Below are 118,702 nucleotides of genomic sequence, written 5' to 3'. Positions count from 1 at the left end.
CAATAACATACTGTGGCACTGTGCTCTCTCAGTCTGGACTTATGCCCTTGACAGAAATATATATATGGCCTATAAGACCTCAGTGGCCTTGATGTCCCGCCCACACTTTTAATATCACCATTTTCTCCTTAGACCTCTTTCCTGTCATCATCATCATAACCTTTATTTCAACTCGGAGTACAGTTGAGGGGCAGGCCCTCATTTTCAATGTAGCCGAGATACAGAACACAATAATCAACAGGAATATATATAATATACATTAATCAATATTAAATCAGAAGACTAAAACAGATAGACCAGAAAAAAATTAAAGCAGTTATACTCTGGAACAAAAGTGTTGGAACCTTGAGCATCAGGAAGTCACTCAAGTGGGTCTGGTAGGGACTAGGGTTCTGATCCAACCTAGAACAAATATAAAGGGGGGAGCATTCCTGAGATTGCTTTAAAAATAAACAGATACCAGTGCTTATCACGCCTCTTAGAGAGAGAGAGAGAGAGAGAGAGGATAAGCCTGCGTTCCCGTAGAGAGTACAGTAATGGGTACCATAACTGTCACCAGTTACCCATCTTAAGGCAGAATGGTACACAGTGTCAAGGTGCTTTAATATTGATGGGGCAGCAATCCTATAGATAATGTCCCCATAATCTAAAACTGAGAGAAAAGTGGCTTTAATAATTGTTTTTTTACAACCAATTTTTTTGTCTTATTTTGTGACAATGTGAAATTTAAATGACAATTTCTCATCAAGCCAAATGCCAAGGTACTTATATTCTGAGACCCTCTCAATTGTAGAGCCATTCGAAGAGATTATGGCTAAATGGTCATGGTTGGTGGTTCTTCTAGCCCTAGTGAATACCATGAACTTAGTTTTGCTTGCATTCAGAACAAGCCTATGCTCAACCAGGGCATCCTGGAGAGCATTGAAAGCAAGCTGCAGATTCCTAGTGGCAAGCTGGGCTGTGTCGGCAACACAGTGACCGTGTTGTCTGCGTAAAGATGGGCATGGCAGTCATTGAGAGCAGAAATAATATTATTGATATATAAAGTAAAAAGGACGGGGCCTAAGATTGAGCCCTGGGGGACACCCATGGAGACTGGTCGGAACTCAGACTGAGTGCCCCCGGACAACATTGACACGGGCAACACCAGTGTCTTTTGTCGGGATTCTGAATTCTTATCCCCCCCCGACTCTCCATCCGCATCTTCAAATGAATCCAGTGACTCTGATTAGTCCAGGGCTGAGTGTGGATGAACTTTTAACTCTTTTAGTTTCTTCAAATATTGTCAATTTGTAAATATACCAATACATTATTTTGTGAGATAAGCAGCTTTTCATATATGTCTTTTTCATGTAGGCCTATTTATTTCACTGGAAGTTATAACATGTATTAAAAATAAAATCCTCCCTAAGTTAAAATATGTGTTTCTTAAAATCATTGTTTTATTTGATGGAGGCCTCTTTGTCTTTGAAACAATATATGCATTAATACTAACCATTAGTGTCAGAATTAGATGTAGAATTACCGGTATATGTTTGTGGTTGCATTTAACATCAGTATAACATTATTATTACTTTAGTTAAAATGGTCCAAGTTATTACCTTCTGAAAAGTAAAAAGAAAAGAAAGTACCTTCTTCCATCTGATTATTGTGTTTTTATTGTGTTGTGTAAACACTGAAAACATAAAAAGAAGGGAACACCCTACATTCAGGACACGATTCACCACTACACCCTGTCCCACAACCAACATCTTGAGATGAATGCAATGAAATAAATTATACAATCAAGTGATCAATCTCACAGACATAGAAAATATTTAAGCTAAACTCCATCTATTAGTCTTTGGCTGTACTTCAGACATGTACATTTATCTTGAGTTTAATAGAATACATCTGTTATGATTATGAACAACAGTTAAATGGCTTGATTTGAACTGACAGAAAATAAACGTGTAAATTAATCCTTACATATATACATTTGTTGTCTTAAATGAAAACAAACATTTTCATTTAAGTCTAATTTGAGTGCTTGACAGGAGAGATGATCAGAGGAACAGCATTCTTACCACTATAATTAGGGAAAGGATTAAAGTATGGATAGAGTTTGTCAGTGAAGGTGCAGCCAGTGAAAGAGTAGAGATGACCTCTGGTCTCCACATCATAAAAGGAGACCAGACCCTCCTCATAATCCACAAACACTCCCACTTTCTGGAGCGTTTCTCTTACAGGTAGCAAGACACCTACAAGAGCCTTGTACTCATTTTCATTCCTCATACATATTGTCCAGTAACCGTTGCTGGGTGCTATCTGGCTGCTTGATCCCTTCCTGTTGATGGACTCACTGGCTAGTCCTATTGTCCAGTGAGTCTTCCCTTTAACTTCAACCTCATAGTAAAATCTTCCTGAGGAGAAGCCTTGTTTTCCTAAGACAGAGACTGACAAAGAGAATCTCCGTGTGTTGTCTGAGAGAACCTTCCATATCTCTCCATGACTCACTTGTTTTCCATCCTCAGACAAGAAGAGTTTGCGGTGTGCTGTATCAGGGTCCAGAGTTACATCCACTGCATATTGCTGGATCCTCCTCAGCTCAGTACCACCCATCCTCTTCTCCATCTCTTGACCGAGTGTCTTCTCCAGCTGAGCCACAGCTGTCCTCACAGTCTCCCCATATGAAGAGTGATAGACATTGACCTTTGTCCAGTCCTTGGTGGGAGGAGGGGTGTTGATGGATGGTAAGTTCCGGAAGAAGTGGAGGTGGTCCTCAGTGTGTAAGAGCTGTTTCAGCTCAGAGCTTCTCTTCTTTAACTGAGTTATTTCCTGTTCCAGCTGTTTATTGAAACCCTCAGCCTGTTTCTGTGTGGTTTTCTGCTTCTCTTCAATAACATAAATGACCTCAGCCTGGCATCTCTCAATACAGCTGATCAGAGCAGTGAAGACCTGCACGCTGTCTGTTATCTCCCTGTCTGCATCTTTCAGGCTGAGATCTACTGAGTGTTTGACCTCCCGAATCTTCAGTTGTCTCTGTTGGATCATCCGCTGAACTTCAGCCTCTGTCACTTCCAGCTCAGCCTTCTTTCCTTCATATTCTTCTTTCAGAGATACGATTTGATGTAACTTGTGGTCTGACTCAGTGCAGAAGTGACAAACACACATGTGGTCAGTCTTACAGAACAGCTCCAGAGGTCTGTCATGTTTCTTACACAGAATGTCTTCCAGGTTCTTTACAGGGTCGATTAGTTTGTGTCGTTTAAACGCAGAGACTCTCTGATGAGGCTCCAGGTGAGTCTTACAGTAGGAGGCCAGACACACCAGGCAGGACTTCACAGCATTGTGCTTGGTCGCAATACAAAAGTCACAGGAGACTTCATCTGATTTAGCAGACTCTTGGTTTGTGTTGGAATTTCTTTTCAGCTGCTGTGTCTTCCTGAACTGATCAGCCATCTCAGAAATGAAAGTATTGACAAAGACTTCTGGTCTCTTATTAAAGGTTCTGTTACATAGTGGACACAGACACACATCATTAGTGTCCCAGTAATGTGTGACACAGGTTTTACAGTAGTTGTGTCCACATGGAGTGGTGATTGGATCAGTGAACACATCCAGACAGATAGAACACAGGAACTGGTCTTCAGACAGGAGACTGCTGGCAGACGCCATTTCTAAACACTGAGAATAAAGATGAAAGTATATCAGATCAGATGTAGTTCCTGAATGCTACTTCTCACAGTTTAATAGTTATGAATCTGTCAAAACATTTGACAGATGTTTCTGACCGTACTAACATGCACATTTTACCAATTGAAAGATTGGACAGGGGAATGTCAAAGAAATATGAAAACAGGTAAAACATGTCTGGATTCAGTTGTAGCTTTTATTCTGTTAATGAATAATACATCATTATCTGCTGTACTCACGTGTCTTTTTAAGTATTTCTGTGTAAGTTCTGTCGAATGAAGGTTTTGTTTTGAGAGTGTGTGTGTGTGTGTGTGTGTGTGTGTGTGTGTGTGTGTGTGTGTGTGTGTGTGTGTGTGTGTGTGTGTGTGTGTGTGTGTGTGTGTGTGTGTGTGTGTGTGTGTGTGTGTGTGTGTGTGTGTGTGTGTGTGTGTGTGTGTGTGTGTGTGTGGCAACAAGTATTGTCAGTATTTTGCTTTCAGTTTAGATTTAGGGAAACACTCCTCCTCCTTCTCTGTTAACCCTTCACAACCTCTTCTTCTCTAAATGGCTTCACCTGAAGTTATTTAGCAATAATAAGAGTTTTACCATTCATTCAGTCAAGAGTTCCAGTTAAATAATTTGAAAGATATTGTTGCAGACTGTTATCTTTTATTATAATCATACAGTATATTGTTATTGTTTGTTTCTAAAGAAAATAATAGATAAAAAGAGTGTTTTTTACCTAGCTGTTAGGGGCTGGTGGCATCAGAGAGTGAAGTGGATAGACGAATAACCTACTTTTAAAGGTAACAGTCATTTGGTAACCTACATATAATTATTTAGTGATCGGTCTCCTTACTTTAATAATAATTACATACTTATACAAACCTTTTGGATTTTTAATTTCATACAAAGCAGTTTTCAAAGCAGCACTATTCATACAAAGCAGTTTTGGACAGGATCCAAACATCAACCATGTTGTACATATTTTTCACTCTTCATACCAGTAACCTGTAAGCTGATTGTATGACGTTCTGTATAGTTGTGTGTATATCTGTCTCTTATATGTCATCATGATTTGTGTGCATGGGGATCTCATCTTAAACAAGTTAAGTGCTTAATGAGTCTTCCAGTTTAGTAGACCTTGTATTGTGAATTTGTACTTCCATGTACTGTTGTTCTTATGTCTTACTAAATAAAGTACATCAATCAATCAATCAATCAATCAAAACCAAATAAACACATTTTGCAGTAAAATATTTGTATACACCCACAACCATCCATTTAAGAAACATGGTTTTACTTTGTTCTACCTCGGGCAATGACATCTAAAAAAATAAAGCCTTTTTTGGAGATTTGTTCCTCTAATTACATAATTCTGCATTTGCTGAGCATCAAAATGTTTTCATGGGTACTGACGCCATCTACTGGCTGTGATGGTGGATTCCAGTGTCTGCTTCACCTGCTTGTACCCACCTTCTTCAAGTGAATGGTCTTCGTTTAAAGGTTCCTGGAGGCCTCAGTGTCTTGAGACAAAATATACATTCATGCTAATCTTTAATGTCCAATGTCCAATCGATACACTTATTTGTTTTAGCTCTTGCTCATTTGATTTTCCTATTTGTCTCATCTATTTAAGAAAGTAGATAGCTGATATATTGCACTTTTACCTTAGCGCTAGGTATACTCTTAGTTGCTTGTTTTAGAAGAGAATGCACTTAAGACTTCTGGTGATTAGTAGTTTTGTTCCCTACCTATGTTGAATGCACTTTTTGTAAGTCGCTTTTGATAAAAGCGTCTGCTAAATGACTGTAATGTAATGTAATGTAGGATGCAACCTCATGTTCCCCCCAACAAAAAAAAAATGACAGTATACTGTATATGTTTGCTCTTTGCCGCTATTTGGGCCTTGAGGACCAACTTTCCCACCTGTCTTCCAGAATAGTGGTAGATGTAGTTTTGTTAGCTTTTAGTTTTGTAATATTATGTTGTCAATAACATACTGTATACTATTTATTTAAATTCATGTGGCGTTATGAGTTGCAGTGTGAACTCTGTGTGTGCATGCATCAGGGCATGAACTTCACAGAAGCCATGAAGGCCACGTTACTGTGCCCTCTCAGTTTGGACTTATGCCCTTGAAAGAATTATATGCCCTAAGGCCACAGTGGCCTTGATGTCCTGCCCACACTGCCCCAATAAATAACACCATTTTCTCCTCTGACCTCTTTCCTGTCAACATGCTTTTTAGACACCAGTGTCTTTCGTTGAGATTCTGAATAGTTTTCTCCTCTTGACTCTCCATCCACATCTTCAAATGAGTCCAGTGACTCTGATTAGTCCAGGGCTGAGCATGGATGAACTTTTGACCCAGGAGTTTCTACAAATAATGTCAATTTGTAAATATAACAATACATTATTTTGTGAATAAAGAGCCAGTATATAGGCTGTCTTTTTCATGTATTTATTTGACTGTAAAAATGTAATCCTCCATAACCCTTAAGTTAAGATATATATAGCCTACTGTATGTATTTTTTTAAATCATTGTTTTATTTGATGGCTTTGCTGCCCTGCCATTTGGTCTTTGTACCCTCAAAAAATGTACAACCTCAAAGACTAAATGACCATGCCCCTAAAATGTTGACATTTCAGGACTGGCGTGTGTCTGTGCTTTGCTTGGGCTTTGAGTTATGATGTGTATTTCAGAAAGAGAAGAAACCAACATCTATTTAGTATACACTATACAGCAAATTTGTTAGTGTTAATTTAACTTTGAAACTGTGGACACTTAATGGTACATTTATTTTACTTTGAGAGTTAAATGAACAGTCAGTATTTTACAGTGTAACAGGATCAAAGCAGCAGGGCTGAATACACCTCAATGTGTGAACAGTGAACCATAACTAGTTCACTGTATTATGCTTTATGATTCAATGATCAGAAAAATGTCAGACTTAGTTTTTGTTCCACTCCAAACTGAATGAACGTTTATTCTCAACACAATTATTGTGACATGGCAGATTAACATATAATCAGTATAACTGCTTCAAATAGAAACCATCTCTTCTTTATTTTCTCAACTACTATGAAGCTAAACTGCTTTAATCATATCATTTCAATGACATTTTACTTATAATTATACATTTCTATTATTTAATGTAGTGTGAAATCAAAATGCAAAAAACAATTAATCTGACATGTTATTATTACCATCTGATAAGTATCTGATTCAGTTCAATCTGATTATTGTGTTTTTATCGTGTTCAGTTTACACAAAAAACAAGGGAACGCCTTGGGATGTTGAGTTGGGCCCGGACGGCTGGCGTAGCGGTCCAGGCACCTAGGTTGCTAATGCTAACGCCTGACGCCTGCGTGTTGGGGGTTCGAATTCCGATCCGGACGACCTTTGCTGCGTGTCACGCCCCATCTCTCTCTCTCCCCATTTCCTGTCAGTCTACTGTAAACTATCAATGAAGGCAGAAAAAGCCAAAAACATATCTTTAAAAAAAATACAAATAAGAGAAGAATGCTGAGTTGAACTTAAGTTCATGCAATAAAATAAAATTTACAATCAAGTCCTTGAAAAAAAATTGACAAGATTTCAACAGTATCACAGAGAGAGAATACATAAGGAAAACTAATTTACCATTCAGGCAGTATGAACAACAGTTAAATGACTTGATTTGACTTGATTTTGAAAAATGAACCTGTACATTAATTAACCCTTCCATCCACACACATTTGTTGTCTTAAATGAAAACCAAACCTTTCGTGTAAAAAAACAAACACCTGAGGCTTAGGCTAATCTGTGTGATGGACAGGAGAGATGATCAGAGGAGCAGAGTTTTTACATCCTCTATTAAATCCAGGACAGAAGAATGGGTAGAGTTTCTCAGTGAAGGTGCAGCCAGTGTAAGAGTGGATATTAACTCCCGTCTCCACATCATAAAAGGAGACCAGGCCCTCCTCATAATCCACAAACACTCCCACTTTCTGGGGCTTCTCTCGTACAGGGAGGAGGACACGAGGGTCAGCAGCAGCATAGTACTCATTTCCATTAATCATATCTATAGTCCAGTAACCGCTGTTGGGTCCCCGTGTGATTGAATCCAGCTTCCTGTCGATGGACTCTCTGGCCACTCCTAAATACCAGCGAGTCTTGTCTTTAACCTGAACCTCATAGTAAAATCTTCCTGAGGAGAAGCTTTGTTTTCCTAACACAAAGATATATGAAGAGAATCTCTGTGTGTTGTCTTGGAGGTTCTTCCTTATGTCGTCATGATTCACTTGTTTTCCATCCTCAGACAGGATGAGAGTGTCGTGTGCTGTATCAGGGTCCAGAGTTACATCCACTGCATATTGTTGGATCCTCCTCAGCTCAGCATCACCCATCTTCTTCTCCATCTCTTTACTGAGTGTCTTCTCCAGCTGAGCCACAGCTGTCCTCACAGTCTCCCCATATGAAGACCGGTGGACATTGACCTTTGTCCAGTCCTTGGTGGGTGGAGGGGGGTTGATGGATTGTATATTCTGGAGGAAGTGGATGTGGTCTTCAGTGTGTGAGAGCTGCTTCAGCTCAGAGCTTCTCTTCTTTAACTCAGTGATCTCCTGTTCCATCTCTTTAATGAAGCCTTCAGCCTGTTTTTCTATGGTTTTCTGCTTCTCTTCAATAACATCAATGAGCTCAGCCTGGCTTCTCTCAATACAGCTAATCAGAGCAGTGAAGATCTGCACACTGTCTGCCATCTCCCTGTCTGCATCTTTCTTACTGAGATCTACTGATTGTTTGACCTCCAGAATCTTCAGTTGTCTCTGTTGGATCATCCACTGAACTTCAGCCTCTGACTTTCCCAGCTCAGCCTTCTTTCTTTCATATTCTTCCTTCAGAGATACAATCTGATGTAGCCTGTGGTCTGACTCAGTGCAGAACTGACAAACACACATGTGGTCAGTCTTACAGAACAGCTCCAGAGGTCTGTCATGTTTCTTACACAGAATGTCTTCCAGGTTATTAACAGGGTCGATTAGCTTGTGTCGTTTAAACGCAGAGACTCTCTGATGAGGCTCCAGGTGAGTCTCACAGTAGGAGGCCAGACACACCAGACAGGACTTCACAGCACTGAGCTTGGTCTCAGTACAAAAGTCACAGGAGACTTCATCTGATTGAGCAGGTTCTTGGTTTGTGTTGGAACTTCTTTTCAGCTGCTGTGTCTTCCTGAACTGATCAGCCATCTCAGAAATGAAAGTATTGACAAAGACTTCTGGTCTCTTATTAAAGGTCTTTTTACATAGTGGACACAGACACACATCATTAGTGTCCCAGTAATGTGTGATACAGGTTTTACAGTAGTTGTGTCCACATGGAGTGGTGATTGGATCAGTGAACACATCCAGACAGATAGAACACAGGAACTGGTCTTCAGACAGGAGACTGCTGGCAGACGCCATTTCTAAACACTGAGAATAAAGATGAAAGTATATCAGATCAGATGAGATCAGATGTAGTTCTTGAATGCTACTTCTCACAGCTTTATAGTTATGAATCTGGTCTGGATTGTTTTTGAATAGCGCACAAAAATGTTGACAGATGTACATTTTACCAATTGAAAGACTGGACAGGGCCCAGGGGAATTTCAAGAAATATGAAAATAGGTAAACATCATGCCTGGATACAGTTGCAGCTTTTATTCTGTTAATGAATAATACATCATTAACTGCTGTACTCACGTGTCTTTAAGTTGTCTTCTGTCGAATGAAGGTTTTGTAGACAGTGTGTGCTCAGTGCTACAGTGCTACTACAAGTATGTCAGCACTTTAGTTTCAGTTTAGATTTACTGAGAAACTCCTCCTCCTGGTAGCTGTTAACCCTTCACAACCTCCTCTTCTCTACCATTTACTTTTCCTTCGAGGTGGAAAGACTGGTGATGCCAGGTTAACCATTTACACTATTCACGAGAGAGGGAGAAAGGAAAAACCTTGATATTTAGTTTTGCTGTTTGTCTTTATGTTAGTGTTGCCTGTTGCATTCAGATTGATCTCCCTGGTTTTGTGTGTGTGTGTGTGTGTGTGTGTGTGTGTGTGTGTGTGTGTGTGTGTGTGTGTGTGTGTGTGTGTGTGTGTGTGTCTGCCTGTGTGTGTGTGTCTGCCTGTGTGTGTGTGCCTGTGTGTGCGCGTGCACTCCTGCCTGGCTTCTTTGTATATTTAATATATGATAATATTACTCAATTCTCTAGCTATAGTAAGGCCGCTCATATAGAATTTCATGGGATGAGTTTATGCCCATGAGGCTGGTGGTCAAAGGTCAAAGGCCTTGGAGATAAAGGATAAAGGTATAAAGGTCTCCATGTACCAAGTTATTTAGCAATAATTAGAGTTTTACAATTCATTCAGTCAAAGGTTTCAGCCTGTTATCTTTTATTATAATCATACAGTATATAGGCTATTGTTAGTTTGTTTCTAAATAAGAAAACAAGAAATAAAAAAGTGTATTTAAAATGATAAAGAATTGTCTCTTGAATGTGTCAGTTTGTATTATATATTTTTTTAAAATCTGTTTAAAGTGCTGGCTGCCTGTTAGGGGCTGGTGGCATCAGATAGTGAAGTGAATAGACAAATAACCTACTTGTCTTCTCTAAGGACACCCCATTCGGATGCTATCAATGCATGTACATAAGTGACATTCGTGGGTGATTGGTCTCCTTACTTTAATAATAAGTGATACTCTAGTCTACATATACTAACCTTTTGGATTTCTCATTTCCTGTTCAACTTCCGGCTATAATTCATAATGTGTTTAAGTGTATATTATATACATTTCAAAGATCAGATGGACAAAGGTATTCACTATTCATAAAATCTTTGCTTTATGTGTGCAGTAACTGGGAGACATTCTGATCATCATTTCCAGAGATATCTTTTGAAGCAGCCAAAATGTTCACCATTTTAAGTTTTGGACAGGATAAAAACATCAACCAAATTAACACATTTGGCAGATTTTTTTTAATACTACCACAACCATCCATTTAAGAAAAAAACATGATTTTACTTTGTTCTACCTCGGGCAATGACATCTCAAAAAATAAAGCCTTTTTTGGAGAGTTGTTCCTCTAATTACATAATTCTGCATTTGCTGAGCATCAAAATGTTTCCATGGGTACTGACGCCATCTACTGGCTGTGATGGTGGATTCCAGTGTCTGCTTCACCTGCTTGTACCCAGGCCTTCTTCAAGTGAATGATCTTCATTTGTTAAAGGTTCCTGGAGGCCTCAGTGTCTTGAGACAAAATATACATTCATGCTAATCTTTAATGTCCAATGTCCAATCGATACACTTCTTTGTTTTAGCTCTTGCATATTTGATTTTCCTATTTGTCTCATCTGTTTAAGAAAGTAGATAGCTGATATATTGCACTTTTACCTTAGCGCTAGGTATACTCTTAGTTGCTTGTTTTAGAAGAGAATGCACGTAAGACTTCTGGTGATTAGTAGTTTCGTTCCCTACCTATGTTGAATGCACTTATTGTAAGTCGCTTTTGATAAAAGCGTCTGCTAAATGACTGTAATGTAATGTAATGTAATGTAATGTAGGATGCAACCTCATGTTCCCCCAAAACATTTTTTATTTACAGTATACTGTATATGTTTGCTCTTTGCCGCTATTTGGGCCTTGAGGACCAACTTTCCCACCTGTCTTCCAGAATAGTGGTAGGGGTAGTTTTGTTAGCTTTTAGTTTTGTAATATTATGTTGTCAATAACATACTGTATACTATTTATTTAAATTCATGTGGCGTTATGAGTTGCAGTGTGAACTCTGTGTGTGCATGCATCAGGGCAGGAATTTCACAGAAGCCATGAAGACCACGTTACTCTGCCCTCTCAGTTTGGACTTATGCCCTTGAAATAGATATATGCCTTAAGGCCACAGTGGCCTCGATGTCCCACCCACACTGCCCCAATTAATATCACCATTTTCTCCTCTGACCTCTTTCCTGTCAACATCAACGTTTTAGACACCAGTGTCTTTTGTTGAGATTCTGAATTATTTTCTCCTCTTGACTCTCCATCCTAATCTTCAAATGAGTCCAGTGACTCTGATTAGTCCATGGCTGAACGTGGATGATCTTTTGACTCAGGAGTTTCTATTAATTAAAGTTTAAATTTTTAAATATACCTATACATTATTTTGTGAAATAAACAGCTTTTTAATTTTTATATAGGTCTTTTTTATGTATTTATTTCACTGGAAGTTATACCATGTATTAAAAATAGAATCCTCCCTAATCCTTAAGTTAAAATATATAATGTATTTCTTAAAATCATTGTTTTTTTTTATGGCTTTGCTGCCCTGGCATTTGGTCTTTGCACCCTCAACAAATTGACAACCTCAAAGGCAAAATGACCATGCCCCTAAAATGATGACATTTCAGCACTGGTGTTCGTCCGTGCTTTGCTTGGGCTTTGAGTTATGAAAGAGAAGACACCAACATCTATTTATTATACAGCAAATTAGTGGGTGTTAATTTAACTTTGAAACTGTGGACACTTAATGGTCAATTCTTAAGCTTTGAGAGTTAAATGAACAAGTTCACTGTATTATGCTTTAAGATTCAATGATCAGAAAAATGTCAGACTTAGTTTTTGTTCCACTCCAAACAAACATTGTGACATGGCAGATTACATTTTCCATTTGTTTGTGGTTGGATTTAACATACAATCAGTATAACTGCTTCAAATACAAATCATCGTTTCTTTATTTTCAGAACTACTATGAAGCTAAACCCTGCTTTAATTGTATAATTTCAATGACATTAAACTTATTTATACATTGTTATTATTTAATTCAGTGTGAAATCAAAATGCAAAAAAAAAAAGAAATTAGACATGTTATTACCATCTGATAAGAGTCTGATTCAGTTCAATCTGATTATTGCGTTTTTATCATGTTGAGTTTACACAAAAAACAAGGGAGCGCCTTCATGACATGATCCACCCCTACACCCAGAGTCGTCCTACAACAGGAATGTTGAGTTAAACTGAAACTTATGCAATGCAATAAAATTAAATCTAATCAAATATACAATCAAGTCCTTGAAGAAATGTAGAAAAGATTACAACAGTATCACGACAGAGAATACATATTAAGGAGAACTACATTAACCATTCAGGCAGTATGAACAACAGTTAAATGGATTGATTTGACTTGATTTTAAAAATAAACCTGTACATTAATTAACCCTTCCATCCACACACATTTGTTGTCTTAAATGAAAAGCAACCCTTTCATTTAAAAATACAAACACCTTAGGATTAATCTGTGTGATGGACAGGAGAGATGATCAGAGGAGCAGAGTTTTTACCACCATCATTAAGTCCAGGACAGAAGAATGGACAGAGTTTCTCAGTGAAGGTGCAGCCAGTGAAAGAGTGGATATTAACTCCAGTCTCCACATCATAAAAGGAGACCAGACCCTCCTCATAATCCACAAACACTCCCACCTTCTGGACATGCTCTCGTACAGGGAGGAGGACAGCAGGGTCAGCAGCAGCATAGTACTCATTTCCATTCCTCAACCATAAAGTCCAGTAACCGTTGTTAGGGCTCTGTGTGATGGAATCCAGCTTCCTGTCGATGGACTCTCTGGCCACTCCTAAATGCCAGCGAGTCTTGTCTTTAACCTGAACCTCATAGTAAAATCTTCCTGAGGAGAAGCTTTGTTTTCCTAACACAAAGATATATGAAGAGAATCTCTGTGTGTTGTCCGGGAGAAGATCGTTTTCTATTTTTTTCTTCTTCTTTTTGTCTCCACGATTCACTTGCTTTCCATCCTCAGATAGGATGAGATGGGGATTTGCTGAGTTGGGGTCCAGAGTTACATCCACTGCATATTGCTGGATCCTCCTCAGCTTTGCATCATCCAGCTTCTTCTCTATCTCTTTACTGAGTGCTTTCTCTAGCTGAGCCACAGCTTTCCTCATGGTCCCCACATATGAAGACTGATGGATGGTGACCTTTGACCAGTCCCTGGTGGGTGGAGGGGTGTTGATGGATGTAAAGTTCTGGAGGAGGTGGAGGTAGTCTTCAGTGTGTAAGAGCTGTTTCAGCTCAGAGCTTCTCTTCTCTAACTCAGTGATTTCATGTTGCAGCTCTTTAATGAAGCCTTCAGCCTGTTTCCTTGTTGTTTTAACCGTCTTCTCAATCACATCAACAACCTCAGCCTGGCTCCTCTCAATACAGCTGCTCAGAGCAGTGAAGACCTGCACGCTGTCTGCTATCTCCCTGTCTGCATCGTTCAGGTTGAGATCTACTGAGTTTTTGACCTCCTGAATCTTCAGTTGTCTCTCCTGGATCATCTGCTGAACTTCAGCCTCTGTCTCTCCTAGCTCAGCCTTCTTTCCTTCACATTCCTCTTTCAGAGATATAATCTGATGTAACTTGTGGTCTGACTCAGTGCAGAAGTGACAAACACACATGTGGTCAGTCTTACAGAACAGCTCCAGAGGTCTGTCATGTTTCTTACACAGAATGTCTTCCAGGTTCTTTACAGGGTCGATTAGTTTGTGTCGTTTAAACGCAGAGACTCTCTGATGAGGCTCCAGGTGAGTCTCGCAGTAGGAGGCCAGACACACCAGGCAGGACTTCAGGGCCTTGAGCTTGGTCTCAGTACAAATGTCACAGGAGACTTCATCTGGTTTAGCAGGTTCTTGGTTTGTGTTGTAACTGTTTTCCAGCAGCAGCGACTTCCTGAACTGATCAGCCAACCCAGAAAGGCAAGTATTGACAAAGACACGTGGTCTCTTTTTGAAATATTTTTTACATAGTGGACACTGACGCCAATTAGTGTCCCAGTAATGTTCGATACAGGTTTTACAGTAGTTGTGTCCACATGGAGTGGTGATTGGATCAGTGAACACGTCCAGACAGATAGAACACAGGAACTGGTCTTCAGACAGGAGACTTCTGGCAAACGCCATTTCTACACATGAATGAATGAGAATAAAAATGGGAAAAGTACCAGTCACCAGAGGTAGTTTGTGAATGCTACGTATCACTGTATCGGTTAATAATTATGAATGTGGTCTGGATTGTGTGGGAAAATAGCACAATAATGTTGAGACGCCTATTCAAGTAGAACGAAGCCTTGAATGTAGCACTTGTGCACATGAGCTTTCATTGTTCTAGTTATCTTCTTTGATATAGAGAGAAACATTGTAATGTTTATGCCCTCCCTTGAAAACTGTGAGTCAGTACCACAGTACACTCACGTCATAGATTAGCGTAGATTTTAACCATTTAAAATTGACGGAGATGAGATAGATATTAAGATATTGTTTCATATGTTATATAGGCCTACATGCTATGAACTGTAAGGTGTACAGCCTATAGTGTATGTACTGTATGTATTTACCTTAAATCCAGGAGGCGGGGTCTTCTTGGCTCTGTCAGTCTCTCCCACAGCTACACGACAATCCTCTAAAAAGAACACGCACGCACGCACGCACGCACGCACGCACGCACGCACGCACGCACGCACGCACGCACGCACGCACGCACGCACGCACGCACACACACACACACACACACACACACACACACACACACACACACACACACACACACACACACACACACACACACACACACTTGAACAATGCAATATGTGATATAAACATTGTTCAAAGAGAGAACACACACACTATTGAAAAATGTGAGACGTCTGGCCATAGTAAACCTGACAGTGCCTGACAGCATGATGTTTAACACTGCTATTGCCTGGTCATTATTTACTAAGCGTAAATCTTCAGCATCGGAATGGGCATACATATCCCCACATCTGTGGAGGAACCCTGATCAGGAAACAGTAGAACCCCATTGATAGGGACAGCCAAACCCAAACACTGTGACAACCAATGTGTCAGAATGCATTTGAATGGTTAATAATTTGCTGTCAAAATAGCCCAAGTTATATAGAATAAATGATGCCCATTTCAACCCAAGACATTAAGCCTCACTCTATTTTAACATAGGTTGATGATGAGCAATTCACGTCAGTCGTCAGATATAAAGTGTGACAATTACATGGTCTCCCCTAGTTGTCATGTTTACCAATTGAATGATTGGAGTGGGGAATTTAAAATAATAGCTTTTATTCTCTGTTAATTAATAATCCATCATTATCTGCTGTACTCACCTGTCTTTAAGTTGTCAGTATTTCTGTGTAAGTCCTGTTGACTGAAGGTTTTGTAGAGCTTGTGCTGTCAGTGTCACCATCCAAACCACTGTCACCGTTTTACTAAGTTTAGATTTACTGAGAAACTCCTGGAGCTGCCCTTCCTCACAGCTTCCAGTTCACACCTCTCTGCCCCTGCATGTGCTCTGGGCTACAGCAGCCCCTGGCTGGGGTACCACGGTCTAGCATTGCCACCTTGTGGAAATATAACCCTGAAACATACGAGCATCATGTGAACCATGGCTAGGTGGAAAGTAACTAAGTACTGTAGTCAAGTACTGTACTTATACAAGGAATTTTCACTTTACTGGATTATTTAAAAATGTCAGTACTTTTACTTCTACTGCACTACATCTCAGAGGCAAATATTGTACTTTTTACTCCACTACAATTATTTGAAAACTTTTGTTAGATTTGTATTATTCTGTTAGATTTCTATTGTCATCATCCCCCTGTTGGTTGATGATGACAATAGAAATCACATTAGAAATAAAAAAGGTATGATACGACAGCAGCTGTGACAACACAGAAATGTGTGTGAGGAGGAATCAATTGGCATAATGACTAAATTGGGGAGAAAAAAAGGGGGTACAAAAGTATTGGCTATAGGCCTACTCTAAATCAAATCTATTTTTAAAGGTAGTGTTCAAAAGGTAGTAGTTACGCAGTAGTAATATTATACTTATATAATAAATAATACTAATATTATTATTACTATTATTATTATTATTATTATTATTATTATGTATCAATATTTATTTATATGCGCATGCGTGAAGCTTGCACTGGCCTTATCAGCTGCCACGACCAACCACCAGCAAGCAGTTTCCACAACAACCAACTGTGTCCAATCACAGCTCGTCGGTCCGCCCGGACCATGGGACTGTGTGTAGCCTCAACACGCCTCTTTCCTCCTTCCCTTACGTGACAGACTGTTGCCATGTCCGCTTATTATAAGCGACTTTGGGCTTCTTTTTCTGTAAAGTTGCTTGTAAATATTATTGGTGGTTGCGGTTTTTGGGGCTTGTTTCTAAAGTGCAGTTGCTTATTTGGCCTTTTTTCCCCCTAACTAGTGGTTCTCAAATACTTTCATGTCATGGACTCCCAAATTAATATGTATTTGTCCCCCCAACCCCCATATGAAAATGTTTTGTGCCATGGATTCCCAGTACCAGATTTGTGTTCACCTTTTCTCCAAGATGTTTTAGAAAATAGCAGATCGGCTATTTAAATTGCTCGCTTCTATTTGGCTTGTTTTATAGACCCAGTGGTGGAAATAAGTAACTAAGTACATTTACTTAAATACTTAAGTGCAATTTTGAGGTATTTGTACAGTACTGTACTTGAGTATTTCCAAATTTCTGTACTTTTACTTCTACTCCACTACATCTCAGAGGCAAATATTGTACTTTTACTCCACTGTAATTATTCAAAAACCTTAGTTAGTTTGTAGATTTTGATTATTACAAAACACATTTAGCCCTATACATTTTGGCCATTTTAAAATAGCAGATCTAGTAGATCTGCTATTTTTTAAACATTTGTATACATTTTATACGTTTGAAAACTTGTGACATGGGACATTCTGCATAATGAGTCCACTTTCGGTAATTTTAAGTAATGTTTTTAATTCCGTACTTTTACTTAGTCCGTAACAGAGTATATTTCTACATTGCAGTGTACTTTTACTTAAAAAAATGTGAGTACATTTTCCACCACTGCTTATTTCTCTCACACAATCGGGCAACACTGAGTCAGTGTTGTGTGTGATGACGCACTAGTCTGTGGAGCTCCAGAGAGTCAGTCAGTGTGTGATGATCTGATGAGGAATAACATGGCTCCGTTTCCAGACGAGGTGGACGTGTTCACCGGCCCACACTGGCGAATGAAGCAGCTGGTGGGCCTCTACTGCGACAAGGTGTGTACGACAAGTCCTTATACAACAACATGGACGTTTCACAAAGTAGAAATATGAGTCGAAAAGGCACCCAGAAAAAAGCTTCCTCCTCTGAACCGAGCAGGCTGAAAACATGCTGCGCACGTTTAGCTCTGGTCGGTTAGCATAGAGGAGGGAACCATTGAAGGGCTTGTTTTCATATCGTCTGCAACCCGTTCATCGGTTAGTAGTAATCGATTAATCGAGGGTAGCTGTAGAATACAACTCTCGTAGACGTATTTATTATTCTGACGTTTTCAATCTACGAGAGTTGTAGGGTTCACCCCCCATGGACACAGGAACTTTCTGCACTATGCCCCGTAGACACTCCAAACATGTACAAATTGAAAAAAAAGGTGCTTACCCCCACGCCCCAAATGTTAACTGTCTCTACGTGGTAGTAGTTTATTGTAATAATCCATATATTTCAATAAAGAAGTGTTTTAATGCCGTCTGTGGCCGATTCTATCGGAAGTTCCCAATGGGCGGTAGTGACGCGCCCATCTGGTGAAACCCGGAATTACACTCAATGTAAACAGGAAGTAAACGAGGGTGAAAAAATGGCGTTCGGCCACAGACGGGATTAAAACACTTCTTTATTGAAAGATATGGATTATTAGATTAAACTACTACCCCGTAGCGAGAGTTAACATTTGGAGCGTGGGGGTAAGCACCTTTATTTTCAATTTGTACATGTTTGGAGTGTCTACGGGGCATAGTGCAGAAAGTCCCTGTGTCCATGGGGGGTGAACCCTACAACTCTCGTAGATTGAAAACGTCAGAATCATAAATACGTCTACGAGAGTTGTATTCTACAGCTAGGTTAGAAGTAATGGATTAATGGAGGGTTACGATATGATGGTCGTAGTGACATGTGTTGTCGTCTGGTTGTACTCTCTCTCATTGTAAACGCATACACACTTAGCTCTGGTCCACAGCGTTAGAAGGAATTCTCCTTAACCGCTATGTTACTTTAGAGCCGTTGTCCGCACACCCGCGGCAGTGCAGGCTGCGCAGCCTCTCGTCTTTTATTAAAAATAAAAAATACGCTTTCGCCACTCACCAAAACAAAGACGGGCTTAAGATGTTGAAAGTCCACTTTCTTTAGTAGGAACACTCTGAGCCCCCCCCACTTCACGTCTTAAACACACTTTTTTGGCCCGAAAAGAAAACATTTCTCCGGATGGGGAAAAACAATTGTTGCTCCCCTGCCCCCCCTACAGATTTTGTCAATGGAAGTTTTCTATCGACAAGATCTGTAGGGGGCGCAGCGGAGCAACTAAAACATTTTTCCATCCGGTGGATTATTTTACATTTTTGGTCAAAAAGTGTATTTTAGACGTGAGGTGGGGGACTCAGAGTGTTCCCACTGAAGAAAGTAGACTTTCAACATGTTAAAACTGTCTTCTATTGTCTAATAAAGACGAGAGGCTGCGCTACCGGGGGTGTCAGGGGAACGGCTCTAAAGTAACACAGCGGTTTAAGGAGAACTGCTTCTAACGCTATATGGACCAGAGCTAACACACGCCCCTGTAGCATGATGTCCTGGTGTTCTCTCTCTATCCTGTTAGCCCGCAGCTCAACTTGGCGTAGCAGCTAAAGTTAGCTTGTTATGCAACGCGACGATGGCGGGGTGGTTGTTGTTGCTGCGGTTCCGAACAACGTGTCAAACACTGGAACCTTTCATTTTAATGCATGATGATGGTGGACATAGTGGCGACCTGTCTGCTCTCCAGACCTGGGTTCATCATCTAACTAACGGTGTCTGGTGCGACATTAAAGTGTCAGAGCCACCACACAGCTCTACTGTAACATTACCACTGTGTCACCCATACAATAACAACACAACACATGTTTATAGTGAAGTCCTAGCCTTGGATCAAGACTATCAAGATGTATTTAATCGATCTATAAAATGTCAAAATCGGTAAAATTATAGTCTTGATCCAAGGCTAGTAAAATCCAATACATTGGCCCTGCTGGGACCAAGATGCAGCCAAAAAGGGACAAAATGTAATTTTATCCCTATATCCCTGTTGTTGTTACCTTTTTATCTTTCATAATCAACTTTATTGTCCCTTTGATTGAATACTTCATTAACAGTTTGCAAATAGTACAGCGGTATGATTATACGATGATGCTAAAAGGATAACACAAAAAGCCCTAAGAGCTTGTTTCCGTTGTGGTCCTGTAACATCACACGATTACAGTTACAGGTGTTAAAGAGTGGGTAGAATTATTATTATTTTTGTGTGCAAGCTCAGTCTCAACATTTGCAGTTAAAGAAAGAGTTGGAAGAAAGAATAGAGAAGAAAGGAACAAATAAGTCAAATAACAAGAAGACCCAGGGTCGAATCAAATATACACTGTCCAATATATATATATATAAGGTGCTTAAAAATATATAATAACATATATCTTATTGTTATCCACTGTTGAGGAAGCCTGAAGTACAAGAATGTCCATTCCCATAATGCTGCTGTGCAGTGTTGTATGTGAATCACAAAACCATGAACCCTGTGAGGTAGCTCTGTGAATGCCAACATGCTCATGTTCATTAAACCAGTGATCCTGATGCACGTTTCCCTCTGCTGTTCCTCAGCTGTCCAAGACCAACTTCTCCAACAACAACGACTTCCGCTCCTTCCTGCAGTCGCTGTGTGCCACCTTCAAGGAGTTCAAGATGCACGAGCAGATCGAGAACGAGTGCATCATCGGCCTGCTGCAGCAGCGCAGCTGCACCGTGTACAACGTGCACTCTGACAACAAGCTCTCCGAGATGCTGTCCCTCTTCGAGAAGGGACTGCGCAACGTCAAGGTGAATAACGTGCAGAAATGTTAAGGGCAGTGGTTCCCAAACGATGGGTCACGCTCACACAAACATCTTTATAGGTCACTAGTAAATGTACAGCTTTTTACAGTTCTTTCAATTCTTTTCTAATATTTCCACACATTTCTTTTTTTTCCAAAGTACTCCAAATATTCAAATCATCAAAACAATTCCACAAATTTACAAAACTTTTAAAAGCTTTAAGAAATCACGAAAATAGCAGATCTACAAGCTCACAATAAGACGGCTAGCCGAGCTTGTAGATCGGCTATTTTCACTATTTTCATTCATTTTTTACTTTATTTTTTTAACTTTTATTTCTTTAGACGGGACACTGCATATCTTTCATAATATATTTTTTGTAAGGTTAAGTCTTGAGTTGTTAAAAGTTGGGGAACCCCTCCGTCCTTAAAACCTGGAACGCATCTGTGTAATGATTTTTTTGATTTGAGCTAAAAAGCATTCTTTTATACTTTTGGCTATTCAAAAATAGCAGATATACAAGCTCATAGCGCGGCACCGAGTGCCGTGCTATGAGCTTGTAGATCTGCTATTTTTGAACAATCGTGAAAATGTGTGCAAATCTTTGAATATATATATTTTAAAGCGAACATTTTGTAACTCAAATCTTTGCTTCTGGGGGGTCCTTGGAACAACATATTTTGAGATGGTGGTCCGCGGCCAAATACATATCATTTTGGGGGGTCCTTGACATGAAAAAGTTTGAGCACCTCTGATATAGAAAGATACGTTTTTCATAATGGTGTTGGGATTTAGAAGACATTTGTAGATTCGGTTTCAGGCCTTAATGTGTTAACTCATTCCCTGCCTAGAACGACTAAAACGACTTTTAATTTTTTCAGAAAATTTACCCAAAGACCAAGGAGATATGATTTTTCGAAGATCTAGACTCCCATCCACTTCCTTGTTAACTTAAAACTTAAAAAGTATGTATCTCGGCTCCTGAGTACTTTTTTTTTCAATGAAAGAATCTCTGGCAGTGGGCAAACGCGGACAGAAATAATTCAGGCAGTGAATGAGTTAAGAGGAGACACTGAAGAAGAGCGTTCCATGTGTGTCAGTGTGACTCAGCAGACAAGTGGTACTGGCTGGGTTTCAGAGAAGTCATCTGTGAGGCCCGCTGGGCTCAGCTGCTGCTACATGACCATTATGACAAATAACAGTTGGGTCAGCCACTCAAGAGTCACACCAGCAAATAATGGAGGCCTTGTTGGGTTGAGCAAAGCACTCAAACATATCTTTATGGTCTGTTTTGTTTTATATTCAGGGAGGGGGAGGGGGGGGGGGGACACAAACAGAAAAACAGCTTGCTTTCAGAAATGAAGTATATTTTGTACAAAAAGAAAAGTTAAAATGTGATTTTATGTTCACAGTACGTACCACAGTAATAATGGTGCACATTTGGCGAAAATAGTTGTTTTCGGTGAAGAGATTTGGTGTAGACTAGAGGTAAAAAAGAGGGGGTCGAGTATGGGCCCCTAGGCGATCTGGGGGGTCAGTTAAATATATTGCGGTCAAGTGGTTAAGCCCTGTTTGCAACAATGTTATACCTGATGAATAAAAATCCAACATCAGTTTTCACTGACATTCAAGTGACAAAACTAACAGCAAGTTGCCCTTGGATTTGGCCATGCACACACACTGTACATACGTGTAAATGGAACTCTAGCGCACACACTGTACATACGTGTAAATGGAACTCTAGCGCACACACTGTACATACGTGTGTAAATGGAACTCTAGCACACAGCTGTTGGAATGTAGTTGTACTAGCCTTACATTAGCCTTTAGTCCATTGGCCTGTGAGGTGGGCCACAGCAGGCATAACTTTACTTCATCTTTTTGATGATATTTAAGGTGCATCATAAGTAGAGCCTGACAGAGACGATATATCGGCCATTATTTGACTTTTTTGACGATTATGCAATCATTTTCTAACATAAAAAAATTGCAGATCTACAAGCTTGTAGATGGAAATGATTTTTGACCATATATGGGTCAAAACATTGTTAATCGGTGGTCCAGGACTCCAAAATCGGGTTCGGCATCGGCCCCAGGAACCTGGCATCGGTCTGGCTCTAGTCATAAGTGCCAGTTCCCTAGAGTTGCTACTCTGCTGCAAAAAAGACAGGAAACTAGATTTCTGTGCGGCTACAGTGACATGACAGGTTGAGGTGTTTTTCTCTCACAAAATGGCAAGCATGAGAACAAGCCAGGTTTAGAAATAGAACTCTCTGTAAGGCTGATTATGTAAGATGCGTTTGGATGTTTATGGTTTCTCTGTACATATGGACCTGACGAGGAGAAAGCCATTTGGACAAAGAAGTGGGTTGAAATGTTGACCTACTTGAGTCCTGTTTATGTAATGGAGGGCAGACTGGGTTTTGTGATCTGTTAGTGTAAAGAATCCAGAGATATTGTTCACTAGCTTACGGCAAGCGAAATATGGGCTCTCCCGAATGGCGCAATTGTGTTGAAGCTGACTTCCGCTCTGTCCTAATCGCAGTTTGTAAAAGCGGAGAGGAAAATTCCATTGTCTGTGATAGTCCCTCAAATTTGGAAATCTTCCATATGAAACTGAGAGAGAATGCTTGATTACGGCTGAGAGATATGGAAGGCTGTGTTTAAATATTTGTTAATAAGTAATGTGCAACGCAGGTGGGCAACCTTTTCATGCTGACCGTGCAAACGAAATAAAAAGTGCCTGAAGGACATGACTGCTGGTAATCCCTCTGATTGTAAAGAACATTACTAGTCCATGCACCCGGTAAGAAAGAAACAATAGAAAAAAACCTTAGTGCCCGCATTCTTTCTTTCATTAGTTTATTAGATCTACTTAATTTTTATGAGATCTAACTAGCCATTTTCCAAGGCTGTTAACTAGCCATTTTCCAAGGCTGGCCAGATCTACTACAGTATCAGTGAAAACAACCACTGAGTTTTGCTATTCAGAATAATGCGAACATAGAATAAGTCAAGAAAAATACAACTAAATGAACATAGAATATGTTAATAGTTTTAATATGAATAATAAAGGAATGATATATTCAGAAAAAAAGTGTTATGCATAACAAACAATAATATAACGAATCATTTATGGGACTTTTGAAACACGTTTGACAAAACGTGGTCCTGTGTCATATCAAACAACACATGAGTTCAAATGTCCTTTCTTTTTCTCAGTTCCCTATCATCTGGAAAAGTCTTAATGGTTTGTGTTTTTTTTGGTCTTTCCCACTTCCCTTTCCTCGTTATCGCTGCACATTGGCAGATGGGACAAATACATTTTACATTCCACATGGACACCGTTTGTCTTTGGCTCAAGGCGTCTCTGCCCGAACTCGTCCTCAATATTGTCTCATGATCTCTCTTTGCTAGCTGTAGTTAAACAGTAGCCCTGTTACTAAACGGGAAACTCACCTGGACCTTTGGTATGCTGCCAGGGTCACCCCTGTGTTAATTCTCGCCGTGCTGCTCCCATGATATGTTTTGTTGGGCTTCACATGCAAACCCGATCATGACTAGACAGTGGATGTCATGAATTGACGTTTTTGTCTGGGTTTTCAAGGGAATGTGTTGAATTGTCAGAGGTTGCTAATGAGGAGCCGTTATGTTTGTAAGGCATTACATAACGTAGACTATAAATGCATGCACTGATGTGTTCCCAGAATGAATACGAGCAACTGAACTATGCCCAGCAGCTGAAGGAGAGACTGGAGGCCTTCACACAGGACTTTCTGCCCCACATGAAGGAAGAGGAAGAGGTAGAAAACATTCAAATGTCTTTCCCCCCCTTTTTTTATTTTATTAAATAAATGAAAAATATTTCCTGTAAACTGATAAGCTCTGTGTTGAGAAATGTTGTTGGGTGAAAACCTGCTTCCTTGTGGAACAATGGTTGGCACTGTTGGCATTTCTTTATAAACTAAAGGTGTTACGTCCCCCATGCTCACACTGGTAACATAAGGTGATATGTTGCAGGTGTTTCAGCCCATGCTCATGCAATACTTCACCTACGAGGAGCTCAAGGACATCAAGAAACAGGTGATTGGTGTTACTTACAGCTATGGATTATCTTAGTGATTGTTCTATCAATTATTTATTTGAACCCATTAAGACCTGCAACGCGTCTGTGTCACTTTTTGATTTGAGCTAAAAAAAAAGCATTCTTTTACACTTTGGCTATTCAAAAATAGCAGATCTACAAGCTCAAAGCGCGGCACCGAGTGCCGCGCTTTGAGCTTGTAGATCTGCTATTTTTGAAAAATAGTGAAAATGTGTGCAAATCTTTGAATATATATTATTTTAAAGCGAACATTTTCCACTCAAATCTTTGCTTCTGGGGGTCCCTAGAGGTCCCTAGGGTCCCTAGAACTATTTTGAGATGGGGTCGGCGGCCAAATACATATAATTTTGGGGGTCCTTGACATGAAAAAGTTTGAGAACCACTGATAAATAGCAACATACGTTTTTTTCAGAATACTGTTGGGATTTAGAAGACATTTGTAAAATCGGCCTCAGGCCTTAACTCATTTACTGCCAATAACGCATATATGCGTTCTATTGAATACATCACTTGCCTGCCAATAACGCATAAATGCGTTCTATTGAAAAAAAAATTCTTTTCTTTTTTTCTTTTTTTTTAAACATTTTTTTTTTAAATTTGACCCTAAGACCTAGGAGATATGATTGTTTGAAGATCTAGACTCCTATCCACTTCCTTGTTAACTTAAAACTTAAAAATTCTGTATCTCGGCTCCTGAGTACTTTTTGTTTTTCAATTAAAAATCTCTGGCAGCCAACAGCTAAAAATCTGAAATAACTCTGGCAGCTAGTGAGTTAATGGGTTAAATTAATCAAATAATATTCTTTATTATTGACTAGATCAATTAGTCAATGCACAATGTGGCGTATTGTGAGCTTGTAGATCTGCTGTTTTTGCTCTTTTTGAATATTGATCATTTTATAAATAGTTTTTGTCTCTTCATAATCAATTAAACGATTAGCTAAATTAACTGTACCCCCCCTACAGGTGATAGCTCAGCACTGCAGCCAACAGCAGTGGAACTGTGCAGCCGAGGTGCTGAAGGGACTCAGTCTGTGGAGCCAGGCGGAACAGCTGCAGAAGGCCTTCAAATACGCCGACCACGAGAAGACAGACGATGGTGAGTCCATGCCTCAACACGGACTAGACAAAACCTGGTCTATAGAGCACCGAAGTCTGACGTCATTTACACATCCTACCTGGGTCGCGGGTTTTCCCCCCCCGTTCTGAATCCCCATAGACGTGTTTAATATCGCGTCAAATAAGAACTGTGTTCCAAAAATAAACAAATGACCCCGGCGGTTTGACTCCTATGGATGTGAAGCATCAACTGACGGTGAGAAAACGCTAATGTAATCACCAGAAACAGACTGTATCAAATATGAGTGACTGACTATCATAAACGATACAGAACCTCCTCCCTGACAATATCGCGGAGACAGTTTGTTTATTTTTGGACCACAATTCTTATATGAGACGATTCTAAGATGACCCAATGTTATTCTCCATAGAGACATTACTTTACGAACCAGGGGATGAACGAGTGACGTCAGGACCTCTCTACTCTTATTAGCCATCTCCCCAAGTATTGTTTTTAGATTAGAGTTTTACAACCAACAAGTATAATGTGAGGGTGCTCGGGGGGGGGGGGGGGTGCAGGGGGGGGGTAAAGAAAGTGTGCATCTGGCTTGCTGAAAAACAACAACAACACTGTATATACAAACATAATTGGCCGTTTTTTGAGGGAGGAGCCTCCCGTTCAACACACTCCACTGACAGGCACCGCCCCAGTAGTAGTGGTAGTTAGAGGCAGTGTTGCCAGATTCTGTGAGAGAAACAAGCAACCAGGTCTAGGAAAACCAGCCCAAAAGAAGCGACTATGGGACGCATGAGCACTTCAACATGTACATCAGCTATTTGAAAATAGCCGATCTACAAGCTCACAACGCGACGCGTTGTGAGCTTGTAGATCGGCTATTTTCAAGTAAAATCTTGCAGGGAAATTATAATAAGTAGATCTGGCAACCCTGGTTAGAGGCGCTAAGCTCTCCTGTTGGGGACTCCTCCATGGCAGGCTGTGTCTGTAGGGTACAACAGCATTGGCAACAGAAATGTGTGGGGAGGGTTAATTGGCATAATGATGACTAAATTGGGAGAAAAAAAGGGTGATAAAAATGGGCTACTTCAAGTCAAAGGTGTCTTCTGCCCAGAAGAGCTGTTCTGACATCTGGCTAGGGGAATTGATTAACCCATTAAGACCTGAAGCCGATTCTAAATTCCAAAAGTATTCTGAAAAAACGTATGTTTCTATACGAGTGGTGCTCAAACTTTTTCATGTCAAGGACCCCCAAAATGTATTTGGCCGCCGACTCCCATCTCAAGACATGTTGTTCCAGGGACCCCCCAGAAGCAAAGATTTGAGTTAAAAATGTTCGCTTTGAAAATATATATTCAAAGATTTGCACACATTTTCACGATTTTTCAAAAATAGCAGATCTACAAGCTCATAGGTGCAAGCACTCGGTGCCGCGCTATGAGCTTGTAGATCTGCTATTTTTTAATAGCCAAAGTGTAAAATAATGCTTTTTAGCTCAAATCAAAAAAGTGACACCGATGCGTTCCAGGTCTTAATGGGTTAAGACTCTGAGCAGCGCCGTGGGGGTGACTGTACCCAACCGGTGCTGAGCACGACCTCGCCGAATACGGGCCCCCAAATCCAGCATGCCGTCTCTTAAGTAAATAAATATTAATTTACAAGAGGGTTCATTCTTCATCTGCCATTTCTAAGCTTTGTAGGTTGCAATCCGGGAAAGGAGATGACTAATCGTCTCGTGTTACAAATGGCTCACAGTCATTGGTGCTAAACAGCCGGAGGCGTGGCCACCCAGCCCCCATCTCACCTCTTCACTATTAAAACACAACGTTCGTCCAGAGTGAGTCCCTTTTTCAAGGCCAACCCGTTTGCTTTGTTTACTTCCCCAGAACTGGAGCCGACGGGTTCTTCCTCGACCCACATCTCCCAGCTGCCTACCGAGATCCTACTGAGGCTGTTCTACTACCTGAGCCCTGAGGATCTGTGTCACTGTAGCCGGGTGTGCAGCACATGGGCAGTGCTGGGCAAGACAGGCTCCCTGTGGAGGCACCTCTACCCCGTACGCTGGGCCAGAGGTAGGCTGACTGACTGACTTACTTTACACTCCTCTACACCGTACGCTGGGCCAGAGGTAGGCTGACTGACTGACTTACTTTACACTCCTCTACCCCGTACGCTGGGCCAGAGGTAGGCTGCTGACTGACTGACTTTACACTCCTCTACCCCGTACGCTGGGCCAGAGGTAGGCTGCTGACTGACTTACTTTACACTCCTCTACCCCGTACGCTGGGCCAGAGGTAGGCTGCTGACTGACTTACTTTACACTCCTCTACCCCGTACGCTGGGCCAGAGGTAGGCTGACTGACTGACTGACTTTACACTCCTCTACCCCGTACGCTGGGCCAGAGGTAGGCTGCTGACTGACTTACTTTACACTCCTCTACCCCGTACGCTGGGCCAGAGGTAGGCTGACTGACTGACTGACTTTACACTCCTCTACCCCGTACGCTGGGCCAGAGGTAGGCTGCTGACTGACTTACTTTACACTCCTCTACACCGTACGCTGGGCCAGAGGTAGGCTGCTGACTGACTTACTTTACACTCCTCTACACCGTACGCTGGGCCAGAGGTAGGCTGCTGACTGACTTACTTTACACTCCTCTACACCGTACGCTGGGCCAGAGGTAGGCTGCTGACCGACTTACTTTACACTCCTCTACACCGTACGCTGGGCCAGAGGTAGGCTGCTGACCGACTTACTTTACACTCCTCTACCCCGTACGCTGGGCCAGAGGTAGGCTGCTGACTGACTGACTTTACACTCCTCTACCCCGTACGCTGGGCCAGAGGTAGGCTGCTGACTGACTTACTTTACACACCTCTACCCCGTACGCTGGGCCAGAGGTAGGCTGCTGACTGACTGACTTTAGTCAAGTCAAGTCAAGTCACCTTTATTTATATAGCACATTTAAAAACAACAGAAGTTGACCCAAAGTGCTTTACAATCACAATAGTATAACCTAATAAAAATACAGCATAGTTAAAGAAACATAAAGCAATACCTAAACAAAAAACACCAAAGATAGGAGAACATAAAAGAAATACAAAAAAGGTGGAAAAATACATTCAATGGCCATAAGTTAAGAATGCCCTCAGACTGAGCTGAAGGCAATGGAGAAGAGGTGGGTTTTTAGGGTGGATTTAAAACTTTCAATGGTGGAGCTGGATTTAATGTGCAGTGGTAAATTGTTCCAGAGTGTGGGCGCAATAGCGGAGAAAGCCCGGTCACCTTTTGTTCTAAGGTTTGTTTACACTCCTCTACACCGTACGCTGGGCCAGAGGTAGGCTGACTGACTGACTGACTTTACACTCCTCTACACCGTACGCTGGGCCAGAGGTAGGCTGCTGACTGACTTACTTTACACTCCTCTACACCGTACGCTGGGCCAGAGGTAGGCTGCTGACTGACTTACTTTACACACCTCTACCCCGTACGCTGGGCCAGAGGTAGGCTGACTGACTGACTTACTTTACACTCCTCTACACCGTACGCTGGGCCAGAGGTAGGCTGCTGACTGACTGACTTTACACTCCTCTACCCCGTACGCTGGGCCAGAGGTAGGCTGCTGACTGACTTACTTTACACACCTCTACCCCGTACGCTGGGCCAGAGGTAGGCTGACTGACTGACTGACTTTACACTCCTCTACCCCGTACGCTGGGCCAGAGGTAGGCTGCTGACTGACTTACTTTACACACCTCTACCCCGTACGCTGGGCCAGAGGTAGGCTGACTGACTGACTGACTTTACACTCCTCTACCCCGTACGCTGGGCCAGAGGTAGGCTGCTGACTGACTTACTTTACACTCCTCTACACCGTACGCTGGGCCAGAGGTAGGCTGCTGACTGACTGACTTTACACTCCTCTACCCCGTACGCTGGGCCAGAGGTAGGCTGACTGACTGACTTACTTTACACTCCTCTACACCGTACGCTGGGCCAGAGGTAGGCTGCTGACTGACTTACTTTACACTCCTCTACCCCGTACGCTGGGCCAGAGGTAGGCTGCTGACTGACTGACTTTACACTCCTCTACCCCGTACGCTGGGCCAGAGGTAGGCTGACTGACTGACTGACTTTACACACCTCTACCCTGTACGCTGGGCCAGAGGTAGGCTGACTGACTGACTGACTTTACACTCCTCTACCCCGTACGCTGGGCCAGAGGTAGGCTGCTGACAGACTTACTTTACACGATGGAATTCATTTTGTTATTGACTTGAGGATACATAGTTGGTGCTTGAAACACATGTAAGTAGACAAAAGTATTCCACTGTTGTTGACATATACTGTATAAACCACGTAAGCCATATTTTATACTTAGGCTTAGTTTTTTACATGCCCAAAATTGGGACACCAGGGTTAATGAGGTTAATAAATAGATTTCAATATAGTTGACAAAAAAGTCTGGAGCTCCAGCAGAAGGATTTTCATTCTCCTTCAATGTAGGTCTCCAGTGAGTGGCCAGAATCAAACGGTGAGGACATCCATGAGGACTTAATCTGAATATTGAATGTTCTTATGACTCAGTACATTATTATGCAACGGTGCTAAAAAGTCAAGTGAATCTCGGATGCTGAATTCACATTAGCAACCGGCAAAAGCTACAAAGCGTGGTAAGCTTATACTGTTGCCGAGTCGCTGTTGAAGTGTTACTCAACATGCTTGTTGATGTCATCAAGCGTGGGAGCGATGAGCAAGAAAAATATAAGAAAATATAAAGGCTCAGGTTAAATAGAACAGGGAACTGGCTGATTAGCGAGAACTAGTTTTCCTCCATTACAAGCAGGAATTGTGTGATAATTGTGAAACAAAAACATGATGTGATTGACGCTTAACCACGTCATTGGAGGGCAGAATCTTTTTTAAGCCAGCTCAACTCTTTTTTGTTTTGTTTTGTAGCTCGTCACGCAGCGATGAGTGTCGGCCGTCAGTTTGTATCTTCATGTCATTGGCTTGACAATGACTTGTAGCCGTGACACTCTGTCGCTGCCAGTGTGAACGTAGTATACAGATTTATCTGTATGATTAGAAATGTGTTGAGTAAGATGTAGTCTGGCAATGGCCCAAATTGCAACAGGATCTGTGTTAAACCCCCGCCCTCTGTCTGCACAATGTAGGGGATTACTACAGCGGTCCTCCTGGCGACCTGGACCTGGAGCCAGACGAGGTGTGGGTGAAGAGCAGACAGGATGAGGGCCGGGCCTACCAGGAGTGGGACGAGGACGCAGACGTAGATGAGACTGGTGAGTGTTGATCTCCAGTGAGAGAGAACGACAAACAGAAGTATTTACCCCAATATGAGATGACCAGGAAATAGGGGTTTGTGCTTGTTAATAATCAATTGCTATTCTAAGCTATTTTATTTTTATATATGGGTTAAGTTGTTAAAGTTATATTTTTGCTATTTTGTAAAATAGGGGTTAGGTTGTTCATGACGTAGGGTTGGGTCAGTTTCAGGTTGTAATTTCATGCAAACTGACTGTACCAACACTTGTCATTATGAGACATGCAAGCACACAGTACCTGACTTTTCAGCACGCTGGTTAGTACTGGCATTGTTTACAGTGTAAACATGCGCCTGATGCACGCCTTAACATGGCTGAGCTTATCGGAAAAAACATGAAGCACCAAAATAAGCAAGATGGGAATTCTCCTGTATGTGTCTAGTGTCTTTTCTGTCCGGGGCTAGTCTTACAAACCACTGGACCGATCAGGCACACATCGTTTGCAAAATGCCACAGCTGCTACTTTTTAGAACTTTCCTTTTATACTAGAAGTGATGCCACTTTGATGATGGAGAGGGCCACTATATTTCCACACTCACTCCAGAGTCCACTCCATATTTACACACTCACTCTCGCCGTATTTTCGCCATTCTATGTCACACAAAAGTAGCAAAAATAGCCGATCTACAAGCTCAAAACGCGTCGCAGCGTGACGCGTTTTGAGCTTGTAGATCTGCTATTTTTTAATTGGAATCCAGATTTTTTTTTTTTTTCTTTTACATTTTTGAATTGGAATCCTGAAAAGTTAAATTTGTATTTTATTTCAAATGCATTTAGTTATAATTATGTTAACCTTATGAACTTAAATACAAATACATTGGACATAAAAAAGACAATATAATTTTAATACTAGTCATTAAGCTAGCTAATATAGATATATATATATAATTGTAAATCAATAATATATCAGTAATCCGATATTAACCTGAGGGACGCATTTAGTGAAGGTGGGGGCCGCATGTGGCCCTCAGGCCGCTAGTTGCCCATGTATGTCATAGACTGGCCACATGTCATCAGAGATCCACATGGAAGCCACGGCGTTATTAGACCCGGTCTAGTTTAGATATCATTTCTAATATCCGCGACCCGCGATTTCTGTAAAATCATGAAGGTTAAATAATCTTCAAGTATACACCCCAAGTGTATTCAAACTGTTTTATTGTTATTATTCTTATTCTTATTAGGAATAAAGACAAAACAAAGGCATGTGATTGTTATTTATTTTTTTGCGTGTGAGAGCGGCTGACCCGCTCACCCGCAGCCCGCATAATTGCCTCTGAAATCCTGACTCGACCACCCGCGCCGCGGGTTGACCCGCGGGGGTTACGGGTCGGCCCGCTCATCACTACTGGGCAGTGTGGTAGTTCCTGGTGTGGTCTGACCTGTGGTGTGGTTCACAGATGTGTGCGGTCATAATAAAGAGGGCTCCCGGGCCATCAGCACGGCTCAGAGAGAGAAGAAGCTCCTCAACGGGATGATCCACCACCTCCTCCCAGCCGTGGGTCCTTCTGTCAAGTCCATTGTCCTGGGCTACAGTTCCACGCTGTCTAGTAAGATGGTACGTAAGAGCACAGAACTTCTCCCTCTCATCCTGATGTCACACAGAATATCGTTGTTGTCGGGCAGAAACCTCTTTATCTCCATATTCTTAACTTTTTATGTTTTTTCGTAAATGAATGCCCTGCTTCAGGGGGTCTTCAACGTTTTCAGGCCAAGGACCCCCTAGCTGAAAGAGACATGAAGCAGGGACCCGCTCTATGTATAAAATTGTGTTTTGTTTTTTGGGCGGTGAAACCGCCCCTATAAGTGAGGTTTGGACATTTGTACAATTATCCTGCGCTGTGATTGGCCAAAAATTTACCCCGCCTAACCCTGCACCGTGATTGGCCAATCACAATCTATTCAGGACTGTGATTGGCCAGTGTCACATGACACATGTGCATAGCCCTATATAAGAAACCCTAACTTTAAAAAAAAACATAAATTTGTTTTTTTTAAGTTATGGTTTCGTCCATAATAATAATAAGTGTTTCAATAAATGTATTTATCTTTTGTACATGATTGGTTGACTCCATTCAGTATTGTGATTAGCTAGCAAGACACCGCCCACTTCACACAGGGTGTGATTTTTTTACTTGGTCTGCTCTTTTTTTCCCTCTACACAAAACATCTTTGCCAAAAATAGCCGATCTACAAGCTCACAACGCCTCGCAGCGCGAGGCGTTGTGAGCTTGTAGATCGGCTATTTTTGGCTAAAGTTCTCCTCAGAAAAGAGATGCTAGGGTTCAAGTGGTTAAGGTAAAAAATATATCACACAAAGATTTGGCGGCCCCCCCTGTAGTAACTCTGAGGACCCCCTAGGGGTCCCGGACCCCCCTTTTGAAGACCTCTGCCCTACTTGGATCATACAACAGCGTCACAAGTATGGAAAGTAGCAGATCCACAAGCTCGAAACGTGGCGCGTTATGAGGTTTCCACCCAAACAGCAACGACATACTGTCTCTGTGTAATGGTGGCAGTGAATGTAAACATTGCCTGAGATCAAATGGACTCGGTTTACACATGTTTTTGTTCTCCTCCAGGTCCGTCAGATCCTCAGCCTCTGCCCTAACATCACTCACCTGGACCTGACCCAGACTGACGTTACAGACTCCGCATTTGACAGGTGAACCAGTGCACCGTACTCACTTTGTTATGTATTACCCCCATAGCCTCATCACTGTGTAATAGCTATGTCTTTTTATTTAAAGCTACATACTGTAGGATTACATTTTTTATTTTATTTTTTGCTAAATATAAGTGCTATTAGTGTTTCCCCCATGCCCCAGTGATACAAACAGTGATACAAACAGTGATACAAACAGTGATACAAACAAAGAACTGCCTTTGTAGGATCTACAAAAGGGCGTGAGATTTTAGTGACAGGAAGACACATTTTTACATTGGCTTGTTATAAGCATGGATGAGGGCAGAAGACAATTTATTAGCGTGTTAGAAGCATGGATGAGGGCAGAAGACAATTTATTGGCGTGTTAGAAGCATGGATGAGGGCAGAAGACATTTATTAGCGTGTTAGAAGCATGGATGAGGGCAGAAGACATTTATTCAGCGTGTTAGAAGCATGGATGAGGGCAGAAGACATTTATTAGCGTGTTAGAAGCATGGATGAGGGCAGAAGACATTTATTGGCGTGTTAGAAGCATGGATGAGGGCAGAAGACATTTATTAGCGTGTTAGAAGCATGGATGAGGGCAGAAGACATTTATTAGCGTGTTAGAAGCATGGATGAGGGCAGAAGACATTTATTAGCGTGTTAGAAGCATGGATGAGGGCAGAAGACATTTATTAGCGTGTTAGAAGCATGGATGAGGGCAGAAGACATTTATTGGCGTGTTAAAAGCATGGATGAGGGCAGAAGACATTTATTGGTGTGTTAGAAGCATGGATGAGGGCAGAAGACATTTATTAGCGTGTTAGAAGCATGGATGAGGGCAGAAGACATTTATTAGCGTGTTAGAAGCATGGATGAGGGCAGAAGACATTTATTGGTGTGTTAGAAGCATGGATGAGGGCAGAAGACATTTATTGGTGTGTTAGAAGCATGGATGAGGGCAGAAGACATTTATTGGCGTGTTAGAAGCATGGATGAGGGCAGAAGACATTTATTAGCGTGTTAGAAGCATGGATGAGGGCAGAAGACATTTATTAGCGTGTTAGAAGCATGGATGAGGGCAGAAGACATTTATTGGCGTGTTAGAAGCATGGATGAGGGCAGAAGACATTTATTAGCGTGTTAGAAGCATGGATGAGGGCAGAAGACATTTATTAGCGTGTTAGAAGCATGGATGAGGGCAGAAGACATTTATTGGTGTGTTAGAAGCATGGATGAGGGCAGAAGACATTTATTGGCGTGTTAGAAGCATGGATGAGGGCAGAAGACATTTATTAGCGTGTTAGAAGCATGGATGAGGGCAGAAGACATTTATTAGCGTGTTAGAAGCATGGATGAGGGCAGAAGACATTTATTGGCGTGTTAGAAGCATGGATGAGGGCAGAAGACATTTATTAGCGTGTTAGAAGCATGGATGAGGGCAGAAGACATTTATTAGCGTGTTAGAAGCATGGATGAGGGCAGAAGACATTTATTAGCGTGTTAGAAGCATGGATGAGGGCAGAAGACATTTATTGGCGTGTTAGAAGCATGGATGAGGGCAGAAGACATTTATTAGCGTGTTAGAAGCATGGATGAGGGCAGAAGACATTTATTAGCGTGTTAGAAGCATGGATGAGGGCAGAAGACATTTATTAGCGTGTTAGAAGCATGGATGAGGGCAGAAGACATTTATTGGCGTGTTAGAAGCATGGATGAGGGCAGAAGACATTTATTGGCGTGTTAGAAGCATGGATGAGGGCAGAAGACATTTATTAGCGTGTTAGAAGCATGGATGAGGGCAGAAGACATTTATTAGCCCGTTAAGCACAAAACACTTTATTTATACTTTAGTCACAGGAATGCAGTCAACAAAACTGGGTGTAGTTCCATCATCCACCAGTAGCTACCACTAATGCCCCACATTTTAAGTACCCAGTGTAGCCATCAGGAGAAATCATGCATTTGAATATGTTATATATAAGTTTGTGTCTCTCTGTCTCCTCCAGCTGTTCTTCTCCGGGGTTCCTCTGTCGCTCTCTGCAGCACCTGGATCTATCGGGCTGCGAGAAGCTCACCGACCTCACCCTGAAGAAACTGTCTCTGGGCCTCGGAGACCTGGCCGCCTCCTCCTCCTCCTCCTCCGCCTCCTCCTCCTCCTCCTCCTCCGCGCCGCTGGAGAAATACTGCGAGCGCCGCACGGTGCTCCTGAAGAGCCCCGCCGTGCCCCTCTCTCTGCTGGACGAGAGGAGCCTGCGCCCGGCCGTCAGGAGACGCCAGGCCCTCATCTTCAAGCAGCGGCCGGGCCACCGAGCCGCCGCCGCCGCCGCCGGCGCCCGCACCGCGGCGGCCCAGGTCTGGGTGCTGGACCCGCTGGACCTGGACATCGAGGACGCGGCGGAGTGGAGCCGCCGCGGCGGCGGGGCGTCGCCCCTCCCCGACGCCAAGAGCCTGGCGGAGACGCAGCTCGCCGGAGGCTCGTGCTGCTGCAGGAGGCGTGGCCTCAGGACTGGCTTTAGCGCCTCGTACGTGCAGTACGCCGCCTCCGGGGAGAGGCTCTGCCGCCACTCCACCTGCTGCGGAGACACCACCCTCAGGACTTTAAGCGGGGGGGCGGCGGCGGCGCGCGGCAGGTCGGGCACTGCGGAGTTCAGGACTAAATGCTCCCTCAGGGGGCCGCAGTGCCCCGCCCACACACACAGGACTGACCAATCGGAGGCCAAACGCACACTGACGTTCCTCAGCCTCTCTGGATGCTATCAGGTCACCGACCTGGGCCTGAGGTAAAGACAACGTGGCTGCAACATGTTCAACTAAAACACATTGTTTTGAATGTGTCACACAGGGCTGGGAAATGTATTGAATTCTCCAATAGGATGGATGGATGGATAGGTTGATTTATATGAAAAACTCCATTGCATTGTAACTACAGGGGAAAACATTTGCCAAAAGAATTATAGCCCAATCGAAAACACCATTCTTCCTAGACCACCGATTACCGATGTTTTGACCAATATCTTTTTTTTTAAAGCACAACATTTTTTAATCAATAATACAGAACAGAAATGTTAATTAAATTAAAATATTTTCAAATGATTTGAAAAACAAAACTTTGCCCCAAATAATGGCAGATATCTGGGCCAAACCGACATATCAGCCGTGCTCTAAATAGAATCTATCTCTCCATTGTATTGCTTCCCTATTACTTCATGGTAGTGTTGATTTTGACAGCAATGAAATGTTTTACTGTTAGTCTAGTTTTAGTCGACTAAATATCATAAGATTATGGTCGACTAAATCTACAGTTGATTTAGTCGACTAAAATGTATGTTGTCGGTGCCTTGATTGCGTCGTAATGGCTGATTTTACACTTGGTTGCATGCTGAAAATAGCCGATCTACAAGCTCACGCGACGTGTTGTGAGCTTGTAGATCTGCTATTTTCAGAGCGCAACACCCGAGCGCAGCTAAGCATATAATGACTTGTCTTTAGTATAGTTCTACTGGAGCTCTTCTCCACTAGTCCCTCTCTAACATTTTAGTCTAGTTTTTATTTGTTGACGAAATTGGCAATAGTCATCATAGCTTAGTTTATATTTAGTTTTTGTCTAGTTTTCGTCAGTGGAAAAAGGTAGTCGACCAACATTTTTCATCATAGTTTTAGTCGAGGAAATCAACACTGGTTCATGGTCTTCGAAAGTGTGTGTAAAGCCGTATAAAACGCAGAGGGACGTTGTTGTGAACGCAGTGTGTGTGTCTGTCGTACACACCACCTTGCATGCCACCATGCACCAAACGTGGTTCCGTTGTGTGTGTGTTTCAGGGCTCTGTCTCAGCGTGGGGGGCTTCCGCTCTTAGAGCACCTCAACCTCTCCGGCTGTCTGTTCATCACTGAAGTGGGCCTGCACGAGCTGGTGTCTGCCTGCCCCGCCCTCAACGATGAGCACTTCTATTACTGCGACAACATCGACGGTAACACACACACACACACGCACACGTTTGTATTACTATTCCCGTTTTAGGACGGTGATTTTATGAACGCCATACGCATTTCATGGCATTTTTAAGCTTAAAGCCTAACATAACAGATCAACAAGCTCAAAGCTTGTAGATTGGCTATTTTAGGTGTGTGACACTGGTGCACAACCAAGTATAAATTGTGGACATTCGAACCCTAACACCTAAACCTAACCTCTAAATGTCTAATCCTAACCCCAACTTCAACCTTTTTAATTGTAAGCCTACTTCTAAAAATCTTTTTTAACCATAAAATATGTGAGACCCAGGAAAATGTCCTCACTATGTCTATTTCTCAAATTCTGCCTATATTTGTTGACCCTCACAAGTACAGTAACACAGGAACACACACACAATGTGTTGATGCTTGTGGCTTGTCTCAAGCCAGACCGCTCCTCCACAATCTTTGAACGCTAAAGCAAGTCTGTAACTACTCCTCTTACAGGAAGCTGACATCTGCTATTAAGACCGTAAGGGAATTCAACCAAGCACAATGTGGTGTTCACGATAATGCATTTTTAAATATCTTAAAATGTACATTTGAAATACCTTTCTGATTTAGCAGCTAGCTATAATTTCGCAGCTTTTTATAATTCACATTTTCTGCGAGCCCAACGATGCAGACTGTTAGGTGGAAGCATTTGGAAACTTCTTTGAACCAACAGTCCGTCTCGAAAGACGTGCCGCTTGTGTGACAGACATTACTGTGCATCTGCTGAATGACAAATGATAAGATTTGTGAGCAGGACTTTCTCACAGCTGTGTGATGATTGTAATGAAACCTAACTAACCCCCCACTCAGCGCAGCATGCATTGTTCCCAGTCCTAATGCCTTTATGTAACAGATGCTGAGCTTGTGAGCTGGAAGGTAAGTGGGCGCTTGCGCTATAGCTACAAAGATGCCATGTTTTCCCCCCCAAAATAATCTGTTATGGGAAAAAAACTAGTTATTGTACAAAGGTTTGTCTGATAGCTAAAACATACATCAGTCAGATTCATCATATTCTGGCAGTTTTACTCATGTTATATTATGAATACGGTATACATCTATACATATACTCAAACACGTACAACATGAATGAGTCACAGTACATTAACCACTAGGCCAAGCTAAAAGAAATTGTGAAAATAGCCGACCTATAAGCTCAGGACGCATCACATTGCGACGAGTTGTGAGCTTGTAGATTGCTTATTTTCAGTATTCGTCGTATGATATAAGTATATAGAGCTTAAGTGGTTAAGAGTACGTTATGATTATAGGATATAATCATTGTGTTTAACATAAGTCTGCAAAATAAGCGAGTGGGGTGTTTTGTAATGTTACGTAGAACTGTGCTCTTGATCCTCTGAAAGTGTTCTTAATTTCTTCGAGTGACCGTAACGACGGCATTTCTCAGGCGTCCGGAATACACTGCAGGTAGTGTGGTCTCAGCTTTTACTCAGCTGCTGTGTAAATCCTTGTGGTCGATTTTCGTAACATCAGCAAGTAGGGCTTACGTGACCATAATTGTCAACAGAAGCCTCAGCCCTTGTACTGTGGTTTGTGTGTGTGTGTGTGTGAGTCAGTGAAAGCTTGCTCTAACTGCATTTCTCTCCTTCATCAGGTCCCCACGCAGACACGGCCAGCGGCTGCCAGAACCTGCAGTGCGGCTTCCGCGCTTGCTGCCGCTCCGGGGAGTGACCTTGTGTAAGCAGGGCGGTCGTCACTTCTCCTCCTCCTCCTCCTAACCTGTCAATGTCTCTCCTTATTGCACTTTAACTTTGGGAATACCATTCGCTGTTATTTTGTGTCACTTGAGAAAACAAAAAAAATAATAAAAGTTTGTTTCTGGATGAAACTGTATAAAGGAACAGCTGGCTGCCGGCATTTCCGTTTCTCTGCCTGTATTTCTAGGAAATACTCCTCGTAAAAAAAACACAAAAGGAAAATATTCACGGGTGTTGAAGTATCTGCAAAAATGTACAGTCTTGTTTTCTTTTGAGGCTTTGAAAATATTTGTTTTTATGTTTTTGTTTATTTTGTTCCTAAAGGTTTAGAGAAACGTAAGCACCAAGTATTTAACGTTTTTCTGTAGTGAATCAAACTATTATTAACTACGTGCTGTAGTTTCTCATAGGTTCCCCTCACCCGCTCTCAACTGTGTTTCTCACTCACTTGTATAGTTACCATAGCTTAAGCTGAGTGATAGTAACATACCATCTCTAATTCATTTTTATGCCACTGTTTTTCACTTGTACACACATACACACGCATGTCTTATCATCCAGTAGATAGAGCTGTGTGGCAAAACCATCCATTATTTTCTTAACGATTATTCTATCGATTACTTTTTTTTATTCATTCGAAAATTGAGAATTTCTATTTCATTGTATTTATTATATCAATGAATCAACATGAAAAAAATTATGTATTAAGTTAATTGTATTTTACTTTTCAACTAAATTGATTGGTCTGATTAACCACTTAAGTCGCACTTTATACGTTGTCGTACAACTGTATAAAATATATATATCGTCCCTGTTGGGTGGAAACCTCATTATGTCCAAAACTGTTATTTTTCAGGATTCAAATGTAAAAATGGACAGATCTGCAAGCTGGTAAATCATATAAGACGCTGTAGTATGATCAAGTAGGGCATTCATTCACGAAAAAAACATGTTTAAAATACGGAGATGGGAGGTTTTGGCCTGACAGCAACGATATATTTCTAATAAATTAAATCGATAAATTTGGTTAATTATTGCTCCTTCAGATAATTACTTAGCAGACACGAGGAGTGTCATCATGCTTAGAGAGACGTGACAGGACACAGTGCTGCAGGGCAGGCTACAGTAATGGTGGTTGGACCTGGTTCTGTCAAGCACAGAGGAGACCCAAGTACAGTGGAACTGAAGTGATTCAGGATGGCAAGCAGTGGTGGAAAAAGTATATATTTTTTAATTAACCCATTAAGACCTGAGGCGATTCTTGTTGTTTTCTGAATCTTAACAATTTTTTGAAAAAAATCCTAAAAAAATGTTTTTCAAGATTTTTCTAAAATGGCAGATCTACAAGCTCATAGCGCGGCACTTGGTGCCGCACTATGAGCTTGTATATCTGCCATTTTTGAATAGCCGAAGAAATCTAAAGTGACACAGATGCGTTCCAGGTCTTGATGGGTAGTAAAGGTATCAATACTGCAATGTAGAAGTACTCTGTTAAAGTAAAAGTCCTCACGATGCGACGCCTTGTGAACTTGTAGATCGGCTATTTTCAAATGGCCGAAATTGGTATATATATAGGGCTGAAGTGGTTAATGTTTGTTTTGTAATAATCAAAATCTACAAGTAACTAGTAACTAAAGTTTTCAAATAATTGTAGTGGAGTAAAAGTACAATATTTGCCTCTGAGATGTAGTGGAGTAAAAGTATTGGAAATTGGAAATACTCAAGTAAAGTACAAATACCTCAAAATTGTAGTTAAGTACAGTACTTAGTTACTTTCCACCACTGATGGCAAGGAGTATGTAATGTTGATTGTTGTTTTTGCTGTAGACAAGGTTCTCTTCATGGGTGCAGCAATCGATCTAAACTACTATTTTAAAAGATAATCGAGAGATCGGCTATTTTTGCACGACACTTTGTATGGCTATGTATAAAATAGTGCTTAAGCCTTGAGTAATTAGAATAATTGAAGTTGATTATTAAAAAAAAAATCATTTGTATTTGTTTTTGCATTGATTCGTTGATAGGCAAATAAAAAAAAGATGAATCAAAAAAGTAAACGATGGAATAATCACTTAGAAAATACATGATGGTTTCAGCACTAGTGCCAAGTGTGTCATCATGGTGGAGTTGATAGTTGCTTTCTGCTGGTTTGAGGTGGACTGTATAGACCGCCGAAGTCTGACGTCATTTACACATCCTTTGTTTGTCTACCTGGTTCGCAGTTTTCCACCCCCGTTCTGAATCACATAGACGTGTTTAATATCGCGTCAAATAAGAACTGTGTTCCAAAAATAAACACATGACCCCGGCGGTTTGATTCTTAAGGATATGAAGCATCAACTGACGGTGAGAAAACGCTAATGTTACTTCCGCCGAATTAGTTACATTTTCGCCAGAAACAGACAGTATCAAATATAAGTGACTGACTATCATAAACTATACAGAACCTCCTCCCTGACAATAACGCCGACACGCGGTGTTTATTTTTGGACCACAATTCTTATATGAGACGATTCTAAGATGACCCAATGTTATTCTCCATAGAGACATTACTTCCGCAAACCTGGGGATGAACGAGTGACGTCAGGACTTCGGTGCTCTATTGGAGCGATGGTTAAAAAGATCTGAGTAGTCATGGTTACTCAGATGGTCAAACTGCCCTCGTCATCGCCATACAAATCCACTAAGTTACTGAGACTTCGGGGCGAGGCTTTACACACATAGGAATCTGTCCTGAGGTTTCCCCTAAGGTTTCAGTCGTATAGTCTTAATAACCAGTTATCTACAGATTTCATTTATGTCATACATTTTCTTCATCACAGTTTGCTGTCAAGAACCATGTCAGTCAAAAACATTTTTAGTTTTCTCCTTTAGCACTCCAGTGTTCTAAGCCAGTGGTTTTCAACCTTTTTCATGTCCAGGACCCCCAAAAGTATATGTATTTGGCTGCGGACCCCCCCCCCCCCATTCTCAAAAATATTTTGTGCCAGGGATTTTTCAAAAATAGCAGATCTACAAGCTCATACCGCCGCACTCTGTGTGGCGCTATGAGGTTGTATATCTGCTATTTTTGAATAGCCACGGTATAAAATATGGTTAAGTGGTTAAAATGATTGCGACGCTAACTGATTTTGCTGGGGACACCCTGGTACCCCCTCAAGGACCACCGGTGGTCCCCGGACCACTGGTTGAGAACCACTGTTTTAAGTAAAGAAAATGGACCAATGCAAATATAGGGTATCCAAAGGCAGACTATCTGGACACATCCCCTGAATTGCTAAAATCATAATTGATTTAAAATCATTCTTAAGGCATACTGTTGAGTCATGTCGGTGTTGAATAGATTGCATCGCATTGCAGATCAATCTTCAGGACATCTGTTATTTGCTTGTTCAAATGTGTTGCATGAGGACTTATATTGGTAATGTCAAATTCAGAAAGCAGGAAAATAAAAGTATCTTGGGTTTAACGATTTGCTCTGTTGGGTCTTATTTTAACTATAAATGGCATAGATTTAAGTGAAATTGAAAATGTTAGTTTATTGTACAATGTCATTTGTGGTCGAGTTTTAACTAATCACTGGTAAGGTAACAGGTTGATCTCGTGTCTCGCGTTTTTGTTTTTGACACATTCCTGAGCACAGACTCGGACATATTGGTTGGATGCATGGCGCATATAATAGGCTATCGCATTGTAGATTAGTAGGCGATAATTCCAATATTCACTATACACTCCTCATGTTTTTACAAATCTCTTTATAATCTTTTTCAGACAATAAAAAGGAACATTGTGTCAAGCAGTGAAAACAAAGAGGTTTCTGACAAAAAAACAACAATTAAACAAAGCACAACAGAACAAAACAAAACAGTAAGACAGTTAAAATAATCAAACGTGTTAAATGCAAGACATAAAAAACAAAATACAAAATTAACAGACAAAGACAAACAGTAACCAAGGACACTCATTCAAGTTTAAGCCTAACTGAATTATATACTTATGGACTTGTATATAAATTTTATATATTTTTGGACGACATGTGCATTTAATTTGTCGGCAATACTTTGCCATGCTTCCTCCCTGGATCCATTTATTGCGGCCGTGTTTCCTTTCTTGCTTATTATACATTTTACTTCCACGTATGATTCCGGGGAGACTTTCTCTTTTGGGTCTTGAGTCAAGACCCAGGCTCCCGGGGATCGAGACATCAAATTTCTCAAAAGAGAAATTTGATGTCTCAAGCCTCAAGGTTTGTGAACCACTGCCATTTAGAACAGTGGTTTTCAACCTTTTTCATGCCAAGGACCCCTAAATTGATATACATTTGGCCGCGGACCCCCATCTGAAAATGTTTTGTGCCAGGGACCCCCAGAAGCAAAGATTTTAGTTAAAAATGTAATAGATTTCAAAGATATGCACACATTTTCAAGATTTTTCAAAAATAGCAGATCTACAAGCTCATAGTGCGGCACTGTGCCGCGCAATGAGCTTGTAGATCTGATATTTTTGAATAGCCAAAGCTAAGTGGTTAAAAATGATTGCTATCAGTGGCGTACCCACCGTAGAGGCAGGAACTAAAATCTCGCCTCCCCTAGAAAATGAAGTAAAAGACTGACTGAAAAACAGGCAGTGAAAAAAATCCAAACAGAATAGTGGCCGTCGGACCATTAGCCCGCCTCCTCGTCCATTCACGCGGGCAGGCAGCTAATCACCACCATTCAGCAGAGTGACCCTCGCCCTACATTTCAAGTCATGAAATGTGTTTGGCTCATGATAACTGGCACAAGGAATTAACAATCAGACATTACAGATTACAGAGAGAGTTTGAATGTCAGAAATCCGTTCAGAATGACGTGTGGTATCAGACCGGGTACATCATGCGTCCTGTGCACGTTACAAAGCATTACACATTCACCATCCGACCGGCACATTCCCTGTGGGTGCTCCGCTTTCTTTGTGGGTGCTCGAGGTCCTGGGGACCCATGAGATTGGCACCTATGCATGTAACAGTGTTTATCAAATATTTTCAAACTCATTCTGTATTGCCAATATGACACTGACATGGTGTGATTACAAATAAATACTAAACCTGGTAGGAGGCAATACCACCAAGATATCCTGATGCTACAATAGATGCCAGGGCCTTGCACAGACTTTTAAGAGGGCAGGTGCCCTGATTAACCCGTCAAAAAGCCTATCAACAAAAACTAGTAGGTTCACATTTACAGACATCGTGTGCATGAGATAGAGGTGTTAGCCATGACCTAAAAACACTTCACACCTCTCACACCCAACCACTATGTCTTAGAAACCGTGAGAATCTGCTGCTGTGCATTTGTAGCCCCCACAGTCAAATTAGCAAGAACTCGGGTGCAACAAACCTGCCAATCGGGCTCAGCCCTATTGGCATGACTGGTAACACATCGGACTGGCGAGCGGGAGCCTCGGGTTCAATCCCAGCTCACTGCGTTCCGCTACACATTGTTAATAGTACTACATTTCAATACCTTTGAGTTGAGCATGCCAGTTCACTTGTTTCTTTCTAAAACCAGACTTTATTTTATTATTATTGAGGTACAAGATTTCTATTTTGAGGAAGCCCTGCCCAAAGAAAGAAAGAAACAAAAAACAACATAACATAATGCACACTAATTTCCCAATACAGAGGCAAATTCTATACCTTAAAAAATGTTTACATTTTAAATACATTTTTTTTAAATGTCTTTTTTACACATTTTTGGAAAATAGCAGATCTACAAGCTCACAACACGAGCAACGTGTCTCATGTGAGAAAAACTCATAATGAGGTTTTTATTTTATTTTTTTATTCCTGTGATTATCTACATTATCTAGTATCAGTGTTACACCGAGTGTGAGCAGGTCAAAACTGTTCATTTTCAGGACAGCAGAGCCTTGTAGGACAGTACTGTGTACTGACACTGCATTTAACTACAAACTGTTTACTGTGAACTGACACTGCATTTAACCATACAACTGCCAACAGTAGGCCCTATACACTGCATTTACTGCACACTGTTTGCTAGTTAATCTAACTTTTAGTAAATACAATATGCAATAACAGACCACCTAGTGTGCTAGTTTCCCTCCTATATGGGTTAGTGTTTAGGCAGAGCATATCACACATTTAAATATTTAAGGATATATTAAAGCTGGTATAAGTGGACTCATCTGACCTCTCACTACCTTCATCCTGAAGCAAAGATTAAAAATGTTTGCTTTAAGAAAAAAAAAAATCACGATTGTTCAAAAATAGCAGGTATCTGCATAGAGAGCGTAGAAATGGACCCGCAACGTTCTCTCTGAGTTAAATTCATGCTCAGGAGATTAATCCCCATGACACAACCCACCCACACACACACGCTAACAAACACGCTAACACACACACACACACACACACATCATTTGTATGTCTTCGCTGTCGGGTGGAAACCTTGTATGTCAAACCGAACATACTGTAAGTGGACTCATCTGACCTCTCACTACCTGCATCCTGATGTCTTCCCTGCTTATTACCTAAATGCACTTCCCTTTGACCTGTAGAAAGATACTATTTAGTTAACTGTAGTACAACTCTAATGACATATTAGTAGTTGTGCATATCAGGACGTCAGTTAGTAAACTTTTACTACAAGGAAATGTAGATTTATGGCTAGAACCAACCTTTCACAATGTCAAGCATGTAAAACCTACTGTAATATTTTACTGTTCAGCAGGAGTTATAGTTATTCACCATAGAACTGAAATACCATGATGTGGATAAATATGACAAAGTCAGAATTGAACTTTTAGCTATGATTTTATTGCAGGAACTTTAGCTTAGCATGTGACTATCCATTGAATACATGAGTACAACTTAATCAAAATGTGTTGAACTATTAAAGAAATAAAACAAATGTAATTACACAAATATACAAAAATATATTACCACATTTTGGAAGTAATCAGAGTAGACGGCTGTTCCAACTTTAACTCCCTAACAGCTGACCTGGCTGACCTCTGCCTCTGTAGAAATGTTATAACAGCACTTTCAAGAAAATTTACCTTTTTCTTCTATCAGGCAGAGAGGAACAAAATAAAAATAAACAGTAGCTAAAAGATAGCTGAGGGAATTGTAGACAATATATTGGAAGGATGTTGCTTAAGGCATCCATAGCCTGTATTTCATAATGTTTTTTTTATAGTACCTATCCACCCTCTGGGTTTCTCCACCTTCTATTCCCAACTCCACCATAACATATTTACCACTTTATTTAATTTCTCTATTTCACCCACAACTCCTCTGCTGCTTCCTCAGTGTGTGCGTGCGTGCGTGCGTGCGTGCGTGCGTGCGTGCGTGAACTACAGGCCCTGGTGTGTGTAAGATGTATGCACTTCCTCTTTCTCTCACTCTACCATCTCTCCTTCCTTTCTGACTCAATCTGTTCATCTTCATCTCTCCTCTCTGGTCAGTATGGGTGTGATGACTCTGGGAATCTCACTCTTTCAACACAGTTTTATGACAGTGAACATTTTCTATTTGTTCTGCTAATCAAATAACAAGCTAGCTGATCTTGGCTTCTCAAGCTGTATTTCAGTGTCCAGGCAGCAGACACTGATAAGCACCTGGTCTATTGTAAATGTAAAGGAACGTCTTCTTGCTTCTGTCTTTCTTTACACGTTGCTTTCCTCTTCTACAACCCTGGTGTCCTGATCAGCAGAGGAGATGAAGCCTCGTCTACGACCAACACTTCCACTGATGTTCACATAATCTGGACTGTCCTCCTGAAACACAGTGAATCATATTCATAATCATCAATAAATCATAATGTATAACATCATCAGTATAAATAATTGCAATAAATTAAAAATAATGTAGCTCTTCTCACTTCTTTGTCCATGTCAGAATCTTGTTTCCTTTAAAAACAAGACATATTATTTTAAAACAATTGTTTTCAGTTTTAGAAAAGATGTTGCAATACTGACAAGAACAGGATATCGTTCAATAGTATTGGAACTTAGACTGTCATTGTAATGAGTCATGATGACAGGAAACTCACCAGGCCCACCACATAACCAAAGGAAGCAGCAGCACTGCCAACACCTTGACTCCAATACCAACACGAAGAATGACAAGATGACCTGCAGCAAAATGACACCATATTTAACATTAATTATCATCAGAGAAAAAACAACAATCAACTGTTCACAATGTGGTTTTCTGGTGCTCTATATATTTTTTGATCTAAAACTACATCTAAAACTCCATTATACACTTTAGTAGATGTAGTTGTCAGGTTACAGACTGTAAAGTACATGTTATTACAATCATTCCTTCCAACATCTTCCTCTGTCTACTCACTGTCTGTTGTGTCCATGTGCAGCAGCACCTCAGTAGAGTTGTTTTCTCCCAGTGAGTTCCTGGTGTGACAGAAGTACAGTCCAGTGTGGGAGGGCTGCAGAGAGGCCAGAACCAGCACCTGTCCTGACCCTACCTGGACCAGGGAGCTGGAACCAGGAGGCCCAGTCCTCTTGTACCAGGTGTAGTTGTGTACTGGTGGGTTAGCATCACTGCTGCAGGTCAAGTTCACACTGCTGCCCTCTGCTGGACTGTCTGGTGGACTGACCTCCACTGATACATTCACTGGTGGATCTTGATAGAAACATCAAAAAGACAAATGACTTTTGATATATACTATATACTATATACTAGATATTGTTATATAAATGAATATTTGCATTGGACTATGACGTTATTTCTTTATTTACTCACAGAGAACATTAATGGAATGAGGTGGTGACATCTGGGATCCATGTTTGTTTCTCCCCTGACAGGTGTACTGTCCAGAGTCTGCAGGAGACACATTGTCCTTTACCAGCAGAGGACCAGTGGAGATAAAGCTGCTTCCTCTGTCTCTGTACCAGGTGTAGTTGTCTACTGGTGGGTTGGCATCACTGCTGCAGGTCAGAGTCACTTTACTGCCCTCAACTACTTCTCCTGGTGGATTCACTGTCACTGATATTGTGGTCATTACTGGAGGGTCTGTGGACGAATAATGGATATTGATACAATAAAACAATTGACCTTATTTGCTGTGTTTACAAAGTATAGTTACAATAATATATGTTTTTCCTTAGTATGAACAATGGCAATACATACTGCTTTTGAATGTGCCAGTGAGTGTTGGTCAAAATAATAAAGCAAATGCCATATCATTTGATCTAAATGAAATTAAAAACTCACACTGAACATGAAGAGTGACTTCAGGTGAAGTGACTGTGGTAATGTAGTTCTTTGCCTGACAGGAGTATCTTCCACTGTGTCTGGGTTGGATGTTAGAGATGGTCTTTATCTTCTCCTGTGTCACTTTAACGTTGTCTTTGAGAAGGAAGAGGCTCTGGATTGGTGGATTTGAACCACTGCTGCTGCAGGTCAAAGTGACTGAGCTTCCTTTGACAACATCTCCTGGTGGACTTACTGACAAAACAACGTTCTTGGGACCATCTGTTCGGGAAAACACATAGAATAGCTGTACTTTAACAACTCCTCCTAAGAAGATAATCAGATCCACTTCAAACTCACTCAGTGTAAATAAAATACAGAAATTATGAAAAGTTGTCAAACTCATGAGTTTTAATCATATGTTTGATAATTTTATGTTTGGTATATGGCCTGGACACATTTAGGAGTTAATATTTAGTTAAAGTCATACTGGCAACATGAATCATAGTCGTAGCAACACCTACTGGTACCTGGAAGTTATACTTGTACAAACTAGTCCTATATTTAGAATCATGTTGCTCTGCGGAAATAGAATGGTGGATACTCTGCATCCTAAGAATCATATTCGACTAAAGCTGCAACCAGCGATGGCCGGGCCCGTCCTAAAATAGAAGATACTGGGAGTTACCAGTGTGCTAAATTTATTTGTATTTTTATCATATGAGATAATAAATCTGACCTTTTGGCCTCATAGATCGTGATAACATGAAAGGATATCAAATAGTTGAAAGTAGATATTGTCCTCAATATGATAATTAATATCATATCATATCATATCATATCATACGTATAATGGAATATAAAATATATATTTATCTGTACGTTAACCACAACATTTAGCTATGTGTTGTACACAGATTTGACTTTGCAGTTCATCCACAATAAAGATACAAGGGATGTGCCTGGTCATTGCTGCTTGCAGCTTTAATTGAATATGATTCTTCTGTGAATTTGCTGTTATATTAATTGAAGAGAGAGAAAAAGATTCAGACAAAGAGACAGAAAGAGCTCACATGAACTCATATAAACTCACACTGCACATCCAACATCACAGCTTCAGACTTCCATCTCTCTTGTCCTTCAACAGCACACTGGTAACTCCCAGCATCCTCTATGTTGGCCTGGAATCCTGGGTTGGATACTCGTCGTTGTCCATCTTTAAACCAGACAATGTTGGGTCTTGGTTTACAAGATGATTGACAGGTGAGTGTCACCTGTCTCCCCTCTGACACAGTGGGAGGAGTCACCTGTACAGACAGTTCTGATCAGAAGAATAAAAACAAGATGGACGTCAGTTGGTGAGATTGTCAGGAAAGATTTGACTTTGATTACATGAAAGGTTAAAAATGTACTCTTGTTTACCTGTTACAGACAATGATACTGTCTCACTGGTCCACGCAGTCTGTTTTGTCACAAACCTGAAGTAATAATCTCTCTCATCACTGTCTTGTATGTTATTGATCCTCAGGGTACATGCCTTGTGTTTATTACCAATGTATTGAATATGACCTTGATATGGCAGTTTTACAATGGCTTCAGTTTTAGGGTCCTGGGAGTACCAGATTGTATCAGTGACAGTGTGACCCACAGTGTAGTCATATGAACAACCAATATCTACTGATGAGCCTCTCATGACACATGGGTATTGATTGGTGAAGGTCACTCCATACTCTCCACTACAAACACCTGTAAAATACACACATACATATCTGTCCACAAAAATGTTCTTTTTTTTTTATCATGTGAGATAATAATTCAGATGTTCTGGCCACATTCTATCTATCTAGTAGATTGTGACTCAACATGATGTCACATAGTTGAGAGTAGGTATTTTCCTCAATATGAGAGTAGAATAGAATACCATTTAATATTTTTTTATTGTAATTTTTTAATTACCTCAATATTTACATTAATTTATCTGTACATTGCCCACAACATTTAACCATGTGTTGGACACAGTATTTGACTTTTACCTGTGCAGTTTGGAAGTCATTTAGTAAATCTATGAGAGGTGAACACACTGTGAATATGAAACCATTATAAACTCTCCTTACCAGGTACCAAGATCAGAATGTCCAGGATCACACTGATTGTCTTTAGAAACCTCATGGTATCTTGAGGTGAAAACTGACCCCAGCATCAAGTAACTGCAATGAAAGACACACTTCACAACCAACTAATGTACTGTACTCTGTTATACAATAAGCTGTCCATAAATCTATGTATATACTGAGTCTCACCAATGTTAATGTTACATTTTTATGATTATGCTGTATTTGTGATATAATATCACATGGATTTATTAAACATTTTTTTGTTTTATTTGGACCACTTCTTCACTATTTCTGTATGGTGTGAATGTATCAGTATAAGATACAATCACCTCAGTGAATATATAAAGTATCATTGTTACTAAGTTACTATGAGGTAATTCAGTCATACTGTACTCACCCGTCTCCAAAGCTTGTCTGTCTAGTCAATAGATTCTCATGTCAGCCAGTGCGAGGGTTCAGTGTGAATTCACCTTAGTGTCATATTTAGACATCCATGGCAGTTAAATACACTTAGAAATACCACAGCATCACATGACTACATTAACGTCATCTACCGTATACTGATAACCATCAACTCCTTAAACACGGTCACTTGGTCAAGTGACGTGTGTGCGTGGGTCAGTGTGAATTCCCCTTAATGTCATATTTAGACATCCATATAGTTAAATACACTCATAGAGAAGTACCACAGCATCACACATTTACATTAACGTCATCTAGACATACTGATAACCATCAACTCTTAACCCATTAAGACCTGAGGCCCATTCTACAAATGCCTTCCAAACCAGTAGTTATTTTTTGTGCCAAGGTAGTACCCCCAAAATGATGTAATTGGCCACGGACCCCCATCTGAAAATGTTTTGTGCCAGGGACCCCCATAAGAGAAGATTTGAGTAAAAAAAAGTCTAAATGATTAAACATTGTTCAAACACTTTCAAGATAAAGATCAAAAATAGCAGAAGTACAAGCTGGCAGCGCGGCACAAAGTGATGCTCTGTAAATACCACAGCATCACATCTACATTAATAGTCATCTAGAGACATACTGGTAACCACGTCAACAACGCACACCGAGCAAACTAACAGGGAAGTCAAGGCTAAAACCGTGAGAATGTTTTCTCTCCTCTCTTCCTACACAGAACGGTTGACTTTTATTTTTGTGTTTTATAATAGTGTGTTAAAGAAAGCATGCTGTCAAATACAAAGTTATGAATGGTCACAAACAACTGTATAGCTACAAACAGCCTCCTCTTGAGTTATGACTATATGTTTTAAAACAAACACCACATGCTTTGGCATTAGACGTGCACACTTAACTGGGATCGTCTTGAGTACGATGACCTTCAGATTGTTGAGTGTGTCATGATGACAGAAAGGCCACCTCCACCCCGGACGAGGGAGGGAGGTGTTGTAATTAACAGTGGTGGAAAAAGTACTCAATTTTTTTACTTAAGTAAAAGTATCAATACTGCAATGTCTGTTACTAAGTAAAAGTCCGGAATACAACATTTACTTGAGTAAAAGTACAAGAGTATTGGTATCAAAATGTACTTAAAGTGCCAAAAGTATAAAGTACTCATTATGCAGAATGTCCCATTTCACAAGTTTTCAAATGTATAAAATGTATTAAAATCTTTTGAAAATAGCAGATCTACAAGCTCACAATGAGATGAATGTGGAACGGGATGAGGAACCCCAGGTAGGGAGAGACTCAGGGTGGGGCCGCAGTCTGAGGAGCTGACGGCCATCGTTGTGTAACCCCGTTGGGTATTATATACGTTTTGGTTTCATATTTACTGGTTGAAAAAAGACAACAAAAAGAAATATATACTCACCTTTTATTTATCTGTAAAGTTTTATCTTACCTACCTGTTACTGTAAAGGGTTTTATGTTACTTACCTGAAGGAAGGGTGTGCGTGTGTGTCTGGGTGTGTGTGTGTGTGCGTGTGCGTGCGTTTGCGTGTGCATGTGCGTGTGCATGTGCGTGTGAGTGTGCGTGTGTGTTCGCGTGCGCATGCGTGCGTGCGTGTGCAGGCTGGATGAGAGAGCAATGAGGAAACCAGTGACATGTCAAAACAGTTTGATGTCAGGTGCCACTATATGGGAGGAGTTGAGGACAGAGCTATTTAACAATGCTGATCAGGTCAGTGAAATGAAGACACAAACATGGCCCTCCACAAGCAGCTGTGTGGGATATCTCTCATGCTCGTCCTGCAGCTTAAAGGTAAGAAAAGCCATATTCTCTGATGTTTCTACCCAAGGCTAAAACGGAGTAAATACAACTTTCTTTTGTTACCAGGATGGCCTGCTCAGTTGCACTCTTATTATATTGCTGCCGTAGTTTCCCCATTTTTTTATTATACATATTTTGTTTATAATTATCTGACGATAAGCTTTGACTTAAACATGACCAATTACAAAAAATAGGGCTTTGCTCTGTCATTGTGAGCCACTGTTGTACGTTCTATCAGCATTTGATCCCCCCCCACTGGTTTTGATGTAGAACTTACATTTACTATTCAGATTTTCTTCCATTCCTTGACCTACAGAACAATTCCCCAGTAATTTTATCTAATCAATGTAATTTATCAGTGAACTAAAGTCAAGTGTGCCTTAATCACTGTTACAGGCCCACATTTAACAAAGACAAATTTTAACCTCAGGAAGGATCTCAAAAGAGGGGACCCCCTTCCAGGATGGATAGGCATGCGGGCAATAATCAAATGCAAAAGAACAAAAGTGTTAGATATCAGTGCTGGTAAAGACACAGCACCTGCCACAAATTATACACTGTGGTGTATAATTTCTATGATTAGGCCACTAGGGTTCTCCGTTAAACATGATTAGGCCACTAGGGTTTTCTGTTAAAAGCTATACTTTAAGATATTTACTAACAGAGAAATTATGAATGGTTATATATTATGACATAAAACTAACTCCACAGGCTTTGGGATTAGGTGTGGGACCTTAATTGGGATTGTCTTGAGTACAATTATCTTCAAATTGTTGAGTGTGTCATAATGACAGACTTTAAAGGGATAGTTCACCCCCAAAATGACTTTTTTTCTATTGATTAGTCACTCCATGGAGATCCATGAATTCAAGTCTCCATGGGGTGACTAATTGATAGAAAAAAATGATTTATTTCGGGTGAACTATCCCTTTAACTATTGTGTATAAATTTGCAACACGTGTGTCACAATTTATCCAAGTATTATAGCCTAATAGCATAGCACTGTTAATAGTAGTGCTGATAATATCATATAACTCTGAGCTCATGCTTCCTGGAATCTTACAGTACATTCCAGTTGACAGGACATAGTGGTGGTACAATATGTTCAATATAGCCAAATAAAGTCTTGGAAATTTAGTTTTAGTTTTGTCTCTTGTCTACTTTTATTTGAGGAAAACTATAGAAGTGTCAATGGAAATTGTAGTCCAGATATGTATATTTAATTTTTCTGTAAATTATGTTTTGGCACACAATGAAGAAATAGGGGACAAAGTTCACACATGGACACAACTGTTGTTGACTGAACCTAATGTCTTCCTTTATTTTTAATTCTAGGCTATTATTCACAACTGTCGGGTAAGCATCCATGTGAAACTATTATTATTTGTTTGTTTTTTTGTTTGTACAGTATGTTTGTTTGTTTGTTTGTTTATTTGTTTGTTTGCTTGTTTGTTTGTTTGTACAGTATGTTTGTTTGTTTGTTTGCTTGTTTGTTTGTTTGTACAGTATGTTTGTTTGTTTGTTTATTTGTTTGTTTGTTTGTACAGTATGTTTGTATAAATGTCCTATTTCTGCTGCCACATTAAGGATGTATGCTTCATAATTAATAGCCTCCTTAATGGAGTGAAGAGGAAAAAAGGGGAAAAAGGTCTATTTGTGGAGGTATATCCATCATTTTAGTTGGCTTCATGGGTTATATTTGGTGGTCAATAAATGTGATGAATGTCTATATTATTGTACTTTTTTATACTGACCTTGTTATGTATTCTCTCTCTCACTCCATCTCTCTCTCTCTCTCTCTGTCTCTCTTTCTCTCTCTGTGTCTCTCTCTCTCTCTCTAACTTAGCGGTTCCCTAAATTCTCTCTGTTAGATGAATCATAGAATATATATAGAATATGCAGGGTTCTTCTGTTGGTACTGTACCAGCTCAGTGGCCTTAATGGTTAGAGTGTCTATCATTAAAATGCTATTGATCCGGATGGAGAAATAGGTTGTTTATGCACCTTGTTTTATAAATTAGCTATATAGAACAAGGAGATAAATGCAGTTTCACTAGTAAGAGACGACATACTCAAGTTTAATGATTTATTGAAACGTAATGAGATGAATGTGGAACGGGATGAGGAACCCCAGGTATGGAGAGACTCAGGGTGGGGCCGCAGTCTGAGGAGCTGACGGCCATCGTTGTGTAACCCTGTTGGGTATTATATACGCTTTGGTTTCATATTTACTGGTTGAAAAAAGAAAAAAAAAGAAATGTATATTCTGACTGTCTCTACCTTGAGCCATCCCACCATAGCATAATGAGCAGGGGTTAGGTGAGGCCTAGGTGTGAGGTCTAGTGTGTGTGTGTGTGTGGGGGGGGGGGGGGTTCAAGTTTCTGAAACAAACAATGACATTTGTAGTATTTGTGGCAGGCCCTACGGGTGGATATGAAGTTGCTTTTGGCTCAGCATTGTTTAGAGGCCCCTCAATGTCTGACAAAAATATGACACTCCGTTCATAACCTTTGTCAATGGAAGCCAATCATAGCCAATCGTAATGTAATATGAATACTCGGAAAACAGATGATACATGTGGATCAGTAGTGGCCTATATGGCGTCATAAAACATAAACATAATCTCTGCCTGCTGGCCTTTTGGCTTGGTGGAGATAATGAAGAATTCATTTATAGGACACAATTACTTTAAGGTTGAAAGGAAAATATAACTGTATTCCCAAAAACAATCCATTATATAATGGGCAGAACTTTCAATCAATTATCATCATTCTTTTTTCTTCTTTTTTTCCGGAGAGGGAGTACGCAAATGGGGTCAAATGAAATTGCACAGACACACAAAACCGTTGGAAATGTTGCATATTACAAGTTTGGCTGTACAAAGACATAGTAAATGGATTACTGTTTTGATCACTAGAGAAACGATGGGAGAGACAGCTTTACTTATGCTTATTACATTATATTATGAATTTTGGTCCCTTCAATAAAGGTCCAACTATGCCCAATGTCATCAGCATACTTGTACAAACCATAGCATTATTTCTAGATCATGATCTCATCTGTGTACAAAGAGAACAATACAGGGGAGAGAACGCATCCGTGCGGAGGTCCTGTACTAATAGTAAGTTAATCAGACATATATCCACTGACAGGCCACTGTTAACCAGTGTTGATTTCGTCGACGAAAACATTTCATCGCGTTTTCGACGCGTTTTGGGCTTGTAGATCAGCTATTTTCAGCATGCAACCGAGTGTAAAATCAGCCATTACGACGCCATCAAGGCACCGGCAAAATACATTTTAGTCGACTAAATCAACTGTAGATTTAGTCGACTATAATCTTATGATATTTTGTCGACTGAAACTAGACAAAAACTAAAACATTTCAGATGACTAAAATATGACTAAAACTAAATGGAATTTTATTCAAAAGACTACATACAGTTCAAAAAGTATTTTCAAAAGAATGTTTTCATTGAATAGGCATTGAATAGGCAGAACTAAAAATGAAAATAGAAACTAACAGTACAGTATTCATTGAGTTTCCCCATAGGTGAACGTAAATATCTGTTGTTTCTAAATGTGCGTATATAGGATCGGTGAGACTAGTGGGTGGCCAGCATCCCTGTGAGGGCCGGGTGGAGATCTTCTCTGAGAACGAATGGGGAACGGTGTGCGATGATGCCTGGGACCTCCCAGATGCCGAGGTTGTGTGTCGCAAAGTTGGCTGTGGAGAGGCTACAGACGCCTGGCAAGAGGCCAGCTTTGGCCCGGGCACAGGAACGATCCTCATGGACAATCTCAAGTGTAGCGGTGAAGAGGCCTCACTAGAGGACTGTTCCCATGTATCCAGGGATGATCACAACTGTGACCATTCTGAAGACGCTGGTGTCTCCTGCTCCGTGTTTCAGCAGGAAGACACTCCCACCTCCACTACAAACTGAAATTGGGGGTATACTTTACACAGTGGTGTAAAGTAACTAAGTACATTTACTCAAGTACTGTACTTAAGTAGACTTTTGAAGATTTTTTTTTACTGTACTGGAGTATTTCCCATTTTCTGTACTTTTACTTCAACTCCACTACATCTCAGAGGCAAATATTGTACTTTTACTCCACTACAATTATTTGCAAACTTTAGTTACTTGTTACTTTTCAGATATAAATTAAGATATTATGAAACATACATTAACCACTTTAGCCCTATTTTATACATCGGCTATTTGAAAATAGCCGATCTACAAGCTCACAACGCGTCGCATCGCGACGCGTTGTGAGCTTGTAGATCGGCTATTTTCAAACATTTTAGTACTTTTACTTTTGGTACTTTAAGTATATTTTGATGCCAATACTTTTGTACTTTTATTCAAGTACATTTTGAATTCTGGACTTTTACTTGTAACTGGTAACTAGTATTTCTATATTGCAGTATTGGTACTTTTACTTAAGTAAAGAATTTGGGTACTTTTTCCACCACTGGGTATACAGTATATGATAATAAGTACAATGTACACTTTTTGTATTTGATAAACAATGGAAACCCCCACTGTCTCTCTGTCTCTCCTTTCTTTTTAAAATTGCAAAAAATATTTACCGTTCATGCCAGCCATGATGTGAAAGTGAGTTCTTTGATGATTAAGTAAGGTATGCTGGAGGATGCTTATCAATTATTCATTCTTTAGATGAAAGGACTAAAGAGTCATCCCCACTAGCCTCTGTACACCATGCAGCACAAACTGCAATGCTATGACAACGTCAGTCCTCTTTGCAACTATAAGCAAATGGATGGTCAGTGTGAGTCATGTTCGTGTTTGCAAACTGAATCCATTTTTCTTTCTTGTTTTTATTTATTACTTAATAAAACTACAAGTGGTTCTAGTCACACAGACCTCCCCAGACACCACAAAAAAGGTTATGTTGAAAGAACATCATAAACTTCATCATTTTATCTTGCATATAGTGTTCCATTCATGGAGCACCTGATACCATTTTCTATAGGTTTAACCTTTTAATAATGTAAAACATTATCTTAATAATCAGTGGGATTCTAGGTGTTTATAGGTGTTTAATATTCAATAGAATGTGTGAGGAACTACTATGTAATTCGGTAACAATGTAATTCGGGGGTGCCGTGGATTAAAAGGTTATTTACAGGGGTTCCGTGAGCCAAAAACATTTGAGAACCATTGTGAGCGAGCTGAAGGGACTCCAAAAGGTGCTGTGAAAACACCACAGACTACTGATGGCAATTTAATTAAGAGCTAAAATGTCTTCAAGTTACAGTGGTGATTCAATGTGTGTGTATGTGAAAGAGCAAGTTTTTTATTGAATGACCATGATCCTAAAAGCAAAAGGATTAAAACGGTGAGTCCAGTTCTACAAAACTCATTTAATGAAAACTATCCGTCTGTACATTCATTATATCACACTGTCTTCACAGTAAAATTCTCAGTGTCAATTTAAATTGGAGAGAGTTTCTACGCTCTCAGTAAAGCGGCCCAAATGGGTTGGATCCACTAGTACACGCTCAGACAGAGTTATTAACAGTTAGGATATTACTGCAGCTGAATGAAACCAAAGAACTGGGATTATTACACAAGCACAACATAATTAAATAATAATAGTAATAATATAATAATAGTTAAATACATCTTCCTGAAGTCACAAGTTTAACAAATGATTACGTATTTATTAACTTCATTTCCTGAGCTTTCATAACAGATATATAGCATTATATTTACATGCATCTTCTATAAAATGGTAAAAATGGTAAATGGTGCATTTATATAGCGCTTCTATCCGAAGCGCTTTACATTGATTGTGCCATTAACCCATTCACACACACATTCATACACCGATGGCGGAGGAAACCATGCAAGGCACCAACCTGCTCATCGGGAGCAATTAGGGGTTCAGCGTCTTGCTCAAGCACACTTCGACACTAACTCTAGGGGAGCGCCCCAGCCCGGGATCGAACTGGGAACCTGGCGGTTATCCAGTTCACTCTACCCGGCCACTCTACCCCTGAGCCACTGCCGCCCCATTCTATAAATCTATAGGCCTACTATAAATGCTGTCGATGAATAAAACATTCCTTTAGTTAAAAAAAATACAACATTTCAGAGGAGCTTGTCAATATGCTCCCATCCCTTAGAAGCAGGTTGTGATTTGCTGGTGGGATTTTCCCCTTTCTGGTCAATAAATCAATGGTTTTGGTCATTTATTTTTATCCCTGGTCTCCCCCCTTCCCCACACATACATATTGAACATATTTACATAATAAATGATCTAGTAATGTTAATTGTAAAGTTAATACAGTCATTGTCTCACAAACCTTTAAACAATCCTCTGTCCTGTTTCATAAGCAAGCAGAATAATTCACGATACATTTAGATGATGAAGTTTTGCCCCTTAAACTCAAGATGGCAGCAGAATATAATCCAATAATTAGATTCAGCATCACATATTGTGAGTTGCAGACAGAATAAGAAAGAATTTTACTTTGTTTTTTGCTTTGCCTTTTTAGTTTAATCCACATTGGAATAGATTGCAGAGACGTCTTCCTTTACAGTGGAATAGATCGCATCTTCAATTTCTGCTTCTCCAGACCTGAGAAGAACAATATACACATCAATTCATACTAATGTAGAGAAGAACTACACATGTAACCCTAATGGCTCTTCAGCAGCACAGGAAACATACTTCTGTAAAACACAACTTCTCTGTGTGGTCTTATTTAAAATATGTCTAATTAAAATATTGGAAATGCATCTGAATATGTGCATTTGTTTTTCTGACTCAGTGCATAGTTGATCTGATGTAATTCAATTGTAATTTTTATAACTTACAGTGTGTGTTGCAGGGCTGTGTTGTTGTGATCTGCTTGGATGCTGGTCCCTGGGTTGAATGTCAGTGAACAACAGTCAACATCCTCCTCTTGCTGAGTAATACAACATACAAATAATGACAAAAGTGTAATTAGTAATTAAATGGAATGGAATGATGAAACCCAGAATTCTTGACATTTTTATAATTATAATAATTATTTTACTACATTGTCTCTAACTGCTATAAAGTGCAGTTGTTAGACAATCACCCTATCAACTTATCATAATGTGTATAACTAACAGATGATAGTAGATAGGCTATACAAAGAAACTGTCTATTTGATTGTAGAGAAGAGAAGAGAAGAGAAGAGAAGAGAAGAGAAGAGAAGAGAAGAGAAGAGAAGAGAAGAGAAGAGAAGAGGGGGGGAGGAGAGAGACATAGTTTGCATGACTGTTAGCAGAGTGCAGTTTAATGTTTCCTTCTCCTTTCTCATGCTGTGAGGACAGTGCAGAAAGACGGTTTTGAGAGAGGAACTACAAGGGTGTGTTCACTCTGTCTGTTTGTTATGAAGAAGAAATGCTGCCTAGAGCACTTTTTATGCTGAAAATGAAAATAAATATATATTGTTTAGGCAAAAGAGGGTGATGGTAGTCGGTTGTGGCTGCGTAACCTCACGTAAACATGTCACCTATGGCTGACAACACTACGGTTAATATCACAACTTTGTCCAGGAGCTCCGTGTGGTTGAAGCTCGTTTTAAACCCTTTAACTCCATTATCCATATAATGGAAAAGCTTTTGCAGAAAGTAGCAGATCGACTATAAAGTCTCACAACACGTCGCTTTTGTGAGACTATAGAGCCCTGAGGGCTCAACAACGTATGGGGTTTAATTGTTAACATGTAAAATGTCTCTAGGGCCATTCACACTGAGCACTATAACTATAACTATAACAAATATAGTTTTAAAAATCGTGAAATAAAAAAAAAGTGGATGAGAGAGTTCACACCAACTATTAAAAAAAATACAATGGAGAACGATGTAGTTATAGTTATCATTATAGTTATAATGCTCAGTGTGAGTGGCCCTTTAGATTAGAGGACATGCTCAGTTATATTTGGCACCTATTGATTAACGATATGTTCTAAAAAACATATGTTGGGGTGTTTTGATATCAAAATCCAATCTTAATTTGTGTAAAAGCAAACATAAGGCGTGCTTTTATCAGCAGGTACCAATCAATTTCAAAATCAATTATATCATGCCAATCAATCAATCTTCCACACAGAGCTAAGCTTCATTATGCTAGAGGGCAGTGCTGTATGTTGTTACTACTGTATCCAACATGTAGTAACATGTTGGAACACTTTATGCTAAACAAGGGGTAATTTGATGACTTATTGCAGAGGGTTGTGCCAGCAATATATCAAGACAACAGACACAATTTATCATGATTGGCCAGTTGATAAAAAGCGCCCTATACGTCACTCTGGCAGGACGGGAGCTTCAACATGGAAAATAAAATAAAAGAGACGTATAGTAGTTAGCTTGATATGAGTCAGGAGCGTGTGGTGTAATGTAAATAAATATTATGTTAAAAAGAAAGGAGAATGGATCTCCTTTCTGTGTGAGAAAAGTGCAGAACCACACATTTTTGGAGAATGGAATTGTAATTAAAATGTGTTCTGGTGGGTTTCTTGGGTAAAGGATTCAAGTGTAAATCAAAGACCATGTGACCTTTAGACACAGTACCTGTCCAGGGGGGTGTGAAGCAGACTGACGGGACGGGAGCTTCAACATGGAGTAAAGAGGGATCTCCTCAGTAGGAGGATGAGGAGAGGACAGAGAGTGGTGCTGGACTGTGGAGTAGTAGTCTGAGCTCCTCCCGCTGACCACTGGGACAGACGCCAAGCTCCTCCCACTGACCACAGGGACTGATGCCAAGTCCCTCCCACTGACCATAGGGACAGACGCCAAGCCCCTCCCACTGACCATAGGGACAGCTGCAGGCTGGTGTGGGACAAAACAGAAAATAAAACAGATGGTTTCAGTGAAATGTTATGTCTGTATTATATATAGTGTTAACATTTAAGATACAGAATTTTTTTTTTGCTAAAAGACTGTTGCCAAGTTTCCAATTATCAATTTCATTTGTAGGTTTAAAAGTAATAGAGGAGATATATAAATGTATCTAATCTAAAATATTATGAAACATCTCAAATTAAAACAGCAAAATCCAAACAAATAAATACCTCTTCGTCTGAATTTGTCCTTTTCTTCCTGTCAAATCAAAAGACTTGAATAATTTAGTGATGAATGACATTGCAATAATCTTAGTCTAAGTCTGAAATGGAATTTGCTGTCAAAAGCTCACAATTGAAAAGTTCACGTTTGTTATAAAAGTGGGTGTAACATTTAATATCACAGTTTACTGCTTCATCAAAATAAGTAGACGCACGCACGCACGCACACACGCACGCACGCACGCACGCACGCACGCACGCACGCACGCACACGCATGCACACTCACCTGACCCAGAAAACAATGGCGAAAACCAAAATCAGCACAAACAGTGATACTGCAACTCCAGATAATAGAGCAACTTTGTTGGCTTTGGAGAAACACAATAAAATGAGGAGAGAAGTTAAAATGTGCATTTCTGATAGTTGTTTTTCTAAAGTTATTATTGATTGCAGTGTGAGGTGTCTAATATTACACCAACTTTGGACAACACTTGACAAAGAAGTATTACAAATCAGTGTTCTTTGCAATTCTAAGTTTAGAGAAACTTGACCTACTCACTAAGTTATCAATAGAGAAGGAAATCAATCAACAATATTCAGTATGGTTTTCTGGTGCTTTATATAGTTTTAAATAATTACATCTAAAACTCCATTATACACTTTAGTAGATTTAGTCATCAGGTTGCAGACTGTAAAGTACATGTTATTCCAATCATTCCTTCCAACATCTTCCTCTGTCTACTCACTGTCTATTGTGTCCATGTGCAGCAGCACCTCAGTAGAGTTGTTTTCTCCCAGTGAGTTCCTGGTGTGACAGAAGTACAGTCCAGTGTGGGAGGGCTGCAGAGAGGCCAGAACCAGCACCTGTCCTGACCCTACCTGGACCAGGGAGCTGGAACCAGGAGGCCCAGTCCTCTTGTACCAGGTGTAGTTGTGTACTGGTGGGTTAGCATCACTGCTGCAGGTCAAGTTCACACTGCTGCCCTCTGCTGGACTGTCTGGTGGACTGACCTCCACCGATACATTCACTGGGGCATCTTGATAGAAACATCAAAAAGACAAATTACATTTGATCATACACTAAGTGTTGTTAAATAAATACATATTTTAATTGGACTATGACGTTATTTATTTATTTACTTACAGAGAACATCAATGGAATGAGGTGATGACATCTGGGATCCATGTTTGTTTGTCCCCTGACAGGTGTAATGTCCAGAGTCTGCAGGAGACACATTGTCCTTTACCAGCTGAGGACCAGTGGAGATAAAGCTGCTTCCTCTGTCTCTGTACCAGGTGTAGTTGTCTACTGGTGGGTTGGCATCACTGCTGCAGGTCAGAGTCACTTTACTGCCCTCAACTACTTCTCCTGGTGGATTCACTGACATTGAGGTCATTTCTGGAGGGTCTGTGGAGGAATAATGGATATTGATACAATAAGATAATTGACATTATTTGCTGTGTTTACAAAGTATAGTTACAATATTATAATTGTTTCCTTAGTATGAACAATGGCAATACGTACTGCTTTTGAATATTGTGCCAATGTTGGTCAAAATAATAAAGCAAATGCCATATAATTTGATCTAAATTAAATTAAAAACTCACACTGAACATGAAGAGTGACTTCAGGTGAAGTGACTGTGGTAATCTTGTTCTTTGCCTGACAGGAGTATCTTGCACTGTGACTGGGTTTGATGTTAGAGATGGTCTTTATCTTCTCCTGTGTCACTTTAACGTTGTCTTTGAGAAGGAAGAGGCTCTGGATTGGTGGATTTGAACCACTGCTGCTGCAGGTCAAAGTGACTGAGCTGCCTTTGACAACATCTCCTGGTGGACTTACTGACAAAACAACATTCTTGGGACCATCTGTTGTGGGTAAAAATGTATAATAACTTTACTTTAACAAGGGGATAATCACATCCACTTCAAACTCACTCAGTGTATATAAAATAACACATTGATATCTGTGTTTCGCCATGAAACAGGGAATACTTTATAACTAGAATGTAAGGTCAAATCAGCCCCAAATTTCACGTTTGATATGAGTCATGGCCTGAACACATTTAGGTGTCAACATTTAGTTAAAGTCATATCGCTACTGGCAACATGAATCATAGTCATTCATGACTCATAGCAACATCTACGTGCCTGGAAGTTATACTTTTACAAACTAATCCTACTTTTGGAATCATGTTGCTCTGCGGCAATAGAATGATGGATACTGTGCATTCTGAGAAGAGTCATGTTCAACTAGAACTCCAAACCTTTATCCACAATAAAGGTACGAGGGGTGGTCCCACTCATCGCTGCTTGCAGCTTTAATTGAACATGATTCTTCTTTGAATGAAACAGAGAGAAAAGTGGTCAGACAAAGAGAGACAAAGAAGTCAAATGAACTCATATAAACTCACACTTCACATCCAACATCACAGCTTCAGACTTCCCTGTCTCTTGTCCTTTAATGGCACACTGGTAACTCCCAGCATCTTCTATTGTGGCCTGGAATCTTGGGTTGGATACTGGTTTTCTATTTTTAAACCAGACAATGTTGGGACTTGGTTTACAAGATGTTTGACAGGTGAGTGTCACCCATGTCCCCTCTGACACAGTGGGAGGAGTCACCTGTACAGACAGTTCTGATCAGAAGAATAAAAACAAGATGGACGTCAGTTGGTGAGATTGTCAGGAAAGATTGGGCTTTGATTACATGAAAGGTTAAAAAAGTACTCTTGTTTACCTGTTACAGACAAAGATACTGGGTTACTGGACATCGGTTTACCTGTTGTCAAAAACCTGAAGGAATAACGCCCTTTCGTATCACTGGCTTTTATGTTGTTGATCCTCAGGGTACAATTATGGCGTTTATTACCAATGTATTTAAAACGATCCTCTAGTCGTGAATCGTAATTACGGTCCTTGTACCAGAATGCCTTATTGACAGTGAGACCTTTTGGGTATTCATATGAACAGCCAATATCTACTGATGACCCTCTCATGACACATGGAGATGGATTGGTGAAGGTCACTCCATACTGAGCACTACAAACACCTGTAAATGACAAAGAACTGTCAACAGAAATTGTCAATCTTCAGATTAATCTTTTTTTTTGCTCATGAAGGATAATTTTGGTCTCCATGGCAAAATTGTTGAAAGTAGGCATTGTCCTCAATTATTATCATAATAAAATAGAACAGAATACTGAGAGTTTTGTTCTTTTTTCATATTTACCTCAATAATTGTACATGTATCTGTACATTGGCCACAACATATAACTAGGTGTTTGACACAGTATTTTACTGTACTATCCATGAGGGAGGATGAACACACTGTGAATATGAAACCATTATAAACTCTCCTTACCAGGTACCAAGATCAGAATGTCCAGGATCACACTGATTGTCTTTAGAAACCTCATGGTATCTTGAGGTGAAAACTGACCCCAGCATCAAGTAACTGCAATGAAAGACACACTTCACAACCAACTAATGTACTGTACTCTCTGTTCTGTAATAAGATGTCAATAAATCTATGGCTATACTGAGTTTCACCAATGCTAATGAAATGGTACGGTAAATGTCAAATAATCAAGCAATATATAATATATAATAATAATAATAATAATAATAATAATAATAATAATAATAATAATAATAATAATAATAATAATAATAATACTACTACTAATAATAATAATAATATTAATAAGGGTAATAATAATAATAATAATAATAATAATAATAATAATAATAATAATAATAATAATAATAAACTTTATTTGTATAGTACCTTTCATGACATCAAATGCAGCCCAATAAAAATAGAAATAAGGTAGAGTAGCTCAGTCTCTTGAGCAAGAAAAATTAAAAATCACTTATCAGTAGATTATCAATGTATTACATTTGTGGGAATAAAGTATATAACATACATAAAGTCATAGAGCCAGTGTGACGGCTTGTGTTGTCACTGCTCACCAGGACTGACATAAAAGCTCAGAGCCTGTTCAGCAGCCTGACGGCCTGGCTATAGAAACTATCTTATTCTTTAAATTTAGTTACATGTATCATAAGATGCATGTATATACTGTAAGATACAAACCGGTCAATGAATATATAAAGTATGATTGTTACTAAGTTACAGTGAGGTAATTCAGATATACTCACTTGTCTCCAGAGCTTGTCTGTCCAGTACGTCTACACTAACAGTCATCTAGACATACTGATACAGATCAACACACAACCAAAACTAAAAACTAAAAAGGAAGTCAAGGTTAAAACCACTAAAATGTGTTGTTTACTCTTCCTTCCTCCCTCTCTTCACACATTACTTATACACATTTAGAGTACTGAATATTTGTGTTACTGTTACCTAGTAACTAGTAACTATACTGATGACTTTTAGTTCACTGTTCTCTGTATTAATAGTGTGTTAAAGAAAGCATGCTTTACTTTATAAAGTACAAGGTGTTGCTGATGCGATGATAGAAGGATTGGATCTCTACCCCACTCTAACCCAGAGACAACTTAAAGGAGAGTAAGGAGAACTGATGTGGATCTCTCAGGATCCACGTAGAAACAGTGTAGGATCACCAGGACTTCATGTGGACCAGCCTGTTACTTCAGGCTGGTCCACTGTTACTTCATGACTTCGTCATTTATGATATATCTATGACGTATTATTCCAAATTTGGGCAAAGTTTCAGCCTAAGAGCCACACTGACTTCAATTATGAAATTAAAGTCAAATATTTAAAAACCTACAAAACACATGAAAACAACTGAGGTATTTGGCAATGATTGGTCCAGTGAATTGTGAGTTTATCTCCGGACGGACGGATGGATACGTGCAAGCACGTACGCATGCACCCACGCACCCACGCACGCAGGCACACACCCACACACACACGGCTAGCCTCTTGCAGAGCCATGCCATAAAAAGGACAATTATAAAAATAAGATCAGGTAATTGCAACAAGAACCAGCACACATGATCATTAAATGAATGATGAATTAAAAAAAAACATTCTTATCTGTGTATTAGATGCACATTTGCTTTGACTGTATCATGGGCATATTGTGTAAAAATCAACTGACCACATGCGTGCATGTCTGAACAGCATGCATTTGCAGAGCTCTTTGCACATGTGGTTAACCACACTGAAGCAGCCGTTAGGTTAGATTAGACATGAGTTCAGAGGAGTTTGAAACAGAGCGTATTTACCGGACTCTGTCTGTATTTGACACTTGTCTACTGTCTATCCACACTGAGAGAGAAGGGTGATATAGATATAGATGTATTATAAATAAATGCTGCAGAAACAACACAGAGGAGAGAGAGAAATATTAGATAATGCCGTTTAGAGAACGGAAATAGCTGAACCTGCTTAGCATAGTTTTGTAAGTATCATTTTGGTGAGACCGAAATGAGTGAGCTGTAGTTTATTGTAAAGTAAACAAGTTGACTTGGAGGATGGAAATAATCGAGGGAATAGCCTATATTGATTGCCTCCGTCCACGCTGGTTGAATTGCCATCGACAGATTATAAATCATGTTTAAATAAACATTTATAATGATGGCAAAACACAAAAAAACACAATTACATTTAAAGCAACAAAAACAAGGGCTGATATCAGAGCAAGTCTGGTCAATCGATGGGTTTAAATGTTTGTGGTAAGTGTTGATCAGTGGTGCACATGGGCTTGGAGGAATTGGAGCTCATTCCTCCACTTTAGACAAACTATTATAAATGTAATTGTGATGTTTATTTATTTTTTTACTTCAGGTGCTTCCACAACATATTGGATTCAGGTCAGGACTTTGACTCGGCCATTACAAGATATTAACTTTATTCTGGTGGTGAATTATTCTCCCAGGGTGAAAGTGAACTATGTGCAGTGTTAGTGAACAGCCTCAGGCCTGACTCCTCCCCCAACCAATAGCCTAATCCAGGGGTTCTCAACCTGTGGGTCGGGACCCCCAAGGGGGGCTTTTAAGACCTTTTTAATACCTCAAAAAGAAAGAAAAGAAATATACCATTGTTACATCAAAAGTAAACAACAAGGGGTGCCCGCTGGCCTAGTGGTCCAGGGGCATACCACATATGCTGGTAATCCAGCTTGACAGCATGTCGCGGGTTCGATTTCCAATCCAGATGGCCTTTGCTGTCTGTCATCCCCCCATCTCTCGCCCCAAGCCCAAAAAATATCTTTAAAAAAAAAGTAATCAACAAACTGTATTATAAAAACTGGTCAAACATAGGCCAAATTGTCAAACATTTTGAAAATAGCGGATCTACAAGCTCACAACGCCTCGCAAAGCAAGGCGTTGTGAGCTTGTAGATCTGCTATTACTATTTTTTCACACATTTTTATTTGACTGTGGAACCGAAAATATAATGCCTCAACTCCTACATTCCAAGTGCTTATCAGGATGGGGAGTCCCTAGTTAAAATTTGATTATTTTGGGGGGTCATGGCCTGAACAGGTTGAGAACTACTGCCCTAATCAGGGTCAGATTATGTATGGCAGTGGCTCTCAATGTTTGGTCCAGGGGGTCCCCAACACAATTTGTTAATTGTAGTCTCATACAGCACTGGTGCAGAAAAAGGATAGTAATTTTGTATTTTAAATCAAAATGCCAAACGCCAGAGGGTTATAGTATCCAAATCGTTTATTAAGTTTATTAAAACATTAGATAGCAAAGCGACATATAATATTTACATATATCTACAATAAATGTAAAAAAATTCAGTTAATAAAACATTCCCCCCCCCCCACCCAAACCCATTACAAAATAAAATATCTGGCAATACATACATCCTTCTGCTTCATACACAAGCACAAATATTGATGTTAAACATTTAGATATATCTGATGAAGTTCTGCCTCTTAAACTCTAGGTGGCAGTAGAATATAATGAAAGAATTATGTTCAGCATCACATAGTATGAGTTGCAGTTTGTTGCATTGTGTCATTGGGTGACAGAATAATGAGTGCAAATGGAAACTCAACAACAAGAGGCTGGGATGAAACAGAAAACACTTCAGCTGAGATACACAACTGAATAATATTGTCAAAGCCTCAAAATGTATTTCCCATACACACATGCTCAGAATTTTCTTCTTTAAAGAAAAAATACTATCATGGTTTTACTTTGCTTTGTTTTGCCTTTGGTGTTTAATCCACAGTGGAATAGATCACATCTTCATTTTCTGCTTCACCAGACCTGAAAAGAACAATACACATCCATTCAAACTAATGTAGAGAAGAACTAAGTTGTATGTATGTATGTGTGTATGTGTGTATGTATGTGTGTATGTATGTATGTATGTACAGTATGTATGTATGTATGAATGTATGTATGTATGTATGTATGTATGTATGTATGTATGTATGAATGTATGAATGTATGTATGTATGTATGTATGTATGTATGTATGAATGTATGTATGTATGTATGTATGTATGTATGTATGTATGTATGTATGTATGTATGTATGTAGGAAACTTCTGTAAATCACAACTTCTCTATGGTCTTATTTCAAATACTGGAAATGCATCTGGATGTGTGCATTATATTAGCCTGGCTCAAGACCATAGACCCCGCCCACTCCACTGAGTTAACTGCTTTGTGAAGCTTCAGTCTGATAATCAGGCTAGCATTATATCAGAATCTCACTGTTTCCAATGCATAGTTGAGCTGGTATAAAATTCACAATCACGTAAATGTGTGTTTTTATAACTTACAGTGTGTGTTGCAGGGCTGTGTTGTTGTGATATGCAATGGTCCTGCTGGTCCCTGGTGTCAAAGTAATCATTAAATGTCTCATTTGGCTTTTGTACACATGCATTAACCATAGTCATATTTATGACCGGCTTAAATTTTGTCTCAAACGCAGTAACCAGAGCAGCCAACTGCGTCTGGTAAGCAGCCTGGGGATCAGCTGACCAAACTGTGTTTGAATCCCAATTTGCCGGTTTTACGTCGCCCCACAATAAACCCATCTTAGTAACACAAACGTGTTCCAATTCTCCAGCTGTAGGGCTACACTGAGCAACCATTTTTTGAAAGGCAGTTGCAAATATTTTTCCATTATTTCTTGGGTCTGGCAATGAGCCGACGATGGCCTGAAGCTCGGTCACCTTCCACGGCCTATAAATTCTCTGCACACCTCCCTGCCCATCGGGACACTGTAACATGGGTGTGAACAGTGAAGTCTCAATATCATTGACCCACAAAGCATTAGGTGGCTGATATGACAGACCAGACCTGGTCATGCTTTGATCCTGAGAAGTAACAGAAGGTGAGAAGACAGGGCCCCTTCTTAGCATACTGGGTGTGCTTTTGGCCTGAAGTGAGGTGTCTCGACCCCCTAGGGCCTGGCCCATTAAATCACTATACAAAGGTGGCGCCAACAGCTGAGACCCAGCCCCCGAGATTGCAGCGGCTGCGGGTGTCGGCAGCAGCACCTCCACCCCCGGAGACGGGGGCGGAGTAGGGACAACTGGGGCCGGCTGTAGGCCTTGAGGGGGTAGCTGAGGGGGTAGCTGAGGGGGGTTAACTCTCACTAGACAATCCAGGAGATCGTCAACTTTGTGGATAGACACCATAGTAGCTTTAGGCCTAGATCTAACGACTCCATCTGTATGACCCACTTTGCGGCTAATCGCATCCCACACACCAAAACACTCTTGCATGTACGAATAATCCCATTCAGGTAAACCTGATGGATGTGGAGGATTAATCAATTCTCTCAGCAATGCTATATCAGGCCTCTCAAATGATCCATTCTGTGGCCATATGGGGTCAAATTCCGACACATGGTCACAAAATGGAGTGGTGAAGTAACGTGTCCCTGTTATCTCTTCTACAAGAACCTTGGGTGTGACCACGGAGATCTTATCATGTGCCTCGTCCACGGTCAAAGAGACAAAGGCTTTGATACTAGCATTCATTGTCTCCAGACGCTTCCGAGAGTCTGCCTCTCCCTCCCATAATTTCAAATTTTTTAGATTTTTAGCCCATTTATCATTTATTTTGGCACAAGCCGATATTTTTCCTTTCTCAATTCTGCCCTCAAACTCTTTTGCCATCTGCTTCCGCAGAGTTCGAAGCACAGTATGACTGAAGCTTCCATTTTTAGGAAAACCATAATTTTTATGCCATTTTGGCAGAAATGCAACCCCTTTTACTCCAAATTTGTCATGCACAATCCTTGCAGGACCCTGATATTCCTTCTTATATGCAAGTATTGCCCCCATGTTAAATTTAAGGCTCTCAATACACAACTAGTATTATTACTACTATTGTTATTATTAATATTATTATTTAAACTTCAACCTATATAATTATATAAAGTGTTACTCAAGTAATGCTTTTCAATTTACTATAGTAAGTATTAAAACTCAAAGTATTAAAACTCAAAATAAGGCAATTTCTAATACAGACAACAAAATGGACTTTCTTCTTGCAGGCTTCGTTCATAAATGGGAGGCAATTGAAAAATTCCCCCTCTAACAGACATAAACAAAGCCTCAATAATTTTTTTTTTAAAACACCTGGTTGCTGAAAAGAACTTCCAAAATATCACAAAGACAAATGTTCTCTTGACTCACAAACAGACAAACTCATTCACTCAGCGCTTTTTATTGCTTTGTTAGCAAAAGGGACCCTAAGGCAAAGAATAGAATTCCTCCCTTTTCTTTTTCAGTAGCTACTTGTAGGCAAGACTTTGTAGCCTCCCTTTTAGACCATTCAACACTTAAAGATTCAGCTAAATCAATAAATAATTCACTAACCAATAAGTTGACAAGTAACAGGCACAAAAACCTCACTGTCAATATGAAACAATACTTTACAATATCCTCCAGTACGTGAATGTCTATTAACAGACAACACTTAAACAATACAGACAAAGACACCACCAATTCTTTAAAAAACTACTGAATCGCATTTGCCACACACAACGTACCCCCCAAAACAGATTGCACCATGAAATACTCACTCTGTGGTTGGCTGAAACAGCTAAGAGGCTGCCAGGTTCCCCAAAACTATGGAGATTATCCTCGATTTAATTCAAAATCGCCTGGCCAAGGGGCATCCTCCTCCGTTATCAGCCAAGCACAGCAGAACCTGTCCAATAGTCGAGGCGGGACCTTCAAATGTCCTGGATAAATCTGGATGGGGACTGAGTCAACAGTACGAGACAAATAAGGCAGAGACAATTCAAAGTTTCAAGAAGAATGAGTGTTAATTTGATATCAAATGGAGCTAGAACTTACAATCAACGCATCACAGCACAGAATCGGAACGACCAGCCAGTTATAACTCAAAGGACATACTGACTGACTTCGACTTAAGTACATTCACTCCAAAGGTAACCTCCTTTGTTTACAAACTAGCATAGTAACAATAGAACTGCATACCTAGCCAACACCTTTCTCCTGCAACCCAACCATCAACAAATGGTCAGGAGCCGAGGTGTCTATCACAGGGCATACCACAAGCTTTATTACATTAAAACATAGTTTCTCACAAATGTTTATACTTATATTCCAAATTACTTTGACACTGGTTTGAATGTCACTGGACAATAGCCAACTTCCTCCTCTTGCTGAGCAATACAAGATACAAATAAATTGCCATCAGTAATGTCATGAAATGAAATGCACTGCTGAAACTCAAACATCTTAAACAACTTAGAAATCTTTCTCCAATACAGTACAATTACACACTTAGCTTGTTAAATTATTGATTAAATAATAAATAGGTGATAGTTGGAACAATATAACTGTCATCTTTATAGAGAAGAGATTAAAAGAAAAGAAAGAAAAGAGAAGTAGTTTGCATGACTGTTATGACTCACAGGAGTGTTGTGTAATCTAATTAAGACATATGTAAATAAGAAAGGAGAAGGGAACTAATGTCTAAACAGTGCAGAAAAACTGGTTTTGAGAAATAAGTTGTAATTAATCTGTGTTCTGGTGGGTTTCTTGGGTAAAGGATTCAAGTGTAAATCAAAGACCATGTGACCTTTAGACACAGTACCTGTCCAGGGGGGTGTGAAGCAGACTGACGGGACGGGAGCTTCAACATGGAGTAAAGAGGGATCTCCTCAGTAGGAGGATGAGGAGAGGACAGAGAGTGGTGCTGGACTGTGGAGTAGACACTGTTGATCTGAGAGGAGGGACAATGAGAGGAGGAGTCTTGATGCACCTGCAGGACTGAAGGGTCTGAGCTCCTCCCACTGACCACTGGGACAGATGCCAAGCTCCTCCCACTGACCATAGGGACAGCTGCAGGCTGGTGTGGGACAAAACAGAAAATAAAACAGATGGTTTCAGTGAAATATTATGTCTGTATTATATGTAGTGTTAACATTGAAGACACAGAAATATGCTTTTGCAAAAAAAAAATTGCCAAGTTTCCAATGATCAACTTCATTTGTCTAAATAATAGAGGATATATATAAATGATATCTAAATATTATGAAACATCTCAAATTAAAACAGCAAAATCCAAACAAATAAATACCTCTTGGTCTGAATTTGTCCTTTTCTTCCTGTCAAAACAAAAGACTTAAATAATTTAGTGATGAATGAAATTGCAATAATCTTCGTCTAAGTCTGAAATGGAATCTGCTGTCAAAATCTCATAATTGAAAAGTTCACGTTTGTTATAAAAGTGAGTGTAACATTTTACATTTAACATCACAGTACTGCTTCATTAAAATTAGTACACGCACGCACGCACACACGCACGCTCGCTCGCTCACATGCACACTCACCTGACCCAGAAAACAATGGCGAAAACCAGAATCAGTACAAACAGTGAGACTGCAACTCCAGATATTAGAGCAACTTTGTTGGCTTTGGAGAAACACAATCAAAATGAGGAGAGAAGTTAATGAGCATTTCTGATGGTTGTTTTTCTAAAGTTATTATTGATTACTGTGTGTGGTGTCTAATATTACACCACAACACTTGACAAAAAAGTATTAAAAATCAGTGTTCTTCGCAATTCTAAGCTTAGAGAAACTTGACCTACTCACATAAGTTATCAATAGAGAAGGAAATCAATCAATAATTTATTCAGTATAGTTTAGTTGTGCTTTATGTAGTTTTAAATAATTACATCTAAAACGACATTATACACTTTAGTAGATTTAGTTGTTAGGTTGCAGACTGTACTACAGAATGAATTTTATTACAATTATTCCTTCCAACGACTTCCTCTGTCTACTCACTGTCTATCAGTGGTGTAAACTAACTAATTACATGTATTCAAGTACTGTACTGTAATTTGGAGGTTCTTTTACTTTCCTGGAATATTTCCAATTTGCTATACTTTTAGTTCTACTCTACTATATCTTAGAGACAAATATTGTACTTTTACAGTACAATTATTTGAAAACTTTAGTTAGAGTTACTTTGTGGATTTTGATTGTTATTATAAAACATACATTAACCAATTCAGACATATTTAAACTTTGGCCGATCTACAAGCTCACAACACTTCAAGATGCGAAGCGTTGTGAGCTTGTAGATCTGCTATTTTCAATTTACATTTTAGACATATGATAACTTGTGAAACAGGACATTCTGCATAATGAATACTTTTACTTTTGGTACTTTAAGTATATTTTGATGCTAATACTTTTGTACTTTTACTCAAGTATACTTTTTTCTTAAGTAAAGAAATCTAAGTAGGCCTACTTTTTCCACCACTGCTGTCTATTGTGTTCATGTGCAGCAGCACCTCAGTAGAGTTGTTTTCTCCCAGTGAGTTCCTGGTGTGACAGAAGTACAGTCCAGTGTGGGAGGGCTGCAGAGAGGCCAGAACCAGCACCTGTCCTGACCCTACCTGGACCAGGGAGCTGGAACCAGGAGGCCCAGTCCTCTTGTACCAGGTGTAGTTGTGTACTGGTGGGTTAGCATCACTGCTGCAGGTCAAGTTCACACTGCTGCCCTCTGCTGGACTGTCTGGTGGACTGACCTCCACCGATACATTCACTGGGGCATCTTGATAGAAACATCAAAAAGACAATTAACCTGTGGCTAAGATATTGTTATATTTATATTAGATAATGAATAATGTATTGATTTGCAGCATTAATGTTATTTAACTTACAGAGAACATTAATGGGATGAGGTGATGACATCTGGGATCCATGTTTGTTTGTCCCCTGACAGGTGTACTGTCCAGAGTCTGCAGGAGACACATTGTCCTTTACCAGCTGAGGACCAGTGGAGATAAAGCTGCTTCCTCTGTCTCTGTACCAGGTGTAGTTGTCTACTGGTGGGTTGGCATCACTGCTGCAGGTCAGAGTCACTTTACTGCCCTCAACTACTTCTCCAGGTGGATTCACTGATATTGAGGTCATTTTTGGAGGGTCTATGGAGGCAAGGCAAGTTCATTTTATTTGTATAGCACATTTCAACAGCAAGGCAATTCAATGTGCTTTACACAGAACATCAAGCAAAGGAAACACAATAATAAAAAATAAACAAAAACAAAATATAAGTCAAATAAGTCAAAATGTATAAATAAAGTTACAGTGCAGAGGAGAAAAGAAAAGAGAAATTAAAGGAGGAATGAACATTCCCCCTGGTTGTAGATTTGATTTGAATTTGATATAAACTAGCACCTGTATAAAATATTCAAACCAAATTTACAGTGAAATGTTATCTAGTCTTTGGCAGGTAGGTTAGGTGATATTGTTTTTGTTAAAATAAGTAATAAATACCTCTATATTCTGAAAGTACTCATTGATGATTACTATCAGAATATAATGCTGTAACATTTTAACAAAAATCTTTGTTTTTCATTCTACAATAACTCACCACACAGTGGCGATATGTTTGTTATGATGTGACTTATCTCCCCTCTTGATAAACATAACTTTATATAGGCCTATACAGTATGTATGAGAATATATCAATTAGTATGATTCTTCTTTGAATGTAAGTTGTATTGCTGTTGTAATAATGGAAAGCATGAGAAAATGAAACAGAGAGAAAAGGATTCAGCCAAAGAGAGAGAAAGAGCTCACATGAACTCATATAAACTCACACTGCACATCCAACATCACAGCTTCAGACATCCATGTCTCTTGTCCTTTAACAGCACACTGGTAACTCCCAGCATCCTCTATTTTGAAGTGGAATCTTGGCTTGTATACTTGTCGTCCATTTTTAAACCAGACAATGTTGGGTCTTGGTTTACAAGATGTTTGACAGGTGAGTGTCACCCATGTCCCCTCTGACACAGTGGGAGGAGTCACCTGTACAGACAGTTCTGATCAGAAGAATAAAAACAAGATGGACGTCAGTTGGTGAGATTGAAAGGAAAGATTTGACTTTGATTACATGAAAGGTTAAAAAGTACTCTTGTTTACCTGTTACAGACAAAGATACTATTTGACTGGTCCACGCAGTCTGTTTTGTCACAAACCTGAAGTAATAATCTCTCTCATCACTGTCTTGTATGTTATTGATCCTCAGGGTACATGCCTTGTGTTTATTACCAATGTATTGAATACGACCTTGATTCAGCAGTTGTACAATGGCTTTAGTGTTAGGGTCCTGGGACCACCAGATTGTATCAGTGACAGTGTCCCACACCGGGTAGAAATATGAACAACCAATATCTACTGATGAGCCTCTCATGACACATGGAGATTGATTGGTGAAAGTCACTCCATACTCTCCACTATAAACACCTGTAAAAGACACAACATACTGTAAATAGTTGTCAACAAAAATTTAAATCTTCAGATTGTTTTTTTGTTTTTTTTATCATGTGAGATAATAATTCTGATCTTTTGGCCACATTCTATCTATCTAGTAGATTGTGACTCAACATGATGTCACATAATTCAAAGTAGGTACTTTCCTCTAAATATACATAGAATAGAATATCATTTTATATATATTTGCAATGTTTTCATTGCCCAAAACTATCTATGAGGGGTGAACACACTGTGAATATGAAACCATTTCAAACTGTCCTTACCAGGTACCAAGATCAGAATGTCCAGGATCACACTGATTGTCTTTAGAAACCTCATGGTATCTTGAGGTGAAAACTGACCCCAGCATCAAGTAACTGCAATGAAAGACACACTTCACAACCAACACATGTATTGTACTCTCTGTTCTGTAATAAGATGTAAATACATCTATGGCTATACTGAGTTTCACTAATGCTAATGAAATGGTACAGTAAATGTCAAATATCCAAGCAATATATCAACATTATATTATAAGGTGTGTACTAAAAAACTAAATAGTAATAAGGTAGAGTAGCTCAGTCTCTTTTGAAAGTAAGAGACATCACTTAGCAGCAGATTATCAATGTATTACATTTGTGGGAATAAAGTATATAACATACATAAAGTCATAGAGCCAGTGTGACAGCTTGTGTTGCCACTGCTCACCAGGACTGACATAAAGGCTCAGAGCCTGTTCAGCAGCCTGACGGCCTGGCTGTAGAAACTATCTAGTCTTTAATTTAGTTGTATACATGTATCAGTATAAGATACAATCCTGTCAATGAATATATAAAGTATCATTGTTACTAAGTTACAGTGAGGTAATTCAGACATACTCACTTTTCTCCAGAGCTTGTCTGTCCAGTACGTCTACATTAACAGTCGTCTAGACATACTGATACAGATCAACACACAACAAAAACTAAAAAGGAAGTCACGGTTAAAACCACTAGAATGTATGTTTACTCTTCCTTCTTCCCTCTCTTCACACATTACTTGTACACATTTAGAGTACTGAATGTTTGTGTTCCTGTTAACTAGTAACTATGATGAATTTTAGTTCACTGTTCTCTGTATTAATAGTGTGTTAAAGAAAGCATGCTTTACTTGATGAATGACAAGGTGTTGCTGATGTGATGGCAGAAGGATTGGATCTCTACCCAGTGGCGCGGGAAGGGGAGGGGGGATGTAGGGGCTGCAGCCCCCCTGGTGGTGGGAAGCAAAATATAAGATAAGATCAGGTAATTGCTACAAGAACCAGCACAAATTTGCTTTGAGAGTATCATGGGCATATTGTGTAATCCAACTGACCACATGTGTGCATGTCTGGACAGCGTGCATTTGCAGAACTAAGCTCTTTGCACATGTGGTTAACCACACTGAAGCAGCCGTTAGGTGAGATTAGACATGAGTGTATTTACTGGACTCTGTCTATATTTGACACTTGTCTACTGTCTATCCACACTGAGAGAGAAGGGTGATATAGATATAGAGGTATTATAAATAAATGCTGCAGAAACAACACAGAGGAGAGAGAGAAATATCAGAACTGCTGATTAGAGAACGGAAATAGCTGAACCTGCTTAGCCTAGTTTTGTAAGTATCATTTTGGTGAGACCGAAATGAGTGAGCTGTAGCTTATTAAAAAGTAAACAGGTTGACTTGGAGGATGGAAATAATCGAGGGAATAGCCTATATTGATTGCCTCTGTCCACGCTGGTTGAATTGCCATTGACGGATTATAAATCATGTTTAAGTAAACTTTTATAATGATGGCAAAACACAAAGTGGTACAAACCACAATTACATTTAAAACAACAAAAATAAGGGCTGATATCAGAGCAAGTCTGGTCATTTGATGGGTTTTAAAGGTTTGTGGTAAGTGTTCATGTTTGTGTTCGTGCTCGTGCTCATGGGCTTGGAGGATTCGGAGCTCATTCCTCCATACAGAACATCTTCAACTCTGGGATGTTGGTGGCTTTCCTCCAGTGGTGGAAAAAGTACTAAACATTTTTAACTTAAGTAAAAGTGTCGATAATGCAATGCAGAAATACTCTGTTAAGAAAAAGTCCTGAATAAAACATTTACTTGAGTAAAAGTACAAAAGTATATTGGTATCAAAATATACTTAATGTACCAAAAGTAAAAGCAGTCATTATGCAGAATGTCCCATTTCAAGTTTTCAAACTTTGAAAACTAACGTATACAAATCTTTTGAAAATAGCAGATCTACAAGCTCACGATGCACATTGTGAGCTTGTAGATCGGCTATTTTCAAATGGCCAAAATGTGCATAGTGCTGAAGTGGTTAATGCATGTGTTGTAATAAAAATCAATTAATAATATACAAAGTAACTAGTAACTAAAGTTTTCAAATAATTGTAGTGGAGTAAAAGTACAATATTTGTCTCTGAGATGTAGTGGAGTAGAAGTATTTGAAATTAGAAATACTCAAGTAAAGTACAAATATCTAAAACTTGTACTTAAGTAGAGTACTTGAGTAAATGTATCTACAAGTAAATGTATATACTTAGCCGATCTACAAGTATATACTACAGTATATACTACAAGCAGTATATACTACAAGCTCACAATGCCTCGCTTTGCGAGGCATTGTGAGCTTGTAGATCGGCTATTTTCACAATATTTATCTGTGGAACCAAAAATATAATGCCTCAACTCCTACATTCCAAGTGCTTATCAGGATGGGGAGTCCCTAGTTAAAATATGATTATTTTGGGGGTCATGGCCTGAAAAGGTTGAGAACTACTGCCCTAATCAGGGTCAGATTATGTAAGGCAGTGGCTCTCAATGTTTGGTCCAGGGGGTCCACAACTAAATTAGGAGAGTCATTTTGTAATTTAAATCAAAATGCCAGAAGCCAGAGGGTTAATATAGTATCAAAATCGTTTAAGTTTATTAAAATATTAGATAGCAAAGCGACATATAATATTTACATATACAGTATCTACAATAAATGTAATAAATGTCAATGAATAAAACATTCCTGTGGTAAAAAAAAAAAGAGAGAACATTTTAGAGGAGCCAGTTGACTATAAGCAGAGTATGATTTGCTGGGGGATTCCCCCCCTCTCTGGTCTATAAATCAATCCTTTTGGTTATTAAACTTTTATATCTCCCCCACCCCCACCCAAACCATTGCAAGATAAAATATCTGATAATACATCCTTCTGTTTCAAGCACAAATATTGATGATAAACATTTAGATATATCTGATGAAGTTCTGCCTCTTAAACTCTAGGTGGCAGTAGAATATAATGAAAGAATTAGGTTCAGCATCACATAGTGAAGTCTGAGTTGCAGTTTCTTGCATCGTGTCATTGGGTGACAGAATAATGAGGGTAAATGGAAACTCAACAATAAGAGGCTGGGATGAAACAGAAAACACTTCAGCTGAGATACACAACTGATTGATATTGCCTCAAACTGTATTTCCCATACATACATGCACAGGATTTTCTTCTTTAAAAAATAATTCTATCATGGTTTTACTTTGCTTTGTTTTGCCTTTGGTGTTTTATCCACAGCGGAATAGATTGCAGAGACGTCTTCCTTCACAGTGGAATAGATCACATCTTCATTTCCTGCTTCACCAGACCTGATAAGAACAACACACATCCATTCATACTAATGTAGAGAAGAACTAAGTGCTAATACTAAATTGTATGTATGTATGTATGTATGTATGTATGTATGTATGTATGTATGTATGTATGTATGTATGTATGTATGTATGTATGTATGTATGTATGTATGTATGTATGTAATAATAATCAGGCTAGCATTATATCAGGTTTTCACTGTTTCCAATGCATAGTTGAGCTGTTATAATTCACAATCAAATAAATGTGTTTGTTATAACTTACAGTGTGTGTTGCAGGGCTGTGTTGTGATCTGCAAGGGTCCTGCTGGTCCCTGGTTTGAATGACACTGAACTGTAGTCAACATCTTGCTCTTGCTGAGCAATACAAGATAAAAAGAAATAACAAAAGTGCCATCAGTAATGTCATGAAATGTTGAAACTCAAACATCTTAAACATCTTAAAAATCTTTCTCCAATACGTACAATTACACACATAGCTTGTTAACTTATTTATTAAATAATTAATAGGTGATGGTTGTAACAATATAACTGTCATCTTTGTAGAGAAGAGATTAAAAGAAAAGAAAGAAAAGAGAAGTAGCCTAGTTTGCAAGACTGTTATGAGTCACAGGAGTGTAGTGTAATCTAAATTAGATTACACTACACTCCTGTGACTCATAACAGTCTTGCAAACTAGGCTACTTCTCTTTTATCTACTTCTCTAGATTATCTAATTAAGACATATGTAAATAAGAAAGGAGAAGGGAACTAATTTCTAAACAGTGCAGAAAAACTGGTTTTGATAAATAAATTGTAATTAAACTGTGTTCTGGTGGGTTTCTTGGGTAACGGGTTCAAGTGTAAATCAAAGACCATGTGACCTTTAGACACAGTACCTGTCCAGGGGGGTGTGAAGCAGACTGACGGGACGGGAGCTTCAACATGGAGTAAAGAGGGATCTCCTCAGTAGGAGGATGAGGAGAGGACAGAGAGTGGTGCTGGACTGTGGAGTAGACACTGTTGATCTGAGAGGAGGGACAATGAGAGGAGGAGTCTTGATGCACCTGCAGGACTGAAGGGTCTGAGCTCCTCCCACTGACCACTGGGACAGATGCCAAGCTCCTCCCACTGACCACTGGGACAGATGCCAAGCTCCTCCCACTGACCACTGGGACAGATGCCAAGCTCCTCCCACTAACCATAGGGACAGATGCCAAGCCCCTCCCACTGGCCACTTGGACAGATGCCAAGCCCCTCCCACTGACCATAGGGACAGATGCAGGCTGGTGTGGGACACAACAGAAAGTAACACATCAGATGTTTTCAGTGAAACTTAATGTCTGTATTAGGCTATGTATATAGTGTTAACATAAATATCCAAACAAATAAATACCTCTCTGTCTGAATTTGTCCTTTTCTTCCTGTCAAATCAAAAGACTTAACTTATTATTTAGATAATTTAGTGATGAATGAAATTGCAATAATCTTAGTCTAAGTCTGAAATGGAATCTGCTGTAAAAAGCTCACAATTGAAAAGTTAACGTTTGTTATAAAAGTGGGTGTAACATTTAACATCACAGTATACTGCTTCATTACAATTAGTACACGCACGCACACACACACACACACACACAGACACACGCACGCACGCACGCACGGACGGACGGACGGACGCACTCACACACACACACACACACACACACACACACACACACACACACACACACACACACACACACACACACACACACACATGCACACACATGCACACACATGCATGCACACTCACTCACCTGACCCAGAAAACAATGCCGAAAACCAGAATCAGTACAAACAGTGAAACTGCAACTCCAGATATTAGAGCAACATTGCTGGCTTTGGAGAAACACAATCAAAATGAGGAGAGAAGTTAAAATGTGCATTTCTGATGTTGTTATTATTGATTACTGTGTGTGGTGTCTAATATTACACCAACTTTGGACAACACTGGACACTGTGAAACGAAAAGACGTAAGACAAATTACTTTTGATCATACACTATATATTGTTATGTAAATAAATATTTAAATTGGACTATGACGTTTTTATTTATTCTTTTACTTACAGAGAACATTAATGGAATGAGGTGATGACGTTTGGGATCCATGTTTGTTTGTCACCTGACAGGTGTACTGTCCAGAGTCTGCAGGAGACACATTGTCCTTTACCAGCTGAGGACCAGTGGAGATAAAGCTGCTTCCTCTGTCTCTGTACCAGGTGTAGTTGTCTACTGGTGGGTTGGCATCACTGCTGCAGGTCAGAGTCACTTTACTGCCCTCAACTACTTCTCCTGGTGGATTCACTGATATTGAGGTCATTACTGGAGGGTCTGTAGAGGAATAATGGATATTGATACAATACAATAATTGACATTATTTGCTGTGTTCAAATAATGTCAAAATAATAAAGCAAATGACATATAATTTGATCTAAGTTTAATTAAAAACTCACACTGAACATGAAGAGTGACTTCAGGTGAAGTGACTGTGGTAATGTAGTTCTTTGCCTGACAGGAGTATCTTCCACTGTGACTGGGTTGGATGTTAGAGATGGTCATTATCTTCTTCTGTGTCACTTTAACGTTGTCTTTGAGTAGGAAGAGGCTCTGGATTGGTGGATTTGAACCACTGCTGCTGCAGGTCAAAGTGACTGAGCTTCCTTTCACAACATCTCCTGGTGGACTTGCTGACAAAAAAACATTCTTGGGATCATCTGTTGGGGAAAAAATATATAATAGCTATTATACTTTATTTCACGGCTTGGTTGAATGCTTGATTCTGATTGGTCAGTCATCGGTCATTATTTCTGGATAATGACCGATGAGCTCTATAACGGACCGCTGTCTAATCAGAGACTCAGAGCACCTGCTCATGTCAACCTGCACTGCTTGGTTTTATGCTTTATCCAACATGACAGCCATGTAAACAAACAAACAATGTAATTTACAACTAAACGTTGCTCTCAAGAATGTTTTTGAAAACTTTTGAAGTGAGAAATACGATGCAATAACCGAAAAGTGATTCTATTTGATCCACTGCACTTCCTTGTTTATCGTGGCAACAATGGGGGAATACCAAAACGCTCGCCCCAAAACACAGTCGCTCCAGGGCAAATCCGGCGGTATTACAGGCAAATCGGCGGTATATAGAATGGGAGTGAGTGTGTTATGGGGCGAGTCTTCCGGTTACCTTATGGAATATTGTAATTTGTTTTCCGAGGCAAACTTGTCCGCCCAGCCCAATACTTATGGAATACTTTCATTGCCGTAAGCAAGGAAATACTTTGTTTTGTTGTTACTTTTGGGTCAATTTATTTATTGATTTATTAAGTAGCCGTGTAATAAGCGGGATAATGTTTGAGGAGTTGGTCATTGTTGAAATTTAAAGCCCTTCAGGGTGATTATGTCGGGCTTTAAATTTCAATAATGACCACCTCCTCATACATTATAAAGATACGAGGGACGGGCCGGTCATCGCTGCTTAAAGCTTTAATTGAATATGATTCTTCTTTGAATGTGGTGTTGTATTAATTGAATGCATTAAAGACAGAATGAAACAGAGAGAAAAAGATTCAGACAAAGAGAGAGAAAGAGCTCACAAGAACTCATATGAACTCACACTGCACATTCAACATCACAGCTTCAGACTTCCATCTCTCTTGTCCTTCAACAGCACACTGGTAACTCCCAGCATCCTCTATTTTAGCCTGGAATCTTGGATTGGGTACTCGTTGTCCATCTTTAAACCAGACAATGTTGGGTCTTGGTTTACAAGATATTTGACAGTAGAGTTTCACCCATGACCCCTCTGACACAGTGGGAGGAGTCACCTGTGCATACAGTTCTGATCAGAAGAATAAAAACAAGATGGATGTCAGTTGGTGAGATTGTCAGGAAAGATTTTACTTTGATTACACTAAGGTTAAAAAAGTACTCTTGTTTACCTGTTACAGACAAAGATACTGTTTGACTACTAAATGCATCACGTGATGTCCAAAACCTGAAGTAATAACCTCCCTTATCACTGTCTTGTATGTTATTGATCCTCAGGGTACAATCGTGGAGTTTATTACCAATGTATTGAATACGACCTTGATGAGATAGTACAATGCCATTGTTGTTGTACCAGTATTTAGAAGTGACAGTGTGATCCCATGGGTAGTCATATGAACAACGAATAGCTACTGCTGAGCCTCTCTTGGCACATGGAGATGGATTTGTGAAGGTCACTCCATACCCACCACTACAAACACCTGTAAAAGACAAACAAATAAACATCTGTCAACAAAAATGTCTTCAGATTGTTATTTTTATCATATGACATAACAAATATGACCTTCTGGCCTCATTCCATTGATCGTGATAACATGACATGTCAAATAGTTGAAAGTAGATATTTTCCTCAATATGATAATTTATCTAATATAATATAATGGAATAAAATCTTTGATTTTTGTTTATCTGTACATTAACTACAACATTTAACTATGTGTTGGACACAGATTTTTTAACTTTTACTTTGCAGTTTGGCAGTCATTTAGTAAATCTATGACAGGTGAACACACTGTGAATATGAAACCATTATAAACTCTTCTTACCAGGTACCAAGATCAGAATGTCCAGGATCACACTGATTGTCTTTACAAACCTCATGGTATCTTGAGGTGAAAACTGACCCCAGCATCAAGGAGCTGCAATGAAAGACACACTTCACAACCAACACATGTACTGTACTCTCTGTTCTGTAATAAACTGTCAGTAAATCTATGACTATACTGACTCTCACCAATGTTAATGAAATGGTACGGTAAATGACAAATATCCAAGCAATATATCAACATTATACTAGAAGGTCTGTGCTCAAAAAACTAAATAGATATAAGGTAGAGTAGCTCAGTCTCTTGTGCAAGTAAGAGACATCACCTTTTAGCAGATTATCAATGTATTACATTTGTGGGAATAAAGTATATAACATACATAAAGTCATAGAGCCAGTGTGACGGCTTGTGTAGCCACTGCTCACCAGGACTGACATAAAGGCTCAGAGCCTGTTCAGCAGCCTGACGGCCTGGCTGTAGAAACTATATTAGTCTTTTAATTTAGTTACATGTATCATAAGATGCATGTATATAAGATACAATCCTATCAATGGATATATAAAGTATCATTATTACTAAGTTACAGTGAGATAATTCAGACATACTCACTTGTCTCCAGAGCTTGTCTGTCCAGTACGTCTACACTAACAGTCATCTAGACATAATGATAACCAGAACAACACGCAACCAAAACTAAAAACTAAAAAGGAAGTCAAGGTTAAAACCACTAGAATGTGATGTTTACTCTTCCTTCCTCCCTCTCTTCACACATTACTTATACACATTAGAGTACTGAATGTTTGTGTTACTGTTAACTAGTAACTATGATGACTTTTAGTTCACTGTTCTCTGGATTAATAATGTGTTAAAGAAAGCATGCTTTACAAGGTGTTGCTGATGCGATGGCAGAAGGATTGGATCTCTACCCCACTCTAACCCAGAGACAACTAGAAAAAGTGCTCCCCGGAGCACAGGTCTCCGCCAGGTCAGGTAGGTTATTGTGGCCTCCTGGTGGCGCTATAATAGGCCAATGTGAAAAGGGTGCCATTTCTTCTTAGGCCTTGCATGGCAATCGGACACTGCATTCATGATTTGAGGCATGTTGTTCAAAAATTTGTTTTGCTAAATTAGACCTGCTGGTGGCACTATAACAGGCCAATGTTAAAAGGGTGATATTTGCTCCTCAACATAGTGAGAATGTGCGTGCAAAGTTTGACCACAATCGGACGCTGCGTTCATGATTTGTGGCATGTTGTTCAAAACATGCCACTACTGCAAACTTTAGATGTCAATCTTAGCCAATCAGGATGGAATATGAAAAATCAAACACATCTGTATTGATCACATGACTATAGAGATCATGTGTACCGATGTGCGTGAAATTTGGATAAAATCGGAAGGAGTAATATAAAAAAAATTGTTTTACATAAGTCGGCCTCCTTGACCTTTATGGAGTGCGCTTACAAAGTTTTACACAGATCGGTGCAGTTATAGGTAAAAACACGAATTGGCCTGTTATAGCGCCACCATGAGGCTGATTTGAAAATGTTCAAGTGGCATTTCTTCCTGGGCATAGTGGAAATATGCGTGGAAAATTTCAAGGAAATTGCATGTTGTGTTCATGATTTGAGGCATTTTGTTCAAAACGGAGCACTCCTACAAACTTTGGAAGACATTTTTAGCCAATCAGGATGGAATATGAAAAATGTGAAAGACACATTTCGTTTAATGACTATAGAGATACTGTGTACCGATTTGCGGGATTTTTGGACAAAATCTGTAGGAGTACTGTCAAAAAATATGTTTTGCACAAATCGGCCTTCTGATGGCGCTATAAAATGCCCATGTGAAACATTTGGGGCAGAGGTTCTGCTGTGGTATCCAGGGAGTGTGTGTGCACAGTTTCACTGTGAGCAAGCCAACGGTGCCGGAGATTAGCTGTACACAGACAGAATGACGGAGACACGGACGGACGGACAGGGGGTAAAACATACTCTCTCGCCATGCCTTTCGGCCTGGCGGAGACAACTACCAATCTCTCAGGATCCACGTAGAAACAGTGTAGGATCAACAGGACTTCATGTGACCAGCCTGTTACTTCTGTCATTTATGATATATCTATGATGTATGATTCCAAATTTAGGCAAGGTTTCAGCCTAAGAGCCACACTGACTTCAATTATAAAATTAAAGTCAAATATTTCAAAACCTACAAAAAACATGAAAACAAATGGAGGTATTTCCATTAAAGAATGATGAATAAAAAAAAACATGCTTATCTGTGTATGAGATGCACATTTGCTTTGAGAGTATCATGGGCAAATTGTGTAATCCAACTGACATGTGTGCATGTCTGAACAGCGTGCATTTGCAGAGCTAAGCTCTTTGCACATGTGGTTAACCACACTGAAGCAGCTGTTAGGTTAGATTAGACATGAGTTCAGAGGAGTTTGAAACAGAGTGTATTTACTGGACTACTGTATATTTGACACTTGTCTACTGTCTATCCACACTGAGAGAGAAGGGTGATATAGATATAGAGGTATTATAAATAAATGCTGCAGAAACAACACAGAGGAGAGAGAGAAATATTAGATTGGCTGTTTAGAGAACGGAAATAGCTGAACCTGCTTAGCATAGTTTTGTAAGTATCATTTTGGTGTGACAGAAATGAGTGAGCTGTAGCTTATTGAAAAGTAAACAGGTTGATTTGGAGGATGGAAATAATCGAGGGAATAGCCTATATTGTGTGCCTCTGTCCACGCTGGTTGAATTGCCATCAACAGATTATAAATTATGTTTAAATAAACTTTTATAATGATGGCAAAACACAAAGTGGTACAAACCACAATTACATTTAAAGCAACAAAAACAAGGGCTGATAACAGAGCAAGTCTGGTCAATCGGGTTTAAAGGTTTGTGGTAAGTGTTGATCAGTGGTGCACATGGGCTTGGAGGAATTGGAGCTCATTCCTCCATACAGAACATCTTCAACTCTGGGATGTTGGTGGCTTTCCTCACATGAACTGCTCACTTCAGGTGCTTCCACAACATTTATATTGGATTCAGGTCAGGACTTTGACTTGGCCATTACAAGATATTAACTTTATTCTTCTTTGTTCCATCAGTAATGATGTGGTGATGGAATTACTCTCCCAGGGTGAAAGTGAATACAGTATGTGCAGTGTTAGAGAACACCCTCAGGCCTGACTCCTCCCCCAACCAATAACCTAATCCAGGGGTTCACAACCTGTGGGTCCAGAAGCCCAGGGGGGTCCCCACATGATTTTGAGGGGGTCCCCAGATGACAGTAAAGTGGCAATTTAAGGGCTTTTAAGGCCTTTTTAATACCTCAAAAAGAAAGAAAAGAAAAATAACATTGCTGCATCAAAAGTAATCAACAAACTGTATGATAGAAACTAGTCAAACATAGGCCAAATTGTCAAACATGTTGAAAATAGCCGATCTACAAGCTCACAACCTCGCAAAGAGAGGCATTGTGAGCTTGTACATCGGCTATTTTCACAATATTTATCTGTGGAACTGACTGTCAAAGTCAAGGTCTTTATTAATGTCCCAGAAGTATCCAAATCGTTTAAGTTTATTAAAATATTAGATAGCAAAGCGACATATAATATTTACATATACAGTATCTACAATAAATGTAATACATGTCAATGAATAAAACATTCCTGTGGTAAAAAAAAAGAAGAACAAAAAAAAAGAGAACATTTTAGAGGAGCCAGTTGACTAGAAGCAGAGTATGATTTGCTGGGGGATTCCCCCCCTCTCTGGTCTATAAATCAATCCTTTTGGTTATTAAACTTTTATATCTCCCCCCCCCCCCACCCAAACCCATTACAAAATAAAATATCTGGCAATACATACATCCTTCTGTTTCATACACAAGCACAAATATTGATGATATTTAGATATATCTGATGAAGTTCTGCCTCTTAAACTGTAGATGGCAGTAGAATATAATGAAAGAATTAGGTTCAGCGTCACATAGTCTGAGTTGCAGTTTCTTGCATTGTGTCATTGGGTGACAGAATAATGAGGAGAAATAGAAACTCAACAACAACTAGACACTGGGATGAAACAGAAAACACTTCAGCTGAGACACACAACTGATTGATATTGCCTCAAACTGTATTTCCCATACACACATGCACAGGATTTTCTTCTTTAAAAAAAAAAAATCTATCATGGTTTTACTTTGCTTTGTTTTGCCTTTGGTGTTTTATCCACAGCGGAATAGATTGCAGAGACGTCTTCCTTCACAGTGGAATAGATCGCATCTTCATTTCCTGCTTCACCAGACCTGAGAAGAACAATACACAGCCATTCATACTAATGTAGAGAAGAACTAAGTGCTAATACTAAATTGTGTGTGTGTGTGTGTGTGTGTGTGTGTGTGTGTGCGTGCGTGCGTGTATTTATTATTAATATTATTGTTAACTACACATGTAACCCTAATGGAAGGAAGCTTCTGTAAAGCACAACTTCTCTATATGGTCTTATTTAAAATACTGGAAATGCATCTGGATTTGTGCATTATATTAGCCTAGCTCAAGACCATAGACCCCGCCCACTCCACTGAGTTAACTGCTTGGTAGCCTCGATCTCCAGGCTTTTATTGTTTAGTTTTGCTAAAAAATAACTGCTTCGTGAAGCTTCAGTCTGATAATCAGGCTAGCATTATATCAGAATTTCACTGTTTCCAATGCATAGTTGAGCTGTTATAATTCACAATCAAATACATTTTTATAACTTACAGTGTGTGTTGCAGGGCTATGTTGTTGTCTGCAAGGGTCCTGCTGGTCCCTGGGTTGAATGTCACTGAAGAATAGTCAACATCTTGCTCTTGCTGAGCAATACAATATAAAAAGAAATAACAAAAGTGCCATCAGTAATGTAATGAAATGCAATGCTGAAACTCAAACAGCTTAAACATCTTAAAAAATCGTTCTCAAATACAGTACAATTACACACTTAGCCTGTTAACTTATATATTAAATAATTAATAGGTGATCGTTGGAACAATATAACTGTCATCTTTGTAGAGAAGAGATTAAAAGAAAAGAAAGAAAATTGAAGTAGTTTGCAAGACTTATGAGTCACAGGAGTGTAGTGTAATCTAATTAAGACATATGTAAATAAGAAAGGAGAAGGGAACTAATTTCTAAACAGCGCAGAAAAACTGGTTTTGAGAAATAAATTGTAATCAAACAGTGTTCTGGTGGGTCTCTTGGGTAAAGGATTCAAGTGTAAATCAAAGACCATGTGACCTTTAGACACAGTACCTGTCCAGGGGGGTGTGAAGCAGACTGACGGGACGGGAGCTTCAACATGGAGTAAAGAGGGATCTCCTCAGTAGGAGGATGAGGAGAGGACAGAGAGTGGTGCTGGACTGTGGAGTAGACACTGTTGATCTGAGAGGAGGGACAATGAGAGGAGGAGTCTTGATGCACCTGCAGGACTGAAGGGTCTGAGCTCCTCCCACTGACCACTGGGACCGATGCCAAGACCCTCCCACTCACCACTGGGACTGATGCCAAGCTCCTCCCACTGACCACTGGGACAGATGCCAAGCCCCTCCCACTGACCACTGGGACAGACGCCAAGCTCCTCCCACTGACCATTGGGACAGACGCCAAGCTCCTCCCACTGACCACTGGAACAGACGCAGGCTGGTGTGGGACGCAACAGGAAGTAAAATATCAGAGAAACATTTTTTTTAAAATTTTTATCCCTCGATTTTTGTAACCCTTTTTTCACCCGGTGCCAATTTGCTAAGTGATCCTGGGCACTACACTCCCCCCACCAGCCTAGGGAGGCCAGGGCCGAGCTCATGCCTCCTTCAATGCATGAGAGCCAACTGACCTTCTTGTCACCTGACAGGAGGGAGTTTCCCTGGTTGGACGTAGCGCGTGGAAGGAACACGTTATTCCAACCAGTTCCCTTCCCCTCCATCAGGCGCCCCGGCTGACCAGGGGGAGGCAGTATAGTGACCAGGATTACTACATGTTTTTGTGAGGGTATTAACTACCCTAGGAGACACGGGGAGAACATGCAAACTCCACACAGAGTAGGCCCTTTCGCCAACCCCACCTAGGGTATGGGCGCTGATGACGCGGAGGAGAAGACACGCCCCCCGCGCCCACAGCGTCCCCGGCGGGAATCGAACCCAGGAAACATTTTGAATTAAAGAACAGATGGCTGTGTGATTTGAGTGATAGCTGTTAGACATGTGTTTATATTATGTAGTGTTAACACTTAATGCAACACTAGGTAACTTTTTTTGTGAATACATTTTTAGTTTGACAAATCTGTATGGTAATACTACAATAGAACTAACACAACTGCAGTGGTTGTATTTGGTCTCCCTGCTCTTCTATTTAGAAATTCCTAAGGTCCACTGCTGGATGGCAACTGGTACTGCCTGAGGCAAGCAGGCTCAGTGGTAAAACAGTCAGTGCTTGCACAGTGGCCTGGGTACAAATCCCCAGTACAAGTTACATAGTGCAGCTTCAAGATACTGAAATTATATTTTCTTCCTTAATTATTGTTGGTAAGTTTCCTTTTTTTTTTAAATAGAAATAATATACATGATATATAAATAGTATGAAAAATCTCAATTCAATACATGGAAGAAAAGTAAAATAATACCTCTTTGTTTGCATTTGTCATTTTCTTCCTGTTAAAACAAAACATTTAACTCATTATTTACATCATTTAGTGATCAATGAAATGACAGTAGTCTTAGTTTAAGTCTTGACATAAAATCTGCTGTCAAAAGCTCACATGTGAAAAGTTCATGTTTAGTATGAAAGTGCGTGTAACATTTACCATCACAGTATCTATGCTGCTTTATTAAAATTAGCACGCACGCACACACACACACGCACAAACGCACTCACTCACCTGACGCAGCAAACAATGATGAAAGCCAAAATCAGCACAAAGAGTGAAACTCCAACTCCAGATATTAGAGCAACATTGTTGGCTTTGGAGAAACAATAAAAATGAGGAGAACGGTTAAAATGTGCAGTTCTTCTTGGTGTCCTTTTCTAAAGTTATTCTTGATTTGTGAATAATATGCAAGAATTTAATGAGGCTAGAAATGACATCTGCTCGGACCATAAAATTATAATCAGAGATGATGAAATAAAATTCTGGGAAAAAGAGGTTCATGCTCAAAAGATGTTTAACATTTAATTATAATTTAATTTTAATAAAGAATCATGTACATCCTATACTGGTAGATGGTTGGCCATTTATTTAAAAAAAGTGAACTAATGTCTATAGTATCCATAGCTATTATTTCGTAAAGTATACTATAGCTTGGAATATACATAAATATATATATATATATATATATATATATATATATATATATATATATATATATATATATATATATATATATATATATATATATATATATATATATATATATATATTATAAATCATACATTTAGTTTAAAATTCAAAATTATATACAAGACACTAAAGTCATCAATTTAATTCAATCTTAGTTAAATTAGAAACTCACAGTAAACATGAAGAGTGACTTCAGATGTCTTGTATATCTTGTCTATTATCTTGTAATAGATAATTCTATGTACATTCATTCATAATGAGGCTAAAGTTGCATGTAGATTCAACAAGTAAACAATTCTATATTTAAAGTGCAGCAGTAACAACTAACTAATCATTAATGCTTTGAATATGTGGTGACCAACTTTGGTCTAAATAATTAAAAAACTGCACAGAAAAGTCATGAATTGAATGCATTCTTTTCTGCAAGTTTCGAGAACAATAAACGTGACCATACTCACATTGAACTTCAAGAGGTACTGGATCAGACATGGTTGCGTTGATGTCATTGTGAGCCTGACAGCTGTACTGTCCTCTGTGCTGTTTCTGGATGTTAGAGATGGTGTGACTCTGTGCTGATGTCACAAACCTCTGGTCTCTGTACAGTTTGTATTGTTCTGCTTTTACTTCGGGGTTGGCTTCACTATGGCAGGTGAAAGTGACTGAATCTCCTTCAAGAACATATGATGGGCTGATGATCAAAGTAACTTTCTTTGGACCATCTGCAGGAGGAAAATGGAGTTGTGACATTAGAAAAAATCTCAGTGTAATATTCAAGAGTATTGTTCAGTTATCAAACAGAGAAGCACAAGGTCATGAGTTGACCCTGCACACATTGATGAGAATAGACTTAGGTTGTTGTATAGATCCAAGACAACCCCTAAACATCCGACCACCCTACTGTTATGTCCAGCTTAAAAACACTCCAGAAAGGTATAATAAATGACCTATTTCAGACACTATTGTTACTGTAGATAATATAAATATTCTGGATTTCAAAGCATAATATAATTCTTCTTTGAATGTGCTGTTGAATTAATGGAATGGAAACAAGATAGAATGAAACAGAGAGAAAAAGACATGAACTCATATAAACTCACACTGCACATCCATCATCACAGCTTCAGACTTCCATGTCTCTTGTCCTTCAATAGCACACTGGTAACTCCCACCATCCTTTATTGTGGCCTGGAATTCTGGGCTGGCCGCCCAGGATGCTGATTGTCCATCTTTAAACCAGACAATGTTGGGTCTTTGTTTACAAGATGTTTGACAGGTGAGTGTCACCCATGACCCCTCTGACACAGTGGGAGGAGTCACCTGTACAGACAGTTCTGATCAGAAGAATAAAAACAAGATGGATGTCAGTTGGTGAGATTGACAGGAAAGATTTAACTGTGATTACATGAAAGGTTAAAAAAGTACTCTTGTTTACCTGCTGTAACAGACAAAGATACTGATGTACTGGTCCAATTATCATGTGTTGTCACAAACCTGAAGTGATAATTATCCTCATCACTGTCGTCAACGTTATTGATCCTCAGGGCACAATTATTCAGTTTATCACCAATGTATTGAACATGACCTGGATAAGGTTGAGAGTGAGACTGAGAGCCATGGAGAAATATTTGATTGTTCTTGTACCAGAATGTATCAGTGACAGTGCGACCCACTGGGTATTCATATGAACAACCAATATCTACTGATGACCCTCTCATGACACATGGCGAGTAATTGGTGAAGCTCACTCTCCACTCACCACTACAAACACCTGTAAAAGACAAATAAATAAACAGCTGTCAACAGAAATGTCAATCTTCAGATTATTCTTTTCTATCAGAGATAATAATTCTGACCTTCTAGCCTCATTCTGTTGGTCCACTAGATCGTGATAATATGACATGATGTCAATTAGTTGAAAGTAGATATAATACAATACAATACAATACAATACAATACAATACAATACAATACAATACAATACAATACAATACAATACAATACAATACAATACAATACAATATTATATTTACCTCAATATTTGTACATGTATATGTTCATTACCCACATTTAACTATGTGTTGTACACAGTATTTGATTTGTACTTTGAAATGATTTTATATGCACAGTGTGTTCGCCCCTCATAGATCTACAAAATTACTTCCTTACCAGGTACCAAGATCAGAATGTCCAGGATCACACTGATTGTCTTTAGAAACCTCATGGTATCTTGAGGTGAAAACTGACCCCAGCATCAAGTAACTGCAATGAAAGACTGTCAATAAGCTGTCAATAAATCTATCAATCTATTAATAACACTACTATATGATATAACATCTTGTTTCATTGAAAGTTGGTATTTTATTTTATTTTTTGATCACCCCTTCACTCATATCTCTGAATGGTTTGAAGTGAAAGTGATCTCATGCTACCTCATAAAACATGAATAAGATACAATCCTGTCAGTGAATATATAAAGTATAATTGTTTCTAAGTTACAGTGAGGTAATTCAGACGTACTCACTTGTCTCCAGAGCTTGTCTGTCCAGTACGTCTACATTAACAGTCATCTAGACATACTGATAACCAGATCAACAACACGCACCCAAAACTAAAAAGAGAAGTCAAGGTCAAAACCACTAGAATGTGTTGTTTACTCCCTTCCTTAAGTTCCTTCCTCCCCACACATTACTTACATTACTTGTACAGTTTAGAATACAGCACATAAATATTAAAGGTAGGGTAAGTGTTAAAATAAGTGTTAAAAGGCTCTATATTCTGATAGTACTTACTGCTATAGAGTATTTGTTCAGTAACACGAGTCTCTCTGTCTCCCCAGCTCTTTAAGACAATGCATTTTCTGGTCAGGATATCAATTTGATAAAATCAGGAGAGAGAACTCACAACGGATACAGAATAAACAAGTGAAATTTGAAGTCATGACACAAAGAAATGAGTAGACACATTTGGAACTGGAGCACTATCAAATGTAAGCGGATAAATGGGTACTCTTGAGTCTTCCCTGATTGGCTGAAAATTGGCAACCCACCTGAAAAGGTATTTTCTGTTTATTAACTTACCCCAGTGGTTACCGGATTATTTTGGGAGGTCCCCAGATGATTAGCATAGTTCTATGGAACTGAGTCAAACTAAATGTAATGCCTATAATTCCAAGTGCTTGTCAGGGTGGGGGGTCCCCAGTTAAAATATGATTATTTTGGGGGGTTGTAGCCTGTCAAATATGGGAACCCTTGACTTACCCTACCTTTTATCTACTGCTGAATTTTAGTTTATTATTTAGTTTACTCTTTAGTAATAGTGTGTTAAAGAAATCATGCTGTACTGCATGAAGTACAAGCTGCTACTGATGTGATGGCAGAAGGCCGGGATCCCCACTCTAACTCAGAGACAACCGGCAAGAACTTAAAAAAGGAGAATAAGGAGGGAAAAGACTATTACAAAAACAGGGTCAGATCAGGAAATTGTAACAATGATCAGTATAATGTGTACTATAAAAATAAAGTAAATGATCGTGAAATGTATGATGTTGATGAAGCCTAATTGTGAAACATGCTTATCTTTATAAGAAATTGCTTATTGCTATATGACAGTATTCTAGGCAGATGCGTGAAGGGCAACTAGACAGGATGTGGGCATGTCTGAACAGAGTCCATTTGCAGAGCTAAGCTCTTTGCCAATGTGGTTAAGCACACTGAACCAAGAAGCAGGGTGTGTTTATCGGAGTCTGTCCATATATGAGCTCTAGCCACACTGAGCGATTGATGAATTATTAATATTGTTTTTGTCACGATCTGCCCCTGTTCTGGCTGCCCTGACTGACTGGTTCCACCTGGGCAACCCAGCTGTAGACTGTTGTGTACAGTAATTGGACTTGGAAGTGTATTTAAGGAGTCTTCCATGAGTTAGTTTGCTGTATCATTGTCTCTTGTTCGTTTGCTGCGATGTTGAGCGGCAGTGAATTTTATTTTTTCTCTATGGGTCCAGTCTCTCACGTGGTGTTCCTGTTCCCCGTCTGGTGGTCCTGTGTGTCAGGGTCGTCTGTAATTACGTTCCTGGTCTGTCTGAGTCTGTGTCAGAGTTGGGCCCTGCAGGGTCCAGCGACGACGAGACGTCAGCAACCTGGTTGTTTCCCCCTGGGGTGACTGCATCCTGGTTCGTTGCTGGAGGCGGTGTTCCTGAAGGAGTGTCCTTCCCGGGTCTGGCTGTGTGAGTGACGTCGTGGACTCGTCGCTGCCCTGCGTCTTGTGACTTCCCTGGAGGTCCTCACGCCCACCCTGCTGATTGTGCCCTGGTCCTCCTGTGTCCTGCGACGTGAGTTCCTACTGCTGCCCATGTGTTCCTGAGATCTCCACTGCCCAGCGCCGCCTCGATGAGTGGTAACGTTTCGCAGGTCCTTCATTCGCCCTCGCCAGTGCCGATGCCAAGGGTCCCTGAATGGTGGGCCGTTTCTCGGTTGCAGTCTGCCCGGGTAGTGACGCAGTGCCCCGCGGTCCAGTGACACCGAGGCGCCTTTCCTGCTCCAGTGTGTGCCAGAGCCCTTGCAGTCCTCCTCCTTGCTGCTTTCTCCTCCCTGCCTACTCCCGTGTGACGTTTTGGTCTTGGCGCCCGTCTGAGTGACCCGGGTGGCCAACCTGCAGGTCATTCGCCAGAGGGGATTTTCGCCCAGCATCACTCCGTAGATTCATATGCCACGGCTGTCAACTTGGGGTTGGTTTCCTGTCAGCGCTGCCAAAGTCTTCGGGCCGGCCGGCGTGCCGCGCCTACGTCTTCCAGGGGTGTTGGCGTTCAGGTCTGCACCTTCCCCTGCTGCATGTGCCCTCTGCTCCACCCTGTGCCATAGTCCTTGCAGTCCTTGCTTGTTTAGGCTATTCCTTCCGTTTTCAGGACTTTTGGGACTCTGTTTGACATTGACATCAATGACTAAGCCCTTTCAAAAGAAATCCAAAGTTATTAACAGCAACAATTCACACAACGGCTACGGGCCCCCTAGAGCTCTTGGGCCCCTGGGTCTTGGCTCGGTAGGCTGTGAGGTAATCCACCCCATATCACATGGAGGGAATGGAATGCTTTTCATTTCAACCCTGGACCATTAGGCCTACTACACGTTCTATCTATTTCCCCTCTGTGCTTGTCGCTCTTAGAATTAGGTTTACAATGTGACAGGTAGCCTACAATAACGGTTGGAAAGTTAAATAATCATTTCCACATGTGCAATCGTGAAAGTCGTGCATAACGGTCACACCGACTTGTGTAATGCTGCCAGTTATGACTGAATGTGTAAAACCAGGCGAACATGCAGATTTTAGCTGGCGAAAATAATGTGCCTGCTTATTTCTGTCCTTGTGTGTTCCATGCAAGCATTTGTTTTTTTTCGTATTTTCACGCCTCATTCGGCAAAGTTGGTTGCATGGTTAAACATAACCACTTCTCTCTTTCGCATGCAGCCTAAAGGAAATGAATCAGCATGTGTAGCAGGATGAGCGTTGTCTCTCACTCTGCCCATGGCCCATCCTCCTCCCACTCGTCAGTGGGCTGATTACTTGCAGTATTTACCCAGTAGTACACTCTCAGCCCTCGTTAAGGCGTCTCCTCTCATTTATGTGCGTGTCCTCAGACCGTTTCTTCAAACAAAGCTGGCCCGTTGGGCTTCAGTTGTGTTTGTTCACTATGCATCAGCACAGTCCCTGTCTGGGTATAGTTTAATGTTTCATGCTTGCATGAAACACACAAAGACAGAAATAAGCAGGTGGTTACTACATCTGTATATAGTATATTAATACTCTGTGTAGGCTACTGCTGAGTCCTAAATCCTTGAGATTGGATGGGATTATTGTGTTGAAAGGGGAACTACAGTCATTGAATAATAACCTCACATAACTGTCTTTCTTCTTCCTGTCATCTACGCGGACATAGTGTGAAGAGTACGTGCAATGGCGTCATCAGTAGATGTGTTGGGACGATAGGCCAACTGGTTGTCAAATAAGGAAATGTGGTCTTTAGTGATAGTCATTTAGGCTGACTGGCAGTGATGCCAGATTTTGTGAGAGAAATAAGCAACAAGGTCTATGAAAACAAGCCCAAAAGAAGCAACTAGGCCACATGAACACCTATACCATATACATTGGCTATTTGAAAATAGCCGATCTTGTAGATCTGCTATTTTCAAAAGAATCTTGGGGAGGAAATTATTTAAAAAAATGAATATTTTGACAACACAAATCTGGTTAACGGGTCCCTGGCACTAAATATTTTCAGTCCGCAGACAAATACATAACATTTTGGGGGTCCTTGACATGAAAATGTGTGAGAACCACTGGGTTAAACAACATTAGGAAGCACACCCATATAAGCAACTACACTTTAGAAACAAGCCCCAAAAAAACGCAACTCGCAACTACAAATATTTGCAAGCGACTTCACAGAAAAACAAGCCCAAAGTCGCTTATAATAAGCAGACATGGCAACACTGCAGACTGGGTGTGGGAGCTTTGTAATGAACTCCTTGAAGCAAGTGGGAATGACAGACAGGGTCAGAGATTGGTTGAATGTTGCTGTGAATACTGGTGCAAGTTGGTCAGCACAGGGTTTAAGTTCACTCCCTGCATAATACCATCTGGTCCTGCAGCCTTCCTGGTGGTGTTCACCTGTTGCTTATTATTAACAGTAGCTTCAAAACGTGCATAGAAGGTGCCATGTGCCAAAGACTCATCAGCATTCTTCAAGGAATAATCTGTTATCTCCCTCAGTCCTATAGAAGCTCCCTTCTCCAATTCCACTTTCTCTAATACTCCATTTTGGCTTTCCTCACTGCTTTTTGCTAATCATAATTTGCTGCTTTATATTCCATGTTGTATGTCCTCAGTCAGCCCTGTTTTATAAATGGCAGTTCACCTATTCAGAGTCACACATATATTTTTTTTATTTATCAGGAGTTTCTAATTTGGGAATATCCTATAATGGTGTTTTTAGGAATTATAGTTTGTGTTTGAAGTCTGTGGACACAGGGGCTGCTGTGAAGACTTGAGTGGTGCAGGTCAGGGCGGCTGGAGCGCTGGGAAATGAATCCAGTCTGCTGAGAAGTACAGAACGTCTCAGTACTTTATCTACTGAGACAAAATGCAGTCAAGAGGTAAAGAAAAGTCAGTCTTTAGCAATCTAGCTTTAGCTTTTCAATTTAAACTTTAAGGTTAGTTAAACTATGACTGAAAACTAAGTTTGTGAAAGTACAGATAACCTCACAATATGTCTCATCATGGTGCTTTTGTGAGCTTGTAGGTCAGCTACAGTATTTTCACTATTTTAGCAACTATTAGCAACAAATACTCAAGTACAGCTACTCAAACAAATGTAGGTATTTAGAAGGGTGATTAAAAGACCACACATGCCCTCATGTGGACAATCATCATCATCATAACCTTTATTTCAGCTCGGAGTACAGTTGAGGGGCAGGCCCTCATTTTCAATGTAGCCGAGATACAGAACACAGTAATCAACAGGAATAGACATTCACATACAGCAATAAAATACATGAATCAGAATACAGTAAGAACTCAAAAACTAAAATAGTCAAAGAACTAGAACAGAACAGATATACCATAATCGAATAATTAAATAAAGAAGTTACAATCCTGAACAAAAATTTTGGAAATCATTTCCCCCTGGACAAGAGTACATACCACAGCTTTTGCAGGAATGCAGAGATGTGACTAGCAATTTATTTGCAGCTTCAGTATGGTTTCCTACAGGAGATAATGTCTTTAATAGCGAGATATCTTTACCTTTTCAGTTTAAACATTAAGGCTAGCAGAGCAGAGAGTCTGTCTGAACTGATAACATCCGCTCAATCCACTGAATTAATATAATTTTACAATTATATGTTCTTCTTATATTCATTTCAGTCCTATAAAGCAAGTAAACAATAAAATACTACTTGACTAGCCTAAGTAAACACAATAAAGAATGTAGCTTACTAACAATTTAGAAATATATAGCATCTTACCATAAACTTTTGTAAGTGAATGTTGTGGATTTGTTCTTCTTCACAAGTAGAAAAAAAATGGTGTAGGTGTAGGCCTACTGTGCTGTCTGAGCAGTTAAGAATTAAAACTATTTGACCTATTGTAGGCCTAAGAGGAGAAGGTATAAGTGATGATTGGTCAGAAGGTAGGCCTACAGTATAGGCGTCTGCTGGCATTCGTTCAAATGATAATCAGGACTACTTTGTCGACATAGTCAACTTACACATTATTTCCTACCTCACATTCTCACTACTCACTCACTCTCACTCACTCACTCACTCACTCACTCACTCTCTCTGATGAAAATACATGGGAGAACTGCTAGGAAAAAATATATTATTTTCTAGGAGTGTTTCATTGTTGATGTATTTTACACTATTACTCAAATGCAAGGTTAATAATCTTTACATAAATTGCAATATCCATATAATAGGCCTATTCAGTAGCCCGGGTGACACTGTACATATAGCAGATTCATATTCACTGTTGATAGTCTGACTCTGTACATTATATCCAAATATATCCATTGGCATTGGCAATGCATATATTCACTGGTGATAGACTGTAGGCCTACATAATCAGTCAGACCATGTGCAGATGACTAAAGTGTCAGACTCTAGTAGTGTCACAGTCTAATGTTATTGATACTAATCAGTCAGTCAGTCAGTCAGTATCTAATTCAGTGACAGTTACACGCCTCCTCCGCCAGGGGGCCAAACCAACAGTGCCCGCCCTGCCTTCCCTGTTTCTGTAACAGACCAGAAAACGTTGCCGGCCCCCAGACCACGCCCCACTCGCAACGACGCATCTCATTTATTGCGCATGTGTGAAACACGTTGACCCGGAAGTAACTGCGTGTTGTTTATGTTTTTGTTGAAATCATGTGGTGAGCAGTGTTGCCATGTCTGCTTATTATAAGCGACTTTGGGCTTTGTTTTTCTGTAAACTTGTAAATATTGGTGGTTGTGTTTTTTTGGGCTTTCTAAAATACATGCAGTTGCTTATTTTGGGCTTGTTTCCTAATGTCATTTAAACCAGTGGTTCTAAAACATTTTCATGGCAAGGACCCCCGGCCCCAAATGAATATGTATTTGTCTGCGGAACCCCATCTGAAAATATTTTATGTCAGCTGACCCCCATACAAGATTTGTGTCATTAAAAATGTTTCAAAAATATGTTCACATTTTCTTTCAGATTCTTTTGAAAATAGCAGATCTACAAGCTCGATGCGACGCGTTGTGAGCTCGTAGATCAGCCATCTTAGGTTTTAAGTGCTCATGCATGTGGCCGCTTCTTCTGGGCTTGTTTTCACAGACCGGGTTGCTTGTTTCTCTCCTTAAACCTGGCAACACTAACGGTGAGCCTGAGCAAAGATGCTGGCAAAGGCTTTTGTTAAACTTCATAGTTCCGAACTTGAACTTCCGAAACTATTGGAGAGGAAGGGAAAAGAGGAACTACGTGAGCAGAGAATGAAGACCTACTACAGTTGAGAAAGAAACTGATTTAAGTGAAAGGGAAAGACATTTACAGTAACAGAAATGAGGCGCTCTCTAAGGAAAACGAAGATGACAGCTCCAGGTAGGATCAGATCTGTCTCAGATCTGCTATCAAAATGATTAATCATCTTTGTGAATCACCAATTAGATTGTATTATTAATTGTATAATATAGTTTGGAGGGCAGGGACATCGCCAGAAAGTTGGAAGGAGGCTATTCCAATATGTAAACCAGGGAAGGCTAGGCTTAGCCGCAAGCAACTCTTAGATCCTATTTTTAATATCTGGAATCTAGCTGTAGAATACAACTCTCGTAGACGTGTTTATTATTCTGACGTCCCCCCCCCCCCCCCCCCCCCCATGGACACAGGGACTTTCTGCACTATGCCCCGTAGACACTCCAAACATGTACAAATTGAAAATAAAGGTGCTTACCCCCACGCCCCGAATGTTAACTCTCGCTACGGGGTAGTAGTTTAATGTAATAATCCATATCTTTCAATAAAGAAGTGTTGTAATGCCGTCTGTGGCCGAACGCCATTTTTTCACCCTCGTTTACTTCCTGTTTACATTGAGTGTAATTCCGGGTTTCACCAGATGGGCGCGTCACTACCGCCCATTGGGAACTTCCGAAGAATCGGCCACAGACGGCATTAAAACACTTCTTTATTGAAAGATATGGATTATTACATTAAACTACTACCCCGTAGCGAGAGTTAACATTTGGGGCGTGGGGGTAAGCACCTTTATTTTCAATTTGTACATGTTTGGAGTGTCTACGGGGCATAGTGCTGAAAGTCCCTGTGTCCATGGGGGGTGAACCCTACAACTCTCGTAGATTGAAAACGTCATAATCATAAATACGTCTACGAGAGTTGTATTCTACAGCTATCTGGAATCTAGAGTTGCAACACCAACCCTTGACAGCCAGAAAGTCCCATCTGATTGTATTAAACAACGTTAAACTCACTAACATTGCTGCTGTACTGGTTCACATGACGCTCGTCTGTCATATGGTTGGTATGACATGTCATGTTTCAGGACTCCAGCTGTGCGGAAAGCTTGGATTATCATCTTTCTATATGCAAAGTTTTTGTTTCATTAAAATCCACCGGACGTGTTATGAGCTACTTACTTTCCAACAGAAAAGTTGAGAAAATAAAAACAAAGAACTAAAACATTACCAGCACTCTTTCTGTGATGTAGCTTGCTTCTAGTATGCTTGTTTATCATTGAAAGTCTTTAAAATGGCTGTTTTTCATTCAGTATAGCCTACTGGCCTAGTAACGGCTGGGTACGGGAGAAGAATCACCTTTTTTCCAGTTCCCGCATATTTCGCAACTTCCCGCAATTTCACCGCATAAAATAACATAAAACCCTGCATATTTAATCGCGAAATCAAGGATTTTAGCCTGCATAATCAAGGATTTTTGCCCAGGTTTTTCTGGAGGGTCTTAACTAGTTGCTTCTAACTGCTGGTAAAGAGGGAAATGGTAAAATAAATGTATTGTTTTGTTATGTAAACACAGGGCAAAGTTACATACTATGCCTTTAAGCAAATCTACAAGCTCACAACATTTTTGCACATGGCGATGTATACATTAAACATTATCCACGCAGTCACTCTGCTGTCGTGTATCCTATTTTAAGTGAACAAGCTAACATTATAGCCTCTGTTTTGTATTCAACCTTCATCCACAACCCATGTTGAATTAAAGTCCTTTTGCTACTCCTTAATTCCAGACCAGTCTGTGGAGTCCAGTTCTCCAGCACCAGCCAGCACTGTTACTCTTAAACAGGAACCCGAAGACCACCTGGACAGTACGTTTAATACTCTCTCTTGCTTTCTTTTTATTCTTTTTCTGTTCTTCTGTTCTGTTGTAGGGCTATCACCTTATCAATGTTTCAGGGTATTATTATCATGGCAAGAACATCACCATAAGGATAATTATCTATAGTCGTTAGGGCTGGGCGATATATATTTGTATACGTTTATAACTCTGCCCTCATAATTCTCAAGATCTGTATGGTAAATATTACGGGCTCACTATTTTTGTATGTCACCGTTGTACAACAAAATATAATACAGGGCTCAACTGGTTAATCAATACAGTTAATTGATTATAAAATAAACTATTTAAAAATGTTGTTGATTCATTGACAAAAATACATTTATATGATAAAAAAAAACTGCATTTTGAAGTCAATTAGTCACTCTCTTAGTCAAACCTCTTGAGGTATAGGGAAAGAGGGATAGGGAAAGTAAATTAGTCACTCTCTAGTCTGAAGCGCGTCTTTATGTACTCTCTGACCCCTAACATGGCTGCAGCTATACTACGCTAAGGGCCACGCCCCCGTTGCTGATGACACGTTGCCACGCACTATTAACACACCCTGCATCTCAACAGGATTTGGGGTTCCAATGCTGTTTTGCATTTTCTTTTTGCATGCCCCTCTAAAGTCCTATAGATAAACTGGCAGGACAAACATGCACCTAAAAGGTATAATTCTTTCATGTAACAGCTACAAAGTGAATGTTTAGGCTATTCCTTCCGTTTTCAGGACTTTTGGGACTCTGTTATTGACATGAATGACTAAGCCCTTTGAAAAGAAATCCAAAGTTATTAATAGCAATAATTCACACAAAGGCTCTGGCTACGGGCCCCCTAGAGCTCTTGGGCCCCTGGGCTCGGTAGGCCCTTGAGGTAATCCACCCCATATCTTATGGAGGGAATGGAATGCTTTTCATTTCAACCCTGGACCATTAGGCCTACACGTTCTGTCTATCTGTTTCCCCTCTGTGCTTGTCGCTCTTAGAATTAGGTTACAAAATGACAGGTAGCCTACAACGGTTGGAAAGTTACATAATCATTTCCACATGTGCAATTGTGAAAGTCGTGCATAACGGTCACAACGACTTGTGTAATGCTGCCAGTTTTGACTCAATGTGTAAAACCGGGCGAACATTATTTCTGTCCATGTGTGCTTCATGCAAGCATTTGTGGGCATTTCAAGCGAGCCTTTCACTAAGTTGGTTGCATGGTTAAACATTGCCACTTCTCTCTTTCACATGCAGGCCAAAGAAAATGAGCTTTGAGCTTATTTTAATGATTCTATTATGTGGCATTAAACCCCCGGTCAGACACTGTCTAAACTGTGTTTTAATCTAAATGTGTTGTATGAGTCCTCATTAATTTTACTGTTCTCATTTTAGGACTGGTGTGGGCTTGTTAACTCCTAGACCTAGAGTCTCCCTTCTCCAATTCCATTCTCTCTCCATGCTCCATTTTGGCTTTCCTCACTGCTTTTTGAAAATCATAATTTGCTGCTTTATATTCCATGTTGCCTGTCCTCAGTCAGCCCTGTCTTATAAATTGAGGTTCACCTATGTATTCAGAGTCTCACAGATATTTTTTATTTATCAAGAGTTTCTGATTTGGGAATATCCTATAATGGTGTTTTTAGGAATTATAGTTTGTGTTGAGTAGTGGTCAGGGCTGCTGTCTTCTCTTTGGTGCAGGTCAGGGCGCTGGGCAATGAATCCAGTCTGCTGAGAAGTACAGAACATGTCTCAGTACTTTATCTACTGTGACAAAATGCAGTCATGAGGTAAAGAAAAGTCAGTCTTTAGCAATCTACCTTTAGCTTTTCAATTTAAACATTAAGGTTAGTTAAACTATGACTGAAAAATAAGTTTGTGAAAGTACAGATCGACAACCTCATCGAAGTGTCTCATCATGGTGCTTTGTGAGCTTGTAGGTCAGCTACAGTATTTTCACTATTTTAACATAAGCAACACATACTCAAGTACAGCTACTCCAACAAATGTAGGTATTTAGGAGGGTGATTAAAAGACCACACATGCCCTCATGTGGACAAGAGTACATACCACAGCTTTTGCAGGAATGCAGAGATGTGACTAGCAATTAATTTGCAGCTTCAGTATGGTTTCCCAAAGGAGATAATGTCTTTAGCAAGATATCTTTACCTTTTCAGTTTAAACATTAAGGCTAGCAAACTATGACCCATAATTTTGAGAAGAGTGCCGGCCTTAATCAGCTTAATCCATTGAATTAATATAATTTTACAATTATATGTTCTATTCCTTTCAGTCCTAGTCTAAAGTTAACATTTACAGTACTACTTGACTAGCCTAAGTAAACACAATAAAGAATGCAGCTACTAACAATTTAGAAATATATAGCATCTTATTACCATAAACTTTTGTATTGAATGTTGTGGATTCGTTCTTCTTCACAAGTCAAGAAAACTGGTGCACTAACTGTACTGGCTGAGTTAACAATTCAAACTAGTTGACACAAGTCTTTGCCTAAAATAGCCGGTCTGCAAGCTCACAACGCATCGCGACGATCGCAACACATTGTGAGCTTGTCGATTTGCTTCTTACAGCGAGCGACACCGCCGCACAACAAATTATAAATCAGGCTTAAAACACTTAAACAGTGGCAGAACCATTCTTCCTCTGCTGTATCCCCGTCATTTTCAGCCGCCATCTTTCTCAGCTCAGCTCAAAATGCCACCTGGTTGGACATGCTGTGCACTACAATAACAATACATTGTATCTGTTTGATAGGAAAAGGGGTGCCGGTATTGACAGTATTGAAGATCATACCATCTGGATTCATAAGTACCATGGTTTACCGTAATACCACAGACCAGTCTGTGGAGTCCAGCCTGCAGGGGAAGATGAGTTCTCCAGTGTCAGCCAGCACCGTTTCTATTAAACAGGAACCTGGAGACAACCTGGACACCAGTACGTTTCTTTCTTTGATTCTGTTCTATTGTCGTGTTATCACCTTATCAAGGATTCAATATAGGATTATCACTAGCGCTGTCACGATTATGAATTTCTGCGCGACAAAAAACGACGCTTCAACGGCGCGTTTCAATGTTGTAGCGCCCTGCTTCTAAATTCTGCCGTTTTTCGCTGTTTCTTTTTTTTCTTCACGCCGTTTCAAAATGCCACCTGGTGGTACATGCTGTGCACTACAATAACAATACATTGTATCTGTTTGATAGGAAAAGGGGTGCCGGTATTGACAGTATTGAAGATCATACCATCTGGATTCATAAGTACCATGGTTTACCGTAGTACCACAGACCAGTCTGTGGAGTCCAGCCTGCAGGGGAAGATGAGTTCCCCAGTGTCAGCCAGCACCGTTTCTATTAAACAGGAACCTGGAGACAACCTGGACATCAGTACGTTTATTTCTTTGATTCTGTTCTATTGTGGTGTTATCACCTTATCAGGGATTCAATATAGGATTATCACTAGCGCTGTCACGATTATGAATTTCTGTGCGACAAAAAACGACGCTTCACCGGCGCGTTTCAATGTTGTAGCGCCCTACTTCTAAATTCCGCCGTTTTTCGCCGTTTTTTTTTTTCTTCACGCCGTTTGGTGCCCCCCCCCCCCCCCCCACTTGTTGAATGGTGCCCCCCCATTCAACAAGTTGCTGCCAAGACTGCTGCCCGTGTAAACCTCCTGAAGAGACTGGCTGGCACTGGGTGGGGTGCAAACTTCACCACCCTGCGCACCTCTACCCTTGCCCTGGCATACTCTACGGCTGAGTATGCCGCCCCTGCATGGAGTCACAGCAGCCATACAGCCTCTATTGATGTTGTGCTGAACACCGCCATGAGGCTAATTAGTGGTGCCTTACCATCAACCCCTGTCGAGTTCCTCCCCATACTGTCTGGCATTCCACCTCCAGAGCTCCGTCGAAACTTCCTGACCTTGAAGCTGGCCTGCAAGAGTGCAGATGAGCCAACAAGCCTGATTCCCCCGCCTGCTGAATATGGCCACCAGAGACTCAAACGCAAACACTTCTCCACCGAAGCGAGGAGACTCCTTACCACGAGCCCTCCACACCCTGGATGGATCCTTGACTGCTGGAACAAGCAATGGTCCAAGTCAACATCCACGTTGAGGAAGTTCATCAACTCTCCTTCAACCAACCCACCTGGGTGTGACCTACCACGGAATGCCTGGGTCAACCTCAACAGACTTCGGTCTGGAGTAGCAAAGACCCAAATCTACCTGCATATGATTGGAGTGTCTGTCACTGATCTCTGTGAATGCGGAAAACCACAGACTGTTGAACATATTATCGATGAATGCCCAATCTTCAAATCACCACATGGAGTCAGCGGCCTCATTGAACTGGATGATGATACCACTTCTTGGCTGATGTCCCAATTGCCTGTGTAGCCCTACACGAACGAACGGTGCCCCCCCAAGGTTGGTGCCCTGTGCTGCGCTACTTTTATCCACCAGATTGGGACGTTCACGGCATATTTTGCACCATCACAGTGCGTTCATCATCGGTGACGAGTGCCTGTAACACAGCCAGCAGCGTGCTGTGTGCGAGTCGCGCGACTGTCTGTGTGTCAGGATTCGACACACAATTACGTGCAGCATGCGTCCCCTCCCCCTCCGCCTAATGGCTCTGTATGGGGCCGACGCGTGCTTTAGCGTGATTGTGTGAGTGTGGCTCCAGGAAGTAAATTCCTGTCCCAGCGGTCCCAGCTGTTGGTACGCAAAAGCGCTTCCCTTCGTCTGATGTGCCGCGCAGCATGCATTTTGACGACGCATCCGCACCTGCGCACCAGTTATGTGCACCCCTGGTCATACAAATGATTGCGATTGACGAATATATTGTAAAAAAAATTCCCTCTTCATTATATGCCGCTATGATAGTATAAACTTTAATAATAAAGACTTACTGTACACCTTAATGAAGTAGAAGAAAATAGACGGGAAAATAGAATATTTTCAAGAAATAGACAAAAACATAACTTCTCTGTTCCTTTTAGGCTTTGTAAACAAACTACAACAGGGCAAGCAAACTAAAAGGATTTTTGCCTGTTCTCTGGAGTATATCTTGTCTCCAAACACCTGGACTGCAGAGTCCAGTCAGCTGTTAGGTAGTGGACTGTTAGGCTCATGTATGGGGTACTATGCACACCGCCATTTTTGAAAGTTGGGTTTAAATACCCCAGTGGTTGGCAGGGGAGGAGTTGTCAGCTTGATTGGAGATAGGTGAGTGGTTGGCACAGGGTGGAGTTGCCAGTGGCTGGTTAGAGTTGTGTTTGGTTTTCTTCTCCTTGGTCCATCCTCCCGAACCTCAGTTGTACCAACTCCATAAGCAGTCCTCACCCAGTTGCCAGAACAGATGATGGCTAAATAAACACTCATTTGCGTCCGCTTTATCATCATTTCCCTCTCTTTCATCCCCAACCAAGCATAAGACACAAACGTCATTTGTTCCTGTGAGATTTGATTACATTTCCCAGGTGTCTATTGCGTTGACACGTGGACTAGGGAGCGGGTCCATTTGTTTTAATTTTGAGTTGAGTTCGGGAAAGCAGCCTACTACAGGAAAAAATATGTTTGAATTACATTTTCTAGTTAGCTTTGTATCTATTTTATAGATCATTTTGACTTAATCTTTGAATAAAAAAATAATTAATTTTAATTCAGGTTTATTCTTTTATGTCTGCTTTTTCTATGGATTCCAGGGGGGATTATTATGATGTAAATACATTTCAAACTATAACAGCCTGTTGAACAAAAGCTTACACAGAACATTGCATTACAAAACTGAGACCGTTTTCAAGTTCCACCACAGTCAACCATTTTATTGTAAATTAAAATGGTTGTGTCTGACAACACATCTCTGATGAACCAGGATAGGCGTATGTTATGGCATCTCACACTAGAATCAGAGCTTTGACCAAAACAAGGACAGATGTGGAACCAAGAAAACAATAAATATTGCATGGAAAAATGTAAAGTTCACACATTGAACATTTTATTGTTATTTTGTCTTTTGCCTAGACTTCCTGCACTTCCTTGTTTGTAAAGAGGAGGTTTCCCCTAAACGGCAGGAGATGAGCCCAAGTCTGGTCCTGGAGGAATCTGAGACATTACTAGCAGTGAAAGGTGAAGATGATGAAAACAGAGAGACAGAGCCTCTAGCCAGCACCTCAGCTAAACATATGGAAACAAAAACAGAAGCTGATGAAGAGGACTGTGTAGCATCACAACATACTAGTGATGACCATCTCCTCTCATCACACTGTTCTGAATCAGACATCACTGAAGACAGTGCTGACTGGGCTTCCCACGTTTCTCAATCTGACACTGAAGACAGTGATGAGTGGGCGGAGACCACAGAAGATCAATCGACTTTAAACACACTTAAATCACACAACACAAATGAAAAGGGGCAAAGATTGTCTTTGAGAAACAAGCTGTCCCAGCACCTGAAATCATCAAAACAAACTACATCTGCAAGGAGTCACACAGTGAAGAAAATCTTTAGTTGTACAGTTTGTGGCCAAGGCTTTACTTGTAAGGGAAATCTGAAGGAACATGCAAGGATTCATACAGGGGAAAAGCCATTCACTTGTAAGGTTTGTGCCCAAGGCTTTGGTCGCATGTGTCATTTGAACCGGCACATGAGGAGCCATACAGGGGAAAAACCCTTTACTTGTACGGTTTGTGAAAATAGCTTCACTCGACGTGGTAATTTTGATGTACATATGAGGAGTCATAGAGGGGAAAAGCCCTTTACTTGTACGGTTTGTAAAAAAAGTTTCAATCAAAATGAAAATCTACAGGCACACATGAAGACTCATACGGGGGAAAAACCCTTTTGTTGTACAGTTTGTGGCAAAGCCGTTGCTCAAATGCGTGATTTGAAAGTACACATGAGGATTCATACGGGGGAAAAACCCTTTACTTGTACAGAGTGTGGAACAAGCTTTAATCGACATGCTACTCTGAAGAGGCACATGAGGATTCATACCGGGGAAACCCCTTTTACGTGTACAGTTTGTGAAAAAAGTTTCAGTCGAAGATTTACTCTGACAACACACATGCAGACTCACACACCGAAAAATCACTTCACTTGTACAGTTTGTAAAAGAACCTTCACTCAAATTGCTTATTTCAGGAGGCACATGAGTACTCATACAGGTGAAAAGTAACTTTAAATGTAGTTGGTTCCAAATACTTTGGTCAAATGCAGCCATTTCCTCAGCAGAAAATATTGTCTCCTTCAACTTGTGTCATTTGAATAACAATATGTCATAGTGCAGGCTCAACTAGCTCCTAAAGGGAATAAGAGACAATACTCTGATTGGCTTATACCCAAAACACCCCCATGACTAATTCAGAGATTACTAGTCAACGCTTTTGCGCCGTGGGCCTTGCTTAGCACCCGGTAAATGCATGTTCATGTCAAATTGGAGTTGAACACATCCCCAATGCATTTGTGCCCTGGGCCATAGATTGTGTTAATAGGGCCCAGAATCATAAACTGTTGAAGCTAATTTGTGCTAATTCACATCACATGGAGGCAATATGCATTTGTGTTGAAAATTATCCACCACACAATCAAATAGGCTTACTTTAATCTAAAGGATAAAATCAAAGGATTTGCAAGCACCCTCTCTGACGCCATGGATGCTGTTTTGGAAATACCTACATGTTTGTTTGGTCAGTTCTACATGAAAAGAGCAAAAACTTTGTTAAAAAGGTTAAGGTTGTATTTGGGAATGCAATATTGATATGAGCATTTATTATACCAGTAGACCAGTGTTTCCCAAACTGTGTATTTTTTAGAAATTATTCAATTTCTTCATTTTATTTATGAAATACTTTAGAAAAATGTTGAATGTTTTTTAATAGATGAAAAGTTGGTGATTAAAAAAAAAAAAAAAAAAAAAAAAAATATATATATATATATATATATATATATATATATATATATATATATATATATATATGTATATATATGTATATGTATATATGTATATATGTATATATGTATATATATATATATGTATATATATATATATATATATATATATGTATGTGTATATATGTGTATATATATATATATATATATATATATATATATATATATATATATATAATTATTATTATTTTTAATGTAGGAAATGGAAAAAAGGAGATATTTACTCGCAACCCAAAAAAAATTGTCCAAGACCCAAAGATAAGTAGTTTCCATCTTCTAGGAATATATATATATATATATATATATATCCTTCTACGTCAGTTCTTTTGATTATGCCACCACATCGTGGTGCAATGTTACCCCTATGATCCTAAAAAATAAATTGCGGAGCTCTCAGAATAACCTAGTTAGGTTGATCCACACTCCTTTTAGTAGCCTTGGTTGGCTTAGAGTGGAGGAGAGTTTTGTTTATGAATATGTGTATGGTCCACAGAATTGTAAACAATGAGGCACCCAAATATTTATGCAATTACTTTTCTAGGGTTTGGGATTTTCATAGCTTCTCCACTGGAGAAACTATTAACTTTGTTCCATGCAGAATTAATCGCGGTATTGGAAAGGACTCTTTTTTTTTTGTATTCTGCAACTATCACATGGAATGGGTTGCCTGCATGCGGTCACTAAGCTAATTGGGACTATTACTAGCTTTAAGTCCTCCTTGTCACAACAACAAATAGGACCACAATGTATAAGCCTTCAGGCTTTTCTGTGTTATCCTTTTGACCAAAATATGCAATCAATTGTTTTGTGCATATTGGTACTGGAAGCGACAACGGAGGGCTCGTCTGAGGACGACCTAGAGAGCATATTTGTTGTCAATAAAAAAAAAAATCAATCAATTAAAAACATTTAGAGTGAATATAAATATTTGGGAATCTGGCTAGATAACACTGTCCTTTTCATTTCATATTGACAAATTACAGTCCAAGGTTAAATCTAAATTTGGTTTCCTTTATAGAATGTGCTCCACTTTCACCTCGTCTAAATTAACACTCAAATGACCATCCTTCCCATGTTTGATTATGGTGGTGTAATGTTTGTTTTTATAGTGTGCATTTGAACCTTTTGTAAATTATTACATTGTGTTGTTTTTATTGTTTTAATCCCTTTTTTCCTCTCCCTCAAGAGGCTGCCCTTTTCTCAGGCTGCAGTTGTAAATAAAAGTTTGTTCTTAACTCGTTGAGTGCCATTAACGTGTTTTAGCGCTATGGTGCAACGTGCCATTAACGTGTTTCACGTGTTTTTGAAAAAAAAAGAGAAAAATAACCGAACCCAAGATATCATTATCTGAAGATTTGCAGCTCCATCCACTCCTTGTTTAACTTATAACTGAAAAAGGCTGTATCTCGCTTCCTAAGCACTTTTGTTTTACTAAATTTTAATAAAAATTGTAATGGCCAGAAATAGATATTAATAATTATGGCACTCAATGAGTTAACTTGTTTTGTTTTGGTAAACAAAGGTAAAATAAATTTTAATTTGTGACCACATTAAAGACCATTATGTGTGATATCGGGGATCATCACCAATCTGTCTGTACATGGACAAATGTGTCAGAGACTAGACATTACAATGTCTGTGGCAAATCTTTGATTAAAAATATATGAAGTTTTCTAAATATAAAGTTCATATTTTGTCCCCCCCCCACTCACCCGACAGTTTAGTCAGGGGCTACCATGCAGCCCCCTTAGACCACCTCAGCCACAAACCTACACCAACCCTGTAACCCCAGCCAGGAAGCTGGGAATGTACTCCTCATTATAAAGCTCTGGTTCTCAAACTGTTTTCATGTCAAGGACCCCAAAATTAATATCTATTTGTCCACGGAACCCCCATCTGAAAATATCATGTGCCAGGGAAAAAATACAAGACTACAATACCATACAAGATTTGTGGTGTTAAAATCTTTCAAACATATTCCCAAATGTTTTCAAGATGTTTTGAAGACAGCAGACAAATGGAACCAAGTGTGTCTGATAATCCAATTAATTATTCTCCTTATTGACACTTATTGTAGGTGTCTGACAGGTTGTGCTGTCTTAGAATTTGTCCATAAATACTTACTCGCCTTAAAAACAGTGCATGGGATGTATGCAAGCAAGAGAGGCAGAGTGTGAGGTGAAAAGGCAGAAGTAACATTTGCATATTCAGTATAAGATAATGACTGTCACAAGAGAAGCCAGCTATAGTGTATTAAGTAGTTAATAACTATAGAACAGTACCTGGACAGAGAGCACAAATACATGTAAAATATCTACAGTTGGAAAGTTGATTCATGCTAAACTCTGAACAAAAGCACAGAAGAAGTACAAAAATCCACAGTTAGGAATGTTAGCCTATATGTTATTATCTGTATGAAGAAGACACAGAGAGATGCAAGACCTTAGCTAGAAATGTTAGTTTATGGAAACAAGTCCCAGAGCTTTTAAACAAAAATCCTTTTAGCCCAAATGACTGACTGTACCTCGTGCTGTTTGCATTTCTGTCTAATAAAGTATTCAATCAGTCAATGGTATCCGACTGCCACGTCAATATTGCAATATTTCAACTGCACGTGGCTCAGTCAGCCAATGTTATTCACCTGCAGATAGAATGAGGAGGAGTTTTGTCATGCCAGAGGGACTGTGCCATATTCCTGTATTTAAGTTAGTGTTTGGCTGAGATCAGGGCTCTCTCTTTACACAGGATCTAGATTCAGTGCACTGAATAAAAAGCGCTTCCTTGAGAGTTGTGTCCTGGAGTCCTGTCTCTGAGTTGGGTATTATTTGAATGGTGTGGAAGTCAACTCTTAGCCACCGAATTCTCTAGTTTGAATTTGGTCAGATTTCCACCACACCAGTCGCCTGCTTTTGTGTCGAACTCCACTCGCATTCTGACAGTAACTGAGGTCTCTTGTGTACAGTACATTTTGAACTGACAATTTAATCCAGGGAGTTTCAACTGATTGTGAACCAGGGACCACCAACCTGACTAAAAATCAACCGGGGGACCACTGTGTTGGGTGGGGATATGGGCTAAGTGTTTTGGTAACACTGGCTATGCATCCTGGTAAATAATGCATTTGTATAGCACCTTTATCCAAGGCACTTTACAATGATTGTGCATTACATTCACCCATTCACACACACATTCATACACTGATGGCGGAGCAAATCATGCGAGGCACCAACCTGCTCATCGGGAACAATTAGGGGTTCAGCGTTTTGCTCAAGGACACTTCCACACTAACTCTGTGTGAGACCGGGATCGAACTGGGAACCTTCCGGTCCCCAAGCGCCGCTCTACCTCCTGAGCCACTGCCGCCCCATTCCATCAACATTGGCTAAATCTACGCCTATGCATTGTATGATGCTCAGTAAGAATGTGTTGACATGGACCTCTGTTATGATTATTATATATAATAAGACTTTTAGGGGCTCATGGTCCATGGACATGTTATTATTGCACAATACCACACACAACACATTTTATCCAGCCCTTAACAGTCATTATTTATAAGAGGAAGTCCACTCAGTGAATCTATGGTCTGGAGCCAGGCTAGAAATCCACAGTTCCTGGCAGAACCAGAGTACTGGTGGGTTAGCATCACTGCTGCAGGTCAAGTTCACACTGCTGCCCTCTGCTGGACTGTCTGGGGCCCTGTGTGGGCAACCTGGCCTGGTGGGAATATGTGCTCCTTGGAGCACATGTTTCTAGTTTAATATTATGAGTGTTATTTTTTCTTTTCTTTAACCTGATAAAACCAGGAAAGCACCTCTGTAACCACTTCAACCATTACACTTTGGCCATTAAAAAAAGCAAATATACAAACTCTGACTTTGAAAAGTAACATTTAAAGCTCATTCCATCTTTTGTGTGTACAGGTCACTGCTGTCCATTCTGCATGTCCTGCCTTGTTTACATGTAAACAAACAACTCTATCATGTGCTACTCATGTGTGAACGAGTCTCTCTCCTCCAGTGATGATAGGCCAATCAAGTCACTATAGAAAACTTAGAAACTTTATTTGTACACAATTGCACCAAATTCCTTCAGACCAATTGAAACTGGTGTTGGTGAAGTTTAGTTTATAGGATGTGATTGCATACCACAGCATCTTTTTTCATCGGTCAAACATGCTACAGTATGTGAACTAACATGCATTGTTGTTATTGCCTTCCAACGGGTCTGTCATGTGATTAACAGTACTCCAATAAACCACACACCACCTCTTATCTTTGAATGTTTATTGCAAAAGTCAAGTAAATGAAGTACCAGGTAGTTGATATTGTCCAAGACAATAAATACCAACCATCCCCTGACATTATTATAAACAACTATCAACAGTAAAAAATATAATAAAATATAAAATAATACCTTCTACCTGGTAGAAGATATTAAAAAATAATTAGAGAAATATCGAGCCAAAAAAAAAAAAAAAATACTGGATGGTCAGAATTCACGTTTTGGGGTAGAAGATCCCCAAGTGAAATAAAATACCTCACACACATTATTCATGTATGTATTCATAGTATGTGGTGTACGTTACAGTACTCACGCAAAGTAAACAAACCTTATAATTATGTGCACATTGTCAAAGTCATTACAACATATTCAAATCCCCTGAAACTTAAAAGCAACACTGTGGATATTTTTGGTGATGTGTAGATATGCTCCTATCTAAAACTTGCTGATTGTTATCCGTGCTAATTGTTTTCTACATCTAACTGTGGTGTTCCAGAGTAACACACACCTTCTTAGGTAACACCTTCAGAGCAGCGATGTCGTCATCATCGCCATTTAAAATGAAATTTATAGGATGTGATTGCATACCACAGCATCTTATTTCATCGGTCAAACATGTGAACTAACAAACATTTTTGTATTGTCTTCCAACGGCTCTGTCATTAACACCACATCAAATACCCTGAACAAACAGGACATTTCAGGGTTAGGGTTGGTTTGAGTAACCACCATTGCTGCAGACAGGCTTTGCAGAAACTGTGGCTGCACGACAGGAGAGGATGTTTGAAGATGTCACTGCACACACGACACTGCTGGGTCAGTTTGTCTGCTTGTAGCACTCCCTCCTTTGGAATGTTCCCTGATGCTGACATGGCTGTGAGTCAGCAGTGTTGCAAATTCACAGCAAGGGTTCTAGTAGAGGAAAGTAGAGCACAGTGTTAGTTAGCATTATGAGTAGGAGTGACGCAAGTTGTTGTAGTATTAATCTAGATTCATACCTTGAAACTACCACACAATTTGTTTGAAACTTAGCTGAAACTGAAGCCTAGTTCAGACCAAAGGCTTATGATAAGACAACATGTTGCAACGTTAGAATATTGCAGATGAAGTGGCAGCTGTCTTGTAAAACACCACACTTAAAGATGAAACAATACATTTAAATTATGCCCATAGTAACTGAACTGTGATGGAAACCAGACAATTGTTGGTTGACTGTACCCCCACGCAGAGTCAAATCAAGACACACAAGAATTCTGAAAGCACAAACTACATACCTGATTACTTCACCAAGTCCAGAAGAGAGAAGTTCAGCTCTTGACGACAACACAGTTTGAAGTGACACCAGACAGCAAAAGCCCTGTTGCTAAATACTCACAGAGGGTGCCTGATGGTGTGGTAAATGGTCTAAGTTTTTCCAACGAAAACAAGTATCATCTCCTGAGTGTTAAAATGATGAACAAAGCTTCGGTTCAAGTGTGGGTTTATAACAATGTATTTATTGTCATAGAGGCAAAATCATTCAAGGATCAAATGAGAATAGCGCAAATTACATTACAACAAACACACCTTTTATACTGAACAGTAGGTCTACCTCCATTTCTTTAACAATGAACTTAGACACGCCTTTACTTTCTCAACAGCCAATAACTGTCAGGACGTTTTTCTAGTAGGACCCAAATGCACGGAAGTCAGAAACTTGAAGTGGAAGACAGAGTTTAATTGACAACTGAAAACATGAACAGACTGGAAACTCAGGATACAAACACAATAATCCAACAAAGCAACACGCCCAAACACAGGGCTTAAATACACACGAGGATAACAGGACACAGGTGAACTCAACAGACAATAAACACAGGGATTGGCTGGGGCAAACAGGACACAGGTGATACACATGAACCATAAATCAGGGAAGGTGAGACAAGACAGGTAACAAGCACAATGGAAGACAGGAAACACAAGAGCATACTTCAAAATAAGATTCAGGAACATACTTTCAAAACAACACAAGCAATGCAGATCCTGACATTACCCCCCCTCAAAGGGACGGCTACCAGACGTCCCACAAAAACAACAAACAGGAGGGGGTCCGGCGGAGGGACTGGGGCACTGCACCGGGGAACAGGACTGAACTGGCAGGGACAGGGCAGGACAGAGCAAACAGAAGAAGCGCACAGGACTCTTACGGGGCAGGGCAAGAACAGGACGACAGAGCAAAACTGGCTCGGGGCAGGGTAGTTAAGGACTGGGGAAACTGACCAAGTACGAGGAGAAGGACTGAGGACACCGGCAGGGAAAAGGTGACAAGAAACGCGCAGAAAAGAGACAAGACAGAGAACAGGAAACAAGCACACAGGCCTACAAGAAGACACACACAAGGACAAGCACAATAAACCAGACAAAGAGACAGAACACAGACGAGCCAACAGGCAGACGGCTATCTGTAATGCTGATAAACTGGACAGAGAACAAGGAAACACTGACAGACAGACGAGAGGAAAACCAAGACATAGACAGTGGAGCAGACAGACAGGACT

General features: G+C 40.0%; 5 protein-coding genes and 1 long non-coding RNA gene across 6 annotated transcripts; 1 reads left to right on the top strand and 5 right to left on the bottom strand.

Moving 5' to 3' along the window:
- Positions 1 to 1,797: 1,797 nt before the first annotated feature.
- LOC308087078 (zinc finger protein RFP-like) lies at positions 1,798 to 4,011 on the bottom strand. Its single transcript, XM_080430739.1, has 2 exons — positions 3,915 to 4,011; positions 1,798 to 3,666 (listed from the first exon to the last, which is right to left on the bottom strand). The coding sequence occupies exon 2, from the start codon at positions 3,655 to 3,657 to the stop codon at positions 2,017 to 2,019; it is 1,641 nt and encodes a 546-aa protein (XP_080286865.1). The 5' UTR covers positions 3,658 to 3,666; positions 3,915 to 4,011; the 3' UTR covers positions 1,798 to 2,016.
- Positions 4,012 to 6,706: 2,695 nt separating this feature from the next.
- On the bottom strand, positions 6,707 to 14,627 carry LOC308086430 (uncharacterized protein; the record flags this gene model as incomplete). Its single annotated transcript, XM_080429952.1, has 2 exons — positions 6,707 to 9,204; positions 12,965 to 14,627. 2 exons carry the CDS (start codon positions 14,625 to 14,627, stop codon positions 7,457 to 7,459), a joined length of 3,411 nt encoding a protein of 1,136 aa, XP_080286078.1. The 3' UTR covers positions 6,707 to 7,456.
- A 3,049-nt stretch (positions 14,628 to 17,676) lies between these two features.
- fbxl5 (F-box and leucine-rich repeat protein 5) lies at positions 17,677 to 39,618 on the top strand. Its single transcript, XM_080429729.1, has 12 exons — positions 17,677 to 17,801; positions 20,422 to 20,637; positions 24,339 to 24,434; positions 24,652 to 24,714; positions 25,703 to 25,835; positions 27,698 to 27,883; positions 30,990 to 31,115; positions 32,558 to 32,715; positions 33,740 to 33,822; positions 35,817 to 36,590; positions 37,630 to 37,778; positions 39,428 to 39,618. Exons 1-12 carry the CDS (start codon positions 17,706 to 17,708, stop codon positions 39,502 to 39,504), a joined length of 2,157 nt encoding a protein of 718 aa, XP_080285855.1. The 5' UTR covers positions 17,677 to 17,705; the 3' UTR covers positions 39,505 to 39,618.
- Positions 39,619 to 46,325: 6,707 nt separating this feature from the next.
- LOC308086429 (uncharacterized protein) lies at positions 46,326 to 94,824 on the bottom strand. Its single transcript, XM_080429951.1, has 24 exons — positions 94,729 to 94,824; positions 93,995 to 94,330; positions 90,687 to 90,869; positions 90,483 to 90,589; positions 89,955 to 90,046; positions 89,410 to 89,500; positions 85,787 to 85,832; positions 84,524 to 84,832; positions 84,199 to 84,423; positions 82,647 to 82,910; positions 82,336 to 82,417; positions 81,936 to 81,963; positions 81,439 to 81,825; positions 80,826 to 80,917; positions 80,452 to 80,557; positions 78,004 to 78,144; positions 77,779 to 77,824; positions 76,564 to 76,887; positions 76,239 to 76,463; positions 75,297 to 75,560; positions 74,882 to 75,187; positions 47,585 to 47,666; positions 47,414 to 47,441; positions 46,326 to 47,309 (listed from the first exon to the last, which is right to left on the bottom strand). The coding sequence occupies exons 1-24, from the start codon at positions 94,781 to 94,783 to the stop codon at positions 47,199 to 47,201; spliced, it is 3,930 nt and encodes a 1,309-aa protein (XP_080286077.1). The 5' UTR covers positions 94,784 to 94,824; the 3' UTR covers positions 46,326 to 47,198.
- Positions 50,332 to 51,367, bottom strand: LOC308087170. Its single transcript, XR_013933284.1, has 3 exons — positions 51,259 to 51,367; positions 50,862 to 50,954; positions 50,332 to 50,493 (listed from the first exon to the last, which is right to left on the bottom strand). It is a non-coding gene; the product is annotated as an uncharacterized lncRNA (long non-coding RNA).
- On the bottom strand, positions 59,199 to 65,591 carry LOC308086728 (neuronal growth regulator 1-like). Its single transcript, XM_080430377.1, has 9 exons — positions 65,533 to 65,591; positions 64,909 to 65,220; positions 64,583 to 64,807; positions 62,915 to 63,205; positions 62,455 to 62,536; positions 62,177 to 62,204; positions 61,677 to 61,934; positions 59,946 to 60,037; positions 59,199 to 59,706 (listed from the first exon to the last, which is right to left on the bottom strand). The coding sequence occupies exons 1-9, from the start codon at positions 65,585 to 65,587 to the stop codon at positions 59,625 to 59,627; spliced, it is 1,425 nt and encodes a 474-aa protein (XP_080286503.1). The 5' UTR covers positions 65,588 to 65,591; the 3' UTR covers positions 59,199 to 59,624.
- Positions 94,825 to 118,702: the final 23,878 nt, after the last annotated feature.

The sequence above is a fragment of the Gymnoscopelus braueri genome (genome assembly GCF_963280865.1).
Source record: "Gymnoscopelus braueri genome assembly, chromosome: 6".
NCBI classification, from domain to species: domain Eukaryota; kingdom Metazoa; phylum Chordata; class Actinopteri; order Myctophiformes; family Myctophidae; genus Gymnoscopelus; species Gymnoscopelus braueri.
Note: the sequence above shows the minus strand (reverse complement) of the source record. Positions and strands in the feature narration are given on the sequence as shown.

Bases quoted from the DNA above. Each gene is read 5' to 3' on its own strand.
- LOC308087078 (XM_080430739.1), bottom strand. From the start codon at position 3,657: ATGGCGTCTGCCAGCAGTCTCCTGTCTGAAGACCAGTTCCTGTGTTCT.
- fbxl5 (XM_080429729.1), top strand. From the start codon at position 17,706: ATGAGGAATAACATGGCTCCGTTTCCAGACGAGGTGGACGTGTTCACC. The intron at 17,802-20,421 runs GTGTGTACGACA...GCTGTTCCTCAG, and splicing joins TGGGCCTCTACTGCGACAAG to CTGTCCAAGACCAACTTCTC. The intron at 27,884-30,989 runs GTAGGCTGACTG...TGCACAATGTAG, and splicing joins CCCCGTACGCTGGGCCAGAG to GGGATTACTACAGCGGTCCT.
- LOC308086728 (XM_080430377.1), bottom strand. From the start codon at position 65,587: ATGAGGTTTCTAAAGACAATCAGTGTGATCCTGGACATTCTGATCTTG. The intron at 65,221-65,532 runs GTAAGGAGAGTT...TGTCATTTACAG, and splicing joins CATTCTGATCTTGGTACCTG to GTGTTTGTAGTGCTCAGTAT. The intron at 62,205-62,454 runs GTGAGTGTGCAT...TTGATTTGACAG, and splicing joins GCCATTGTTTTCTGGGTCAG to GAAGAAAAGGACAAATTCAG.
- LOC308086429 (XM_080429951.1), bottom strand. From the start codon at position 94,783: ATGAGGTTTCTAAAGACAATCAGTGTGATCCTGGACATTCTGATCTTG. The intron at 81,964-82,335 runs GTGAGTGAGTGT...TTGATTTGACAG, and splicing joins GGCATTGTTTTCTGGGTCAG to GAAGAAAAGGACAAATTCAG. The intron at 47,442-47,584 runs GTGAGTTTCCTG...TTGTTTTTAAAG, and splicing joins TTGGTTATGTGGTGGGCCTG to GAAACAAGATTCTGACATGG.